The sequence below is a fragment of the Trematomus bernacchii genome, unplaced genomic scaffold (assembly GCF_902827165.1).
Source record: "Trematomus bernacchii unplaced genomic scaffold, fTreBer1.1, whole genome shotgun sequence".
Classification (NCBI taxonomy): domain Eukaryota; kingdom Metazoa; phylum Chordata; class Actinopteri; order Perciformes; family Nototheniidae; genus Trematomus; species Trematomus bernacchii.
Genome location: NW_022987611.1, coordinates 2,613,670 through 2,757,848, shown reverse-complemented (window position 1 = coordinate 2,757,848; position 144,179 = coordinate 2,613,670). Strand labels below are relative to the sequence as shown.

Genomic DNA, 144,179 nt, shown 5'->3' with positions numbered 1-144,179 from the left:
GACCGTGACCAACATGGAGGGAGACAGGAGAGACAATGAACCGACAAGGCACACAGGGGAAGACAAGACTAAATACAGAGAGGGGTAATCACAAGACAAGACACAGCTGGGGTAAGGGAGGCAGAAACACAAGGGCAACAGGTGAACACAATCAGACAGACACACCAGGGAAACTAACGACAGGAAGGCAAACACAGGAAGAAGGATCAGACAAGACACAAGGAGGAAAACATTTCAAAATAAAAAGGTGGAAAATGAAAACAACCCAAAACCGTAACAAAGTGTTACTGGATTAGAGGTTGTTCAAGTGAACAAAGGAAAGAACAGGTAAGAGGATAATTAAAGTGCATAGAGAATTAACTTGAGGTCGGACTTCAACCACAAATGCGGCTCTCTCTTTAACCTGTTTCACGCCTTCCCCCCGGTACCGGGCGGATAAACGCGTCATTTGCAGGAAACAACGTCTAAGGAATCTTAATATTGAATAAAACTATGAATGTGTTATATCCATGTAACGGGAAGAAACTCAGCTAACTGATCTTTTTAATTTTTCTTTTCAAAAAAAACCCACAATGCTAGCACTCAGCCTCTGAATTAGCCTCGATCGAAAAAACGGGACCGACAAAGCCACATAAACTCACTCAGAACTCCCTTATTACTTATCCTAGATGCACAACCAAACACTATTTTTTGGTGTCCTGGAGACACTGAATCTAACGGTGCCCACCTCAACACTCAGTGATAAACATTCGCGACGCTATCAACGAAAGCGTACATCATCACATGTGGAGCCAAGAAGCTAAACATGTAAATATGGCTCACCTTGGTCAAAAGTGGTCTTCAATGGCATTAAAACGATAAAAAAACGATGCTGCAGTTAATCCATAGGTTCATCCTATGTGTCTGTGCCTTCTTTGAAATTATTTCTGATAATCCATAAGCAATACAACTGCGTTTTAGTTTCCAAACTCCAGAAGGAGACATTCCTCCAGTTTAGTTTCGCTTTCCACACGCGAAGCGGCAACATTTTTTCTTTATAATGTATGTGTATGTGAGTCTCCTCCTTCGATTCTATTGGCTCTAACGGTCACAAGGGTATGTCAACCAACCAGATCGAGCAAGGGGGGCCAGAGATAGGTCAAATCCACCCAAATGACCCCAGATGGCCCAGTTTTTGGCTAAATCTCTCTAAAAAGGTCAAATTTCACTTGTTTTGCATCAATCTTGATACAGGGTACTTATTATATGTTGTACTTTGGATTCCTAAAGCTTTTAGTCTACTAACCCATCATCCAAGGGTAGTTTTCACTATCTGTAAAAAATAATTTTTGGACGGACACTATAATTTACAGTTTTTTACTATGTAAAATCTGAATTTTCTTTAAAATAAAAAACATTTATATTGATTCTGACACTTCTACATCCAACTCACAGGTTTATCATTACTTTGAGAAAAGATTATTAATTTAACCCTTTTAGAAGGGAAGATATGGTCATTTGTTCTGGGAATGTCATTTTCGAGCCTGAGACCTGAAAAACAGGCTCAGAGTGGAACAGGTTAAGGTCAATGACAGATTAACTGTGATACGGCGATATCACAGGTATTCAGATATAGTGTTTAAAGGGTCTCATGAGTCAGCTTTGTGTTGGGAAACGTGAGTATTTACTGTAGAAAGGGTATTACTGTGTGTTCACTGCACTTGTACTAAAACCAACTGATCTGTTACAATTGTGCGCGTGCAAGTGGTGAAATGTGTGTTCATGATCAGTTCAGATTCTAGTGCATATCACTTTCTTGTGTATTTTTCTTTTAGATGTTGAATCTATTTGTTACAAACCTTTCAGGGATACATTGGTTAGCGTTCAGAAGCCTGACAGCAACAGCATAATATCAATTATGTCAATGTTTTCTTCTGAACCCACCTGGGTACAGATGAAGCGTCTTATTTTGGACAGTTTAAAATACGAGGGTCGTGATCGGTTCGTGCACGTTCCGTGATGGCCGGCCGGCCCCCAGTCTGACTTGATACCGCCCCCATGATAAATAAATTTAATTATTGTGAAGCCAGCTGCAATGGATCATTGATCCACCAGGGGGTGCAGTGGGGTTCCACACTGGAGTCATGTGTGGAGTCTTGTACAGTATGTCTGGTACTAATGTATAGCGGATCTTTGTTAAGATCCATATGTCACGGATAGGATCATAGTCTGTGCTAAATAAGACATGTAATCATTTACAAAACATCACCATGTTGTTATTTAACAAAATAATGTTGTTTAGTCGAAAAAAACGAACAGCAGCCGGCTCTCGATTTTTAATCCTAATTTAATCGTTTATGTTCGCCGAATTGACATGAAATCACTGACAAATATGAATATACTGTATTCAACTTCATTAAAATGTTATTAACGTGCCTAAACTCAGTAATTCACTAAAAATTACTGATCCCTGGGTGTTATTTTTCCCCATAATGACCAAGTCGCTGCAAATTATCCCGCTTATTACATGGCCACATTCTCAACAAAGTAACGACATGACTCCCAATATTAATTAAAATGCTTTTATGGATTTAGAAAATATTTTTATTGATTTAAAAAATAGTTGTATGTATTGATTTAAATTTACATGCATCCGCTAAGAAAAATAGTCCGTTGTTACCGTTTTTTAAACAGTCAGAATGAAACGGCAGCTCTCAGCTGTGTGTGTACACTCCTAATGGCCCATCACAGCTCTCTCCCCCCCTGATCTTTCTTTTCCAACAGTTAAGTTAACTGTAGGTTACTCTGAGTGACAAGCTTACAGTTAGTGAAGTAACACTTTTTTTTTGTGAGTCACGACCTCGCTGTTTCATTCTAACATAACGCTCCAAATATGACTGTTTCCACTCGGACTTCAATACAGCAACACCATTGTTTGGTTTCCATGGTAGCGTGTCTCTTTAGTAGCGTGCACTCCTTTCCTGTAAATTACAGGTCCAGCCAGGCAAAACAGTAATATGAAATATGAACGTTAGTTTTTAACTGAAATGATCAAATAAAGTCAAAATGTCACAGTGTTTACAAACATTGACCATACCGTTCACCAGCCCCCACCCCACTATGTTGAGTATAGCCTACTCTTTGTTTAAAACGAATTGGCCATCGGAATGTGTGTGTCCCAACCCCCCCCCTGTGATATCTCTTCTCCAGCAGTCTGTAGTTTGTGTTCGCAGATCATCACCCTTAGCTATTTCAATTACCTCTCAAACAACCTAAACTAGTTATAAATGTTTATTTTAAATAAAGTATGTTTCTTCACATGTTAGGTCTATATTGAAGGTTCATTGAAAGTAAAGCTTACTTTGGTTCTTGTGCTCTAGTTCTTCAAGGAATCTTACTGAGAACGTTATGTTTCCTCTGACTGCTTATGCCAAAAGCAACGACAAATTATCTGTTTTAAATACCTTTTTAGACCGTAAACTTTAGAATGAAATGTAATACCGGTTAGTTTTTTGTGTTCATACTGACAGAAGAAGAAATAAATTAAGTATGAATGAGAATAAGACTTATGTAATGTATTGACATTTGATCAGTATAAATGTATTACTAACTTTATCCACTGTGGTACCGAAGCTTGGATCACCGCCAAAGACATGGCCGAGGGCAGCTGGCAGCTTTCAATATTTTTCATGTGCGATTCTAACGCTTTCAGAAAGTGAAACATACAGCATCATTTGAGAAAAATAAATCAAAATAAGCGTTATAAATGAACCCTGACTACTTGTGTTTAGGACTCACTGTATTTTGGTACTCTCTAGGTCTGTGGGCCAAATCCGTGTGTGTGTGTGTGTGTGTGTGTGTGTGTCTTTATGACTCAGAATATGAATAAATTGGGATTTGATATGGGGGGGGGGGGTTCTGTTAGAAGGTGCGACGGGGGAGGGGGGAGAGAGTTAGACGCTCGTGAATTGTCAACGGGGGGGGGCCTCTCTGCACGGAGGAGCCGCGGAGAAGTGAATCACAGTGATCTGCTATTTTAAAGTAAATTCAACACATATCGACCCTAAATATAGCATATATTAAGAACGAGAAAGTGTTAACATCGTTTTTTGTAAACATATGACCAATGTGCGAGGGTGATGACATCAGAGCATCGTCCTATGGGCTTAGCCCCGGACAGGTACAACAGGTATTCACTCAGAGGGGGGTAGTTAATCAATTACATGTCAAAAAGCAACATACAGTAGGCGGGTGGGGGATGGTGAACGTTTACATTTCTCTACAGAATTTAAGGGGAGCAGTTACTGAGAAGTATATAATGAGAACTGCTACCAATGGTGGCCTATTTAGTTTATTAAGAAATACATATTTGTAGCTTTTTTTTTTTATCTGCAGTAGGAAATGCAGAGAGTAGCGACAGGGCTGGTCCAACCTGATCTGTAAAGTGATCTAACTAAGTGCTATTCATTTTCTTGACGGGGAAGTGCAGTGTAAATGGGGGGCTTATATGCATTTGAAAAGCAATATAAATCACACAGTTCGTATACAATAGGCATTAAAAGCACCATCGATAACCATTGCCCTTCTCCTATTCAAACCAAAAGAGAAAATGCAGATATTACACTCTGAAAAGAAAGGGTAGACATATCTGTACTCTTAGTGTTTATTTGAAATCAGATGAAAACAAACTGTAACAGACCCATATTATTCATATTCCGAGTCATAAAGACTTTATTTAAAATAAACATTTATAACTAGTTTAGGTTGTTTGAGAGGTACAGCTACCATTCTTTAATTAGATGTTTGATAAGTGCAGATCACATAGTAAAACACGTATACAGATACATTATTTTGTATTTTTATTAAATTCGACAATTTCACTTTCCACTATGTCCACCGTTGTTTTTCACAACCAATGGCAGAACTTTATTGAGGCCTGTAATTAGTCAACTACAGGTCTCTTGGGTCAGTCTTTTTCTTCCAAAAAGCTTGTGACAAGATGTTATTGCTCTTGGGGCATTAAAAACAAGATTTTAACTTTAGTTTTTTATATAATATCTGCATTTTCTATTGTGAAAAACTAAGTCTTAGTTATTTAATATATAGCGCCATCTCCTGGTTAAACCCTGAAATTGGAGAATAGTGGGAGGGCCTAACATTCCTGGATACTGGTCTTTGGCAGGTCTTAGGCAGGTAACTGGCTGGCAGTAGGCAGGAAGCTGTATGCTGGCGTCCAAAATAAGAGGCTCCATCTGTAATTATTTTCTCTGTACTTTAAATGGTTATGGATGAACAATTGTTATGTCTTCAAAAATAAAATTATTCTATTGACCCCAAAACATTTGTGTTTGTAATATTTCCAACATAAGGCATGTAATGAGTTAAGATTAAGCAATAAGGTTGAGGGAATATGATACAACCTTGAGAACAAAATACTGTGGTCACTACCGAAACAGTGCAGTCACTACCGAAACAGTGCAGTCACTACCGAAACACTGGATGTTTTGTAAAAAATAAAGTATATTGAGTTATCAACTAAAATGATATGATACTGATTGGTTTAATGTATGTTCAATTTCAACAATCATCAACTCTGGAATCAATATGATCAGTATTATGCATTTTACAAAGAAAGATTGCATTAAGATTTTTATGAATTGTCTAAATTGAACTTTGAAATTTGATTAAAAAATTCACTTTTATTGATTTAATTGTGAAAACCTTCAAGAAATATTTGTTAAAATACTATTTAGAGAAGGGAAGGTAAAACAATCTTAACAGGTTAATATAATACCTTTTTACTACAGTGTATGTACTATGTTTCGGTAGTGACCATTTTTGGGAGAGGAAGAACATTCCAATACAGTCTGAAAATACAATATAAACATGTACGGTTCTTTTACTAGATATGTGTAATTTAGATATGGGACAAAATATATATGGACAAAGTTTTGGGAAAAAAACATACAAAATGTCAAAAATATTTCCAACCTTACTTTGGTTCAATTCGGTAGAATGGCCCATATATATGCTGAAAATATGAATGTCTCCCTATGTAAATATATATATATATATATATATATATATATATATATATATATATATATATATATATATATATATATATATATATATATATATATATATATATATATATATATATATATATATGTACCGCTGTTTTTGCGTTACAAACTCTATGTTACAAACTGTACACATTGCATTCTTGCTAATTAGCCAAAATATGAACGGAAACGGAATAATTAGCAAGCATCGTAACAAATAGGGACAACAGCTTGTCAACTAACCATTCAGAAACGTCCTGCTGCAACCGAGATGTTTGCACCTCCACCGAAACCTCCGCTTCTTCAGGGTCAGATTCTGGATCAAATTCGTAATATGCTTGAACACATGCATTGCTCTGAGATAACATGTTTATTCTCCACTCGTAATCACAGCAAGCATGGTAACATGACACTCGTGCCGGGGCCGGCATGGTAACATGACACTCGTGCCGGGGCCGTGTCACGCCCCCCTCTCCTGCAGGGGGGCGTGGTCAGCTGCAGCTCACAGAATCAGACCGTAGACAGCAAACAGCACATAGAGCGAAATGAGGCATGGCTAAAATGCATGATGTGTTTGGTATTTTGAAAACATAAACGTATAAATATACCTTATATAGGTATGGCCCTACTGACCACGCCCCCCTGCAGGAGAGGTGAGCCGTGCTCTGATCAGCTGCTGGGCTGTCAGAAGAGGGGGAGAAAAAGAGATCTGCGTCCTCCTGTTTAATTATATAGAGTCGTTATTCATTTGTTTTAAAGCTCAATAAATAACAAAGAAGACCTTTGACCGGCACTTTTCTAATTTTGTCCGGAAGATTTAAACTTTAACGGACATCTTGACCGGCGAAACAAACTGAAACTGAAACTCTGCCGCACGGTCCCCTCGTTCCTTGGAAGAGGCGGAGAGGTGGGTGTTTGTCATCTGCTGGTGGACTAACCGGAGAGAATTACAGTGCTTGCCTCGACGGGGAGGGATTGCATTGCAGCGGGAGCAAACGCTTGCCTCGGGGAGGGAGAAAGAAAGCCACAGCAGAGAATAAACAGAAGGGTAACCATGGTAACCAAGTCTTCTTCCCTGCTTTTGTGGCAGACTACAGCGCAATTTACAGGCCTGGCATATGTACTACAGCGTCTCCAGCGCTTTCGAACGGCAATGGCCGTGGCTGTCTCCCCCTGATTGGTGGAGTTGGCCCAATAGCCGTAGCGCCACCGTCCTGACGTCAGGACAGTGTTCAAATCTGGATCAGTTTTTATCAGATCCGTTGCAGCCCCTTTTTTAGAGATTTGGGTATGGAGGAAAATAGAGAGGGTTGTGTTTTCTGACACTTGGTGAGTTCCCTGGAACAGCGGGGACACATATTCATGTATAAAAGACGTACAAAAGTGCATTTTGCATGATAGGTCCCCTTTAACTAATATTTAACTCCCTCCACCCCGGATAAAAGCACGTTAAGAAGCCCCTTTTCTCTAATTCCACAACGTTGGATGAAATAACATTAGGAGAACGGATTAATAGACTGTTCGTGGTTAACGTGTGTTGCTAACTTTATCCGGTACCCTAGGCTAGCCTAATCTGTTATCTGTAAACGTGTTACGCTCTCACGAGCCTACAGGACTGAACTCACAATGCTGAACACCAGGAAGAGGAGACAGAGTTTATTAGGTAAAAAAGGTTTATTAACCAAAAACCCTTCAGGAGACAAACAGAGGGATTAGATGTCCACTTAATCCAGGGCCAGGGTTTATCACCAGCGGAGGTGCGGAGATGCACGGAGGAACACAGGCGAGGATAGCCGGGGATCCAGAGCTGGCGAGAGTTGACTGACTTGAGCTGATGTGCGTGGAAGCACGGAGGGAACACCGGCGAGGAGAGCCGGGGATCCAGAGCTGGCGAGAGTTGACAGGCTTGAGCTGGTGTGCGTGGAAGCACGGAGGGAACACCGGCGAGGTGAGCCGGGGATCCGGAGCTGGCGAGAGTTGACAGGCTTGAGCTGGTGTGCGTGGAAGCACGGAGGGAACACCGGCGAGGCGAGCCGGGGATCCGGAGCCGGCGAGAGTTGACAGGCTCGAGCTGGTGTGCGTGGAAGCACGGAGGAAACACAGACGAGGGGCCGGTGGCTGGACGTGGCAGGCAGAGGAGTAGGCAGACGGATACTGGACAAAGAGATCAAAAGGTAAGTAACAGGAACACAAAGAGTAGTTAAGCTTTAGAGAACATACCAAGTCGTATTACCAGCGTGGTGAAACGACGAACTGGTGAATACTGGATGGAGGAACCGGGTATATATGCAGGTGAAGGTGATTAGTGTAATCCGGATGATGAGCCACAGCTGAGGAGGTGAGTTGGCGGGAAACAGAAGTGGGTCAGCCACGCCCAGCCAGGAACTGAAGTTACCTACTGTACCAGCTTCTATGAGTATTGGCGTAGCCCTCTAAGGCTATCGCTATTGGGTAATCCCCCTGCGCACCCGCGCAGCACTGAAAACACTTGTAGTCCACGCCCGCCCGCAAGGTGGGCCCCACCCTCGGGCTCCCTTCCGGTATAAATAGGAAGGAGGCCCGACAATCTGCTCCCACACAAAAACCTTTTCTTCAGCTATTCGTGGAGCCAGTGGGGCCCAGAACTTAGAGGGCTACGCCAATACTCATAGAAGCTGGAGTTACAGTAGGTAACTTCAGTTCTATTTCGTATATGGCTTCGCCCTCTAAGGCTATCGCTATTGGGTTAAGGGCGAAGCAAGATGTAGTCTGCGCCCCACTGGGTCGCCCCGGTACAAGAAGCACAAACACACCTGCTCAGATAATAACCCATGCCTATTGCGCCATGCGAATGGCGCATCACAGTCCCTGGAATATATCATAACATGAATATTTACCATGAGAGGACGAAGGCTGGGAATAATACATACCCGTCCGCTGTGAGAAAGTAGAGACGAAAGTCACACTTTGCCCAGTGACAGAAAGGAGGGGAATAGCAGCTCTCTGCGTGCAGACAGGCAGAAGAGCGCACAGCTGGGTCCCCAACATCACTCACTCTGACAAGACATTCCGTACGAAATGTGTCAGGGGGAAAAGGGGGACGTCCCTCTCATAAGAGGGAAAACAGGCCATTCTCCGTGTGCCGAGGCAGGAGAGAGGCGCACAGCTGGATCCCTGACGTCACTCACTCTGACAGGACACTCAGCACAGGGTGTGTCAGAGAGGAATGGGAGACATCCCTCAAATAAAATTGAATAAATGAACAGGGAGACCAAGATGCAGCAGTGCAAATGTCTTCCACTGACATTCCTCCGTGCAAAGCCGTGGAGGAGGAAATTCCTTTGGGGGAGTGCGCATTAATGTTCTCCGGAGGATCCATCCCAGAGGAGACATGCCTGTGACACAGTCTCACACAGCCAGTGTGACAGCCGCTGTGCAGACAGAGGCTGCCCGATCGAGCGCTCTCTGTAGTGCACAAACAGGCGCTGAGAACGGCGCAAGGCAGCTGTGCGTGCTACATAGCAGGACAGCGCGCGGACAGGACAGAGGAGATGAGACGTGGCTTCTTCCTCCGACCTGTGAGGAGGGGGAAAGAAGCCATCCAGGGTGATCACCCTTGACCTAAAAGAGCTTGTGATGACCTTTGGCATAAAAGCTGGGTTAGGGCGTAAAACAGCTGAACTGCCATCTCCTTGGATCCGGAGGCATGACGGAGCCACAGAGAGAGCAGACAAATCACTCACCCTCTTTGCTGATGTTAGAGCCAAAAGTAGTACTACTTTGGCTGATAACATCTTAAGGGGAACCTGATCTAAAGGTTCAAATGGGGCTTTGCTTAGTGCGCGTAACACCAAAGCCAAATCCCACTGAGGCGCTAGTGCGCGTGACACAGGTCTGTGTCTCCGTACTCCTCGCAGAAAACGTTTCATCAGGGGGTGACTAAACACCGTCCCGACCCCGAAACCCACATGACAAGATGATATGGCAGCAGCATACACCTTGATTGTGTTGAAAGCCAAATTCCTGTCCAACAACAGCTGGAGGAATGACAGCACGTGAGGCAGGGGGCACGTAATGGGGTCCAGGCTTTTCTCTACACACCAACGCTGGAAAGCTGTCCACTTGGCTGTGTAGGACGCTCTGGTAGACGCGGCCCTGGCTCCCTGAATGGTCCGGACAACATCTTGAGAGAGGCCCAGCCCCTCTAAGTGTTCCCGTTCAGGGGCCATGCCCATAAGTGCTGGCCTATCACAGGGTGACTGTTGATCGCTCCCTCCACCTGCGAGAGAGCGTCCCCGCGCCACGGAATTTCCCACGGTCTGCCTGACAGCGTACGCTGTAGGCATGAAAACCAGGAAGCGCCCGTGCGCTCCGGGGCAATTAGGATCACTGACAGTCGCTCCTCCTGCACTCGGTCCAGGAACCGAGGGATCAGCGGGACTGGTGGGAAGTCCACCTCTGCTCTCCCGAACCGACTCCATACCTGGGAGACCAGCTCGGGATGGAGGCTCCAGTCCCCCTGGCGAGGACCTCCTCTGGACATGAGGTCTGCCCCTCTGTTCAGTTCGCCGAGAACATACATTGCTCTGATGGAGAGCAAGTGTGCGCGCGCCCAGATCAACAGCGGCCTGGCTGTGTTCAAAAGCTGCGCTGAGCGTACTCCGCCCTGGCGATTGATGTAGGCTGCCGCGGCTTTGTTGTCTGTGCGAATCAACACATGCTGATTCCGCAGCAACGGGGCAAAATACTGGATTACTCTCCGTACGGAGAGCAATTCCAGCACGTTTATGTGGAGGGACATGTGAGCCGGCCACTGTCCCCCCACTGCCTGTGACATACACGTTCCTCCCCACCCTGAGAGAGATGCGTCTGTGAACACCGAGATGTGTGACGTAACTCTGCCCAGGGGCACACCCGCTGACAGGACGTGGGGACTTTTCCAATAGGTTAAGTCTGAACCCACGGAAGGAGGGATGGCCACCATGCGCCTCTTCTGTCGCACGGGGTCGATGCGCAGGCGAATAAACCACCTCTGGAGTCTCCTCATGTGAAGGAGACCCAGGGGAATCACCACGTGACCAGCTGCCATCATGCCAAGCAGCTGCATCACGGAGAGGGCTGTCACCACGCTGCGAGGTGTGACGCGTCGGAGAAGAGCTGTCAGTGCCTCCACTCTCTGCTGTGAGAGTCGCGCTCTCATGCGGGCTGAGTTCAATTCCACACCCAGGTAAATAATACTCTGGGAGGGAAGAGGGCAGCTCTTCTTCCAGTTTATGATGAAACCCAGCTTTGACAGATGTGATACGAGCTGTACCGTCTGTAAAGCAACTTCCTCTCTGGATCGAGCTAGCAATAGCAAGTCGTCCAGGTAAAACAGCACTCTCATCCCTCCTCTGTGAAGCGGCTGCAGCGCCGTCTCCACACACTTCGAAAAAGTGCGAGGAGCCAGGGAATAACCGAACGGCAGACGGTTGTACTGGTACGGTATTCCCTGGAATGAGAAACGCAGGTATTTCCTGTGTTTTGGGATGATGGCTACGTGGAAGTAAGCATCCTTCAGGTCTATCGATGTGAACCAGTCCCCCTGGTGAACACACTCCAGCACCTGTCTGATCGTCAGCATGTGAAAAGGCCTTTTCATTATGACCTTGTTGAAAACTGACAGATCGAGGATGGGTCTCATCCCCCCTGTCTTTTTCGGGACAAGAAAATAACGGGAGTAATACCCCTGATTTTCCCTGTAAATAGCCTCTTTCAACAGGAGTTCCCGCAGCTCTGCCTGGAGCGCAAGACACTGTTCTTGGGATGACAGGAGTGTTTCCTGTATCCCATTGAACTGTGGGGGGGGGGGAGGCGAACTGCATGGTGTACCCTCTGCTGATCAGCCTGCTCATCCATCTGTCCATCAGACACACGCGCTGCCACTCTGAGAAATTCTCTGAGAGCGGGCGCACATGGTCGAGATGTGTTGTGGTCGTCATGGCGACGAGCCACGTCAGAGCCCTTGCCGCCGCTGCCTGTGAGGCAACCCAAGGTGGGCCTGAAGCGAAAGGGCTGTGAGGGAGCCTCCACACGTTGCGTTTCACTCTGACTCTCATCATGAGGCGTGTACACGCTCAGGGGATGAATGGAGATGTATGCAGTGTTGACCACATGAGGCGTTATAACGGCGCTCATGGGTTTATTATGACCGTGTGTAGGAGACGTATCTCGGACAGAGGAATGCCGCGAGCTCTGCGGTTTATTAACCGATAGGTTAAAACCAGCAGGCTTCTGCAGCGAGCCCTGCTGCCTACTAATCAACAGATTGGTGGCAGCTGGCTTAGTTAGCGAACTCTGCAGTTTATTAACCGATAGATTAGAAAGTGCAGGTTTTCGCAACGAACCCTGCTGGCTACTAACCGATAGGTTATAGACAGCTGGTTTACACAGAGTGGAGGATATGTGAGAAACACTTGATGATACTGATGACTCAGACAAAAAGTTGGAAAATGAACCCATTTTATTACTCTCACTATCCCCCCCAACACGTCAAAGGCGGCTCTGTTTTCTTGGAGGCTCACGTGGAGCGGATACAGAGCGGGAGTGCCTCCCTCCCCGTTGGCTCACCGCCGAGAGACCCCTCCGTCTCTGGGGGAGCGGAGACGCGGGGCGGAGCCCCTGCCGCCGCCGACGGGCGCTGACGCCGCGGCTGCGGTTGGGACCTCTCCGCCTGCCGCTGTGGCCGGGTTGGACGCTGCGGCTGCTGCGGGCGTTGGTGCCGCCCAGCAGGCTGGAGCCAGCTGACGTGCTGGCGGATGTCGTCCGCCTGTTCCGCAGCCGCCTTCATGGATTCCACCATGGCGTGGAACTGGGGTCCGAACAGCCCGTCCGGGCTGATTGGAGCATCCAGCAGCACTTTTCTGGCCGTTTCTGTAACGGACGCCTGCTGCAGCCAGAGGTGGCGCTGGATTTGCGTCACCCACGCGGCGATTCTAGCCTGAGAGACAGCAACAGACGCACACAGTGTGAGCGCCGTGCTGGCAGCCTTGGCGATCTCCTCCGCTTCGTCAGCGGCCAAGGTGGTGGACCGCTCCACCAGCGTCACCACCGAGTTGGACAGCAGCGCGATGTTGTTTGCCGCCGCCGACGCCTGAAAGGCACACTGGTGTACCCGGTCGGCCTGGCGGGCAACATACTGGTCCCTGGGGGAGGCCAACGTAGGGCGCCGTCCGGCGATCATGTTGGCCTGCCTCACCCCAAAAAACGCCGTCAGGCCCGGCTCCAGCGAAGGGGTGGCTGGGAATCCCACATCTGTAAAACCCTCCACCTTGGTGAGGGGAACAAATGTGGCCACCGGGGCCTTCAGAGTCCTCGGGTTCGCCGCCGCCCCCTCCTGGTACCTCCTGATGGCGGGGAAGCGTGGCCAGATCGGGTCACTCCTGACCGTCTGCACCCGCGAAAAAACTCCGGCCATGTCGTCCGGAGCACTCCTCTCCTGAGCTAGGGGAACGGGGAGACCTCTGCAGGCGGCCGCCTTGCAAATGATCCCCGGCAGTTCCAGCAGGATGCCACCTATCGCCGGCAGCGCCATGGTGACGGAGAAGGGGACCGCGTGCTCGGCCAAGTCGACACCCTGCTCCGACTCTGTCTCCCCCGTCCGGGGGAGAGGAGGGAGGGGAGAACCATACGGTGAACCGTGGAGGGAGATGGGGTAGGAGTCGTCCGACTCCTGCCCGGCACTCGGCTCCAGGGGCACGAGGCTGCCATCCACGAGCCCGCGGATGGGCCAATCGTCCTCCTCGGTCGCAGCAGCGAGAGCGTCCGCTCTACGCTTCCTGTCGGCCGAGGGGAGACGTGCACAGTGCTGGCATGCGACCTGCTGGCTGAGAGCCGCGTACGCGTGCTCTGACCCCAGGCAGGATTCGCATTCCGTGTGCTGATCATAGCTCATTATATAGCCGGATCCACATGAGGGACAATCTCTGACACAATTGTTGCTCATGTTTCTCGGATATATTACGTGTCTCAGTGCTTCAGTAACGGGGTGCTGAAGAAAAAGAGGGAGCAGATTGTCGGGCCTCCTTCCTATTTATACCGGAAGGGAGCCCGAGGGTGGGGCCCACCTTGCCGGGCGGGCGTGGACTACAAGTGTTTTCAGTGCTGCGCGGGTGCGCAGGGCGATTACCCAATAGCGATAGCCTTAGAGGGCGAAGCCATATACGAAATAGAAGACAGACACACAGACAGACAGACAATAACAAACACAAAACAAAAGGGGAGAAGAAGGGAGAACTGCAAATCCTCACAGTACCCCCCCCTCAACGGGAGCCTCCTGGCGACCACCAGGTTTGTCAGGGTGTGCCCTGTGGAACTCCCTCACCATCACAGGGTCCATAATTCGTGACTGAGGCACCCAGCAACGTTCCTCCAGGTTGTAACCCTCCCAATCAACCAGATATTGAAAGCCCCTGCCCCGGCGCCTGACATCCATGAGCCGACGCACGGTGTAGGCAGGATGATCATCGATGACTCGGGGGGGGGGGGGAGGAGGGGGAATGGTTGGAGGGCACAGGTCACTGGTGTGGACTGGCTTGATCTGGGACACATGAAACGTGGGATGAATTTTCATGGTCCTGGGGAGCTTCAGGCGGACAGCAGAGGGGTTGATGATGCGTTCAATGGGAAAGGGACCAATGAACCGAGGGGCAGGGTTCCTGCGGGGTCTTAAAAAGTCTTAAAAGGTCTTACATTTGATAATCTGAATTTAAGGCCTTATAAAGGTCTTAAAAATGATCGGATTTGAAAGGTACTTCTGGGTTGCGATCGCGTCTAAATGTGTTTTGGGGGAAATGTCCGGGCTGCAAAGTAACCAGTACAGTAAGAGCCTTTCAGTTCCCCCCAACAATTTGTATTGAAATAAAACAACATGGAACCAGTAATCACTAATGGCGCATTTCCACTACACGGCCTCGCTCGGCCTCGCTCGGTATGGCTAGGCCTCGTTAGGACTGGCTCACTTTATGGCGCATTTCCATTACAGTTTAGGAACTGGGGTAGTATCTATAGCAGGGGTCGGCAACCTTTTTGATATGAAGTGCCATTAAAAAAATTAATTGTTATCAGCGTGCCAACGATCGAGAATGATCAACGGGGGGGGTTGAGGAGCTTGACGCTGGTGAACTATCAACAGGAGGGCGGGGGGAGCAGTGTGTGGACCTGTCAGCACAACTTACATAATTCAGAATTTAACAAATACATTTAAATAATTGGTTTAAACGGCATAATAATAAGGACGATCGTCCGTTCTATGATTCTCCAGAACACACATGTTATGATATTAGGGTCATGCAGAGTGAGATGAGATCGCTGTCCCTTTAAGAGAGAGAGAGAGAGAGGGGGGTGTGGCGGGTGTGGCGTGTGTTTGTGTGTGGATGGTAGAGCGACAGTGAGGGAGCGTGTGTATGTTTCTGGAAGTGAAACGAGGCAGCAGAAAAACAGAGGTCTGTGATGTATTTTGTGAAACAGAAGAACAGCTAAATAAATGCAACGGCCTCCCAAGAAGAGCTCGCCTCTCTCCAGTCATTTAAGCTAAAGTGGGTTATTGAACCTGAAGCTTGTTGCTTCTGCCCTCCTCGACTACGGTCTGGGAGCCGACAGGAAAGTTCAACACACAGATGGCCAGTCCGCCCCTTTGTAGCATATTATTTCAATGAGAGATGAGCAGATCGCCACTGGGCTTTCAACTAAAGACACAGCCACGCAAAAACTGTGGTATTTGTACAGCTCCTTATGGGTACTGCAATTTGTGCTTTCCTCCGTGGTGAAACGATCAGCCCTGCACCACGGAGGAAAGCGGCAGAAAGTCACCTGGAGTTAAATAGAGCGGGGCTGCGTTGCGTGCATGGCTTCCTTCTGCAGGTAACGGGGAGACGCGCTCTGGCGGCGGTCTCGTTCAGGATCCGAAAATACAATTTAAATATTTTGCACACTTATTCCACTTATTCCTAGTGTGCCACTGGTTACGGTGCCGCATGCCAATGCTGGCACGCGTGCCAGGGGTTGCCGACCCCTGATCTATAGTAACGCAGTGTAGGCGGAGCCGTGACGTCATCTTCAATGAGAACCCCAGAAAAACAACACAGCCGTTAGCTGTTAGCACTCAGACCTCACAGCTCCTCATATATGTTCAGAAACTAGACAAAAGTTAAACAAGTACAAACCACAGACTGCCTGTGTCATGGCGAATACAGTCGCTGCTTTATTTATGTCTGTATAGGCCGTTGTTGTGAGTGTGGACGGTCGGAGCATATACTGCGTTAGCTTAGCCAATCTCCATTTGGAAAACACGCATTTTAAAAGGTCTGCAGACTTGTCAAAGCATTAATTCATGGTTTTTACTAACCGGTATCAGTATGTTGTTACTTCGGCATCATTTTGAAACGTGTATTACAATTAAATCACGGTCAAATATGTCCATCTTGTTGTAGTTGTAGCCCCCTTGCCAGTGATTCTCTCTCTAGTTTAGCATACTCAGCCCGACTCAGCCTCGTTGTCTCTGGCCCTAGACCCACGATTTTATGAGGCCAGAACAACTGTGAATTAGGACCCGCCGGCCGGTACTAGGCCAAGTGGAAACGCAACCGAAAACGGGCCGCTGACGTCACAGCCCTCTTAAACCGTGCTCCGCGCTGTAGTGGAAACGCGCCATAACTTTGTTTCCCCCGGCCCCTTATTGGAGAACACCCAGCTAGTAACCTAGCAACCAAGCTTCAGCTAGCGGCAGTCAGAAACTCATGTCTCTTCGAATCTACTTACAAATAAATATGGGGAAGTGTAAGTTCAACCGTATTTGGTTGGAAAACATCTAATTTAGTGCTTGGTTGAAACCAGTGGAGGGGAACGTGTTTGAAGCCCGCTGCACCTTTTGCAAAAGAAATTAGCGTTTGTTTTGCTAATGTAGCGTTAGCTAGTGCAGCGTTAGCTAGTGCAGCAGCTCCCGCAACAACACCGGGGGACCTCCGGGTGACGTTTGGGTCTACGTCAACCCTAAAAGCGGAGGTGCTGTAGACGCTAAATACCGTAGTTAAACACCAATCATACAACAGCAACGATGAAAGATTGTAGCCAAGGCAGCAGAGCTCTGAATATAGCTCTTGTTACACACACACACACACACACACACACACACACACACACACACACACACACACACACACACACACACACACACACACACACACACACACAGCTCGATTATGGCAACAATCATAATCACGATTATTTTGGTCAATAATTTATATCACGATTATTAAATACGATTATTCATTGACTTTGAAAACATCCATTTATTGAACTTTAAAACAAATAATAATTTTAACAGTATCTTGTTAACTGTTGATTACCCTGAACGTATAATTCAACTGAAAAACCAATACAAAAATAAATTAAATAAATGATATTTAAATAAATAATATCAAAATAATAAATACCAATAAACAAGGTCAACAAATATGTTGGAGCGCACTTCCACAAGCTACTAAACATATATAAATATGAAATACTAAAATGAATTAGATCAAATATGTTGTAGTGCACTGTCACAACCTAGCAAAGCTAAATAATAGTTTTTTTCGATTATGTTGTTTTTGTAATTGTGGCAGGCCAAAATCGTAATTGCGATTAAAATACGATTAATTGCACAGCCCTAACACACACACAGACACACACACATACACACTTTTTGGCTAACACAGTTCTGTACTGTTATGCTGTCATGTTCAGTCATTGTTCTTATGTTGAACATGAATACATTTGCTTTGTAAGTAATTATGGGACGTATTTCTTCTTTCATAGCATTTTCCTTCATACTTTCTTGCCGTGAAATAGATCTTAAATTCTTTTCAAAGTGGTCTTAAAAAGGTCTTAAAAAGTCTTACATTTGAGTTGGCGAAACCTGCAGGAACCCTGGAGGGGACAACTTCTTCGACTCTGTAAGGAGGGGAACATCCTTCGAAGACAACCAAACAGACTGTCCAGGGGCATAAGGGGGAGCGACATGTCTGTGGCGGCTAGCAGATCTCTGATTTCTGGAGGAAGTCCGAAGAAGGGCTGAGCGAGTGTCCCTCCAAACCTTACGGCAACGAAGAATGTGTTGTTGGACGGATGGAACAGTCAACTCATTCTCCTCTTCAGGAAACAGGGGTGGCTGTTACCCTAAGGAGGCTTCGAATGGAGAGACACCAGTAGCAGAAGAGGTGAGAGCATTGTGGGTATACTCAATCCAAGGTAGATGGGAACTCCAGGTTGACTGATTATGGTTGGCAACGCAACGGAGAGCAGATTCCAAATCCTGATTTGCCCTTTCAGTTTGGCCGTTTGACTGGGGATGATAACCTGAAGTCAGACTGACAGATGCACCGGGAGATTGACAAAAAGTCTTCCAGACCTGGGAGGTGAATTGAGGACCACGGTCGGAGACGATGTCTGCCGGGATTCCATGCAGGCGGAAAACATGCTGGGTGAGAAGTTGGGAGGTCTCCAGGGCTGAGGAGAGCTTGGGCAGAGCAACAAAATGGGCACATTTAGAAAAACGGTCAACAACTGTTAGAATAGTTGTGTTGCCCTGAGAGGGAGGTAGGCCAGTGAGAAAGTCCAGAGCTATGTGAGACCAAGGTCGACTAGGGATAGGAAGGGGCTGAAGCAATCCTGCAGGTCTCTGATGAGAGGCTTTGCTCCTAGCACATGTAGTACAGGCTGAAACGTACTCCTTAGTGTCCTTGTCCATAGTTGGCCACCAAAAATGTCTCCGGAGAAGGGAGAGTGTGCGGTTGGCACCTGGGTGATTGGCAAAACGGGAGCTGTGGACCCACTAAAGAACCTGAGAACGGACTGAGTTGGGGACAAACTGACGATTTGGTGGACCGCTACCAGGGTCAGGTTGATCCAACAGCGCCTCCCGGATCGAGTTACTAATCTCCCAGGTGAGGGCACCCACCACACAACTCCGGGGGAGAATAGAGTCCAAGGAGGTTACAGGACCCTCAGAAGGAAACGATCTGGACAGGGCATCAGGCTTGGCATTCTTCGAACCAGGGCGATATGTCAGGGAGAAATTGAAACGACCAAAAAAGAGGGCCCATCTGGCTTGTCGGGAGTTTAATCGTTTGACAGACTGGATGTATTCGAAGTTCTTGTGGTCAGTCCAAACAAGAAAAGGCTGTTCACTGCCCTCGAGCCAGTGTCGCCACTCCTCCAAGACCATCTTCACCGCCAGAAGCTCTCTGTCTCTCAGCAGGTGAAAGACGGCGAGAGAAAAAAGCACAAGGGTGAAGCTTATTGTCTGGCCCTGCAGTCTGGGACAGAACAGCGCCAACCCCGATGTCAGATGCATCTACCTCAACAACAAACTGCTTGCTTGAGTCAGACTGGATGAGTATGGGGGCAGAAGTGAACAGGGACTTGAGAAGAAGAAAGGCATTGTTTGCATCTGTTGTCCAGGAAAACTTGACTTTGACAGAAGTGAGACTGGAGAGTGGAGCTGCTACCTTGCTATAGTTCCTGATGAACCGGCGATATAAGTTAGCAAAACCCAGGAACCTCTGCAGCTCCTTCCGAGTTGTGGGGACTGGCCACTCAGAGACAGCTAGAATCTTTCCTGGATCAGCCTCCAACTTGCCTTGCCTAATGATGTAACTAAGAAAACTGACCCGTTCCTGATGAAACTCGCATTTCTCAGCCTTGACGAACAGCTTGTTCTCAAGCAGCCTTTGTAGAACCTGACTGACGTGGTCCTGATGTTCCGCCAGGCTCTTGGAAAAGATCAAGATGTCATCAATGTAGACAAAAACGAATCGGTTGAGGAAATCTCGTAGGACATCATTTACAAGGGCCTGGAAAACAGCTGGGGCATTAGAGAGTCCAAAGGGCATGACGAGATATTCAAAGTGACCAAGGAGGGTGTTGAAGGCTGTCTTCCACTCATCTCCTTGGCGAATTCGAACCAGGTCGTAGGCATTCCTGAGGTCGAGTTTGGAGAAGATGGTGGCACCTTGGAGAGGTTCAAAAGCTGAGTTTATCAGGGGAAGTGGGTACTTGTTTTTAACTGATGTTATTTAACCCACGAAAGTCAATACAGGGTCGGAGTGATTTATCCTTCTTGTCCACGAAGAAAAACCCAGCACCCAGAGGAGAGGAAGAAGGACGAATTATTCCTGAAGCAAGGGAGTCACCGATGTATTTCTCCATGGCCTCTCTCTCTGGCCGAGACAGATTATAAAGTCTGCTGGTAGGTAAAGGAGCTCCAGGTAGCAGATCGATGGGACAATCATAGGGACGATGAGGAGGGAGAGAGAGAGCTTTGTCCTTGTTGAAGGCCCCACTCAGGTTGTGGTAAACCTCAGGAACACCAGACAAGTCTACTTTAGCTGAGACACATGGAGCAGGCATAGGGTCTACAGGGACGGGAGGCACAGCAGACTGTAAACAGTTAAGGTGGCACGACTGATTCCATTCAATGATTCTCCCTACGGCCCAATCAACATGCGGATTGTGGGTGCGAAGCCATGGGTAACCAAGAACCAAAGGGGTTGCAGGGGCGGAAATAACCTTCAGTTGAATTTCTTCTCTGTGATTTCCATAAATTAACAGGGTTACAGGTTGTGTCTGCTGTGTAACCTTAGAAATGCTTTTACCATTTAAGGGAGATAACAGACGTCAGGGTTGGTCATAAAACGTCACAGGGCAAAAGGTGGATGTCTATGAGAATTATTCCCCAACACTTATTATATGTTATAGTTTGGATTCCTAAAGGTTTTTGTCTACTATCCCATCATTCAAGGGTGGTTTTCACTATAAGTAATGGGTTTCTTTAAGACGGAAACTATAATTTACCTTTCTTTATTATCTTCAATCTGAATTTTCTTTAAAATAAAAAACATCTATATTGATTCTGACACTTCTACAGCCAACTCACAGGTGTATCATTGCTTTGAGAAAAAAGATTATTAATTTACCCCTTTTAGAAGTGAATATATAGTCCTTTGTTCTGGGCATGTCATTTTCAAGCCTGAGGCCTGAAAAACAGGCTCAGGGCTTAACAGGTTAATGGGTAACTACTGTTTTTGATGCATTACTTTACTTTGGGGGAGATAAACTGCTTAAGTAACGGTAAGGTAATCATTAGGTAATGGGTAACTACTCTTTTTGATGCATGACTTTACTTGAGGGGACACAAACTGCTTAAGTAACGGTAAGGTAAGCATTAGGTAATGGGCAACTACTATTTCTTTATGCGTTACTTGAGTTTACGGTACCCAAACTGCCTAAGTAATGGTAAGGTAAGTAATGATGACTTAACCTGTTAAGCCCGAGAGACCCCGGTACCGGGGCACTCCCGCAACATCTTGCAGGAAACAGTGTCTGAGGGCATGTTCATTTAATAAACTATGAATGTTTTATATCCATGTAACGGGAAGAAACTCATCTAACTGATCATTTACATTTTTTTTTTTTTTAAAAACCACAATGCTAACGCTGAGCCTCTGAATTAGCAACGAGCGAAAAATGCTAACAGATTACTGCACCGAAATTCACTCACAAAACCTTATTATTGATCTTTTCTGCACATCCAACACATCGTTTCACATCGTGAGATGACACAGAATCGATGGGTACATACATTTTCACTCAATGATACGAACTCGCGACTTTATAAACAAAAACAGACATCAAAACATGTGGCGCTAGGTAGCTAAAAACGCTAACATGGCTTACCTGTGTCGTAGTCTGGTCAAAAGTGGTCTTCAATGGCATTAAAACGATAAAAACGCTGCTGAAGTTAATCCATAGGTTAATCCAATGTGTCTGTGTCCCTTTGAAATGATTTCTGATAATCCATAAGCAATAAACCTGCTTTTCCGTTTCCAGATGTCAAAGCTAGAGTATAGGTTCGCTCTGATGCAAAACTGCATGCGCGAAGCCCCCACCTTTTTTTTGTACCATGTGTGTGAGTGGGGAGATTCCCCTTCGATTCTATTGGCTCTAACGGTCAGAAAGAGATGTCAATCACCAAAATCGACCAATGGGTTCCAGAGAAACGGTAAAACCCCCATTTCCACCCAAATCACCTCAGAGGTGGAGTGTTTTTTGCGAAACCTCTCTAAAAGGTTCAAATGTCACTTGTTTTGCATCAATCTTGATACAGGGTACTTATTATATGTTGTACTTTGGATTCCTAAAGCTTTTAGTCTACTAACCCATCATTCAAGGGTGGTTTGCACTATAAGTAAAAAATTATATTTAGACGGACACTATAATTTACAGTTTTTTACTATGTTCAATCTGAATTTTCTTTAAAATAAAAAACATCTATATTGATTCTGACTTTTCTACATCCAACTCACAGGTTTATCATTACTTTGAGAAAAAATATTATTAATTTAACCCTTTTAGAAGGGAAGATATGGTCATTTGTTCTGGGAATGTCATTTTCGAGCCTGAGACCTGAAAAACAGGCTCAGGACTTAACAGGTTAAACCTGAGTTGTGTGGTACAGATGTAGCACTTCATTTCAGACGCCTACTCGTGCGGGTCCGTGATCTGCACGGGGTGGGCCCCTGCTGAAAAGGAAAACCCCCCGCAGGACTTGATACGCTCCCTTGATAAATACATTTAATTATAATGAAACCAGCTGCAATGGATCATGGATCCACCACGGGGTGCAGTGATTAAAAAGCTGCCACAGTGGAACTCATGTGAAATAAAAAATAAACAGCTGATAGATCTAGAGCAGGGGTCACCAACCTTTTTTAGGATGAGAGCTACTTTAAAAAAATAAAACAAGTCAGGGGCTACTTTTACTCCTCTTTTTTTTGTTTTTTGCAGTGTATATATTTAGCACATTTTAACATTATGATATGCTGACCTTTAACCTTTGTGTGCTGTTTGGGTCTGTGGGACCCGTTTTCAGTGTTTACTAAAAGAACATGTATTCAATCTAATTATTTTGACCTGCTTTATTTGGGGGTGGACGGGCCTCACCTCCTCTAGGGGGGTCCTCACCTCCTCTAGGGGGGTCCGGGGGCATGTTAAGTGAAATGCATCAATCTGGAGCACTTTGAGCACAACATGAATTGATGGATACAGCTCTCAACACTCAGATGAAAGGGAGCTGTATACTTTTCAATAATCCAAACATCTTTAGAATATGATCACAACCAATAACAAATCATTTAAACTGGTTTATTCTTATCTTATGTTACCTAGTTAGCATTCTTTCTCTTTATTTATGCATATTTGACTAATCACTCCCCTTTCAAACTGTTTCTTGTTTTTACTGTCCTATAGTACACATTGGAATGATTTCTTACTTTATCTATATTAAATAGATAAAGGTGTGCTCTCCCTAGCTCTCTCTCCCTCCGTCCCTAGCTCTCTCACTCGCTCTCTCTCTCTCTCTCTCTCCCTCCCTCCCTAGCTCTCTCGCTCGCTCTCTCTCTCTCTCTGTCTCTCTCGCTCACAGAGGCTGTGTGCTCCTCCGTGGCGATGACGGCTTGCGTTAACAAATAATAATAAACATATTTGTAAAGTGGGGGGACACAAACGGGATTTCGAAAAGAGCGGGGGACCTTTCCCCCCTGTCCCAGGTGGAAATTACGCCATGCTTGTGTGTGCGTCAAGTGCAATAAATATATATGCAAGTTGCAACCATAGACTGTATATATAAATGGACGTAGGGTCCGTGACGTCACCCATAGGATTCTGCAGAGTTGCCGAGAAGCCCTTAGTAGGCGGAGTCGGCCACTAACAACTCGACAGTGACGTCTGAGTCTAACTCCCGCCTGCTCCAAATAAGGGCAAAGAGGCGGAGCCGAGGCGGGACCTTCTGCCTCCAGCTGGGAAGTAACAGAGCTAGCTCAAGCTAAGAAGCTAAGCTAACATGCTTCCCCATCTGCACACTGCCGTCACATTTTACGTTTCTAAGGTAAGCGGACATGAAACTATTCAGCAAAACTATAAATAATAATCTAAGTTATTGAGTTTTTAGCATAATACTTCAGAATCTTAAAATCCCTTAACGTTTGTATGCAATGTGCTAAATGCAACGCTGGAATCAAGCAAATATTAATATGTTTGCATGACATTAGTTATTTATATTTTGCTATCACTTAATTATACGTTTAATACATTTAAGTCAAGCTAAGGTACAGTACATGTGATGGTAGCTAGTTAGTGCTCTTACCTGTGAGGCCTCCTCCAAACAGCATTATAACCAGACTGTATCATTAAAACTATAAGTACCAGTTCTAGATCCTTGACTTTAGACAAACAATTCAAAAGACAAAATGTATTTAAAGACCAATCTTTATTTGAAGGTGCCTCTTAACCTGAGATATTAGTTATACAGTAATAGTATTGACAATCTAAAAAAACTGAGCAACTTAACAGTCAACTTTATATTTCTTATTGTCTAAAGCATTTATTATTTTCATTTTCCCCTTCTCATATTCAGTGTGGACGGATTGAGACAGCGTGGTGTCCAGAGAGCTGCAGAGACTTCAGGGAGAAACCTCCGTGTGATGGACGTCCAGTCTGTTGGTTTGGAGAGGACTGAGGGAGGACCAGGCCTGATGGAGGAGCCCATGCTGGGCATAGCTGATACCAACTGCACAGGCCTTGTCTGTCACTTTATTTGACTAAATGTGTTTACACCTTCTGTCCATATGTGCTTTTTTATTTAAAACATGTTTGATTAACTTTTGGTTCAGATTTCAATAAATTGAATTTGTATTTGCACTCCTTTTGTCCATTATTCTTACTGAAAATGTTAGATTACACATTCACATCTGACTGAAGATTGGCCCCATTTATTTGTGACGTTGCAAACTCTGCGGTACAAGGTACATGTTGTGAAGCTCATAAAGTGAGGCAAATAGAATTAATCAGCTGATGGAGTGTAGATGTGGAAATAGGTGCATTCGATCAGCTGACTTCACAATAAAAGTAGTTTCTTAGTGAATGTCCTGTACTGGTCTTAAAATCTCATAACATCAGCTTTTAATTTTCCTCTTGGATGTTCTTCTTGACCCTCAGAGAAGGAGAAAATGTTGAGTCGTGTCTTTCAGGCATGTCCTTTCCTAACAAAAATTACAGGAAACATAAAACATATTATTGCAGAACAAGTGTGTTATTTATGAAAGAGGTGTGCTTGTGTTTAGGGGCTGTAGATATAATTATTTTGTAATTGTAATGTTTTATTTTATTTCAACAGTGAGCTACAAAGACAATCAGATTATGAATGAACAGTATGACATTCATCAACATTGAAATATATTTTATTATCAAAATAATATTTAACTGTTATCAAAACTTAGTGCAACTGTAGAAGCTTGCTCTGTTCTCTCACTGAAATCATAACTTTTACCACGTTTTTTACAGACAATATTGAGAGATAAATAGCAGTTGTCACTAATAGCTTTGCCTTCAATACCTTAAATTAGAAAGCTGACAAAGTAATATTGCTTGTTAACATCTAAATGTAACCCTTTGCATGGAAAAAACCCTCAACTTCACTGATGTGTAGGTGATCTAGTATTTAGTATTGTTTAATGGAATGTATATCAGTGTATTAAAGTCAATACTTCATTTATTTAAACCAATATCTTTCTTGATTCTTCGTACAGTATGAAAAAAGAGTATTTGTACTAGGGCTGTCAGTCGATTAAAATATTTAATCGCGATTAATCGCATGATTGTCCATAGTTAATCGCGATTAATCGCAAATTAATCGCACATTTTTTATCTGTTCTAAATGTACCTTAGAGGGATATTTTTCAAGTTTTTAATACTCTTATCAACATATGAGTGGACAACTATGCTTTATATGTTTGTTTATTATCATTTGAACAATGACAAATATTCTCATGAATATTAAACACAACAACCTCTGAACATTACAAATATTCGCCTCAATTCAACCTAGAACCTCTCTCATACAATAATACAATACTGTGTGTGTGTGTGTGTGTGTGTGTGTGTGTGTGTGTGTGTTTGTTGTGTGTGTGTGTGTGTGTGTGTGTGTGTGTGTGTGTGTGTGTGTGTGTGTGTGTGTGTGTGTGTGTGTGTGTGTGTGTGTGTGTGTGTGTGTGTGTGTGTGTGTGTGTGTGTGTGTGTGTGTGTGTTGGAGCTATGTGCAGCTCAAGGCATATATGCCTGTGTGTATGAGCTGTGTTGCGCGCACTATCCGTGCTGAGTGTGCTGTCTGGCTACCTGCATAAAGTCAAGTGCTCGGCGCAGTTGTCGGCGAAATGTCGCTCCTCTGTTTTCATTGAAACAGCTCCTTATATCCGTTAGCTCAGCTAGCTAGCACCAGATGCTAACAACAACACGTACACACACCTTCCCGGTCCTGCCGGTGAGCGTGGAAGTGTGGTCTGCCACAAGCGGGCAGCAGGAGCGGGGCTGTCAGCATCAGCTTGTAGATGGTATTTTAAACTCGATGTGCTCTGAAACTACGGCGGCCGAGGACAAAAAATACACATGCGTTAATCGCGTTAAAATAATTAGTGGCGTTAATTTTTTTTTTTGCGTTAACGCGTTATTAACGCGTTAACTTGACAGCCCTAATTTGTACCTGTGCTGAAGTTCACTGCTGTGAGGAGTCCAGTTCTGTCTCTCACTCTCTGGTCCATCCTGTCTGCATAACCTGGGCACTTTAAACAAACAGATATATATGTAAAGAACCATGTGTACAAACAATATAACTTATTATCTTCTGTTGAACATGTTGGATTGTGTATTGCCCGAGTCAGGGTCCTTTTTATTTTACTGTAACTTTGGAAGTTGTGTTACCAATGCTTACTGTTTATTTGATACCAATTTGGTAATGCAATTAATAAAAACAACAACGTTTGGGTTCGTTCTTCAGATGACTGTGACGTTAACGTGTAAGCTCAATAATGAACTCCAGCTCAACCAACCATATTGTAATATCTAAGTAATCATCTTGAAATATGACATTAATAATTGTAATATACACACATCTTATTGTGAGGTTGATTTCACATACACTACTTCGACGTTAGCTTGTCTACATACTTGAGCATAGCCAATTTAAATGAACCTTAGCGATGCATACAGTTCCTACCTGCATAATAAAATATCTCTCTAAGTTACAAGGATGACCTTATTTTATCAACCTCAAACAGAAGCCTTTTGTTCTACAGTACTATCCCACTTAACGCTTAACACTTGTCTATTTTATTTTAACCTTTATATATACAGTCTATGGTTTTAAGTTAACTTGGAGGATACGATTAGCATCGTTAGCACAGATGTAGCTACCACTCGCTTACTCACTAACCCAAGCCTTAACATTCATTACGTAGCTGATTTAAATCATAAACACATAAATAAAGTACTCGAATTTCACTTACCGCAAAACGGCATTCATGCACCGTCTGTTTTAACCGCAGAGCGAGTCACAATAGTCCGATATATAAGCATGAAGAACAAACAAACACGGCCGGGGTCAAGTTGTGTTACCTGGATGAACTGGGCAGGCAGAGTCCCTGTAGCTTCACGGACGGAGCAGCTAGCAGAGAGACAAGAAGCTAACAGCAGCAGTCACTTGACAGAGCTGTCACTCAATGTGACCACGCCCTAATTTATGCAAAAACTTTAAGACCTAATATAAATAAAAGGGTCGCGTTAGAAAACAATTCACTCACAGATCCATAATCATGAAGGTGGAATCTCTATATATCTATAATAATATTTATTGGATCCATGGGTAGAAACATGTTTTTTTAGGCTGTAAAATTGGGCATTTTAACATGGGGCTCTATGGAAATTGCTCCTTTCTGCAGTCAGCGCCTATCGGCCAATATATGAACTGCAGTTTGTGGCACTTCCGTATTGGCGTCCCGGCTCTTCCCCAGAGTTTGCCGCTTGGTTGCAACACACAGAGTAAAATTCTGCCCCTCATGTGTTGTATAGGCTGGCATGACAGGCTGTTCAATGGGGCTGATGTGTTGTGTAGATTCTGCCAGAAGGGAAATCAGCGGGGAGGTGCTTTTCTTCCAGACTGCAACGCTGGTCCCGCAAATCAAGCAAGAACGTGATTGGTCGATATTCATTGTGGGGTGGGGGGTGGAGGGGTGTTAGATAGATATAGAGTTGTAGTAAGTAGATAGAGTTCGCTATGATTTAGGTTTCGTTTATGCATAGGGTAGATCATTTTAATTACATTTCCTTTTTTGTTTTGTGTATTTTATACATTTTGGATTTGCTTGGCGAGCTATTTTTAGAACATGCCCCGCGGGCGACTCATGTTGCCCCTGCGGGCGACTAAGTGCCCGCAGGCACCGTGTTGGCTACCCCTGATCTAGAGGTATCTGATATAGCGGATCTTTGTTAAGATCCATATGTCACGGATATGATCATATTCTGTGCTAAATAAGAAACATGTAATCATTTACAAAACATCACCATGTTTTTATTTAATAAAATAATGTTGTTTAATCCACGTTGGTGTAAGTACAAAACCATCGCTATGTTTTTTTGTCAGGAAATGCAGACTAGAGATGGGCGAGTCCTGATTCATCCGGATCATTAACCCGGATCCTAGAAATGAGCTGGTCGTGACGAGTCTCCCCTCTCCATTAACCCGAGTCCTTTGAGTCCCACACTTGGTGTGACGTACAAATTAAAACTATAAATTGCGTCACTCGCTACTCTCTTTATAACATGTAAAATCACATTACAACGTACCCCAGTCCATCTGCCTACCCTTTAGCAAGTAGGATAGCTGCCAGAAGTGATCGTTTGGCTCAGGGGAGGGGACGCGGATCAGTGAAACTTCCTGCAGACTCGTGGGGACTCAGAGGAGCCGACGGCTCCTAACCGTAATAGCATAGCAGATCCAGAGATCCATACTCGTCATGTGCACGAGCATAGCCCCTCCTCCAGCACCCGGCTCCCGCGGCTATATTGTGCACGAGTCAACAGCAGACTCGCAGATTCGCAAATCCTGACTCACTGTGCAAAACATAGCAGACTCGTGCAGACTCAGAGCCGTAACCGTATAGCAGCAGATCCAGAGATCCAGCAGACTCGTCATCATGCACAATTCAACAGCAGACTCAGATTCGCTAAATCGCAAAATGACCTTTTTTTTGTGATCAATATGTTTTATTAAAGCAAAAGACACCACTTTACACACATTTAACACATACAAACACCAGTATTGCAATGATTACGCAGTCCATGAGAAAATATGGGGGGCATATGATTAGATATAATTATATGTTTAATAATAATAATTGTATAATTAAGACATTTTATATATTCTAACTGTTTTGCAATTTTCTATCATTTGTCATTGTTTGTTTCTTTTTGTGTGCTATGTTCAAAATAAACGTTTTGCCAAGTAAGATCCTTATTGGAAATGCAGCTATTACACGCAGGAGACTGTTGCACCACATGACAATTTTGTTAGAAGTCTACACTGAAACTTCATTTAGAGCCGGAAACATAATGGACTTAATCAAAATCGCGGGATCCGTGAATCCAGGTCAATGATCGAGAGAGACCAGTAGCCTACGAGTTAGTCAGCGGAACTTCACAGACTCAGATTCGCAAATCCTGACTCACTGTGCAAAACACAGCAGACTCGTGCGGACTCAGAGCCGTAACCATATAGCAGCAGATCCAGAGATCCAGCAGACTCGTCCTCATGCACGAGTCAACAGCAGACTCAGATTTGCCAAATCGCAAAATAACCCTTTTTTTTGTGATCAACATTTTTTATTAAAGCAAAAGACACTGTAGCGGAGGTTAATATAACGTCAGTTTAATATGCTCGTGAAATGCAACAACTTTTCGGTTTCACCGATAGGATTTCTACGGTCTTGGTGATGCTGACTCATATGACTCAAATGACTCGTATGATCCGGATCTCTTCAATGACTGACTCAGAAGACCCTGAGTCCGTAAAAGGATCCGGATTTGCCATCTCTAATGCAGACCGGCTCATACAAACGATTTGTAATCATCATCCTCACGATCATTTAATGTATCATATGTTCGCCGAATTGAAATGAATCAAAGTCAAAGTCAGCTTTATTGTCAAGAATTCTACATGTTGTACATCCAGAAATCTCGAAATATCGTTTCCCGCAGTCCTACAGTGTGACATATAGAGTCCAGGACCATTTGGGGCAGGGGAGAAAGGTCGGAGGCAGGGTGGAGAGTTCAGGGGAGAGATGTGAGGGAGGGAGGGGAGAGAGTTCAGCATCCTGACCGCCTGGTGGAGGAAGCTGTTGCCCAGCCTGGAGGTGCGCGAGCTGAGGCTGAGGAACCTTCTTCCTGAAGGCAGGAGGCTGAAGAGGCTGTTGGAGGGGTGGGTGGAGCACCCACAATGCTGAGTGCTTTGCAGGTGAGGCGGGTGTTGTATATGTCCTGTAGTGAGGGGAGTGAGGCACCGATGATCCTCTGGGCAGAGTTCACTATGCGCTGCAGGCTCTTGCGGTCGGCGGCGGTGCAGCTTCCGAACCACAGCGTGATGCAGCTGCTGAGGATGCTCTCGGTGGCGCCTCGGTAGAAGGACAGCATGATGGGGGGTGATGCTCCGGCTCGCTTGAGCTTCCGGATGAAGTACAGGCGCTGCTGGGCTTTCCTCGCTAGTGCGGTGGTGTTGTTTTTCCAGGTGAGGTCATCAGTGATGGTCACACCAAGGAATTTGGTGCTGGTCACCTGCGTCACAGCAGCGCCGTTGATGGTCAGGGGGAGAGGGGGTCGACGGTGGGTTCTCCTGAAGTCAACAACTATCTCCTTTGTTTTCTCCAGGTTGAGGAAGAGGTTGTTATTTTGGCACCACAGGGCCAGCTGGTTCACTTCCTTCCTGTAGTTAGTCTCATCGTTGTTGCTGATGAGACCCACCACAGTAGTGTCGTCTGCAAACTTCACGATGTGGTTGGTGCTGAAGATGGGTTTGCAGTCGTGGGTCAGCAGAGTTAAGAGAAGGGGGCTGAGCACACATCCTTGGGGGGCCCCCGTGCTCAGTATGAGGGTGTCTGAGGTGTTATTGTTGACCCGTACAGCTTGTGGTCTCTCTGTGAGGAAGTCCAGCAACCAGTTGCAGAGAGAGGGGCTGGGGCCCAGGTCTGTACGTTTTTGTACAAGCTGCTGGGGGATGATGGTGTTGAATGCTGAGCTGAGATGAATGCACTAAACATGTAGTTTAATCCACGTGAGTTTACAACTACAAAAATAATCGTTTTGTTTTTATATCACATCCTAACCGGCGCAGGTAGGTGGGAATATCCGACAGTAGAGGGGGGGGGATGATTTATGGTTGCCAGATGTAGGTTTGGGCAGCAATATCAACTCCAGTGAGGGTCTGAGGTGGAGGAGAGCTTGGCGACCGTAGACGAGCAGAGCAGAGACATTCTGACAAACATAAAACAAAAACAGGATAGCTAAAGGCAGAGAGCTGAGGGAGCGGAGAGCCGACACAGGCGCCATCTTCCCACACACTGGTCACAGCTGGCTCTCATACAATAATACAATACAAAGTGTGTGTGTGTGTGTGTGTGTGTGTGTGTGTGTGTGTGAATGTGTAGACAATGTGATGGATTGTTGGAGCTATGTGCAGCTCAAGGCATATATGCTCGAACGGGAGCTGCCTGGACGCTGCAATCATGTTGCGCGCACTATCCGTGCTGAGTGTGCTGACTTTTCGTACAATGTCCCACTGTCTTGGCTAAAGTCAAGTGCTCGGCGAAATGTCGCTCCTCTGTTTTCATTGAAACAGCTCCTTATATCCGTTAGCGCAGCTAGCTAGCACCAGATGCTAACAACAACAACAACACGTAAGGTGTGCCTCGCTCGCCCCACACATACACACTCCCTCCCGGTCCTCCCGATGGCCAGTCCGGGCCTGCCGGTGAGCGTGGAAGTGTGGTCTGCCACAAGCGGGCGGCAGGAGCGGGGCTGTCGGCATCAGCTTGTAGATGGTATTTTAAACTCGATGTGCTCTGAAACTACGGGGCGGCCGAGGACAAAAAATACACATGCGTTAATTGCGTTAAAAATAATTAGTGGCGTTCATTTTTGTTTGCGTTAACGCGTTAACTTGACAGCCCATGTTATTAGTATTAAATACATATAAGTATTTTTACAACTTATATTTAGAAATACTCCGTTGTAATTATTGATGCATAAATGTGTTCATCCATTCAATGTGGCATCTGCTATAATGGGGTTAATGTATGATATTACTTAATAATACAATACATTATATAATATATGATATGATAATTACATTTTAATTTGATTCATTTCTTATTTCATAGTTTCTCATTATTATTATTTTTATCGCTGATCTTATTTTTGATTTTATTAATCTGTGTGAATCTGTGCTGTCCTGTTTTTCACTCTCACCCTGTTGCTGTTTGAATAACTGAATTTCCCAACTGGGATTAATAAAGGTCCATCTTATCTTATCTTATCTTAATGTATGAGTTGATTTACTTCGATCTACTGTACTGTGTTTACCACAAAAATATACTGCATAAAGCAAACTATTGTAAAGGTAAAAGTATGAGCATAAAAAATGTAAGTGTAAACATTTACATTATTATGATTATTTAATATATAAAGACTATATATTATTGAATTACAATTAAGATAATAAGATTAGATATACTTTATTTGATCTAAAATATTGATGTTTTTTCGTTATAGCAGCCTGTGAAAACCATAACAAATAAGTGATTAAATGCTACAGTATTCAGCAACACAACTGCAGAGCTGCAACATTGCAAACAGACTAAGGTCTACAACACCCAGTTGTCTTTGTGTATTTCCGAATGAAGCGCCATCTCATAGTTAAATCATGAAATTGAACAAATGGGGAAATTTGGGAACGCCCTCTAGCAATTTGGCAACGCCCCCAGCCACTGGGATCCGCTGGGTTTTTGGTTGGGACACACCCATTGGAGTCCTATCTGGAGTGCTACATCTGTAGCACCTAATTTCGGACGCCCCTACCCAGTGGCGGCCGGCCCATAGGGGCGCCGCCCCCCCTCTTCCCACATGTTTGATTGTCATTAAAAATTAAAAATAAATATATTTAACACTAGAACCGCCAGAGGTTTTTGTATACCTAAAACCGCCACCTGGGTCAAATTGACCCGCTATTAGAATGCATTGATTTTCAAGGTAAAATGTTCTTTTATTGAACAGTGAGTTTTGATCGCACAGGGATGAAACGTATACCAATAGAATCTGTGGACTCTCAGCTTTTCATATGACAGGGCTCGACATTATAAATGGCCCGCTGGCCCGGAAGCATTATTTAGCATAACGTACTTTCAACTCGCCCCACAGCTGTTTGCTGCGGAGCACAGCGCGAGCAGTCTCCCGTGAGCGGGAGCGCACTCCTTCACTACAGACTGTCTCTATCTCTCTCTCTCTATCTATAACTATCAATCAATATATCTATCCATCTATCTCTCTCTCTCTCAATCTATCTCTCAATCTATAAGGAACCGCAGTAGACAAAAGGCATTGCTATAGCAACACGTCATGTTTATATGAAAAGGGGTGGGGTCAATATGACCCGCTGGGCGGAAATAGGTATAAATGGCAATTTTTTTGGCGATTTCTTCAATCTGACTTCATATTGACAATTTGTAACAACATAGGGTGCTATAGTACATAACACACTTTCAGGAAAAGTCACGGACTGGGAGACTTTAATATTTTATTGAAAAAAAGTTACATACAATAAAAAACAGCTCTGGGTCAAATTGACCCGATTGGCGGTTCTAGTGTTAAAAAAGATATATATTTTTATTTTTAATGAACAAGGTAAATATTATATAGTTGGTATCAGTAAAATGTATAATCTACAATAAAATCTCGTTTAAAATTGTTTTACAATGTCTAAAGTTACTGATAAGTCACATGTTTCCTGCCTGTCCGCAGCGTGTATCATTACCCTCTCTCGTCCGGGCGGTAAGAAAGGAGCCCTCAGCCAGAGCAGCAGCAGCCAACAAGCTGACTGTTGCTATCTGTAAACTATGCCGCCGAAACATAATTTCAGCCAATCAGCGTCGTCAGATCTGATGCTCAAAGGGCGCCCTGTCAGCGCCCTGGCCTGTGTGCCTGTGAGTTGTTTGGACTCGTATCCAAGGTGACGCTACAGTAGTTGTCGAGGATGGCTGCGTCTGCAGGTAGAGACTCCGGTGCTAGTGGATCGCCGGAGCTGTAGATTAACATTTACATGCTTATTGTAGCTGTAAGGGCAATGCCTGTAGCACCATGGAGCATATGTGTGGGCTGGACCTGTATTTTACAGGAAAGGAGTGAGCAGAGGGTCGAGTTGTCGATTCTTGTTCAGTTTTCATCTTCCTCACCCTCTCAGACTTTGAGTTGCGCGCGCTGCTAAAGAGACGTGCTACCATGGAAACCAAACAATGGTGTGGAAGATTCATAGCTAACCACACTGAAGATTATGGATTATCTCGTATTTTTAAGCCTCAATTTGTCCTCCCCCCCCTCTAACATCACCAGAAGTCATCATTTAAGGGGTCATTTCTCAAAAATGTCTTCCGGGGGAGGATCCCCCCGGACCGCCCTAGTATGCTTTGGTCACCACTTCCATAGCCCCACCAAAAGTATTTTCCACCAGCCGCCACTGCCCCTACCCATGTGGGCCCGTGATCGGCACAGGGTGGGCCCTCGCTGAAAGGAAAACCCCCCGCATGATTTGATACGCCCCCTTGATAAATAAATTAAAGGGGACCTATCATGCAAAATGCACTTTTGTACGTCTTTTATACATGAATATGTGTCCCCGGTGTTCCAGGGAACTCACCAAGTGTCAGAAAACACAACCCTCTCTATTTTCCTCCATACCCAAATCTCTAAAAAAGGGGCTGCAACGGATCTGATACAGACTGATCCAGATTTGAACACTTCTATGACGTCACAGAAGTGGCGCTACGGCTATTGGGCCAACTCTCCACCTATCAGGGGAATGTGGGGATGGGCCACGGCCGGCCATTGCCGCTCGAAAGCGCTGGAGACGCTGTAGTACATATGCCAGGCCTGTAAGTGGCGCTGTAGTCTGCCACAAAAGCAGCGAAGGAGACTTCCCGCCCATAGTTACCATGGTTACCCTTCTGTTTATTCTCCACTGTGGCTTTTTCTCTCCCTCCCCGAGGCAAGCGTTTGCTCCCGCTGCTTTAATTCAATGCAATCCCTCCCCGTCGAGGCAAGCACTGTAATTCTCTCCGGTTAGTCCACCAGCAGATGACAAACACCCACCTCTCCGCCTCTTCCAAGGAACGAGGGGACCGTTCCTTGGAAGAGGTGGAGAGTTTCAGTTTCAGTTTCTTTCGCCGGTCAAGATGTCCGTTAAAGTTTAAATCTTCCAGACAAAATTAGAAAAGTGCCGGTCAAAGGTCTTCTTTGTTATTTATTGAGCTTTAAAACAAATGAATAACGACTCTATATAATAAAACACGGAGGACGGAGATCTCTTTTTCTCCCCCTCTTCTGACAGCCCAGCAGCTGATCAGAGCACGGCTCACCTCTCCTGCAGGGGGGCGTGGTCAGCAGAATCAGACCCGTAGACAGCAAACAGCACATAGAGCGAAATGAGGCATGGCTAAAATGCATGATCTGTTTGGTATTTTGAAAACAGAAACGTATAAATATACCTTATATAGGTATGACCCTACAATATACCATTTAAATATAGCATGATAGGTCCACTTTAAATTATAATGAAACCAGCTGCAATGGATCATGGATCCACCAGGGGGAGCAGTGATCATTTAATGTATCGCCAAATGAACGCACTAACTGACATGAATGCCGAATTGACATGAACGCACTAACAATCATGAATTTCTTACCCCAGTTTCCCCTACCGGGCATCTGATGTGTGTAGAGTTCTGATGGTTATACTGCAGCAGCAGCTCTCTTATTTAGCAGATCAAATGAAGCTAACAGTGGCTAGCTGTGCCTAAATGGCCCTGGCGAAGCACCTCTCAGAAGCTGCAGGTTTATCATTCTTACTGCCTTCAGATGTTGCAGGGATCTTATACTATAAAGCAGCTGCAGGCAGTGTGCCGATTCTGACTAAAGAATTGTGTGTATCAGTGGTATCCTTACAAAAACTGGTCGGACCACTTTTGGCCATTTTTCATTCCGAGTCCGTCCTTGTATGCCGACGCTTTTTTGTAATTGCTTTCATTTTCCTGTTTTCGCTTTTCAATTACGTTATTAAACATTTTGTCTAAAGTTCCAGCCAAGATTTGTAAACTTTTGAAAGTACTTTAACAATTTTACACAAAATCAACAAACTTATGTGAACCTTTAAAGGGCCCATGTCATGGCCATTTCCACTGATCATAATTACATTGTTGAGGTATACTAAAATAGATTTATACTGTCCAATTTTCCAAACTCACATTGGTTTCGCATACAGCATCTCTGTAAAGTATGTGTATTCAGCAGTATTCACTCTCTCCAGTAAACGACTCGTTGGAGCTCTTGCCCCCCCCTCCCTGTGAGCCTAGTGTGCTCCGATTGGTCAGCTCGGCCACTCTGTTCTGATTAACCGAACTGTACCTACAACTGTTGTTAGAGAAGAGTAAGTTATTTTTACCTGTAATAAACTACTACTGTTTGATGATAAATCAAATCATGGTTTGCTATATATGAATGATATGTTATAGGAGCAAATAATTCAGGGAAGAAAGGATAGGCCTACTAAGTATTTCCATCAAACTTTATTTTTAGAAATGTACAAAATGAACATAAATATACATATATACACGGTATATCATCCATTCCTCCCCATTGTCGGCATCTTGCCTATCGCAGCCGGGGCTTTTTAGGACGAGGCCTCAGTGTGGTAGTCCCGTCCCCGTCATGTATTGTCCGGCAGGATCTGGCTGGACGAAATCAAATGCAAATCACAAAATATTAGAGAAACTTAGTTGTTTTAGATTCGTTAGTAGTAGTTGTGGTAGGAGTGTGGATCTATCTAGTCAACACAGTAAGCTTGCCAGCTAATATGCTAACCTAGCTTTCTTGTTTACCTTGTTAGCAAACACGATATGAACGTTAGCTCGGAGGAACGGCAACTATAATGGAGTGTAATAAAACTACTGTGAACAAAAGCTAGTGGTTCATATTAGGCTAGCAATAACGTGTTTAAAATTGCAATCTTATACGGGTAGTCTGCTACGTTCGGTCATTCATTGTAACTGGCATGAATACAATGTTTCCCGCTAGCATGTATAGCTAGCCTCGTTAGCTATACATGCTATCAGCGTCGGAGGAAAGCCAACTGTAATGTACCGTCCTTTGGGGGTCTGTGAGCGGGCAAAGAGAGGGGATTTCCCCGTTGTCTCTGCTGGAAGTGTGAAATAAACAGAGTCCCCATTTCAGGGACACCTCTTGGAGGTCTCTAGGCCGTCCTTTGGGGGTCTGAGCGGGCAAAGAGAGGGAATTTCCCCGTTGTCTCTGCTGGAAGTGTGAAATAAACGTAGTTGTTTGATGTTCGTCAGCTTGCCAGCTGGATTACAATGCTAATCTACGTTTGCTAGTTGTTCAGTTGTTCAATATGCTATACTATACTATGAACAACAGATAGTGGTTCATATTAGGCTATCAAGCACATGTTTACAATTGCAATCTTATATGGGTAGTCTGCTACATTCATTGTAGCTGGCATAAAAACAATGTTTTCCAGAGCAAACTCATGTCTAGCTCTTAGTAGCCTTGTTGTTTAGCTCGGTAGCATACACGCTCGGAACGCCAGCTATAATGTAATTACGTTTCGCGACTGACCGTACGGTAAATCACCCGGAGTATACTGTCTATGAGTATTTCGTGTGTGAATGCAGACATTCTCCTGCTATGAGATACATGTATGTAAGGCCATCTGCTGATATTAGAGTTGATATGGAAACGCTAGCAACTTAGTTAGCACAGTTAGCACTGGCTTAGCAGTCCGAAACATGTTTACACATTTAAACAGTCGTGGTAGATACCTTGTTTGATAAATACAGAAATAACAATGCAAATTTACAGGTTGTGTACCCGAATCTTCCCCTGCTCCAAACGGTCCAAACAAACTAGGAATAGCATCGTCCTTCAGTTTCAAATGCTGTGCATATCCGGCCTCAAACTGGGCAATGTTTTGGAAGCTTTCGTCTGTGAAATGCCGCGCACACAGTAACGTTCTTCGAACCTCTGAAGGAACAGTGTTAAAAAGAAATGTCAACCACTGACTTCGTCGTGGTTCTTCCGTCGGTAGGACAAACAGCTCAGATTTCTCCTCACATTTCAGGAAACAGGTCCTTGGCATTGGCATGACTGGATCGATTGTGAACTGAACCAGAGCTTCCAACAGTAAATGTTAGGCTGGCAGAGGGTGCGGCCAGCGCCGCTGGGTGTGGCCATAGCTCTTCGGGATTGGTCCATTTCGTTCCGGGTACCGCATGACATCATGCGGTACCCGGAACTAAATGGAAGACTCAAATGGGCAGTGACGTATCTCCAACGAGGCGTTTTGGGGAGGTATTTTCTGTGTTAGAGTTTTACTCGCGACAGGGTGTACTTTGAGGGTTTTGACTCTGCACACCGTTTACATGCATAAAAACCTTCATAACACACAAGGGGACGGGTAATAACCAGAAAAGCATGACATGGGCCCTTTAAGCTGACGGTTGAGGTGGATCAAGAGCATGCATGAATGGTGAAATACCGCCAATAAAAGGCTGCTACATTTGTTGAGAAAATGATTTCAATGATTAACTTCCATCAGAGGCAACAAATTGACAATCAATGGTAAATGGTTGTGCAGTTATGGCGCATTTCCACTGCAGCGCGTAGCACGGTTTAAGCGTGCCGTGCCAAACCCGGCCCGTTTTTTGTTGCGTTTCCACTCGGGGTAGTTCCGGCTAACAGGTACCTTTTCACAGTTTTTCTGGCCCTCCAAAATCGTGGTTCTTTCCGGGCCAACAACCTGGCTGAATATGCTAAACTAGTGACGTGAGTGTCTACAACTACAACACAATGAACATATTTGACCGTGATTTAATTGTAATACACGTTTCAAAATGATGCCGAAGTAACAACATACTGATACCGGTTAGTAAAAACCATGAATTAATGCTTTGACAAGTCTGCAGACAAGACGGCAGGCGAAAAACTGCGTGTTTTCTGAATGGAGATCGGCTAAGCTAATGTTGTATATGCTCCGACCGTCCACACACTCACAACAACGGCCTACAGACATAAATAAACCAGTAACTGACACAGACAGTCTGTGGTTTGTGCTTGTTTAACTTTTGTCTAGTTTCTGTGTGAGTGCTAACAGCCAACAGCTGATGTTTGGTTTTGTGGTTCGCATTGAAGATGACGTCACGGCTCCGCCTACACTGCGTTACTATAGTTACTGCCCCAGCTACTAAACTGTAATTGAAACGCAGCATAAAGTGAGCCTGGCCTACCAAGGCCTAACTATACCATACTAAGCCGTGCGAGGCCCTGCAGTGGAAATGTGCCATTAGATTATCCCCTTCACATTAAAATGAAGTTGAACCAATGATAGAAAGAACATAGTATATGCTTCGGGAGGAGGTTGTGATAGTAGAAGGAGCAGCAAAGGAAAACCAACCTGTCCACAACGCACACCTCAATAAAACAAATTGGACCTTCCCAGTCAGCCGTAGCACAGGAGCTGCTGAAGCATGAATAAAGCAGCTGGTTCCAATCAGGGGACGAAAGATTTCAGTGCTTAGCTTAAAGGTCCCATGTTGTTAGCGATGCCATGATCTTAGGGCAGGAATACCGTGAACATAGTTTAACGTGACAGAGGAATAAATACACACGTACACCATCAGCTGTGCTTCAAACGGAAGTGACACGTTTTATTGCGCATGTCCCTTTTATCACGGGAATACAGGAAGTGATTAGTATAAGAGTACTAAATAAACATTCATATATTACATTTCATAATTCAACACCCCCACTTACTCTTATACTGCACAATTTCTCAACATGAATTCAAATGTAAACACCTTATACACCTTCACAATAACACAGTGTTTGAAACTTCTGGGGTTATTTACATTCCAAACAAATACTTTACAAATTTCTCACTTTTAACCTTTGTTGCAGGCTTAGTGAAAATATCAGCAATCATATCCGCTGTAGGGCAATAGTCAATGGTTATCATGTTATCACTCAGTACAGTTCGAACAAAATGATACTTGACATCCACATGTTTACATCGTTGACGACATACTGGGTTCTTGGATAGAGCAATTGCACCCTGGTTATCTTCAAAGATTTTCACAGGAGTATATTGACCCTCACTATCCATGCTCTCTATTAGCTGCACAAGATACAAACTCTCTTGTGCTGTGGCAGCCAGTGCCATGTACTCTGCCTCACATGTCGACAAAGCTACGGTTTGCTGTTTCTTTGATCTCCAAGAAATAACAGGCCCATTGCTAGTTAGACTAAAACAGTACCCTGTTATACTCCGTCTGTCATTTTGGTCTGTTGCCCAATCCGCATCACAGTATGCAACAAGTTTCAGTTTTTCATCTTGTTGTTTAAAACATAGCTCCTGATTAATTGTGCCCTTTAAGTACCTCAATACATGTTTAGCAGTTAACCAGTGTTGTTCTTTTGGCTCTGAAAAATGCTGTGACAGTTTACTGACTATCCAACTTAGATCAGGCCGTGTAGATGTCATTAAATATATTAAGCTGCCTACCACTTCACGATATTGTGTTGCATCAACAGCTTCACCATCATCATCAAAGTTGTGTTTCTGTTCACATGGGGTGGACCTTGGCTTACAGTCATTCATACCAAACTTTTCCAGTATTTTTGTAATGAATTTCTTTTGACCCATCTTTATTTCTCCTTTTTCCTGAGTAAAGTCAATGCCTAGGAAATGTTTAAGTTTCCCAAGATCCTTCATTTTGAATTTTGTGCTCAACATTTCTTTCACAGTATTAATTGTGTGAATATCATTAGCTGCGATAACTAAGTCATCCACCCAAATAATCAGAATGATCCTCTCATTTTCTATTCCTTTACTGTAGACACAGTGATCAGCTGGGTTTTGTGCAAAACCGTTCTCACAGAGATGATCATGCAACATTTTATTCCAGTTTCTTCCAGATTGTTTTAACCCATACAGTGATTTATTCAGCTTGCAGACTAGCTTTTCATCTGTGTCTGACTTGACCTCAAAACCTTCAGGTTGCTGTACATAGAGCTCACAATCAATTGGAGCGTGTAAATATGCAGTTTTAACATCCATCTGATGTAGGTGTAAGTCATGTTGAGCTGCCAATTGCATCAAGCTTCGTACTGATGTCATGTTTGCAGTCGGGGAAAATGTCTCCTTATAGTCTATTCCTGCCACTTGACTATATCCCTTTGCAACATATCTGGCTTTATATATCTCAGTCTTTTCTGTGTTTTCTTTGATTGTATAGACCCATCTACCCCCCACTGCATTTTTGCCCTCTGGTAGTGTGGTCAATGTGAATGTGTCATTTTCCTTAAGAGAATTCATTTCCTCCTGCATAGCATCAGTCCAGAGTTTTGACTCTGCTGAATTCATGGCCTCTTTAAAGGTGTTTGGTACATTACACATTACTCTGTAGCAGTAGTCAATATTTACATACTTCTGGTCGTCACACTGTACTTTACATTCATAGTCCTCTAAATACTGAGGTCTCCTCCTTTCTCTTTGGGGATAGATTCTATTTTGACCTTCTGCTCCCTTTCCTGTCTGAGTGTTTGTGTCATCTGTCTCAGTTCGAGCCTCCTGTGTCTCTTTTGGACACGAGTCAGTCCCCTGGGTTTCTGGCTTGGTGGATACAAACCTTTTCTCATAAAAATCGTCATCACTTACCTCAAAATCAGTCTGTGTATGTCGCTCGACTATACTTTTTGTGACAAACTTCACTTGCCTGTGTTTTCGAACACTACCAGTGTCTGGGTTGTAGACTAGGTATGCTGGGCTGTTTTTATCATACCCTACAAAAATACCCTTCTCACACCTCGAGTCTAACTTTTTCTTTTCCTGCTTGTATGCATAGCATACAGATCCAAATATATGCATTTTCGAGAGGTTCGGCTTACGTCCTGTCAGCATATAATAAGGTGTCTGTCCTACACGTCTGTTGTAACATCTGTTACGTATTACAGCTGCAGTCATGACGGCATATGTCCATAGCTTCTTTGGTAAATTGCTCTCAAGAAGCATGCATCTTGCCATTTCAAAAAGTGTTCTCCAGTTTCTCTCAGCTGTCCCATTTTGATGGGGTGAGTAAGGTGCTGAAGTTTCATGTCGTATTGCATGTTGTCTAAGGAGCGATTGAAAGTTTGTCCCGGTGAATTCTGTACCGTTATCAGACCTTATACATTTGATTTTACCATAAGGTGCGACATCAGCAATGAATTTCTCTGTGGCTTTGAAAGTATCACTTTTAGCTTTTAGGAAATACACAAATACTGCCCCTGAAAAGTCATCTGTAAAAGCCAATGTGTATCTGAATCCCTCCTTAGCCTCTGGCTCAATGGGACCTGCTAAATCAGTGTGCACAAGATTGAGCGCTGCTTTAGCTCTTGCATCTGGTTGTCTGTTCCTACTCTGAGCAAATTTACCTCGAGTACACACTTCACAGTTAAGGTTAGATTTATCAATCCCACCCTTAATTTTCATCCCCTCAGTGACTTTTTCCAGTTGTGACACATCATCATAGTTACAGTGACCAAGTATTTCATGCCATGTTTGAATGTCATAACATCCATAACATGCATCGTCCTCAGCTTCACAGTCCACAGTGTTTAAAAAATAAAGTCTATCATATTCCTTGATGTCAAATATTTTACCTCTCTGGTGAATCAGCTGGTTACAACCCTGACGAAAGTTCACTGATGCTCCGTTGGCTGTCGCTGCTTTAACAGAGAAAATGTCTTGTGGATAGGACGGTATATAGAGCGCGTCCTTCAGCATCGCTGTCACTCGTCGTCCCTCCGTGTCTTGCAGGCAGACCTCCGCCTCTCCTTTCTTCAAAGCGACACCAGTTGTTCTTGTCCCGTCAGCCAATTCAACAAAGTGGTCTTTCGGTTGAAAAGTCTCATCAAACCTTTTAAACTTGTCGATGTTCGTTATTATGTGTGACGTTGCTCCGGTGTCGACCATCAGCCCTTTATGTGTAACTCTGGTTACTGGACTGTCACGTACTTTAAAAACAAATGAGTGGTCCTCAACGTCAGTTGCTTGTTTAGCATTGTCTCTCTCTTTGCGTCTGCAGTTTGCATCTATATGTGTGGAATTTTTGCAAAAACTGCACCACCGTCTCTGGTCTTTGCTGTTGCTGCTACTCGCACTTCGACACTCACGAGCCCGGTGTCCTTTCTGACCGCAGTTGTAGCAGGTGATATTGGGGCCATCTCTCCACTTCACCCAGCCACTCGCTTTCATAATATTATCAGATTCCTCACTCAAGTTGGCATTGTATTTTTCTGTGCTTTCATAGCTCCTCAACTTTGTTTTGAACTCACCAAAAGTTAGCTTCTCATCCCCTTGTGTAATGTGGATGGCAAACGGCCTAAAACAGATTGGCAGTCCCTTTAAAATCATGGCTATCAGCAGCCCGTCGCTAAGAGTCTCTTCAGCATTTCTCAGTGCTGTAATTGCCGTTTCGGCACGAATAATATAGTCAGTGACGCTCTCATTAGCGGCTTTCTGCAGCGACGTTAGTTCAGTGTAGAGGCTGATCACCCGTGGTTTCCCTTTCCCAGCGTAGTGGTCCCTCAGTATTTGTAACGCTTTTCTTCCGTTGTCCGCTGCTTCTCTCATGATCAGTGAAAGGCTTTTATCGTCCAGTACCTGGATCAATTCCGCATAGGCTTCTTCGTTTTTCTCATCATCAGCCTCATCCTCTACACCTGGCTCCTCTAGGATGGCAGCCTTCAATCCTAGCAGTCGCAGGTGACCCAAAAACTTTGTCTCCCATAACTCGTAGTTCTTCTCATCTCCGTCGAAACACAAACGGTTCCACCGGCTTCCATGGTCCCTCCTGGGCCCATAACCTGTTAGCGATGCCATGATCTTAGGGCAGGAATACCGTGAACATAGTTTAACGTGACAGAGGAATAAATACACACGTACACCATCAGCTGTGCTTCAAACGGAAGTGACACGTTTTATTGCGCATGTCCCTTTTATCACGGGAATACAGGAAGTGATTAGTATAAGAGTACTAAATAAACAGAATTCATATATTACATTTCATAATTCAACACATGTCATGCTTTTCCGGTTATTACCCGTCCCCTTGTGTGTTATGAAGGTTTTTATGCATGTAAACGGTCTGCAGAGTCAAAAACCCTCAAAATACACCCTGTAGGGAGTAAAACTCTAACACAGAAAATACCTCCCCAAAACGCCTCGTTGGAGATTTCATGTTTACTTCCTGGGTATCGCTACGTAGCCACGCCCAGAGCTATGGCCGCACCCTCTGCCAGCCTTTCACGTAACAAAGCTTCCCAAAACCTTTCAGCAATTCATGCCGGATATGTACAGCGTAGGGCACTGAAGAACGATGCTGTTCCTACTTTGTTTGGACCAGCGAGAGATTCGGGTACACAACCTGTAAGTATTCATTGTTGTTTGTGTATTTATGATGTTTAAAACGAACAAGGTATCTACCACGACTGTTTAAATGGGTAAACGTTTTTCGGACTTCTACGTTGAAATGCTCTCCGCAGACCCATGCTCACAGCGTTATAAACAGGGGTGCACATAACTGGTACGCATGCGCGGCAACAATCTGAAATGCGTACCGTCACTTGAGCTTTTCCAGAAGGCGGTTAGTTCACCGGACGAGAGTCGGTCTCCGTGTGCACAGACAGGGCTGCTGTTAACGTCGGTCTGTACAGCAGCCCTGCGCTAAAACAGCTGATCACAACGTTCACACGCTCCGCGGTCACGAAGCTCTGTACTCTACTACCACCCCCCGTTGACAATCGCGAAGCGCTGTACTCCACTGACGCCACCCCCCCCCCCATTGACAATCGTCAGAAGTTGGAGTACCAAACACTGACTCCAGGTACTCATCTGAGTAGCTCACTGAGAAAGTTGTGTGCACCCCTGGTTATAAACCTTTTTCTTACTCAATATCAAGCCACACTTATTGTTTTTACTTCGGCTGTGAGTGTTTGTGTGTGCTCAGGATGAGTTTCGCTTGTTCTAGCTGTATCGCCAAGCCTGTCTGCTCCTCCAGCAGTGTGTGTGCGAGCAGTGCTAACTGGGCTAACTAAGTTGCTAGCGTTTCCATATATCAACTCCAATGTTAGCAGATGGCCTTACATGTATCTCATAGCTGGAGAATGTCTGCAATCACACACGAAATACTCATAGACAGTATACAACTTTACTCTAAGGCCGTGTCTCAATTCAGGGGCTGCACCCTTCGGAGGCTGCATTTGTAGACCGCATACGTCACTTCCGCCGAAAGAAGGCTGTCCCAATTTAAAAAAAAGACGAGACTCCTCCGAATGCGGCCCACGAATGCAGCTATGGAGCCAGAATTGGGTCAATATTCTAGCGCGCAAAACAAGTTACTCACGAGCGAAAAATATGCTTTTACACGCGCATAAAATGACTCTGGCACGCAGATTAAACCCCCGCGAGCGAGACAGCCCTCCTGCTCGCTCGCGGGAGTTTCAGCCTCAATCGCTCGTGGAGTCTGTCTGCGCGCGCGTGAAAAGTTTCTGACACTTTGGGGCGGAGCCACTGGACTTTGATTGACAGCTGCCAGGAAGCCCGGAGTTGCCAGGTTTGATCATTGCCTGAACTACCAAGAGCCGAGGAGTGACAGCAGCAAGATTAGTTGGACGAGATTTATTGGTGAAGTTGTCCATAAAAAACTATTATATTCGTAAAGTGTACAGCTAATATCAATTAATTTGATATAAAATAATATATTTTTGAGTGGGCTGTATCTGTCGAAAACTGCGGCGTGTGAGGCTGAAACTCCCGCGAGCGAGCAGGAGGGCTGTCTCTCTCGCGAGCGAGCGCATAGTTTCGCGCCAGGGTCATTTTATGCACGTGTAAAAGCAAATGTTTTCCTCGTGAGTAGCTTGTTTTGCGCGCTAGAATATTGACCCAATTCTGGCTCCATAGCAGCCTTCTTTTCCCGGATTTGGAGGATACATCTGATGTATCCTCCGCGGTCTACCATATCCCAGGTTGCAATGCGCGCAGGGAAGAGTGAGTTTTTTTCAAATGAAATGGCTGTCCGGTCTCCCCAGCAGAGACCGGACAGCATTAAGCAGCATTAAGCGGAGGAATCACTAATAAATGTGAGTATTGGGTTTTAACTTACTTTAAATTAACTAACGTCACACACGTCAAACCCAAGGGGCATTGTACATTTTCGTTAAATAATACGGATAAATACGTGGCGCTAACTAGCTAGCTGGACGTACTGCACTGTTGTTTACACTTATTTTTAATTCAATTCAGAAGTTTACTAAAGTCATACAGAGATCTTGGCTCTGTTATAGATAAGTTATACTTTATATTACATGAATAGACCAAATTGAAAACATTTAGACCTGTATAGCCTACAGTACGGTGGGATTTATAAAATGCTACCCTGACGTGTAGCTGCTGTTTGCTTTATTTATTTCTCTGACATGTTGCCATGTTTTACTGTTTATTAAACTTTGGGACAACATTACAACCTTTGTGTTCAGCTCATGCTGCTTTGAGGTGGGGCTAAAAGAAAAGCCTATTTTAAATATTTCCACCAGATTTGATCTTTTATAAGGTTAAAGTTTATTTAATGTATCCTAATCCCATAATAATAAGACAATCAAAAATAGACAGCAGCCTTTAGCTTGTTGTTAGTTTGTGCCGTGCTGTCAAAGGGATGCACGTGTGACTGTCACTTCATCTCTTTAGTTTTTTAAAAACCAGAACAGTACATCATTTTGAATGATCCTTTAGGGATTGTTTGTCTGAAATGCTTAGAGTTACATTTTGCAATAATACTTCTGCAACCCTGTGTTTAATATGATTAATTCACCTTTTTCTTTTTCTCTTGTTTTTCTCTGTAATTAGGACAATTCTGGAGAAATGGATCTGCTGGAGAAGGACCCCTAATCTGAAGAGTGCACAGCGGATCATCAGGACAGAGCTGCCATCCACCTGGACCCCCCGTGGTGCTGGAGAAGGACCCCTAACCCCAGCGGATCATCAGGACAGAGCTGCCATCCACCTGGACCCCCCGTGGTGCTGGAGAAGGACCCCTAACCCCAGCGGATCATCAGGACAGAGCTGCCATCCACCTGGACACCCCGTGGTGCTGGAGAAAGCAAAACGGCGATCAGGAACATCCTCCACCCAGACCTCTGCTTACTGCCGTCCTACAGACTTGTGTCTTAGTTTCAGAATTAGATTTTGTATGTGTCCTTTCTTTTAATAGATATGTAACGATTATAGCTTGAGTCTGACTGATTCCCCAAACAACTGCTTCTATATACTCGCTGCACATACAACACAAATAAACAACTCCATAAACACACTTTTGCTGATATTTGTTTTACTGCTGATGATGTTAAATAACATGATTGATTTCCTCTGTCTCAATGATGAAAGTTATAATAATAGAAGACATGAAGCTGCAAAGAGAGGATGGATATATTCTTACCTCTACTTTGTGATAAGATGAAAATACAAAATTAAATTAAAATAGTAATTGTTAAATACATTGTTTATTTCATTTAATGAGGTTTTAACCATTATTTACAACATGTGTACATAAGCAGTGGAATAATAGGATATCTCTAGGTCATTAAACTGTCTTAGGTTCAGTTTAATTTTATTAATACAAAAAATAGGTATTTCAGCAGAGCGGGGGGTCACGGTGCTGCTGGACCTGGAGGTGATGACCTGGTGTTAGTAGGACATCATCTGGGCTGGTTTAGGGGACGAAGGAGAATATAAACTGTTATAATCACAGCTATTAAGATTAGAACACTAATATTGTTAAGAATCAATCTATACAACATGCTTTTGTTCATGTAAAAAACATATTGTTTTATTAGTACAGAAAAATTAAGACTTATTTTAAATATGAAATAATATGATTAAATTACATCAGCTATATATAATTTACTTGTTGACTTACTAATGTAACATTACTGGGGGCTAAAGGAACAGCTGGCCATGGTCCTCTTTATTTTATCGCTGTCGGTGATCTCCAAGAAATGGTTAAAGTAAAAAAGTAAAAGTAATGTTTCTGGATCCTTTTCAGCTGAGTTAGCTTGTAGGAGCAGCGCAACTGAACAGCGCGTATAACGTGACGTAAATACGAAGTGCTCCGTAGGCTAGACCGTCTCATTTCGTAGGCCGCTCGGTCCAGCCTACTCGGTCTACGTGGGCTGGGTCCACCGTGGACCGCGTAGGCTGCGTACTCCGAAGGGTGCAGCCCCTGAATTGACACACGGCCACAGACACACAGCTGCGACTGTATACGGAGACGATAGGTTGGGACGTGTCATGTGTGCCGGAGAATATAGGTTGGGACGTGTCACGTGTGCCGGAGACGATAGGTTGGGACGTGTCACGTCGGCCGGATGTCACCAATGACGTAATAGGAGCGAACATTCTGGATCTGCTTGTTAGCACCCCCCTTTTCTTTTCTTTTTTTAGAGATGTGGGTACGGAGGAAAAGAGAGAAGATTTTGTTTTCTGACACTTTGTGAGTTCCCTGACACACCGGGGACACATATTTATGTATAAAAGACATCAAAAAGTGCATTTTGCATAATAGGTCCCCTTTAAGTCATAGCCTGGGGCTGGATACAAATTTGCATGAATAGTGGCAAGTCGTGCTTGCAATTAATTCTTGTTATGTAAGAGTAAGCAGCAGCGGCGTGAACGGTGCCATCATCACATACCTTTAGGTTCTAAACGGTGGAAAAGCAAACAGTTTCTTAGGAGGTTAGGAAGTAAAACTAACTCCGACCTAACACTCGCTGCATCACAGAACTGAAAGAAAACTAATTTAAGTGGAACAGAGGTTGCATATACTAGGTGCTGCAGCACAAATGTAAAAAATAAAGCGCTTTATTGAATGTTGACACATGTAATGTGTGATAGTAGAAGCTCAAAATACAAATATGGGCCTGAAAATGTTTCCACTACCTGAACCCAGCAGGTTCTATTGGCTAAAGTTGCTAGCGTGGTCAGCTGGTTGCTCACATGACTGCAAACACACCATTAGGTTGTTTACTTCCGTCACTCCCTCCAGCAGTAATTCCGTTTAATTTAACTTTATCCAGGAACGCTTGTTCTAACCCATATGCTTATATCTAACACGTTTTTGGTTCCTACACCGCAAGCCTACAAACATTTTTAAAACTCACATTGATGTGGTGTGTCATGTTTTTTTATAAAGCAAACACAAGACACAGACATTTCTCAGGGAACAATGTTGAATGTTTAGAAAAATATGGATTGTTTATTTGACCCTTCTGTAATAATCCATTTCCATATTGTTTAACTCCTTTGATGTCAATGGAACACAGTCTATATCCACATGAGCAGTGGTATATCTGTTATTAACAACACATTCATTCACTTCTCATCTTAATAACGGTTTTGCAAAGACACACACAGTATAGTAGTCATTTATCCTTGGTTAAGTGGGTTTTCTATTCTGATCTCACGAAACAGTGATGATTTATAGTTGTTCTTTAAGAATCTATTGAAAACAGACAGTGTAATACAAAGTTTATCCAGTACAGACTTGTCCATAATACTGCTCATAGAATAGCTTATTTACAATTGTCTACTGGAAGCAAAAAAAACCTGCCATTGCTTTAAGAACAAAAAAAGCTAGCCATCACTATTTTAAATTTAAAAAACAAAATCTAAAACAGAAGATCATTTGTATTATTGATTGTGCTTTGTGGGTTACAAACCACTTCGTCTTTAGAACTGGAACTCTGAGAGGCACCAAATAGAAGTGCTTACAACATCCATTTTAATTTCTCTCATTGAGTTTCACTAGAGCTATGAGTAGGACTGGGTGTACAAATGTTTTTTTATGTTCATTTATATGTATATTTATAAAGTTATTACAGGCTCAATCTAGTTCATCGTCTGTGGTGGTGTTGTGTTGCACAGCAGAAGTCACGGAGAAGTCGGTCTATGTGTTTAACCATGCAAAGCCCTTTAACATTTTCCAGAAAAGGTCACAGAATAGATCTGTTGGGCGAAGGGGCAGGATAAAGGCTTGAACAGACCCGATGAGTGTGTTCTCGCTAAACCATACACAGAATGAGGCCATAGCCTGAAGATGAATAGGGTAACCAAGACAGTGGAAAAATGGGCAAGTTAGCTGGATAAATTCACCCTCCCCCAACTACCACCCTCTTTGACTTCAGATCTAACTGGGCCTGTGTATGCAGTGTACAGTGTCGCTAGTTTTTCCGGTCTCTTGCGTTAAGCTAGTGGATGTTCTAGAATCTTTGACATTGCAGAAACATAGTCAAAGAGCGTGAAATCACCACCATCCTACCCTGCATCCAACTCTGAAGGAAGGCCAATGTACCCATGTACCTCTGTCCCCCCCACAACCTGTCACTAAACAATGCTGCCTCCAGCAGTTCAGCTGGCTGGCTGTTGTCACACCGTCACCTCGGTCTTGCTGCCTGTACGGTAGTGGTGTGGCTGTGGTTGCTGCTGGTGGTGTGGTGGGATATAGTGGAGCTGCTCCATAGTGTGAGTCCGTCTGGAGGCAAACGCCTGTCTCTTGGTTGCTGTCTGGTTCATAGCTAAAGTGTTGGAATGCCCAGTGCCTCCGGCCCCGGCCCCGCCACCGCCACCGACCCCGCCGCCATTGTTTGAGGCACTGGAATGGGGGTGCATTTTGGTCATCTTGTAGTGATCCATAAGAGGTGTGGTTGGAACGAACACGTCTGTGTGTGAGATGGCGCGCGACATTGACTTGTCGCTTCCACGAAACCCACCAGAGACACTGCTTACCATGCCACGCTTCAAAGACCTCATCAGCCTGTCCGGTGAGAGCAGAGGATCCTGGGATAACAGGCGGTCTTGTGAGTACAGGCGATCTTGTGAATAGAGGCGTTCTTGAGAGTAGTGGCGGTCCTTGGAGTAGATGTGGTCCTGTGACAGGAGTCGGTCCTTGGTGTACATGCGATCATTAGAGTACAGACGGTCTTGGGAGGTGTGGCGGTCCTGGGGAAGGAGACGCTCCTCGGATCGAAGACGTTCCGCGGACAGGAGCTGTTCATCTGAGAGGATGCGGCCTCCGTATGGGGACATACCATTAGAAGATATGTTGTATTCCTGCTCTTGGGCTCTCTGAGGGGACAGCACGCGGTCCTGGGACATGGCCCTCTGGACACGACGGGGCCTCTGCCTTTGCTGAGATTGTGGCTGTGAAGACTGCGACTGGGGAGGGGCCTGGGAGGACTGCGGGGGCTGGCTCTGGAGCTGCTGGTCCCTGTGCTGTGAAACAAAGGATGAATGACGTTAGTTTATTCATAAGCTAAGGGGGAAAAGGCTCTGCCAGCTACCACTACAGGAAGAAGAGAGAGATCGGCTTCAGCTACAAACTATTTAAAAACCGGAGACTCATGGTAGCATAAAAAGTAAAGAACATGACCTTGTCTCAGAATCAGAAACAGGTTTATTACCAGGTAAGTTTACACTTACGAGGAATTTTACTAAGTGTCGTAAAATTCGACACTTTTACATAAAAGTAAAAAACAATTAAAACACAGATAGAGAACTAGAACAAATATTAAAAATAGTAAAAAATATAAATATAACCGTATTTACAATAGCCGCGTTCACACCGGAGTACTTTTCACCGTACTTTTCGCGTTTAGTTCCGTTAGTACCCCTTATGTCGCGTTCACACCAAAAAGAGCACTTCATCTCGGGAACTTTTACCCCCATTTTTAGTGCCTGCTGAGAGATGGTACTTTCCTGGGGGAAAAAGTGCCCCAGTTCTGATTGGCTGGGCGAATTGCAAACCACGCCTCGTACAACTCTGAAATGTTTTGTAGAGCCGCCATTTTATTATCCTGGCATTAGCATTATTAGCATTAGCATTCTCCCAGCGCACAAACGCAGAGAGACTAACTTATGGCAACACAAAATAAAACATGGGAGCGGTGGAGATGAGGAGGTGTCGGCGTTCTGGCGATTTACTCGGAAGGCTTCAGTAGAAGCTGCTGGGAGTCCCAGCTGCTTCTACTGAAGCCAGTCCCCAACTCCGGGGACTTCCGGCTGGGGACTCCGGGTGGCAGTATACGTCGTGAAGTTGTTTGTGGCCTGCCAGTAAACCCAAAGCAGAAGACGACGAAGTGACGTCAGCGGCTTCATTTGCATAATCTTCCCTCAGGGAAAAGTACTAAGACGCGATCTGTACTAAGTGCCCTGGGGTCATAAGTGCCGGGGCTCTGAGTGCCGGCACTAAATACGGCAAAGTACTTGGTGTGAACGCGGCTATTGCAATGGAAAGGAATAAAATATGGAATACAAATACAAATCTGCAGTAATAAGAAAAGAAAACAGATATTGTTGTACATTTTGTGCATTAATGTAATTGGATGTCTGCACACTTAAACCAAGCACTTGTACCCACCTGCTCATGGGTCAGTTTGAGAACATGCAAGGGTAGAGTGCCTCTTGCTGCCAGGTCAGGCAGGTGGCGCTTACGAGTGTAGTAGTCGTCGACTTCTTTATCTGCTGCTGGAGAGATGGAAAAAACACAAGCAAGAAGTGAAGAGGAGATTCAGGGAGTGAAAGCAAGAAAACACAAGGCGAGGTGTAGAATGCAAGGGGAGACATCGGATAAAGTGGGATTGGAGAACATTGCGAACAATTCAGAGAATAGTGTTGGCGGACCCATCTGTGTTCCACCTTTCTAAGCTTATGGAGGGGAATAGATAACAGAGAGGCACAGAGGAATCACTACATGCAAGGCACATGACATCACACATCCAGGATTCATCTGGGAATATACAGGCAGCCCTGTCTGTGGGGGCAAAATGTCAAAGGTCATGTAAAAGTCTATGAACAAACATTGTCATGTCATACAGATGTGGAGGGAAGCACGCAGGCACCTCATATACACATGCTTGGAAGGTTATTGTATTATTGAACAATATTGAGAATTGTGTCCCAGAGTGTGTCCTTATTCTGTGCAAACAACTGCAACATGCATTCAGTAGCAGATCACAAAGACAAGAATACATTTCCATAGATAGTAGAGTATCATCACATGCATGCCACACAACCAGAAACACATGCACGAAGACTTTGGTACAGATCAACTAACATAGTGATGCACACAAACTCTGTCAGACATCTTGTTAAAGTGACGAAATGCCGCATGAATTCAAAAATGGAACACAAATAAGTCCATTGTCATGAAGACACACATCCTTTATTCTTTCTGGTCATAGCCATGAATGTTTAACCACCATACTAACTCAGGGGTGTCATTTTTATAGCGGGCATGAATGATGGAGAGCAGACCTCTCCACCTTGCAGATGACCCTGTGTCTGTCTTTTATAATATTGGCTGCAGCAGTTTTCACATCAGCTGTCAAGATTACATTCAGCCAGACTCTCCTTCAGCATCCAGCCACGGGTGCTAGCTGCAAATGCATTTGTTACGAGAGATAATAAAAACAAGATGTTCCATTTTCAATCATAATAGTCTTCAGGATAAGGGCAGGAGGGCCTTGCAACTCATCAACCATATTACCAAGGAGTGAATGAATAACGTGTAATGTACTGTAGACTGTCCTGCACTGGAACGGGCTAAATGCTTCAGTTTGATACCAATTGCATGAATAAGAAGTGGCATTCTTCTCTTTTATGTCCCTACAATGAAACAGGGCTCTATCTTCCCTCTAGCACAATCCACCATGATCTATCAGAGCACAGACAGTAGTTGAGCACCAAAAAGAAACTGCAGAGCCTTTTGGCTATTTTCTGCAACAAATAATTTGCTTTGGAATCAGAAAGAAAGCTGGGAAGAATGAAGGAAAGATATGTTTTCATTTGAACACTGCTACTATCTTTAACATTAGAAATGATTTGCTTTTGTTTTACAGCTTTAATGATTACACTAGTTCTTCATGTAGAGGACAGTAATGGTTTTTTGGTTTTTCCTCCCAATACAACTGAATCCTGCCAACATGGTTTGCGTTTAGTCTGAAAAGGTGCCTGGCAGTTAAGAGTGGGAGCCAGTGTGGAGTGAGCCCTGATGGGATGAGTTGTAGATCGTCATCGTTCACTTTGACTGCATGCCAGCAGTAAAGTTGAGCAGTCAAGATAACATTAGATAAGGCTTAAGGAATGTTTGCGTTCCAGTCGAGGAATATCATGAGATGAGACCTCATTACGCAACAGAAATCCAGCATGGCACCACTAAATCAATACTGAGACGGGTGGGGCAAAAGAAGCAGTTTCATTTACTTACTCGTTTCAAAATAAATAGTGGCCTTTAAGTGGAAATAGGGAAAGCATGGAATATCAATGAGTCATAGTTTAATGAGATGACTACGCTGATTTAATGAAAGATCAGATCTGATTCTGAGTCAGCCTCTCCATCCACTGAAATGATCAGGGAGTAGCACAAATATATGGGCTCTTTCCCGACTGTAGGACATCCTTCTCAGAGTGAGCAAATCCTTTTCACAGCTGAAACAACTCCGAGCTACTCAGTAAGTCCCGGTCAGGAAACTAAATGCAGTGTTTGCGTCATGCAGGGCTTCAGGGCAGGGAATCTACTCTTGCATTAGTGCAGTGAACTTGGACCTACTGAGTTTCTTCAGGGATGAGAACCGGCTGAGGTCGGCTTTGACGCCCGCCTCATAGGAGGGCGGCAGGTGAGACAGGCTCTGGAAGGAGCGTGAGAAAGACAGGTCGTAGGGCTCCGTCTGCGAGGTCAGGATGCCACTTATCCGATTGTTTTCTGGAGACACATACATACATACATACATACATGTACAGAGACAGAAGAGGGAAGAGAAAGAGATGGAAGGCTGGCTCCTCCTGCCCTAGCTAGAAAATCTAGCTGGGAGGTGAGCAAGAGCCGGGCAGGCTGGAGCTTTAGAGTCACAAACACTTGAAGGCAGAGCTGAATTCAACACATTTCAAAGAAAAATCTCTCTAGTCTTTGTCCTCTTGAATTTTAGCACCACTTACTTAAGAAAAGAGTAGATCTGCCTGAGCTTTATTTCAGCACGGTATTGGAGAGTGCCAGCCTGTGAGAAATGTTTGCATATCTAAAACTCCAACTTGCTGGTGGCCGATTGGGGGGTATAGGCAGTCACATAAGGCACTCAGGGAGTGTTTGCTGTGGGACTGACTTGCATGGTGATGTAGTGGTCAGTGGTTTCGCAGGAGGAAAGAGTGGTCCAGAATAAAAAGAAAAGAACACATCAAATGACAGAAGTGTGCTGGAGAGGGCCCCTGCTCCTGACAGTGTTCGGATGTGATCCCGGGCAGGGAGTGTTGGTGGGCTTTAGTTGAGGTGAAGCGTTACGATGGCAGGAATATGCACAGAAAAGGGGGGCTGGGTTGGGGGGTAAGGGGTGGTGGTGTGGTGGTTACTCGACCAAAGCTCTCTGATACTTTCCCCTTCTCTTTACCACCCTCATACATGTACGCAAACATCTGAGTCAGTCCTATTCACCTCCGTCCTCCTTCAATCTCATCAGCCCCACCATGCTGCCACCCACTTCCCTTCACTCCTTAATTCTTCCACTCCTGCTTTATCTGCTTTCCCCAGCGTGCTGCGAGTCTGTCACACAGTGCAGAGCAGCGTGCATGGGTGCAGCCACAGCAGCCTCCAATGGACAGATAAAAATAAGGCCTTAGTAACTGCTGCAGAATGGAGTGAAGGAAATGAAAGAGGAGAAGAGATGGAGATAAAGAGAATCTTAAAGGGAAAGAAGGAAAAATGGTGTGGGATGAAGCAAGGAGGTAAGCCTGGGAGAGTGGGACAGCTGAAGATTGGAGGCGGTCTTGGGGGGGGGGCTGGGGGGAGGGTTGTGGGTATTACGACGGATGTGAAAAATGTGTTGCTGGACCGTCTGCCACCCTGCATCAATAAGGGAAAAATACCTCAGACTGTGGCATGCGGTTAGATATCTCCATACCAACACATTCACTACCTTATCACAATGGACAGTCCAAACACACAGACCTGACTCAAGTAATCTCTGCAAATCGTACAGGTGTTTTTAAAAGTTTTTAAAGATTTCTGATGATATTTTCTTTTTTGCCAACAAATACAATAAAAAGACCAAAATAAACAATTTATTAAGTATTGCCTCTATAGCCAAAGTCTAGTACTGGGCAACGGGTGGCATTATTATACATTCAGACCAACACAGGCACATACTATTGATGTATAAAGAGAAGAGGATACAGCGTTCAAAGTGGCTCGACCTTCGCTCATCTTCCACATAGAGCATAGGCAATCCTAATCCTACCCTAAAACCCTACCTCCCTACCTCCCAGCCGGTTCTGGGCTCAGACACATAAGCGGAGGGAAAGTAACCCTGCAACCAACTTTTAGCGCATTTCACAACTTTATAGAGTTAAGGATTTGAAAAAGGGCTGTTAAAGCGTTCATACTCAGAAGTAGATTTATCTTGAAAGAAAACCCTCTGATTTACAGATGTCTTCTACCCAATGTCAATGGGGATCTTTTTTTTTTTGTTGAGCGCATAGCATACCTGACTGAAAGGAAGTTGTACGGTAATTCCACCGTTTTGCCACTACAAGACTGCTTCAAAGCTTGGTGCTCTTCCTGTAGGCTTGGCAGATAGACATATCATGATAATCAGATTCAATTTCCATGCTAAACTTCACTTATTCTGCGTGACACTTGTTGCATGGGGGTTTATTTTCTTCTGTTTTGTACTAACCTGTCAGCAAGAAAGATTGAAGGTGCACTATCATTTTCTAGGAGCTCTTACAGAAATATATCCACCTGAGGGTTTTTCATTTTTTATAGTATAGCTGTGTAGATTTCCTCTATTCTTGTTGCACAAGGATGTTGCTTTATATTTAGCCAGGTAGCTAGCTAGCGATGTAAAAAATCAAACGTTCCCATTTTAGTCCTTGCTAAAAAGCTCCGATTGGTCGACTGCTACTTCATCCAGCGCACACACTGTCAGTATCACATTAACAGAGCGTATGTCTCTGGACAAACTAAAAGTGTGAGCGGAACACGACCTATACATTCCACAAGATTTGTATTCACCCACAGCTTAAAATAATGCACTTTAAAGTTAAGTAGGCCAAATAAAACAGCAGTTGTTTAAGGGAATTGTTGAGCATCTTTTGTTAAATTATCCTTAAAATGTGTACCCCTTTAGAAAGATTTATGTCTTCAGAAGTACAATGAGCTTGTGGCTGAGAAACACAAACGGGGAGAGAGAAAATAAAGAGAGACGAGCACATAATCTTTGGTCTTTTTGTGGGATTTGTTGACAAAAAGAAAAATAGAGTTAAACAAAGAAATGTTCACATCAAATTACATAATTTTGCATTCATGGATTGAAAATGATTCAAAGAGCAAGACTGAATAACAAATGCTACTTAAATCTGGTCTGAAAACACAAATCAGGTGAAAGACAGAAAGGTACAAACATAGTGGTTTGTTTGTGATCAATATGTAAATAGATGTGTGCAAGAATGTAATGAATGAGTTTTTTCACTAAATGTATCGACAACTTACCATGTCTCAAAGATCGGTGAGCTACCAAACCCAAGTGAAAAACAAATATTTCAGAGACAGGTTGATGGTGCGAAAAACACAGCCTTCAAAGACCTACTCCATATTCAGCATGACTAGTACAACACACACCAACGCACACACACACAGGTTTTATCTCGAGAATACACTGCATGCTGAAATTGGGAGTGATCAAAGTCCCTGCGTTGTTAACATTTATTTTTCATGCTTATTTCTCTGTGTGTGTTTGTGTGAAATGCACTACATGATCAATTATAAAGAGGAGGCCATGGTGGCTGCAGAATTGAAGCAAAGAAAGCAAGCTTCTAATTTTTTCACATATATGGATGAAACAAACAGAATATAAATCGAATGGCAAGTTCAGAGTGTTTTATAAATACAGAAGGCCGTGAATATCCAGCTTATGGGCTCCTTTCTTTCCTTGATCCCTGCTGTCTTTCCTCTCTCCAGTAACCATCTTACTGTACATCCTAATGAAACTGCTACTCTCCACATCTGCCAGCACGAGCTGAAGTTGATCAGCATTACGAGTGATTCACGGTGATGCTGCATATGGGGAGCCGGAGGTAGTGCTGATAACTTTCACACACTCAGGAAACTAGAGGACAGGATGACCTCAAGAGACTGTTAACTTGGCACGCAGTCAATTGTTTTAGCTTTAAAAAACAGATGTAAAATCACTGTAGCCCACCCAAAGAAAAAGGTGCATGATCATGGGATGTGACACTTATTTGATTCAACTTAAAGGGGACCTATTATGCAAAATGCACTTTTTGATGTCTTTTATACATAAATATGTGTCCCCGGTGTGTCAGGGAACTCACAAAGTGTCAGAAAACAAAACCCTCTCTCTTTTCCTCAGTACCCACATCTCTAAAAAAAAAAGAAAAGAGGGTGCTAACAAGAAGATCCAGAATTGTCGCTCCTATAACGTCATTGGCGACATCCGGCCGACGTGACACGTCCCAACCTATCATCTCCGTATACAGTCGCAGCTGTGTGTCGGTGTATTCAGCAGGATGTCTGCAGGAGGCACTTAGAGTAAAGTTGTTATATATATATATATATAATACATATAATGGCACTGTTCTAGCGGTAAACACTTAAGAAAGAACATGTCAAGCTATGTGCTGTATCAGAAACAATGCGCGGCGTGTTTTGGGAGTAATATGCTGTGTGTTTACATTAGCAAGCATGCTAACACTCAGAGCTAACCATGGAGCTAACGCTGTAGGCTACTGTAGAAAATATGTGTAACGTAATGTCCTTGTGGTAAACCCTGCGAGAAAGGTTTGAGCTCCATACTGTTTCAGAAATAAAGCTTGAAGTGGTTAGGAGCATAAGATGGCATTTAATCACCGCAGCGTTTAGCTGAGCTTCTCCCGGTATAAATCTCTCTAGCAGGGGAAAGCTGCGTGACGCTACAAAGGGGCGTGGCTAGCAGCAGCCGTTCCATTTAAAGCAGAATCAGCCTGTTTGGAACAGGGCTGCAAAAGAGGGGTATGAGCAGTATGAGGCATGGCTACAATGGGTGATCTGTTTGGTATTTTAAGCAAAAACTTCACAGACATGTTTTGTATAGGTATGGCCCTACAATATATTTTTCAAATATAGCACAATAGGTCCACTTTAAATGAGATATTAACAGAATGGATTTGTGGTCTAGCAAATTGATAGTTATTGAGTTAATGCCCTGGCCCAGTCTTCATCTCAAACACTGAACTGAGCTGTTTTTACTTGAATATCTCCATCTTTGTCTTACCATTCTTAGGTGTGCGTGTAGGGCTACCTAGAGCCACATGGTTATAGTTGTGCTGATGGGTACCTGCAATGACAAAAACAATTAAAGATCAGTGTCAAAGAGGAATGTGCTGTATCAGCTATTCAGACTGTGTTAGGCTGACAGAGAGATTATTTCATTTTTGTATTATAAAACTTTAACAGTGGAATCAGTCCTAAAACCCAGAAATGAATCAGCATTTGAACACTTCCATTTCCCTTGTCTCAAAGTCAATGTATTTTTTTGATGGGTTTTTGTTTAAAAGCGTGAAATGCTGTGGTCTGCGGTTAACACAAGCCGAAGATATTTGATTGTTCTAGAAACATATAATACGCCAGTAAATACCCCCCTGGTGAATGTCAAGGCTTCTATGTGTCTTAAAAAGACGGTTGCAAAATGTCTTAATAAGACTACTAAACATCATCACGCACAACATTAGCCGCCTTTAGCTTATCGGTGGTAATGCTCAACATAGGAACCGCAATGTAGTTTGTTTATAGCCATACGTTAGCTTTTTCCTTACGATTGCATGTTTGTGTTGTTAATATGTGGATATTATACTACTGGACAAAACATGCAAGTATCATAAATGTTTGTTTGCCACAGATCTTATTTTTCTGCAATATTCCAAAATCATGAAGAAATGTTTTGTCTGGGGAGCCCTTCTGATGCTAACCTCCTGGTCGGCCACAGAGTTTGCCTGTGTCTTGCCTGCGTTGCTATTATTGTGCTTTAAATTAACCTACTATCATAACTAGGGGTGTAACGGTATCCGTATTCATCCCGAACCACCACGGTTCGGACGTCACGGTTCGGCACATGCAGTCACACGACGAATACGCCTTTGTTTACGAGTGGGAAAAAAGTCTGTCACTCAGATTATACTATATATAATCCAGGGGGCGGTATTGCGCCTAAAAGCTGTTTGCCAGCCGCCCTTAACCTGTTAAACCCTGAGCCTGTTTTTCAGGTCTCAGGCTCGAAAATGACATTCCCAGAACAAATGACCATATCTTCCCTTCTAAAAGGGTTAAATTAATAATCTTTATTCTCAAAGTAATGATAAACCTGTGAGTTGGATGTAGAAAAGTCAGAACAATATAGATGTTTTTTATTTTAAAGAAAATTCAGATTGAACATAGTAAAAAACTGTAAATTATAGTGTCCGTCCAAAAATTCTTTTTTACTTATAGTGAAAACTACCCTTGGATGATGGGTTAGTAGACTAAAAGCTTTAGGAATCCAAAGTACAACATATAAGTACCCTGTATCAAGATTGATGCAAAACAAGTGAAATTTGACCTTTTTAGAGAGATTTTGCCAAAACCCCCCACTTCTGGGGTCATTTGGGTGGATTTGACCTATCTCTGGCCCCCCTTGGTCGATTTTCATGAATGAAATCTCTTTATAACCGCTAGAGCCAATGGAATCGAGGGAAAGTTATATACACTGTTATACAGTTATATATGTCTGTGTTTGCTTCCCCTGTCGCAAGTTCGGATCGCTCAGTGATGATACTATACCTAAATAATCTGTGGAGTCTCAGCTTTAATCGGCTATATTGTATGTGCAGCTACGATAAGTAATAAGGGTATCTTTATCTTGAATTGTGTGCCAAAGTCAGTTTGCATTTTTTCGCTCAGGGGTCATTTAGACGCTTCTTATGAGACTTGTGTTTTGTTTTGGTAAAAATGGTTCATATCTTCAGTTAGCTGAGATTCTTCCCGTTAATCTGGTGCTACACATTAATAGTTTCATAAATGTTAAGAAGCCCTGAGACATTGTCTCGAAAAAAAAACGGTGGGAGGGGTCCAATGGGGGGACCGTCGTCCTAACAAATGAAGAACAAGAAGAAAACACAACAAAACGAACAAAATACAAGAAGAAGAAAAGTTAGTATGGCGATTTCAGATAACACACAGGAGCTAGAACCCACCTGCTTCTTTTAAATCAGCTGTGTGGGAACATTTCGGGTTCCCTGTGGACTACAATAACGATGGAGTGTGCGAGTGGTGGATCGGGAGGACGGTGTGTCGGCGTTGTTCGACAGCGGTGCGGTATGCTAATGGTAACACAAGCCAAACATGCTAAATCATATCAGAAGGCATCACCCAGATTTGCCAATCACCGGAGCCCGGCAAAAGACAACAACTGAGTGTGTGTGGTACTGTTTGTGGTTTGTTTTTAACTGTGTAATACAGTTAATTATTCAAAATGTGTGAAGTGTGAGTTCCTTATTTTTGAACTGAAACGTGCACTACTGTTCAAAAATAAATAACAACAAACCTGGAATTATACATTTGCAACTTTTTTTTGCTTTTTCTTGTTGTACCGAACCCGTACCGAACCGTGACCCCCAAACCGAGGTACGTACCGAACCGTGAATTCTGTGAACCATTACACCCCTAATCATAACTAAGATCCTATCAAATAAACTAGGGAATCATTAAGAGAATCTTGTGCCGGCCTGCTGGGCCCTGTTAACCATTTTCAATTCTTCATTACAAGCCAGTGCATTCATCTCTTTTCCATCTCTGTTCTTCTGATGCTCACTAAAACTATGCTGTGCGCTCTGTGAGAGAAGGTTAGGTTTAGGGATATGATTAGTGATATTAAGGATAAGATAAGTGTCGAACAGAATGATGCCATGATATAGCCATTTAAAAGGAATGGTTTGAATAGAGGCGACTGTAAAATTGTCTTAAACATTCTGTCTATGTTTAAATATTTGAACTAATATTATATAATTGTATTAATGTTTATTGATGAAGCATTCACTGTATTTCATGCATAAAGCTTTGATAATTCAAAAGCTCTGTCAGAGGCCGAGACAAGCTCATGATGATAATTCAAAATCTTTAACAACAATCTTTAAAATGTTAAACAAAGAATCACTTTTATAAAAATATACTACTACTACTACTACTACTATTATTATTATTATTATTATTAATAAGTCCATTAGATTATTTCAAGTAGACATGTGTTATATACAAGTTTTTCACAGTTGTGCATGCTGGCATTTCACTGGGGTGCTGTGACCTAACCCCCCCCGCCCCGCCATTCGCGTCCACACCCTGGAGATCTTCAGTAACCACAACTGGAAGTTATTAAACACCGTTTCCCAAGTGACAGAGCCACATCACCACTCTATTCCTCACATCACGTGGAATGCTGGTGTTTTACTTATATGCAGCATTTTTGAAGATGTTTTTAATGAGTCTTAATTTATTTGCAGTCCTTTGAGCAGTCCTTGTAGACACGGTCACGGTGAGCAACACACTCATCCTCCGTCTTTGTTATTGCCCTTTTCTCTCAGGTTGTCATTGTCAAGTTTGGTGGAATCATCAGTAACAGTATTTTGTGGTGCCATCTGGGAAAGCAGAACCATTTAATGTCCAACTCACAGTTTTAGCCAATCATCTCTCCCTCTACTGTACTGTGGGCTGGCGGGCTGACAGAGTGTGACGGTTCAGAGCTCAGCTGGGCACCGCACTGTGAAGGTGCTTCAGCTGAGAGATGGGACCTTACTGAGCCCATTGTACTGAGAGAGCTGATGAATGACAGCTATTCTCAGCAGTGTGTGTGTGTGTGTGTGTGTGTGTGTGTGTGTGTGTGTGTGTGTGTGTGTGTGTGTGTGTGTGTGTGTGTGTGTGTGTGTGTGTGTGTGTGTGTGTGTGTGTGTGTGTGTGTGTGTGTGTGTGTGCACGTGCATGTAAGTAGGATTGTATATTTTGTTGTGTGTGAGTAGGAGGAAGCAATAGATGGAGACCCTGTTGTAGAGTCTGGCTGTTGGACACGTTAATTTGCTATGCCTGTTTAAAAATGCATTAGAGCCAACTGCTGAAACAACCATTTACATCTGTCACAGAAGAGAGGGAGGGGAGGGAGGCGCTCTCACATCATGGGTTTCAATATTTGCTTCAGCTATGGAGATAGTTGGTATGTGTTCCTTCTAGTTTTGTCTTTTTCCACAGAAGAGAACACAGAAAGTCTGGCATATTATGATTCCAACAGAAATAAACTATTGCTAAAAGTGCTGAACATGTCGTGACATCAGTGTGGGAACTTGTATTTTAATTCATTGTGAAGGTATTTTTTTGAATAACAACTTGTCTCTAATTTATACATTTGAAACAGCAAATAGGATAGATTACAATCAAACATTAAATGTAAAAAAAAAGAAAAAGTTTTTCCTCTGTGTCTCAACCTACAGGTATAATTCCCAATGAACAACTCAGTGAGCTTAGTTCATAATGTTGGAGTGCATGAGAAAGCTGAGTAAGTATTAATAGCATTAGTTGTATTGTTAAGTACGACAAAGATCCATTCATTTTAGCTCATTTTTAGCTGACTATTTTAACTGATTATCTATTACATTTTTGGATTCTTGTACCACATTCCTGCATCGTTTCTGAACATCTTTAGATTACGACTGGATTTAGTTAACGACCGACAGGTGTGTTCAAAGATCAAAGCGTTTTTTTCCCAGCTCCTCTCCCCTCTAGCCGTGATGTCACCCACTCTTTACGAGCTCTCCCATTCATTCCTATGGGGCAAATAATCACAGTTTTCTGCGATTTGCATGAAAACGGCTAGGCAAATCTCTTATAAAATACATAGCAACCCGATCCCGGTCATTCCGCACGTTTTGATGTGTTTTTTGTGTGTTTCGTGTCAACGCTGCCGGACGAGTAGCATGACAACATTTGTGGCGGAAGAAGGAGAATAAGATGAGATAAGTATGTTGAATACTATACTGTGTGTGGCTTCGCCAGTAACACAGAATAAGGTTAGCCAAATGTAAGCTAAATACAATAGCTAATTGTTGTTAAAATATATATAACGATGGCACATCGTCCCACAATATTTCCTTTACCAAAACAAAGTCCTTTGATTTGCCTAAAAAAATCTAAATCTGTAAATCATGCATGTAGGAATACTGATGATAAGTCAACCTGAAAGGTCTCATATGTAAATATATTGTTATGCTGTGCTAAAAACATATTTGCTAATGGAGCAATCTGATGGAGAACCCTGACATGGCCTGATGCTAATTTTTTTGATCTCAAAGAAGTTAAGTCTGGTGATTTCCTTTTAAGCCCCATCCCTGTTTTTCAGGCCTCAGGCTTGAAAATGACATTTCCAGAACAAATGACCATATCTTCCCTTCTAAAAGGGAAAATTAATAATCTTTTTTCTCAAAGTAATGATAAACCTGTGAGTTGGATGTAGAAAAGTCAGAATCAATATAGATGTTTTTTATTTTAAAGAAAATTCAGATTGAACATAGTAAAAAACTGTAAATTATAGTGTCCGTCCAAAAATTATTTTTTACTTATAGTGAAAACTACCCTTGGATGATGGGATGGTAGACTAAAAGCTTTAGGAATCCAAAGTACAACATATAATAAGTACCCTGTATCAAGATTGATGCAAAACAAGTGACATTTGACCTTTTTAGAGATTTAGCAAAAAGAAACCACTTCTGCGGTCATTTGGGTGGATTTTCCATATCTCTGGCCCCCCTTGGTCGATTTTGCTGATTGACATCTCTTTTTAACCGCTAGAGCCAATGGAATCGAGGGAAAGTTCCACATACACACACACACGTTACCAAATAAGGAGTGAGAGTGATGCGTAGAAAAACCGGAAGCTGCGCTAACCTCTGGTGGCTACCATTAGCAGCTAATTTTTCTTCTCCGATTTTTGAATAAAAATGGAATTATGGATTATCAATAATTCAGACGCTGTTTCCTGCAGATGACGCGTTTTTCCCCCTGGTGGCGGGGGGATGGTGCTTAACCTGTTGAACCCCATCGACCCGCCCCCGGGCGGAAAAACGCGTCATCTGCAGGAAACAGCGTCTAAGGGCTTCTTAATATTTAAGAAACTATGAATGTTTTATATCCATGTAACGGGAAGAAACTCAGCTAACTGATCATTTTTATTATTTTTTTGCAAAAAAAAACACAAAGCTAACGCCGAGCCTCTGAATTAGCTACGAGCGAAAACATCTTAAGGCCGTTAGCACAGAACTCACGAGTAGCTTTAGGTAGCAAAACATGGAGATATGCTCACCTTAGCTGTTATTCTGATCAAAAGTCGTGTTCAATGGCATCAAAACGAGAAAAAACGCGGCTGAAGGTTAATCCATAGGTTATAGCAATGTGTCTGTCACTTTGAAAAAATGATTGATAATCCATAATTCTATTTCTATGCAAAAATCGGAGAAGAAAAATGTGCTGCTAATGGTAGCCACCAGAGGTTAGCGCAGCTTCCGGTTTTTCTACGCGTCTCTCTCACTCCTTATTTGGTAAGCTGTGTGTGTATGTGGAACTTTCCCTCGATTCCATTGGCTCTAACGGTTAAAAAGAGATGTCAATCAGCAAAATCGACCAAGGGGGGCCAGATATATGGAAAATCCACCCAAATGACCCCAGAAGTGTTTTATTTTTGCTAAACCTCTCTAAAAAGGTCAAATGTCACTTGTTTTGCATCAATCTTGATACAGGGTACTTATTATATGTTGTACTTTGGATTCCTAAAGCTTTTAGTCTTCTAACCCATCATCCAAGGGTAGTTTTCACTATAAGTAAAAAATAATTTTTGGACGGACACAATCATTTACAGTTTTTTACTATGTTCAATCTGAATTTTCTTTAAAATAAAAAACATCTATATTGATTCTGACTTTTCTACATCCAACTCACAGGTTTATCATTACTTTGAGAAAAAAGATTATTAATTTTCCCCTTTTAGAAGTGTAGTTATGGTCATTTGTTCTGGAAATGTCATTTTCGAGCCTGAGACCTGAAAAACAGGCTTGGGGTCTAACAGGTTAACAGGTTAAAGCCGGTGTGAGGGCGCTGAACGCCCACTGAGGAGAAACAGAGGCCTGTAACTCATTAAGAACCTGAACAGCCATGTTCAAGGACCTAGGGAACAATTAACCACATTCTAGAAAGAGTCCCAGTGCAACCACAACCCCAACCTCTCAGAGTCAAGAGAATTATGCTAACATTGCAAAATAACCTCTGCAGACCAAGGTACCATGATGCAGCTCCAGAAAGTGTGTGTGTGTAGGGAGGATACAATGAGCCCCCTGCACACACTGCTGTCAGCTACCTAATGCCTTCATTTCCTTTAATTGCCGTGTGGAAATAAGCCAGCACTGTTGTGTAATCATACAGTGGGTTGATGGTTTATGATTGACATCCTCTCCAGATTGTTGGGTTAAACAGGGTTCCTATCTAAATTGCTAAATGGATATTTTTCTGTCAGTATGTTGATGACACAGCTGTCTAAGCTTTTTCCGATTTGGTGTCTGAATTAAGGTTGGGCTCACCTTTGCATCAAGATACTCACATTACATTTTTCTTTGCTTTCAACCAAACTCCAGAGAATAGCTCATTAGCATAGCATCCAGATGGCCCACAAGTGACTCAGTAATCTGACATTTGACGTGGCATTTTGTTTCACATCACCCTTCCAAACATCACATCCACATTCACACTTCACATGCTGAGCTCTCCACAGAACACCTGGAACCCGGTGCTAAGGTTAAAAGACATTTGCAGAACCAATGAGAGAATTCATTTCTAAGAACTCATTCCGTCAAACAGCTGAGCAGCCAGCTCATAAAATAGCCAGTACTGTGGGTGGTTTGTCTGTGTAAGTGGGTGTGTCCACAAACTGCTGTTTCTATGTCTGGGGAAGTTATGAACAGAGTAGAGATGAGGCAGTTCTCTCTAACTTAAAGGGGACCTATCATGCAAAATGCACTTTTGTACGTCTTTTATACATGAATATGTGTCCCCGGTGTTCCAGGGAACTCACCAAGTGTCAGAAAACACAACCCTCTCTATTTTCCTCCATACCCAAATCTCTAAAAAAGGGGCTGCAACGGATCTGATAAAAACTGATCCAGATTTGAACACTGTCCTGACTTCAGGACGGTGGCGCTACGGCTATTGGGCCAACTCCACCAATCAGGAGGAGACAGCCACGGCCATTGCCGTTCGAAAGCGCTGGAGACACTGTAGTACATATGCCAGGCCTGTAAGTGGCGCTGTAGCCTGCCACAAAAGCAGCGAAGAAGACTTGGTTACCATGGTTACCCTTCTGTTTATTCTCCGCTGTGGCTTTCTTTCTCCCTCCCCGAGGCAAGCGTTTGCTCCCGCTGCTTTAATTCAATGCAATCCCTCCCCGTCGAGGCAAGCACTGTAATTCTCTCCGGTTAGTCCACCAGCAGATGACAAACACCCACCTCTCCGCCTCTTCCAAGGAACGAGGGGACCGTGCGGCAGAGTTTCAGTTTCAGTTACTTTCGCCGGTCAAGATGTCCGTTAAAGTTTAAATCTTCCGGACAAAATTAGAAAAGTGCCGGTCAAAGGTCTTCTTTGTTATTTATTGAACTTTAAAACAAATGAATAACGACTCTATATAATAAAACACGGAGGACGGAGATCTCTTTTTCTCCCCCTCTTCTGACAGCCCAGCAGCTGATCAGAGCACGTCTCACCTCTCCTGCAGGGGGGCGTGGTCAGCAGAATCAGACCCGTAGACAGCAAACAGCACATAGAGCGAAATGAGGCATGGCTAAAATGCATGATCTGTTTGGTATTTTGAAAACAGAAACGTATAAATATACCTTATATAGGTATGGCCCTACAATATATCATTTAAATATAGCATGATAGGTTTCCTTTAAGAGTAAGATCATAAGATAAAGATGAAAAAACCTGGGGAAAGATAGGAGAAAGAAAAGTATGTGAGGGGCCAGTGGTCTGAAAAGAAGAGAGACAGCATCATGGTCCAGTGATCAGCAGCCCTCCACCCCCAGACTCAACCCCCCATATCTATTAGAGAGCCATCCTCAGCCCTCTGCTCCACTCTCCTCTCCACATCCCTCTCTAAAACCAACAGCCCTGCCATCCCATTAGCCCTGCCAAGTGCAGCTACTGGAGCTATGAAAGGCCCGTAGGAGGTTGGAGGTTGGTTGGGGGGGGGGCGAAGACAGAGTGCACTGTCCATGTGTGCAAAAAGGCTGTGGATGTTCCTGTCCTCGTGGCTCCATCACGTCCCTCTGACATTTATCTACTGACCAACAGTGCTCACATTTAATCCCTAAATGTTAACTGCCAATGTGGATATGCTTCAGATGATATTGTTTTGTAATGCTGCTATTTTTGTTTGTATAGGTAAAGTATGTAATTACAGTATTACTACATCTCATGTCTGCTAATCAGTGAAAACACATTTTCTATTGGTTGGACTGAAAAGCTGTGCCTGAATATGCAGATATCATTATACATTAATAGAAAGCTTTATTAATGAGCCACAAGAGCCGCAGATTGCAACGTTTCTGTGTGCAAAAATAAAACACCAACAGACTATATTGCCAGTAAGTATCGCTCTTTATCTCATAACGCACAATCACCGACAGGACACCAGAGGTCAAGCAGTCACTTGACATGTGGCTGCCTGTGCAGCTTGACAATAGTCCACAGTCTCAGCAGGGATGGAGGGCAGGAGGTTGAGATGGACTTCATATCCAGTTCATTTTGAAATGTGATAGACAGTGAACCCACCTAGGGATACTGTGACCCTGTGTGTTAAAAGGCAATAACAGATCCATTTTGTTGAAGTAGTGCTTCATGATGTTCCCTCACTATAGAGTGGCTTTAAAGGTAATAATCTTTCCTGAAAATCAAACAGTGTAACAGTCTGGCATTTTCATGTGACGTTATATCTAGGAATGAAAAGCCATTTATTTCAACAGTTGATTGACATACCAACCCACTCCATTTGCGAGCTGTTGAAAAGCTGACTTCCTTTGAGAGGAGGCAGAGGGCGAGGAAGAGGTAGAGGAGGAAGAGGAGGGTCCGTATATCTTAAGCAAAGATAAGCACAGATTTATCTGATGTCTTCTTAAAAATAAAAGAAGTAACATCATCAAAACTGCCTTTATCCATGCCTTTATAGACCAGCCCTCCTCTCCACTGAGATGTGAAGACCACACACACCATACAGGTTAGCACATTCATTTAGTAAAGTGGGTAACACAGAAAAAGCTACAGTGAAACAGTTCAATACATACTTTCAAAGGGAAGGAATTAGAACAGAGGAGTGAAATGAGACCAGTTTGGCTTTAAGGCACAACACAATGAAAAAACAACAATGTGGGCCATCTGCAACAAGCATCAAGAGGGACACAATATTCTGCTTTCATTCAGTATGTTCTAGTTTGGTAAGCTTTTTCATGAATTAGACCCATACTCAATGTTTTTTTTTGTTCAAATCAAAAACTGAAGACAGCGGACATCTTCTCTTCACAATGTTTTCCTTGAAGGTGTAACGGTACTTGTCTTTGCCAATAGCAGTGCTTGTTTATTACCAAATGAGTTTAAATTGTCTCATTTGGATTAATACATTGGGACTTTACATTTCAAAGAGCGAGCCCCCCCCCCCCCCCCCCCCCCCCCCCCAGGGAGTTTTGCAGTGAGACAGCTGTTATGTCTGTCAGCTAGAATATTCTAGTTGGGTCAGCCCCTGAATGTAAGCTCATAACACAAAGGAGTGCTGTAGTTTCTCAGTGAGCTGGAAAACAAGGCAGATTGTGTGAGTTACAGTGCTACGGGCTTGCTATAATGTGCATAACCTGCATGGGAGAAGATTATTCATGACATTTAACAATATAACCGTCAAAATGAAAGCAACAAACTGTATGCCTATCCCTAATGTGATTCTCATTTCACAGTGTGACCCTTAGAGAAATTAGGTTGGACAGAAGTTGTTCTTTCCAAAACAAATCGTGGTGGTATGGTATTTCACATTTCGATGAGTACATGAGTTAAACAAATAAGGTATTATATGTTAAGTAGTGATCTTCAGAGGTGTTGGTAGGCATCTCTTTTTTACTTTGAACAGAAACAAGTGAATGTTGCCTCCTGGTTGCAGCTCTTATTGACCTGACATTGACCTGTGTACCGTTACACCCCAGAAACCATAGGACACACACCGGATTGCACACATGTAGTCATCACACACAAAGCAGGGCTAAATGTCCAGGGGAAAGTACACAGGTTAGGTATAGAGAGGTAGAGGTCAATGGGAAGGCACTGCACTACAATTAACACTGCAGGTGTCAGCTGCCTCCAAACCATCATCAGAGGTTAGTCCTGACTAACAGGTTCATAAGAAAAATACAGAAATCAAGGAGAAGTGGTTGGAGGCAACTTTGACCCTTGAACAAAGAACAGCCATCCCTACCATGGTGACTGTGGGAGCGGACCGGCCAATGATTTTCTCCTAGAAAACAAAACCCAGTGGTTAGATTAGCTGCTTGTACTGTATGCAACAGAGCAATACAGTGATAATGAGCAACTGTCCGTTATTGTATTCACACTGAAATGTTTGGAGAGGGTTAAAATCATAACCACAGTCTTGGTCATAAGTAAAAAGGTTCATTGTGAAAATTGGCATTTGTGACACTCAAACATCTGACAATAAATATAGCTTGGTTATAGGAAAACCATCCTTTTCAAACAGAGCCCTATCACAGCAAGAGATATGTGGACACAGGGCTGCTGGAAAGGTCAACAGTTTTAGTGTTAGGATATTGATTCAGATTTGTGGTTCATGCCACCTGACACCATGGTACAAAGCATTACAATATATTCCTCTCTTTAACACACAGAAAATGTCATCAAGTGACATATTGGAATTTCAAGATAAAATTAGAGGATTGGAGTAGGAGGAGAGAACAATTAGAAGAAGTAAGGAGGGGTGAAAAGTCACTGTTGTTCCACACACCTTGACACCGCAGGACTCCAGCCCTGCGGCACTCTGATCCATCACTATGGATTAACCATCAGCTCTTCATTTCGCTGCCTCCCACACAGCTGTAGGGATGCCTTCCCCAGCTCTGCCTATGAATGATTTTCACACCAGTTTTGACCTTAAACCCACTGACCAAATAAAGCTTTGTATTTCAGAGAACATTCATGATACAGTCCTGCCGATGAGCATGAATTGCAGATTTCTCTACATTGGCGTACTGAAAGCAGCCGAATGTTGACATGAAATCCCTGGAGAGAGAAATATGCAAACAGCACATGGCAGTACTAAAATGCTAAAGTACATTACACTGCACTGCTACATTGTATATAGTGTGGTTCACAATGTTCCCTTATCTCATGAGCTCTTCTCATTGTAACAAAAGCCGACCGGCCATGGAGGCAAAGAGGAGAGCACGATACCGAATGCCGTTTCAAGATGAAATTGTTTTATTTTCTGCTCACAACATGGCTGCCCTCCACCACACACAACACCCACAAACACAGAATGGCTGCCTTTTATAGGAGCCTCCAACCTTAATTGGCTGGCACGTACCATTCACTGGTTAAATATGCACGTCATTAAATGTCTACATTAAACCGTTAACCACCAATAAATACCTATAGACCCAGAATATATACATAAATATAAATAATAAATAAAAGAAGTGCAAAGTACTGCTAAACTTCCCCTCTGCCCGATTCCCACTTGGTGACTCCCTCCCATAACTATGTATAGGGTGTGGAACCCGGGGAACTCTTTTGCCCAAACACCCTGGGAGAGAGAGACATATTGATTTACACATCAACAAGTCAATCATTTCATTGTATTTACTTTGAAGAGTGTCACAAATATTTACATTACCACCAATAATACTATCAAATAATTTCTGAATGAATTTGCATTTGAATGCGTATTCATCTCTCACTCAGGCGAACGACGAGAGGGAACGGCCCAGCGAGAGAAACATCTGCAACAAAACAATCTCCAACAATCACATCTACAAAGATCTGACGTGTTTTTTCAACCCGTGAATATCACTGCGTGCCACTGTTCCACCCCCCTGATGTGAGCTCATTTTGGCAAACTTACAATTGATATTGTTTTTTAACTGATATATTAGTCCATAGGGCTGCTTTAGGGCAAAATCTACAAGAGCACAGTTCAAAGTAATACATCAACTCGTTCACATTTAGAAGATAATCAATCCATGAATTCTTATGCTTGTATGTGTGCCCATATTATAGTCATTTATGTTAGATTACATTACATTACATGACATGTTACTTGTTAGACGCTTTTATCCAAAGCGACTTACATACTCAGTACTGTGGGCAATCCCCACAGGAGCAATTTGAGGTGAAGTGTCTCAGGGACACAACGACATGCTGACTGCAGTGGGACTTGAACCTGTGACCCCCCTGATCCGAACACCTACGGACAACCCACTACGCCACACGCCTCCTCCACCTCCCAGATTACTTTATTGTCATTACATAATGCAAGCAGAGTGTAACGAAATTAGGAGGGTCTAAAGGCCCGGACACACCAGCCCGATTTTGGGAGTCAGAGGCCGTCAGAGGCAGTCGGGCATTTGCGGCGCCCTACTCAGGTTTGTGTGTCCCGCACCGTCGTCTCTTTACGGCACCTTTTCACACCTCCGGATGCCTCCTGGAGGTCAGAGAAAGTCGGCCCAAGCAATCACTCTGATTGGCTGTTCACACTACCGCTGCCTGCTGGTAAGGACAGTTATTGCCACTCGTCGACTGAAGTATTTGCGGTGTGTTCGTAGGCGGGCGGCGTAGCCGACGCAGGCGACGAAGCTGACGTAAAAGTCGGGACGCCTTCGGTACGCGAACTTTGGTCTCAGGTGGGTGTGTAGCGGCCTTAACCAGAGTGCAAACAGTCAGTTATATACACATCTATCAGCAGTCTGTACAGGTATGTGTTACCTTTATTGTCATAATACAAATGTTGTGTTCATTTCTCAATGTGTCTATACCTGTTTGTTTATCTCTAATATACACTGGGAAGATTTTTTTAAATTGCAATGGTTTATTCATTTAGTTTTAAAAATTGTAATAATTTGACACTTACATTTTGACCAACTCATTTTTTAAATATTTGCAGCCCTGAGCCTCCTTTGCATTGGTATCGATTAGTAGTTCTTGAAAACCCCCTTAGATTGACTTGGTTCAACACATACTTTTGGATTTGAATTGAATTGAATGAATTGGTCTGAAAACACTGGCATTAACCTGACTACAGGGCTGCTGCAGATTCCTACAAGATGACCTTGAGCGTTATTCCAGTCAATAAGGAATCCATGCTTTGACGAATATATAATGCAGGCTGACATATTGATGGCTGTGGAGTGTGGAGACTCAGTCACCCCTGCATGCTTTGTTTGGACCGTCTGTCCGGCCACGCGGGGACGTGAGGATGATGAAGAAGTGTTCCTGGAACCAGTTTACTCTCTCTCAGCTCAACGTTTGGCAAAATCTGAAGCTAGTTCCAACAGCTTTAGGGAGGTTTATTTGATTTGCTTTGTTTGAGGTATGACCCTATATGAGCTGCAAAAGACCAAACTCATCCATTTGTGTTTTCAGTTTAGAGTGGTTATTCAGAACCAAAAAGTAACCTTAATGGAGGATTTTCAGTTTATTATGGAGACGTATTGAGTGTATGTCTGAGAGGTATGAAATTGACAAAAAGACGGCGGTGCCAGTTTGATGTTGAAGGCGTGAGAGAGTTTGAGAAGGGGGAAACTGGTGAGGAAGCCGGAGTATGCAGCAGGGCAGGGAGGTTCAAGTCCAGAGAGATAGCCAGAGGGTCAGATAGTCCGGTTAGTACTGGTCAGGTTACTGATGTGGTCCCAGGTCCAGATCCAGTGTGTGTCTTTTTTTGGTGAGTTTGAAAATTAATGTTGTCGATTGATGTTGAAGAAGTGTAGTATGTCCAGGAGGTTTGTTATAGTTTTGCCTTCTGGGGTTGATATTGATGTCGAGGTTATCAGAAGAACAGATGGTGATATGGCACAGAGTCACTTCAAAATGTCATATCATTCAGAAGGGTTCGGGGGTTTGGCTTTGTGGAGTGTTAAATAACATTAATGACCAGGGTTTTGGAAAGCTAAGTCTCCTCTTTCCAACAGTGTATACAACTCAAAATGTGTTTCATGGTCGATGTGACTGATTTTGATAGAGCAGGTTTCATATACATCACGAACATGTACATGCACATGTAAGCACATAAGTATATTACTGAAAAAAAGTTAGCAAAAGTAACTGAAAAGCCAAAGCTAATGTCAGCTTCAGGAATCTTAGTCAAATCAACGGTCATGTGTTACGTTAAGTCTACTGCCAGTTGGTTTTTATCCCAGGAAGTATACATACACTGATCCTTATTAAAAACTGTCTGTGATACACAAAGGCAAAATAAAAAAAGGACATAAAAACAAACTCTTTGGCTGAATAAGGCCGATGTTGCTATAGAGAACAGTTGCTTCATGGCCAATATGAAGATGAATATTTGAATTTAGATATGATTTGAGGGTGTTGTATTAACATGGACTTATGAACCTATACCTTAAGAATCTATTTTGGCCTGTTACTGCTGTGTCTTTCTTTGTCGTCTCCTTCGCCGGTTAATGATGTCTTTCAATCAGCACCTGACTGAGCCAAGACACACTTAGTTTCCAGCTCCACTAATCACGGTACATTACCATTTAACAAATCAATTTCCAAAATGCAGTGCCTCTCTCTGTACCCATGGCAAAACACTGGGTGCAATATTATGTAGCTCACTGAATGTGTGATTATTTCACACCCCCCGCCCCACACACTAATGTACACACCACTGCCCTCCTGCTGGGTGTGTTGGATTGCTATCAGTCCCTGAGAAAGCTGCTTACATAACCACGCTGCCAGCATCAGCCCACATCATCCTCCATATTAGATGATAGCATACTAAATGGCTCTTTGACAATGTTGCATCTCACTTTCAGTTTACGAAGACAAGGCCACTTATGAGTGTGAGTGTGAGTAAGAGCCAGAGGCCGGGCGACTGCTGCTTTGCCTGCTAGTAATGTGAAAGAGATGGTGTGTACTGAAAAGGAATAAAGAGGGGAAATGTTTTTAGGAATTGTTTCACAGAAAAAATCAGAAGCTGTTCAACCAACTTCTTCTGAAATAGTTTGTATTTATTTATGATGCAGCTGATGCTCAGAGGCTTAACAGAATATTGATGTTAAATATTTATGCTAAACCGGTTCAGGGGTTGGGATTGGAGAGCAGGAAAGCAGATCGTGACGCAATTAACAAAACATGGCACAAAGTTGCCAGAATGTACTAGCCTTCTTCCAGGGGAGGAGAAAAGGCTTTCTTCATTAACTCTCCATCTCATACAGCAATCCCCTGAGCTCCGGCAGAGCAGGGCGAGCGAACAGCAGAAAGATTAAGAGAGGGAGATAGAGAGCGAAGATTCGATAAAGAAGAGGAAAGTCTTATTTCAGTGCTTCACATACTGCGGCGTGATCAAAGAAGAAAATGCTGTTTTAATTCCAAGAATCACATCTCATCTCCTGTCCACAAGCTCATTAAAGTTATTATGCTGCAGGGACAGAGGGGGGGGGGGGTAGAGAAGAGCACAGTGAAACCCCCAAAATCCAGTGCTGGATAGTAGCAGAGTACATTTACTGAAGTACTGTACTTAAGTACAATTTTGAGGTACTTGTACTTTACCTAAGTATTCTCAGTTTATGCTACCTTTTACGTCTACTGCATTACATTTTAGAAACCAATATTGCACATTTTATTCCACTACATTTATTTTACAGCTTTTTTTTTACTTTTGAAGTTTAGATTATTTACTAACACAAAATCTAAATACTTTATTTAGTACACTTTGACATATATTTATAAGTTAAGATATCCAGCAGCAGTATATACAGTTATTTAAATGAACTCTACATACCCCAGTTGTGATAAAAACACACAGTAATAATAATAACCGAATAACTCAATGGGTGTTTCTCAATCGCGAGTACGCTTGCTTGGTAGCACATGTCTGCCGAGCATCTTGCTTCAGAAGCGAGGCAAGAATACTTCCTGGCATTCGGAAAACAAAGAGTGGAACAGGCTAGCAAGTGTGCAGGTGTGCGTCATATGAGAGGCCCCGCCTCTTACATCTTCCGCCATCGATTTGGGGAAATTGGTCCGTGCACAAAGCATTGTGGGGATTTTAAGACCGCAGAGTCTACTCATGTGCAGCCTCGATATTTCTCCAAACGGAGTACGCCGGGCTCGGTAGATTTCCAAGTATGCTGGAGATTGGAACAGTACTTCGGCGGCACTCGATGACGTAGTATGCTTGAAATAGTGGCTCTGCAGCAGCTTTACTCGCGATTGAGAAACACCCAATGTATATACGATTCTGAAAGGGGCCATTACGCATACATTTACTTTTGTTACTTTAAGTATATAGTGATGCCGGTACTTTTGTAATTTTTTTTTCTTTTTTGTATTAAGTTGGATTTTCAATGCAGGACATTTACTCGTAACAAATTACTGCGATCTGGTATTGCTACGTTTACTTAACCTGTTAACACCCGAGCCTGTTTTCCAGGTCTCAGGCTCGAAAATGACATTTCCAGAACAAATGACTACACATAACTACACTTCTAAAAGGGGAACATTAATAATCTTTTTTCTCAAAGTAATGATAAACCTGTGAGTTGGATGTAGAAAAGTCAGAATCAATATAGATGTTTTTTATTTTAAAGAAAATTCAGATTGAACATAGTAAAAAAGTGTAAATTATAGTGTCCGTCCAAAAATTATTTTTTACTTATAGTGAAAACTACCCTTGGATGATGGTATGGTAGACTAAAAGCTTTAGGAATCCAAAGTACAACATATAATAAGTACCCTGTATCAAGATTGATGCAAAACAAGTGACATTTGACCTTTTTAGAGAGGTTTAGCAAAAAGAAACACTTCTGGGGTCATTTGGGTGGATTTTCCATATCTCTGGCTTCCCTTGGTTGATTTTGATGATTGACATCTCTTTTTAACCGTTAGAGCCAATGGAATCGAGGGAAAGTTCCACATACAGACACAGGTTACCAAATAAGGAGTGAGAGTGACGCGTAGAAAAACCGGAAGCTGCGCTAACCTCTGGTGGCTACCATTAGCAGCTAATTATTTTTCTCCGATTTTTGCATAAAAATGGAATTATGGATTATCAATAATTTTTTCAAAGAGACAGACACATTGGATTAACCTATGGATTAACCTTCAACCGCGTTTTTTCTCGTTTTAATGCCATTGAACACGACTTTTGATCAGAATAACAGCTAAGGTGAGCATATCTCCGTGTTTTGCTACCTAAAGCTACTCGTGTGTTGTCTGTATTTGCTTCCCCTGTCACGAGTTCTGATCGCTCAGTGATGATCCTTATATTTCTATAATCTGTGGACTCTCAGAATGTTAGCTAAGCTTGTTTGTGCAGATCCAATAAGTATATCGATCGGTATAGCTAGAGTTCTATAATAACGGCATTATGATTTTTTCGCTCAGGGCAGATTCAGAGGCTCAGCGTCTTGTGTTTTTTTTTGCTAAAAATGGTTCATATCATCAGTTAGCTGAGTTTCTTCCCGTTACATGGATATAAAACATTCATAGTTTATTAAATATTAAGAAGCCCTCAGACGCTGTTTCCTGCAGATGATGCGTTTTTCCGCCCGGGGGCGGGTCGATGGGGTTCAACCGGTTAAGTATCAAATCTGAGTACTTCTTCCAACACTGCCAAAATCCAGCTAGTCTATTGCAGTTTAATGAAACCTTCTTGACCTATTTAAGAAGTTGCAAAAAAGTGACCTTCATCATAACCCTGAGGCATTTCCTAGTGGTTCAGTGTAGCATGGGCCAACCTTAACACATGGTTCATATGGACACCCTTATGGTAAATATGTTGAAGATATAAGCTCCATAAATCCTCATCAGCCCAACTCTAAAGGCTCTGACAGCATAGGTCTGACTGCTGAGGCTCCTAATGTCGCCTTCATCCTGGACAAAAAGTGTGTGCCTTCTTGACTTTAGTCATTTGTTTGTTTTTTGACGTCCATTTCTCTTCTAGTGCACTGTTTGTTTAAGCTGACCAGTACAGACGGTGCTGATTTGTACTACTGACTGACTAACTATAATTAGCAAATTGATTCATGATTACACTTTACACTACCATATATGTTAGTGCCCTTCCACCAGTTTGGCTTTCTGGTAGTTAGGATAACATTTTTGTGGTCATCTCTCCACCGGGTCCGTCTGCGCCGCGTTACGGCTGCGCCGCGGCATTCACAGCGATCGCGGCCACTCTAGTCAATGGGTGCTATTCCACCAGACGCGCCGCGTTACGGCTAGAAGCGTCCCAGAAGCGTCTCGGCGGTGGGCTCCGCTAAAAATAGGCGGCTGGTATATTTTCGACGCGACGCGAGGCAGGAAGTGGACCGGTCAGAGCATCCAGTCAATTCCCAAAATAAACTAATTTTGCAGACCCTATCCCTCCATAGTCTTTCAAGTAGGAGGAGAAATGCCAGCGTTCTCCTCCGGTTAAAGGCACTGTGTAAATTATATATAGAGAATAATTATGATGATGAATGCATTTTATACCATTAAAATACAGCAAGACATCTTTGATTCATGTCGTTTATAACTGGAATATTACAATTATTATTAGCCTGTCCAGGAAATATGCCCAAAATCAACAAAAACTGCGAACGCGGCGCAGACGGACCCGGTGGAATCCCGGGGTTATATGGAAGTGGAACATACCTTACATGCTAAAGTCTGTCACAGAGAAGATAAAAGTATCCAAATCGGCATACTTTAAAGGTCCCCTATTATGCAAAATGCACTTTTTGATGTATTTTATACATAAATATGTGTCCCCGGTGTGTAAGGAGACTCACAAAGTGTCAGAAAACACAACCCTCTCTCTTTTCCTCCGTACCTACATCTCTAAAAATGGGGGTACAACGGAGCTGATCCAGATTTGCTGCCGATATGACGTAATATCGGAAATGTGGGCTGGCTTTACACCCAGGGCCCTATCAGAAACGTTGCTATCAGAAACAATGCACGACGTGTTTTGGAAGTAATATGGCCTGTGTTTACATTAGCAAGCATCGCTAACACTCAGAGCTAACCTGTACTGGAGAGAGTATGTGTAAAGAAGCAGGAAATAAAAGGTACTGTCCTTGTGGTAAACCCGCGAGAGAGAAAGCGTTTGAGCTCCATACTGAAATAATGCTTGATGTGGTTTGGAACATAATATGGCGTTTCATCACGGCAGCTTTTAGCTGAGTATCTGCTGGTAGAATTCTCCTGCATGAGTTGGTATTTTTCCCTGCCAGCAAGTACATTCCTTCTTCCGCTCCCATTCAGCAGCGTGATCAGGATCATCCATTGACAATGAAGCCATAACAATAGTGCACAGAGAAAAAGACTGAGTGCACTGCCTTCACGCAGACGGAAAAAAAGGAATGATGGGCTTTCCATAATCAACTGCCAGTCATGAGCAGATAAAGCCTTCTTTAAGTCTATAGGGGCCTGACGCACACAGTAATTACCATGTTGCTGGAGTTTTACAATATAAACATAAGTATGCAGTGTCATGACTGCAGAGGATTGGCTTCATGAATAGAGATGAAATAAAAACCTGACATATTCAATGAAAGTGAAATTCTCCCATCTCCTCTGGCCTTCCTGAATAAGGAATCCAAATAATGGATGAATATTAACCAGTATTGTCTGTATGGGGAGGACATCTTGGTGACCTTTCAGGCCCACTAGGATTTGTATCCTCAATTTCGGCTTGAATTAGCTTTAGGTATTATTTCAAATACCAAATAAAATAACATGTTCAGTCCAGTCATACCACTGGACTGGATGTGGCAGGATATCCTGCGTCAACAGCCGAAGCACAAAAGCTGATAGCACTTGACAAGGTGTGCACAATTTTCTACGGTCGTAAGTGAGACAAATCTGAATATTGATTGGGTCCATTTAATCCACCTCCGCGTTTATTGATATGTCAATCATTCTGCTAAATCTAGTAAAGCGTATCAGCCATGTGAGCAGAACAGTGGCCCAAGGGCACAGCTCTTTTCTGTCACGTTTTAAATGCTGCAGGCTTTGCACACTGTGACTCGTGGTAATGAGTTAATAAAGTAATTGAGATTTAGTGAGCAGCCACAGGCTACGGACTTCCTGCCGAGAATACTGCTCCATTCAATGTGGTTTATTTAACATTTCAGAAAAAGTCCACGAATCACCGGCTGCACTGATCAGAGCCACTGGAAAATAATTGTGTGGCCTGCAGGATGGGACTGTTGGAAGATATGATGGGCAGAATATATGAATTTGGGTTTGAATATGGATTCTAGCATCAATAGGATCGATACAAAAAAGGGATCAGTTTCTCTCCTCCGTCCAATTATATTAATATTTTTGTTATTTGCAACAAGCTGTTTAAATCAGTTATGTTCTCAACAAAAAAATATTTGAAACCTTAACCCAATGTTTCCCTAAATGTATCTGAGGGGTATATGTGCCTAAACCAGCTAGAAGAAGCTTCCATGGTTTGATGAGGTCAAAACTCTTCCACAGGACTGACTCCTTACTGTTGGCACTGTTTACTGTTGTTAATTGCAATTGAATCTGAATCAGGCAATTCAATTAAAGCGCTTTGGAGAATAATAGTACATTTTCCTGTAACAGTTCTGAAAGATCATGAAAACCTCATACATCCTGTGGGGATCCTCTGTATAATATATGTTGTGTCTCGTCAAATGTGTTAGTTATGTTTATGTGTTTTGTCTGTCATTTCCTGTTTTATTTAGGACTTACCTCTTGTCTTTCATTTCAGGCCCTGTGTCTTCCTCCCCCTGTGTGTTTTTCCCGCCATCATCAGTGTCTGCCTCTGATTGTTTCCACCTGTTCCCACTCACCTCATGTTTCAATAGTCCTGTCTCTCCCCTGTCCTGTGTCAGTTCCTCTTGTTTGTTTGTCGTGCCAAGCCTCAGCTCAGAAAGGATCGCTTTCTCTCATGTCAAGTTTTGTTCTTTTGTTTATTTTGTTAGGCTTAAGTTTTTATTAAGTCCTCTTTTTGTTACGCTAGTTTTTTCCTCCTTGTTATTTCCACCACCTACTCTGTTCAGAGGGATTACCTGAACTGTATAAATAAATATACATGTTTTTACATTCAAGACTTTGTCTCTGGGTCGTGCATTTGGGTTCATCAGTTTGTGTCGAGGTCCTGACAATATATTTGTTATGGTTAACATATTTAAATAGATTTCAAGCTTGCTGTAAAAAGAGCAGTACAAAATTCAGTTTAATTCCAATTATTCTTTAACAGTGCCTGCTACGAGGTACGGTGCAGGTAATTATCATATGCCGAGCCATCAGTATTCTCTGTGAGCGGCTGAGGTTAGCGGAGTATCAGTGGGAGGCAGGGGAGATATCTGACAGGGCCTTCCTCCGATCTAATTAAGTAATAACCTCGCTGAGAGAAAAGCAGAATGGGCATAGAAAAAAATCTATAGAATTCATTTCCAGAGTCGCAGTGGCAAATTGTTTCAAAGTGACAAATATTGTATTTATTAGATCTTCAGAAAATAAATCATCATCTGAATTTGTTATGGGGTAAAGGACTTCATTTGACATCGTTGGTTATTTTACTTGGTCAATTTGCCAATTAGAGCTTGAAAGAAAGCCTGTCTGTGTCCTCTGCTGTTTCCACCTCAACTCAAGCTTTAGTTTACTCCTGAACGTCCAGGGCTCCTTCTGTAAATATTTTTGGGCATATTGGAGAGCCGCTTTGGAAAAGAGGGCAGGAGGTCAGGCTGCAGATTGCAAGGTGATGGGACTGAGGACTCCTGTGGTTGGGAAGGGAACATTCCCTCCTGTGTGAAATTACATTTGCACAGCCAAACTGGCAACACAATCAACCTGAAATATCCCAGATGATAAGCAAAACCAGGGAATCTCTCCGGCTCCCCTTCATAATGGAAACTGTCAAAAGGATGCTCGAGGCTTTTGTCTGCAATTGGGGCATTTATTTCGTCTCCCACCATTACTCTGCTGATATCATCTAGGGAAATAAATTGAAAGCTGAAAGGAGTGGAGAATGATTGTTGGTTTATTGTAACTCTGTATTAACTCGTGAAGCATTGCAATTATGCATTAGATCCAAGCATGAAATGTTTACCCAGGGAAACGGCTTCACAAATGTGCAACACGTACGACTCAGTGGATGAAATACAATGGCTCTTTATGGATGTGTTTAATTATTACATCCACAGCTCTGGATCCAACGTGCTTCCTCTGCCTTTCACAAAGCGTCATATTTCACATTGACATGCGTTTCAGTCAAATGAGAGTGAGTCAGGTTGATAGATAGAGGGTCTGTAGAGATGATGCATTTCCCCTGTGATTGCTTCCATAGCTATTACTCACAGCACAGGGTGATTAGTAGGCCGGCGGCTGACACCTCTGCTTGCGTCTGTGCGATGAAGCCGTCTCATAGGAGGGCCCAGCTACCTCTGCCACAACACTGCTCTTTGATTTCTGAGCTCAGCCATTGGGACAAAATAATGGATTATGTGCTTCCCTATCAATCAGCCTGCCAGAGGCAAGAAGTCATGAAGGACGGACAGCAGTTGTGCTGTTTTAAGAGGCTGGAGGACCTTTTAGAAACATCACTCACATTCTGTCCTTGTCACTGGGTGACATGTCAAAGGTATTTTGGGAGGAATATGTCTGTGCTGAACGGGACATACAGAATCATTTGTTATTTGCCTCTAAAATAGTCCTATGTCTTACAATGCCTGTGAGTAAGTCATTGGAAAGCAACATAATCAACACAAAATATAGCAGTCAGATGCATTTGACCAGATCATGAACTGTGTTTTCAGTTCATTCCTCTTCTCATTCCTCATTGTGGGACAAGTTCTTGGTAAAGGTATTAGTAAAGCAGTTATATTAAGTTAACAAACAGTCTTACTTTTTGTAGCTTCCAAAAGCTTCCACACTTTTTGATTCATGATTTCCTTTTTTGTCGGTATTACATTTCCACTGGTTTGAAGTGGTTGGGGCTCAGTTGAAAAGAGGTGATGTAGCATAGGCCTTCTTCCATGCACCAATCAGGATTCATCATTTGAATCAGACAACAGTTGAAGGGTTGTAAGGTCAATTCCACTGCTTTGCTGACGACATCCAGCTTCTCATCTCCACCAAGTCCATCTCCACTGCTACCCACTCCATCCTGACAAACTGCATCACTGAAATAAAATCCTGGCTCCAACTCAACTTCCTCAAACTCAACTGCGATAAATCTGAGATAATAATCATTGGACCAAAAAAGCTCACCACATCTATCCATAACTTCACCCTCAACATAGACGGCTCCCCTCACATCAGGAACCTAGGCATCATATTTGACCAAACCCTCTCCATCAACAAATACATCAAACAGATCACCAAGACAGCCTTCTTCCACCTCAAAAACAACGCCCGTCCTTCCCTCTCCCCACTGCCACAGAAACCCTCATCCACGCCTTCATCACCTCCCGTCTGGACTACTGCAACAGCCTCCTCTATGGTTCACCTGCAAAAATCCTCAACAAACTTCAATACATCCAGAACTCCGCCGCCCGTCTACTCACCCACACCCGAATCCGTGAACACATCACCCCCGTCCTCATCAAGCTCCACTGGCTCCCCATCCCCCAGAGAATCCAGTTCAAAACCCTCCTAATGACATACAAAGCCCCCCATAACCTGGCCCCATCCTACCTGACTGACCTCCTCCAGAGACACACTCCCACTCGCTCCCTCCGCTCTGCTGCTGCCAACCTCCTGTCCCCCCCCACCCGGACCAACCTCAAGTCCTGGGGCGACAGAGCCTTTTCCGTTGCTGCTCAGAGGGTCCCTCTGCTGGGGGCTCAACCAAAACAATGAATAGCTGTGGGGTGACCCTCATTTTCCACTACTCTCTATCAAAATCCATTCTGTGAACAACCCTAACAACAACACTCATACTGTTGGTTCTAGAGAATCTTTTCAGACCATCCATTAAAAGCAAGAATGTTAAAAGAGGAACCACAACAGAGTTTGCCGGCACGTACATATGGTCCAGTGTGCAAACACTTTACATGGCTTTACTCTTATCCTATAGAGTGGCTTCTGCTTTGCTGATTGTTCTTGGTTTAAGTTAAACTGTGTTGCTTCCTTAGGATGTTGTGTCTGCAAATAAACCAGCATGATCAAGAGGGGGGGCAAAGAAAAGTGAGGTGGACTTCAGGCAAAAACTGGTCCAACTGTGTTCCTGACGTCAGAGATAGACGGCATCATTTCCCTCTGCTGCTCAGGTGGGTTTGAGCACTCAGAAGTCATTCTTGATATAAATCAAATGTACTTCCAGCGAGCAAATATTGACTCTCTCTCTTCTGAACATTACATTTTCTCCAAACAGCTGATTCCAGGTGATGAAAGGACCAAACACAAATTACCACAAATTCCTAATTAATGTTTGGAGCAATAATTAATCAAAAAGTCACTTCTTGCACAACCCTAAAGTATCATTTCCTGACTGCACCTCTTGGCCCTCCCAGTAGATCTTCTGGCTCCTCTGATGAACAGAGAGCTTCAGGGGAGCTCAGCTGCACGTGACTCCGCTCGCAGAGGGAATGAAGACAGGCATATGTTGTATTACCTCTGCCTGGCTGGACTGCAAAAGAGTTCTGAGCCGCTGTTTGGACTGAACTGATGCAATATTGATGGCGCTGGTCAGTCTGGCACAGACTATACTGCGAGTAGACGGACCAATGCCACATCAAGGGAATAGAGCACGTTCAGTGAAGGTAGTATTATCAGGAGGACTAAAACAGCCATGTTACCAGGCAGACATGATTCTCTTACAATGGAACAGTTGTTTCTGTCTGCAGCATCACAACCTTTTGCATCAGTGTCATGTTGCTGCTGTCTCAATGCATGGTGTACCCACAATCCGCTGACTATTATGATTAAAAGACTGCGCAAGCAAACATGTGCTTTGGTATCAGAGAGTTGCAGCTGGCCTCCTCTGGGCTATTTTGCACTGCCCGCGCCTGCCGGACTCCCTTCTCTCTGCTCAGTACTAACAGGAATTTTAGCACTGTTTAGAAAGTATCTCCTCAATTACTTAAAGGCTTGAAAACCCAAATCAAATGACAAATGAAACACACAGTGTGGACAGAAGGCAGATTGTCTACCCAGAGGTTGTTTTTTAGCTACAATAAATACAACAGAGTTATTGTACTTCATAAAGAGATGTCTGGTTTTATACTGAAGGTCTGCCTCCATTCTTTCAATACATTCACACACGCACCATACTCACTCATAGCGAACACTGGAAGGAAATCGCTCCAAGAAAAATGTGTACAATATTCTTTCATTAAAATATTCTACCTAAATATAGTTATTCAATTGAATGGATGACTTAAATGGCCTTAAGTGACAGTGTGTTGTGCTGCAACACCAGCTGACAGAATGTTATAAAATATAAAACAAGATGGTTCTAAAGTTATTGCTGCACACTGCTTACAGCTATATCATCTTTTAGACTCTGAAGAAGGTAAAACCATTTTTTTGAATGTATGTGGAAACATGTGTGGTCATTTCCATGACACCAATTTATTAAGGACTTCAAGCTGGTGTTGAAAACGTATTTGGTATGCTACAGACTAGAAAAACCCACACAATGATAGTGTGACAGGAGGTCTTCTCCCTCCGTACCGAGTGCCATGCGTCTCGGGGCACTTGTCACTGCTGGGCGGCGGGAGTATAAAAAACGGAAGAGCCGCAGCTCGTGTCTCCTCGTCAACTCCTCGGTGATGGCTGGGGCACGGCGTGGCCAAAACGAATAGTTTGGCGTGGCAGCCGTTGCACACACACTCGCATCCGGAATGGAGACTCCCCTGGGCGCAGTGTCATTGCCGTTTGGTGAGTTGCCGTTGTCTGCCACCCTTAAACACCTGCCACTTGGCTCCTGGCTTATTTTAATTAAATTACTGCTGATTTCCTGACGTCTCGGGGGCTGCGCCGGGGCGGCATAGTATGTATGGGAATCCTGTAAATTCATTGATCTACATCCCCATATTTATTTGGCCTATATATTGTATACCTACATTTATCTGTGCCCTTTCCAGGGGTGCTATCGGTTGTTAGGCCCACCTTTGGACACCGGTCCTGCTGTGTTGGCTCTTTGAGCGGTAGCTCACTGCTGGAGGACACCTGCCCTGGCTCTGGGAGCTCCCGGGCTGCTGAGGTGTCCCCCTGCCCTGGCTCTGGGAGCTCCGGGGCTGCTGAGGTGTCCCCCTGCCCTGGCTCTGAGAGCTCCGGGGCTGCTGAGGTGTCCCCCTGCCCTGGCTCTGAGAGCTCCGGGGCTGCTGAGGTGTCCCCCTGCCCTGGCTCTGGGAGCTCCGGGGCTGCTGAGGTGTCCCCCTGCCCTGGCTCTGAGAGCTCCGGGGCTGCTGAGGTGTCCCCCTGCCCTGGCTCTGGGAGCTCCGGGGCTGCTGAGGTGTCCCCCTGCCCTGGCTCTGAGAGCTCTGGGGCTGCTGAGGTGTCCCCCTGCCCTGGCTCTGGGAGCTCCGGGGCTGCTGAGGTGTCCCCCTGCCCTGGCTCTGGGAGCTCCGGGGCTGCTGAGGTGTCCCCCTGCCCTGGCTCTGAGAGCTCTGGGGCTGCTGAAGTGTCCCTCTGGCTGGGCTGGGGAGGTGTCCCCCTGGCTGGGATCAGGAGCGGCTCGGGCTCCCAGGGAACTCGCCGTCCAATTTTAAAGAAACATTTACTGTTTAATTTGTGAATCTGTTGTTTTGTATTTTTGTTCATTTTCTGTCAACTGAAGACTTAATTTGGATAAGTTCATTCATTTGGTTGTATTTGTTTTGTTATTTATTTAGTTATTTACATTTATACACTGGTATTTTTCTTGTGTTATTTGCAATATTTGTTAGCTCGACCAAATGTTTAATACTGTGTGGTGTGTTTTTAACTGTCTTCCTTTTGTCAGAGATGCTGTGGGACCCCAATCCCTGGTGGTTGTGTTCCTCACGAGTCCTTTTGTTTGGTGTGCGGCGTCACGGGTGGTTTTGTTTTGGAACTTTCCCCCTTTTCGATGAATTGCCGCCGTGGTAAGCCCCAGCCCTGTCCTATACCTCCTATGCCCCAGTACTCATTTGTATCTGGGTATATTATGTGTTTTGATGCTTTTAGTTTAGCTAATTGGGGATTCAACCTTACATTTTGTGTTAGTTCCTGGGGTTGCGATTCCCCTAGGTGGTGTTGTTGGTAGGCCTGTCGCGATAATCGATAAATTGACTTATCGTACGATAAATAAAAAGGGACTCGATAACTTTTCTGAGCTCGATAAATTGCCGTTTACATAAGGATGTGACCAGAATTTTCGCCAGGCGCGCGTGCTCGCGTTGTGTCTGCCGGCCTGGCGGGCTGTGAGGGGCGGGGCTCACACACAGAGCCAGGTCAGGAGTCAGACACTCCGCGTGCACGTGCAGCAGTGTAGCAGCATGATCTAGCATCCAAATTAATAATATAGCGAGTAGCGACAAGCATGAGACAACGTGTGACTTACTCGAGGGGAATTTAAATAGAAATGGAATTGGTTACAAAACCTAATTCCACATCTCCGGTGTGGGAGTATTTCGGATTCAAGCCAAATGAACGAGGCCAACCTACGGATATTAATGAGCCGGTATGTCGCATTTGTTTTAAAAAGGTAGCGACAAAAGCAGGCAATACCACAAATCTCAAACTGCACCTGAAACACAATCACCCCATTCCGTTTTCCCAGCTGGGAGCAAACACAGTAGCTGGAGATGGAGAGCCCCCACCTTCCCGACAGTTTGCAATAACCGATGCATTTGCCCGTCAATGCAAATACAAACGCGATAGCACAAAATGGCGCACGCTCACAGACAGCGTAAGCCACTTCATAGCCAAAGAGATGCAGCCATTTAACGTAGTTGAAAAACCAGCATTTCAAGAAAGCAGTACGAACTGCCGAAAAAAACCTTCATCTCCCAAACTGCCATTCCAAGTCTATACAACCAGGTGAAAGGCAAAGTTCTGAAAGAGTTCAAAGACATCTCTTTTTATTCTGCAACTACCGATATGTGGTCAAGCTCTAATATGACACCATACATGAGCTTGACCGTGCATTACATTACAGATGACTGCACTCTGCAGTCGAAGTGTTTAGAGACCAGGTACATACCGGACAACCACACTGCTAACATACTTGCAGAAAACCTGCAGTCTGCTTTAGCAGACTGGGCACTGGAGGAGAGCAAACGTGCCTGTATAACCACAGACAATGGTGCTAACATTGTGGCTGCAATACGCCAACTCGGCTGGCCATGGCTCAACTGCTTTGGCCACAACCTCCATTTGGCTGTGTCTCATGGTTTGGACAGTGACAAGGAACGCACAGCGCGTGCCATGGGAGTGTGTAGGAATCTTGTCAACACCTTCAACCTCAGCTGGCTAAAGAAGAGAGACCTGAGAAAGGCAGACTGAAGCCAATCTCCCCCAACACAGTCTAATACTGGTGAGTGATGGATAAATCATTGATAGTTGTGTTAATATTCAACAAAAAATATGTTAAAGGTTCATTTAAGATTAAATAAAGAGTTCTTATTTTTAATTTGCGACTTACATATGGACCTGTAATGTTCTTTCATTAGCATGTATTAGATCATTGCTTACACTATAATAACATGTACAATTATTTGTGATAAATAATGGAAATGGAAAAAGTAATATTTGTTTAATTATGTTGATTTAGAGCAGGGGTACTCAAATACAAATCTTAAAGGTCCAAACTAATTTTTTCAATAAGACAAAGGTCCGTTTATTACGGTCATTCAAACTTATAAACAATTGCAACAAGATTCTTAACACGAGGTTGCAAAAACAAAAAGTCTCTGTATGCAGCAGTTTTCATTGTTATTGTGTCTGTGCTTGATCCCTCAGAGTCTCAGTGTAAGAGCTGCACAGTTATGAATAAAGGCAGCTGCACCCTCTTTCATTCAGCATTCCCATTATTGCTTTATAAATGTCTTGCCCCCTTGTGTGTCCACTGAGGTTCGTCAGGCCCAACACATCTTCAACAAACTCCCCCTTTGCCTCATCATAAAAACTCACAAACACCAGCAACTGAGCATTCTCAGTGGTGTCAGTGGACTCATCCACAGCTAAGGAAATGCACTGTGCATTTTTTATTCCATCACAAAGCTGATTAATCAAATCACCAGCCAGTATTTATGTTCTTCTGGTTGCTGTGGAATCTGAGAGGGGGATTTGCTTGATTTGACCTGTTATTTCCTCTTTTTGTTTGCCTTCAAACATGGTCTCCATCACTTCAGTCATGCATTCTTTTATACTTCAGTTATTATCCAGTGGAATGTCCTTACCTACTGGCCTAGTTAAATCAAAGTGGTTACTTTTTTTTGGCTGGGCAGTGTAGTTTTACACACCGTCTTATTTGACTTTCTCAGGACTTAAAACTGTTTTTTGGGGGCAGACCCCCACAAAGAAAAATATATATTTACACACGTAAGGTCATCATCTTAACAGTTTTGTATGCTCATCCGTGAGCAGAGCATCAAGTTGACATGCCTATTACAGCTGAATGCGGCGATTACCATGTTGTTCAGCAAAACGCCTCACAAACTTATTAAGATCAACAGCTTTAGTGCGTTTTGATTCAATGCTGAGTACAGCCAAACTGACAGTGTCTTCTCTGTCATTGTAGACCGCACCTCATTCCTTCAGTACTTGGGTCAATCATATTTCCACGCTCGCGCCAGGGCCGGGGGAGGGGTTACAAGACGTGCATCTTGTGCTGCATTCACTTGCACTCGGACATTAGAGACTTTCTCTCATAAATGTCAGATGAGCCACAACTTTTATTTCAAAACAAAGCTGCCAACTGGGGTGGCAACTGGGGTGGCAGCTGGGGTGGCAACTGGGTGGCAACTGGGGTGGCAGCTGGGGTGGCAACTGGGGTGGCAACTGGGGTGGCAGCTGGGGTGGCAAGGCCTCTTTTTAGGGTGGCAGTTGCCACCCCATGCCACCCCGGTAGGTGAAACTAGGCTACTAGCTAGTAGCTACAGTACAGATGCAACTAGATGAGCTGTTAACTCTCGCTCTGACTGTTTTTTTCAGACAGGTTGAAAGAGACGACACACGCATTTTTCCCACCCGCATTCCGCGAAGACCCGCCCTACTGTGCCTCTGATTCGCAGACTGTTGGTGGGGGGGGAACGCTGACGGGATGCTGAATGTGATTGGACCAAAGCGTTGACAGACACACACAGACAGTGGAACAGTCTGACATGCAGAGCGCTGTATGCAGCGGACATAGCAGAGAATTTTGACTCGTTGGGTTGTGGCGATGTCTCGCAGATAACACAGATAATACAGATAACACAGATAATACAGATAACACAGATAATACAGATAATACAGATAATACAGATGAAAAGTATAATTTGCTCAGAGTCCAGAGACAGTTGTGGTTCGATCCGGACCGGAGTCCGGACTTTGAGGATGCCTGATTTAGACTAATGAAAAAGAACATGTTATTTTTCCCACAGGATGTCGCCACACGATGGGGAACAAAGCAAAAGATGATAGAGAGCAACTCCCAGCCAGAAGACGTGTCCTCGTTGAGGATGGAAAACATGGCCACCTCAACCCAACCTGGCAGGATGTTTCTGTGTTAGAATCCATAAATGCAGCAATGAAGCCAGTGGCTGATTTCACAGATGTGCTATCAGCGGAAACACATGTCACAGTGTCCTCAGTTAAGCCTGTGTTGGAACTACTAAAAGGTGAACTTTTATCACCAGGCCCCGATGACACTGAACTCACAGAAAACATAAAGAGCAACATGTGCAGGGTATTGGCACAGAAATACAGCCCACCTTGGTCCACCGTCTTGGATCCGAGGTATCGTGGTAGCATGGAGGATGCAGAAGTGTTGGATGATGTCAGGCAACAGCTTGTGCAAGAGCTACTGGACATGAAAGAGCAACAAGGAAGCAGAGAAGGTGCCAGCAGCGAAGAGAGCGAAATGATGAACCTCCACCAGCACCTGCCAGGAAGAAGAGGCTGAGTGACCTTCTACAGAACACAAAAGCCCAACTAACCACAAGTCAGCCCCAGGCTGCGCTCCCAAAAAGAGTACTTGTTGATTTAGAGCTGACAAAGTTCCTCCAGGAAGAAGCAGTTGATGCATCATCCCATCCCTTGATGTGGTGGCGTGATAATCAGAGGAGATTTCCTTTAATGGCCAAGTTAGCATGTGCATTTGTGCAACAAGCACTAGCTCAGAGACAATGTTCAGCACAGCTGGCAACATTGCTACCCCAGAGAGATCCTGCCTTAAGCCCCACAAGGTACACATGTTGGTGTTCCTTGCTCGGAATCTTTGATTTATAGACTTGGATATGGCCTATTGAGGCATCTGGGTCTTTGTATGGACAGTGGCCTGTACACTTGAGTTTTGTTTTAAGGAGGTTTTTTTGCTTGTGTGCTCATATTTATTTATTTATATATATATAATATATATATATATACTGTTACTTTATTTATTTTACTTTTTTTTACTACTGCATTTTCAAATGCAATTGCGTGTTTTGGCCACAAGAGCTCTGTTTTCAAGCCTGAGTCTATTTAATGTATTGTTTTGATTGTGTGATTTATTTAATTAATTTTTTATAATTTAATTTATTTGTTTTTATTATATATCATTTATATATTTCAATATTATTTCACATTTAATTTGCAATGTTCAATAAAAGGTTCTCTTTGAAAGGTTGTACTTGAATTATTATTATATATTATCATTATGTCAGTGGTCTAAAATGTTCTTACAACGGTCGACAATATTATCGTTTATCGCAATCATTTCCAGGAAAATGTATCGTCCAACAAAATTAATTATCGTGACAGGCCTAGTTGTTGGCAACTCAAACCCTTACCTATACCACCCCGTCATAACAACAATTTAACATTAGCAGTTTAACCATAAAACTCTTAACAACATTTGCCATCATTGTGATGTTTAGTTTGGAATGTAGTAGCTAGATAGCCTATTGTACGCTATTTTAAAACCAAATGAGGAACTATGGAGTATTTAAGTTGCAACTGGGGATATATATTATATAGTGTGTACAAACACACTTTATAACTTGTTGGTTGTAGCCCATATGTACACACACACACACACACACACACACACACACACACACACACACACACACACACACACACACACACACACACACACACACACACACACACACACACACACACACACACACACACACACACACACACACACACACACACACATCATGACATTGCAGTCCAAGTCCAGAGCTTCTGAAACATCCCTGTGTTGCCTCTCCTGCTGTCAGACCCCTGGGGGGTTGGATTGGTGTGCAGCCTCAACAGACCCGTCAGTACACTATATCTCAAAAGGAAAAGGGAGCGGGAGACTGCGAGCATCGACACACTGAATATCTTCTGTTATCCCGGCATATGTTTCAATCCTGTCATATGTGCCTGAGGGGAATTCTCCCTGGAGCTAGCTCTTCTCTATCTTCTGCTTCTCCTCGGGGATCTCTAGCCCCCTCCCTCCACCACCGCTTCAGTCATCCAAGGCATGCTAGCTGGGAGCCTTTTCTTCACTGCTTCCTCCCCTGGCTTTTGTCACCAAGCGCTGTCTGAGTGTCTCAGCTGAATCCCAAACTCCCTGCAGCTCCCGCTAGTTCTGCAGCACTCTGTGCCAAATGTGAGGTAATTAAGACACAGAAAACTCCTCCACTCTGTCGGGAAGACGATTGAAAAGCCCATATCTGTCAGAAGCGGCAGCATGCTGTTCATTTTGCTTGATTTGAAAGCGCTTCATGGGTGTGCCAATTACTATGCACACACTAGATGGGCAGCAGTATGTGGCTTGCAGGGCAGAACTGTTCAATATTGTGGAGAAAAGGAAAGTTGGTTTGCATTTTGATCATGTTCCTCCTTTGCAACGATAGATAGATAGAGTCGGAGGATGAACCCCTCTGTAATGGTCACATGTTCATGCACACAGCACACACAGTGAAAGTTGACCTCTGCTTTTAACCCATCCTAGTACTAGGAGCAGTGGGCAGCTATTGTACAGCGCCCGGGGAGCAATGGGGTGGGGGGGGTCCGGTGCCTTGCTCACGCAGGGCAGGAGGGGAACTGGGACCTCTCCAAGTAGCAGTCCACACTCCATATTTAGGTCTGTTCGGGGACTTGAACCGGCGACCCTACGGCTCCCAGTCCAAGCCCCTACTGACTGAGTCACTGCCGGACGAACACAACGAAGCACTAAACCACTACATACAGGTTACAGTAAGATATTTATGATATTTATATTGTATAATATCTAAGATATCTGCAGTCATGCTGCCACATCTGATAAGGTAAAGGATTCTTCCTGACAAAAGCTACATAAGAAGGTGTCTATCACCTGCAATGAAAGATACATATACAGTGTATATATATATATATATATATACATAAAATAGATATTATAAACATATATAAAAGCGCTGGCATGCTCTCATAGTGTCTACTCGTAACTGAAAATATAGTGTCAGCGAAAAACACCTTAGCTAACAGTATTACAGTTAAGCCATGCATAGATGTGTTCCGGTTGATTCATTATGAAGCAGTGTGAGTGACCCCCCCTCCTGTGTTTTCACACCTGTATCTTCTTACCTCCATGCCTAACTCAGCATGGGGTTAACAGGCTGGCTCAATACCTGAGAACACCTCCCTTCCTCAACGTTCTCCCTTCCCCATCCCCTATTGGCCCAAGGGAGGTTTCATTATTTACCACTATTGAAGTCTTTCAATTATAATACAGAGCACCCTGTCTATAATTGTTGTTTACTAAAGCATCTATAGGAATTATTAAAGAAGAGCATTTTGCAAAATATGCTCTGGCCAATATGGAGGAAAGTTGGCACTGCGGTTGGAGAGGGCTGGGTATGCTGAGGCGTGATGTGTGTGGGGGGGGGCATTGAGTCAGTGACAGCTGATAGAGATGTACAGATGTGGAATGGCTCTGACTTCTTTATTTAGCCATCAGCCCGGGAGCTCCCCTCAGCATGGCGAGTCTCTCACCTCTCGTGTGATTTTTCACATTTGAGCCTGATACCCAGCTTGACAAGGTGTTGATTCCTTGTCCCTTCGGCTTGCCATGTTGCGTGGACAACAGTGTGAAATGAATGCCCAGGAAACACCACCTGCTTTATGAAGAGGCAGAGAGACTCAGTTTGTTTTTAAATGTATAGCAGAGATAATAATACAAAGCTACGTTTAAATGTTTTGTCGTTCCAGTTCAGGGAACCAGATGATCGCGGTTCTAATTTAGTGAGAGCAACAAGCAGGGGCGCCGTTTGCCGGTAGACAAGGCAGGCAACAGCTTGGGGCCCCGGACCAGAAGGGGGCCCCCAAAGAAGGTCGATTCAATTGGTCCACAGCAATGACAACATGAAACCCCCTTTAATTTAATGCAATGACATGTCGGGAAACCCCCTTAACCTGTTAAGCCCAATTGCCCCTGCCGGCGGGGGCAAACACAACATTTTGCAAGAAACAGCGTCTCAGGCAGTGGTGGCCGGCCCATAGGGGCGCTAGGGGCGCCGCCCCACCTCTTCCCACATTCTAGATCAGGGGGGTCAAACTCAAATACACAGTGGGCCAAAACTAAAAAAATGGGTACTAGTCGAGGGCCGGACTGGTTCAATGTTTATAGCAGAACTTATTGAAATGAACTCATTGCACATATTAAACCTGGAACTAACAAAGCTTAAATGATTGCCTATAAAAACAACATTAAACATGAAATAATCAGTTGCATTCATTTCTTATGGCTCTATCTGCAGCTTTCCCAGAGTCATTTCTTATGATTACATTTTTCCACAGCTTCAAAAAAACTATTTCCCTCAAAGAACAAACCAAACATGCCCTGTTGTCGTGAGAGAAAAAGTGCAGAAGGAAACATCCATGTAAACTCAGTGTGCTGCTCTGTGATGCTAGTTCAGATACTTGGCATCTCATCTTGGGTGCAAGTTCATCAATGTTTGGGCTCAGGCTCTGAGCTGAGGAGACCCTCAGGATTGAGTGAAGGTGTGCGTGCAATATACCGGCGGGCCAGATCTAATAGTAATTAGAAATTATCCTGCGGGCCGAAATTAAATCCACCAAGGGCCTGATTTGGCCCCCGGGCCTTGAGTTTGACACATGTGTTCTAGATTGTCATTAAAAAATATTTTAATTGTATAAATGTATTACATAGGTACATATTATATAGTTGGTGTCAGTTGAATGTATAATCTACGATAAAATATCGATACAAATTGTTTTACGATGTCTAAAGTTACTGATAAGTCACGTGTTTCCTGCTTAGGGCGCAAAAATCTTTGCCCATTGACTCTCGTTATAAGTGGTGCATGCACAGTCCGTACCTCTTCAATGCAACAGATAGGAGCTGCTCGGGGCGCACCAAACTGCGCCCAAAGCAGCTGTTGACACCACCAACAGCTAGGGGGCAGCAGGAGCGCCAGAGTGAGAGATTGATGTTTGAATGAGAGAGAGTTAGACGGAGACGGAGTGTAAACAAAACTAGATAGCGAATATGGAGAAGGAACATGATGTTTAATCACTTAAAGAAACAGCCTTTGAGAGGAGGAGACTGGAGGGAGAGCTGAGAGTAACAGAGCTCGGACCTGATCAGCCTGACATAGGCAGGAGTTAAGGACAGAGGAAGGCAGTATACATGCTCTTTTTCAAGGAGCTGGTTTAGCAAGAAGGCTTGGCTAACTACCTGTAGCAACACCAGTGCTATATTTAGCTTCCCCTGCCTCCCTTTTCAAACGTCAGGATCAGACCAGTCTATGAACCAGACCCAGCATGGATCCAGACAGATGTGAGTGACTTAAAGCACAAATCAGAAAAAACTAAAAAGCATGAACAAACTAGAGTCCACATGGATGATGCTATGGGACTAGTCATGTTAAGGAAAGTAAACACAGCTGTCCAATGAGGGCTACAGGATAGGGATCAGTAAGCATAATAAGGAGGTTGACAAAAACACTAAAAGAATAGACTGTATCAAGTGCTGTGTGCCTTTGAGCTAGCCCTGCTTTGTAATATGACATATGTTTTGAGTTTGTGTATAAGTTTGCTTACATTTTGGTAGAGCCCCCCCTGGAGAAAAATGCACTAGCCGCCACTGTGTCTCAGGCATGGGCGTCGCAACCATTATATGAGGGTGGGACAAGTCCCCCCCACTTTTTCAAATGATTAGTTTGGACCCCCCCACTTTTACTATGCGGAAAGTCCGTGAATCGGTCTATCCACTCGCCGCTCTTTGCAGAGCGCTGTGTCAGTGCTTCACTATCAAATCCATTCCACTTGCTTATTGAGAGAATGCCCAAATCAATGAAACTCCGTACCATGTTTTCACTGCTACTTTGTACCAAGGCAGATTCTCACATAGCGCGCGCATGTTCAAGGACTGTTGTCATAGTTGGACAGCTCAGATTCTGTTGTATGAAGGATGCCGGTAGCGGAGGTAAGGCACACACACCAAATGTTCAGGAAATGGTTAATACAGCGAAAATCAAAGCTGACTATCTCTTGGTTTGATATGTTTTCTCCCCCAGACAACATGGACATAAGAACATTTTTTGCAAAGAAGAGGAAAGTAAGTCATCAGCTGGTAGCAGTTAATCAGTTAACACTGTTAACTTAACAGTGATGGCGGTGGTGGCGGCAAATGCGTCTCACTTCTGGAGAGGAGTTTCGTCTTTATGTCATGATAGAGAAATACAAATACTGAATAGTTTAGATGAGAAAAGGCATCGAAATGCCAGGTTACTAGTATTTATCATGTAAACAGGGAACATGAATAACCCGATCTCTCTGCTCATGTAAACACATCATAACCGGGATAATACTCTTAAACGGCTTACTGATGTCCATGTAGAGACGCAGTCAGTGTGTTTTACTGGAGCCTCAGTTCGATACGAGATTATTTTCTGAGTTCTTTAACTTAGGTACTCTCTCTCAAAATGGTAATGTGCATTATGTTTTAATTATACTTCTTATCATTCAGAAGCTTTTTGTGTGTGTTTATGTTTTACTGAGTGCTTATAGGCAATTTCCATCCCAGTATTCAGTTAACTATTTATTTTCTGTGCACATTACATAGCTAATATTCTACCTACTGCTTGGGACTTTGAGTCTTCAAAATGTCCAATGTCACAGACTGGGACTTACTTTAGAGTCAGTTGTATTTACATTCAGTATGACTTGTTATGATTCAATGTGAAAGAGTATACTGCTCAATAAATAATGATCACTTCACCACCTCTCTTGACATCTAGGCACTTGAGAGTGAGGCAGAGGCAGAATACAGGGACAGAGAGAGAGGTCCATTGCTGAGGTGAGTGATGAAAGGGAAATGACAGTTGAGAGTAAATTGTGATGTGGACTCTCATCCCAGGATTTTAAGGAAATCAGTGGGGATATTGAACAGGAAACATTTCAGTCAAGGGGCATCATATGACCAATATAGACAGAAGAGCAACATTTATTTGAACATTTAAGTCAATGATACCATTCCTAGGTGAACTTAACATCCGTATGGAGTCAGATCAGTCTCAATATTAATAAATGCTCACAGAAGGATTCACAAATGTATTTTGCGATTTATATATAAATGACTCTCCACAACAATATCTCTCAATGCACTCACAAATATTTATTGTTGTATATAAATGTACAAAAAATGGGCATTTAAACTGCTTTTTATTAATTCAAAGACAGCTCTGAATTAATAATCAAATATGTTTCCTTTCTTTACTACTGGATGAAATTACAAAATGTACCCATCATTTTCCTCATGCTAGTATAGCCACATAAAAGTATCAAACCACCTGTTAAAATGCACCAGAATACAGGAAATCTATTAATTTTTTTCGCCCCCACACCCCCCGTTAAAAATGTCCCCCCCACATTCAGGATGCTTCCTATGCCCATGGTCTCAGGGCTTCTTAACATTTAACAACCTATTAATGTGTCATACCCACTTAACGGGAAGAAACTCAGCTAACAGATGATATTAACCATTTTCACCTAAACGTAACACAAGTCTAACACCAAGCGTCTAAATCAGCACTTAGCGAAAACGGGCTAACGCTACTTTAGCACATAACTGGCAAAAGCGATATTTTATACTTCATGCTATCTGCACAAACGACATATCATATGAAAGCTGAGACTCCACAGATGCCATATGTATAAGTGTCATCACTGTACGACTCACTGAACTATCAGCCAGGAAAGAGCAAGAAAACAACTTTCCCAGTCTTCGTGTTTGCCTCATCGTTATGAATAATGGATTACTGATGAGAGCAGGAGTTTGCCTCGCAGCGAGGTGGGTGTAAAGCCGCTTGAGGTCAGAGATGAAACCATCACCAAGAAAGCTCGACAGCGGCTCTTCTTCCTCCGCAGGTTGAGGAGGTTCAAAATGGATTCCAGGATACTCTGCAACTTCTACAGGTGCACGATAGAGAGTATCCTCACTGGCAGCATGACGGCCTGGTACGGCAGCTGCACCGACCTCGATCGTAAGGCTTTACAGAGGGTGGTGAAAACTGCACAGCACATCACCAGGACGGAGCTGCCATCCATGGAGGACCTTTACTCCCAGCGGCTCAGGAAGAAATCACTACGGATTATCAAAGACCCCCATCACCCCAGCCACAAACTGTTCTTTCTGTTGCCGTCTGGCAGACGTTACCGCAGCATCCGGGCAAGGACAAGAAGATTCGGAGACAGTTTCTTCCCGCGGGCAGTGAGACTGTTAAAAATTGAACTGTTGAAACAACTTCAAACATTCAACTGCTACTCAGTAGTATGTATCTAATACCTAATATATATATATCATTCCAATAACTTGTATATAGACTCATACTGCACTATTCCACATCATAACTTTATTTCATTTTTATAACTATTATTATTTTTGTATTGCTCTTGCTCTTATTGTTATTATGTTATGTTATTATGTTGCATTGTTGGAGAAGCCTGTGACATAAGATTTTCAACTGCATAATTACTCTGTAGCTATGTCAGATTGACAATAAAGAACCTTGAACCTTGAACCTTGAACCTTGAGATGAGAAGCCAAGATCAGTCTTTACCAGCATTTTCTAAAACTGGAGAAGAGTCCTCAAAACATCCTTAGCATTACTATTCATGATAGTTGTTTTATTACACAAAGCAACTATGTGAAGGACATGGCTGTTGCACATACATTTCCATGTGTTTTTATATGAAAAACAGCTATTGATGGTGCTTGTCTTGGTGAAGATTTAATCCCCCAGATTGTGGAGTGCTGTTGAGCTCTCAACACGCCGTTATGGGTTCTCTGCTGGTGGGGAGCAACAATGGAGGATTGCAGGTGTAAAGGTCCTCTGAGAAAACTCAAATCTGAATATCCTACATTGTGTAAATTATCAAATGAAGTCATCTAACCCGGGAACGTTTGAAAGAAAAAGGCTGTTTGATTGGAAGGCTCAACACATTCCTATAAACAATGCATTAACAGCTCTAAGATCTGTGTCAAGTCTCAAATTAAAGAGGATGTTCACTGCTAACTTTAAGTCATAAAAATCAACTACAACTAAACACTGGAATGAAATTCCCACTGCATTTAGTCATAGGGGGAGAAAAGAAGAAGTGTGGAGAAGCTTGAATGGGACCTGAACATAATTGGACAGCTCCGGCCAACCTCCTTTCATCTGCTAACGTGTTCGTAAGGGAAGGCAAAAATGTTCCACAGGATGGATCTTTGGGGCAAAGTTCACAGGTTTTATTTCAGAGCAGGGATGGTATTTTAAGTCATCTTAAGGGGGGGGGGGGGGGGGGAAGCAGGGGAAAAGGAAGTATTTATGGAAGTTCTAAAGTAAGGGGAAAGAGATGGAGGAAAGCAACTTTCTGCTGGCTGGCGGTTCTCCGGAGTCAATGTTACACTTCTTTAAATCGACTATTATAAAACTAATGGAAGAAGGCTTAATATATTATACAGTTTCATTTAACATATATAAAGCTCCTGAGCTGGCGTAATAAACTTCAGCAGCAGCAGTCCACAGATGTGATGTTTCAGCACAGACTCCAGATTCATCAGACTCCACTCCACTTTATTTGTGTATAGGACCCCGCTGATCAAAGATGATGAATAACAAATCTAAAGGAGGGAAATTAGCATAAAAAGTCCTTGTATTCTAACTGATGCATAAAATATCTGCACTTACTTTAATGAGTGGTGATAAAAGTTGCCGTGCTGTGCGATGGCCAGCACCTTGATTGATGCTGCCCATTAAGAGTACAAGCAGCGTGCTAACAGACGTCCCAGCATCGTCCCCGACGACTGCAAGGACTCTCCATCTCCTCTCCTGACATTATACCTGCCAAGTTCCTGCTATCAAAATCACCTTTCATGTTTGGCTTGCTCACTTTGTACGAAATGTAAAGCATTCTTCCTCTTCCCTTCGGCATCCCAGCTGCCAGACAAATAGCTCCACTTGTTTCAAAGTGGCCACAGACGAAGGACAATGATAAGAGAGCTGTCTCCCAACTGTCATTTCCTCTGTCCGCCCCCACACCTCACATCACTGTAATTGACTGCAGTGGATCTGGGGGTGCTGTTGTTCCTCAGGATAGACCAGAGTGTTGTGAGGAAGGGGAGTGTGGCCTGTCATTCACTGACCTCAACCTTTTTGCTTTCAGGTGGTATTTTGGAAAAATGCTAAAAGGTGTTTATTTCTCTTAACCCACAGAGAGTAGTTCAATCAGTCATCTGCCAGAGGACACCAAGAATGGCTACTAGTTTGTGTAAAGACAAGTGAAGAAAACTGTATCCAAGAGTCTGCAAGTCACTCATTACCACCCCTTCATTTGCTGCTGCAGTTAAAGTGAACCGTCTGTTAACCCTCTGTTAACCCCTTAGTGAGCACAGTGTGTTCACCAGTAAAAAGAATCCTGCTCCTCTCAGTTTTTACACTGGAAGGCACACTCTGTCACCTCTGTCCTCTCCTGGTATCACTTGCACTTTGAGGCAGCTCCAGAGACAGGGCAAGGGACGGATGTTTCTGTCTCTCCTGTGGTGTAAGATGAATCTGCTAATGAGCTCTGCAGGACGCTGTCAGCTCTCTCTCATTGGTTACTCTGCAGCACGTCAGCCGTGCCACCTCTGAACCTCACCATTATTTGATCCACTTGTGTCCTATAGAAGTGCGCTGTCAATCAAAAATAGCCAAAATGCAAACGAATGATCTGCCTGGTGGTTTGTTGTTCAGTTTGTGTTCTATCTGATTTGTAGGTTTTACAAACAAAGCAATGCTCCTTTTTCTGATTTCAATCCTCAGTATTCATTCTCAAACATGCCTTATCATCAGGAGACATCATTTAAATGTGCACTTTTTATGGATAGCCATGTTGACATAACCTTTTGTTAAATTTGATGAGATTTTGAAAGCCAAAAGAAATGTCATTTCTAAAGTACATGATATGTACTACTATTGGTAAAAAGCAGTCTTCACTGTGGGGTATTACTTTAGAAACAGGTTTCTTTGCTTCCTGTTGAACCGGTTACACGTTTAAAGTATAAATGAACATATCACTGAAATGCAATTCAATAAATGTTTTCATCTGAAAAAACGTGTCAACTACTTAACCTCTATAAGAGATTGCTCACAACCCTGATCTCCCTGAGACATTCAAAGTGAGGTTGACGAGAGCAGTGAGACTGAATTCAAACAGTGAGCTGTGGAATCTGCAGGGTTCCTCTCTACATGCAAAACACTTTCACATTTCACTTCACACGATTATAATGTTTTCCATTGTTACTATAACAATATTGATTATTTAAAGCCGCTTCTGAGCACTATCTAGATCGGCATCATCCATCTGTTTGACCCTCGTAGCTGTCCTTTGACACTAAAACTGTGTGAGGGTTCAAGTGAACAACTGTGAACAACTGTTACACTACCTGCTGCATGATGTGATGGAGAAACTGCTTTCCATGGTCACCATATGAATCAGCTCCTCTCTTGGCTTGCTTCTCCTTGTCTGGCTCAAACATCACAAAGGTTTTCACAGGCGGATGTCTTCATCTTCTGCCTCATCAGCCCTGAGTGTTGATTATACGGGCTGGAAATGATGATCCTACCTGTGGGCTTGTTGTTCCACAGCTTCTGATTCATTGGGAGCAACAGGAGATAACTGTTTCCCAATCAGAGCAAAGCACTAAGACTTGGACAGGAGCTTTTTGTACCCTCTCATCAAAATCCTCACAAAAGGTCAACAAAAGGGACAAATTAGAGGCAAACAGATCTGCAACTGCTCAACAAAACTATTGTGGTTTGCTTTGTTAGATCCTTTTTTCTACAAGTCCTTTCCCCTGATGTACAGTACAGCTTGCTAGAAAAGGAACACAATTAGTGGCTTTTCCACTCGTAAATATGCTAAAATTGCATGGTAAATAAAAGTTCTGAGATAACATCCCCTGCTTATGCTGCAGCTACACCACTATATCCACCATCCCAGACACACCACATTCATACAAAATAATAATTGCCTGCCATGAAAACCAATTTCACTTCCTCCACAGGGCAGAATGGAAAGTTGGGCTTAGCAAGGTAATGAAGTATGGCACACGCTAAGTCAAGGATGGAGGCTTTGTCTGAATTAATCACTTCTCTGGATGCTGTGGCTTGGCTAACTTTCATATCAACAAGACTGACATATGGAAAAATAATTAGAATGGATGCAATCAACCATTAACAGCGGGCAAGCTGCATTTTTAATACACTTTTCAATGTGTATGCTGCCTGTCACTCCACTCTCTGGTCGGGGTAAAACAAACCAATCTATGGAGGTGTTAGAGTTGTAATCCAGACACATCAATGGCTGAGCTTTTCAGTATGTGCGACAATGTGACAAGGATTTACAGTGCACAGTTTTGTTCGTTGACAATGAGTGAATAGAAAAAAGTACACAGCAATTTTTTGTGACAAGAACGATTAATATAAGCCTGCGATTGCCTTCAGTCTGCGTAGGCTAGCAGCGAGGATGTGCTGCAGCGCTGCACCCCCACTGTCAGCATATCCATCTTCTGAGATTCCAGAGAACCTTTAAACAATCACTGGCCACTTTTAAGCTTTCACAGGTTTCTGCTGTTTTTACACCCAAGTTGGTGTAACAGTGCAGTCCCAACAGATCAGTACTTCTTCTTTAGTTAGGCTCAGTTTAACAGAAAGCTCAGCCTTGAGTCATTTCAGACAAGAGGACAACAGAATACACAAGTCAAGTATTGTGAGGCTGTGCATCCATCTGGACCGATGCTGAGGGCACAGGAGCAAGGTAAGCAGCTGTGCATGACATTTGAAGTTAAGCATGACTAGAAGATTCACTGTGGAAACACTAGGCTGGACAGAATGTTGAGGCATTTTGAAAAACAAAAGTTAGTGTAAATGTAAATGTGTTCACAAAAAGAAAACATATACTTCAAGATCCTAAATCAAAAGCAGCCAGTGTTTCTGGATGTTCATCTCTGCTAGGACAAGCATGCCCCAACAGATGGGGAAGGTTAGTACTAAAAACAGATACAACCACACACACTGTGGGAGTGCTCATGGCAGAACTCACTGAGAGTTCAGCACAGAGTTGTTTTGAACAACCCCCCCTACACACACACACACACACACACACAGACACACAGATGTGAAGCATCCAGATGCTCTGACGCTTAGCAACACTCCCTGACCTCACCTGTCCTCCCCAAGGGCTACACACACACACACACACACACACACACACACACACACACACACACACACACACACACACACACACACACACACACACACACACACACACACACACACACACACACACACACACACACACACACACACACACACACACACACACCTTGCCATATAATTAACAACCAAACACACTGTCTGTATAATGAATCACCGCAAGACATAGCGTGCTTACCCAGGCCAGCAAACAAGACAACATCTGTTTCCATATCCACACAGAGACTCTTCTACCACTGACTGGCCCTGAATATTTATTTGCACTTTTTTGTGTGTTGTAACTCACCAAGCTGTACAAACCTTTTCAAAAGTAATGAAGCTCCTTATGAGATGAATTGAACCAGACTGTTTTCTTGCTGTTAGCATGACTCCATGTCATCAGATACACATCAGCCCCCAGCTTCCCATGCAGGACTTTCAAATCCTTCCACGTATTTTGGACAAATTCAATGCAAGGATCCAATAAATCATTTTCTTACTATTTGTTCATCATTAAATTGGTTACATAAATAACTTGGGTGTGTCATGAAGACTAAATATTCTGATGTTTGGAGCATTCAGTCTCTCAAAGAGAGCAGTGCTGTCTTTCTGCTTTGTGGATAGGGAGAGACTCTGAGAGAGCTGCTCATTTCCCTCCACCACCCTAAAGCTATTTTACACTTGTAAAATTGCTTAAGATATTAGCAAGCAGATACAATACCCAACCAAACTTCAGACCAGTGTTTCATTGATTTAAGGATTGACTCTACAGTAATGCCTGCCTCTGGGCAATTGCAGTCAGAGAGAAGGAATTCTAACATTCAGTGGCGTAACAAGGTTGTGATTGGCCCAGGTGCAAATATTGTTTTGGCGTCTGAGGTCTCATTAGCGCCATAGAGTCCCCTATCGGTTGGGGCCCTTGGGGGAACTGTTGGACCACCGCCGAGCACAGCCAAATCCAGCCTCTCCTCCTGGCTGGCTGGAGAAGAAGGTCGCACAGCCACGGCCACGGATACAGCTTCACTTGTGGAGCTAGATGGCAATGATGGTGGTGAGCTATCGTTAGCCTCCGGCTCCGGCTGCACGGCAACATTGCTAACGTTAGCTCTTATGCTTTGGTTTGCTGTACATTATAAATGCAAGCTATTACATTTGTTATAATGCTACCGAACTTGCTGCTGCTAGCTACAGTACAGTACAGGTTGATTAAACGGTTCGCTCGTCACGCAAGGTATCACATGACATGAAAGGGAGCAAGGTCATTGGACAGAGAAATTACAAATGAATTTAGGTTGCTTGGTTACTTTGAAGACTTTTTTTTTTTTTAAATATATAAAAAAATATATATATATATATATTTTTTTTGCATGGGTCCCTAGCCGGCTCTGGGCCCCGGTGCGTTGCACCGGCTGCACCGTCAATAGTTACGCCACTGCTAACATTGGAAAGAGAGGCTCGGCACATGCTTCACACCCTTTTTTTTGGAAGAAATCTTAGCATCAGCAGACCTATCCAAGATCTCAATCTGTCAAGTTTATTTAGTTTTTGCAGCAGAAGGATCAGAGGCAACCCGCTGCAAGAAGACAGACTTCAGTGCACAGATGCTGAACACTTAGGCATGCCCCATGCTGTCTGTATGAAGTATAGAGCCACAGATACCAGAGGGAGGCTCGTCTGCTCTTATGCAGTCTATTAGGAAGAATTAGGATTCATACAAACCTAATCATATTTCTCATGCATATCAGCAGAGGTTTATTTCTGGCTGCATATGGACCCCCTCTGGGGATGAAAACAAACGAAGGCTAGCAAAAAAACAACTAATTTAATGTTAACGTAAATATGATGGTGGCCATTAAAATAGCGAGAGCATCTTCTGGGCCCCGCAGCTCTTCGTGCACTTGAAAACAAAGCCATGACACTCTGTAAAAGATCTCATTGTAGACCACTCCTCAATGTGAGTTGGTATTCCTTAAAGTTAGTCGGCTGCTGTAGTTAGTATGATGAAAGGGAAATCAGCCAAGAGCAAGTGAAGAAATACATTCGCAGCAGTGGAACCAAATGTAGGAGTTTTAGAGTCAGCCTGGCTGTTGATTACTGATACCGCAAGTGGAACAATATGCAGGTAACTTTAGCATTAAGCATGCACACAGTGTGTTAGACAGAAGAGTTAACTCCAGCCCCCCCGACAGAAAGAGAGAAACACTACTCTACCTTTCTGATGGCCGCGACCCAGCGTCACAAAACCAGAGGAGATGAAGTTGTGAAGGTCAGCGCCTCCACTGCTCAAAGAGCTCTCCTTTCCATAGTGGAGACCTGTGTGCACACACACACACACACACACACACACACACACACACACACACACACACACACACACACACACACACACACACACACACACACACACACACACACACACACACACACACACACACACACACACAGTATTTTTAAACTAGAAACATTAGTAGTAGTGTGTTCCTACCTACACAAAGCAACTCCACTACAATGGACAGAACATGAGTACCTTGGAGAGATACATGGATACCTTCCAGTTCTGCAGGGTTAATACCTGTTCTATATCTGCATTTAACCAAGTTAGGACTCCATATTATGACAATTGATACATAGATTGTTATAGAGTGCTATTAAATTGCATTAGAATAGGGAGGGATGAAACCCTCTTTAATGGTCACACATGCAGAGCACACAGCACACACAGTGAAATTTGGCCTCTGCTTTTAACCCATCCTAGTACAAGGAGTCTAGTACTAGGAGCATTAGCAGACACGTCGGATCATTTGATTTGATCTAACCTTTGTTTGACCAAGGCAACAAGGACAGTGGGAAACAGACAAATGGAAAAGCCAAATATAAATCTAAATGAAATACTTTAGTCTTAAAATGTCAGGAAATAGTGAACAATGCCTAATGCAATCTTATTTTTTCCACAAGAGAAAATGAATGATTGAAATCAATATGTTTATTATATCTTCTTTTTATTTAATGTATTGGTTTTACTTAGTTTTGTATCAAAGTGTGGCTATCCTGTGATGATGTGCATCAAACACCTCTGTAAGCTCACTAACTCCATCTCCTCATTAAAACTCATAGTTTGAAACGTGTAGTCTTCAGAGCCAGCTGACGCTGACTGAAGTTGAATCCATTGAGGACATTTATCGATCTTCACTCAGCTCTATTTGGACACTCCAGCCCCAGATCATTTAGCTCAAATAAAGATCACATGGGGCTGTGAAGGTAAAGAACACTGTGTTTGGTTTTCCATCATGTCAAATGGAGAACTTTTGCACGGTCTCTTATCCTATAGCACAGATGAGAGGGTTGGTGGGGACCATGCGAGGGACCATAGTGCGACGATCCTCAGAAAACAAAGAGAGAAAAACAATATAGTTTCCACCAGCAGCATACCAATGGTCTTTGGACTCAATCCTCTCTGTCCTGCTGTCAGCACTACAGAGAGACAATCTGCTGGGCTTATTTTCCCTTCAATCACACCAGCAATTTTGTGTGTGACATGCACTCACACTTTTGTTGTCTCACTTTGTCACCTTTGCCATTAGTAGGCCTCTTCTCCACTCACTGTGTCAACCCTTACATGAAAGAGGCCCTTCAAAAGCAATCCTCTTCTTTCCTCCTGCTCCCGTTCGCAGCTCATTAAGGTGAGGTAGCATGAAGCCTGCAGGGGAAGGCTATAAGGTGAGGTAGCATGAAGCCTGCAGGGGAAGGCTATAAGGTGAGGTAGCATGAAGCCTGCAGGGGAAGGCTATAAGGTGAGGTAGCATGAAGCCTGCAGGGGAAGGCTATAAGGTGAGGTAGCATGAAGCCTGCAGGGGAAGGCTATAAGGTGAGGTAGCATGAAGCCTGCAGGGGAAGGCATTAAGGTGAGGTAGCATGAAGCCTGCAGGGGAAGGCATTAAGGTGAGGTAGCATGAAGCCTGCAGGGGAAGGCTATAAGGTGAGGTAGCATGAAGCCTGCAGGGGAAGGCATTAAGGTGAGGTAGCATGAAGCCTGCAGGGAAAGGCTATACGGTGAGGTAGCATGAAGCCTGCAGGGGAAGGCATTAAGGTGAGGTAGCATGAAGCCTGCAGGGGAAGGCATTAAGGTGAGGTAGCATGAAGCCTGCAGGGGAAGGCATTAAGGTGAGGTAGCATGAAGCCTGCAGGGGAAGGCTATAAGGTGAGGTAGCATGAAGCCTGCAGGGGAAGGCTATAAGGTGAGGTAGCATGAAACCTGCAGGGGAAGGCTATAAGGTGAGGTAGCATGAAGCCTGCAGGGGAAGGCTATAAGGTGAGGTAGCATGAAACCTGCAGGGGAAGGCTATAAGGTGAGGTAGCATGAAGCCTGCAGGGGAAGGCTACGCATTATGAATTTATCCTCCTTGATACAAAGAAAAGCGTGACTTTCACCTCAACTACGCGCCATGCTGCTGCAGCTGAGGATTCATATGGTAATACTTTTCAATCACATTACTTCTTCACTGAACCTACATCTCTGAACTACCTCTGAGTGGGAGAATGTGAATAATAAGGTCATTATTTTATGAACGGAGTTGAGGGTGGTACTGTGTGCCTGGCATTGTGGAGGTTATCCGAATCAAAAGTTGATTAAGCTCTAACACAGACCCGGAGATGTCATTTACATGGTTTACTGATTTTACAGCATTATCAGATGCCGATGTGCTGGAGTGGAAATGGAGCTGCGCACATCATCTCCATGAAGCCGTTCAGCTGGAGCCCTGCATCGCATGTCTCCATGTCTTTATTCTTCTCTTGTTTTAAATACCATCTTTGCAAAAAGATAGCCTTTACCTGCCCTCGTGAAAATATTATACACACACACACACACACACACACACACACACACACCACACACACACACACCACACACACACCACACACACACACACCACACACACACACACACCACACACCACACACCCACACCACACAACACACACACCACACACACACCACACACACACACACACACACACACACACACACACACACACATACACACAACCACACACCCACACACCAACACACACCAGGCCAAAGGTCCAGTGTATAATAAGGGCCAGTAATGAGATGTAGGGCAGGAGGCCATTAGGTGGGGTCTCTCACATGCTGAGGTGCACTCTGGAGGAAGCTTCTATTTGACATGTTGATGTTAAAATGTGAGTGATGATCTGACCAATTCGCTAGTTGCACGGGATGACCTATTTCTATTTCCGCTTCATTGAGTGTGCGGTTGTAAACTTCGGTTCTAGGTAGAGCGAGTGAGACGGAAGGCTGACGTTAACGTTACCTCGAAAGCAAGGCAAAGAAGATGGCACAATTTTACACACGATGTCTTCAAGACCTGTTGAAGGTTACCATCAGAGATGTACATCGGCTGGTATCCCTAACCCTAAGCCTCAGCCCCGAGGAGCAAAAAGAGAAAAGGGGTTCAAGATGTACATATCCAGTTACATCGACAATTATGAAGGTACGTGTCAAACAAAGCTGTAGTTACTGGCTAACTTTGACAACTTCACAGTCTTGATACAGTGTACAGTGTTTTAATGATGTACTATTACGTGTTTTGGATAACATGAATGATGTCCAATTCCCCACAGTTTCAAACAAAGATCTACCTTCAGGGAGAGTGAGCGTCAGGGCTAGCTGTTACAGATCCATGAGGAAGCATGAAAAGCCTCACCATCTCAGAGTAGGGAGGAAAATAAAAAGTGTTCATCGGTTCAAAGCCTCAATCAGGTTCATGTTCTGGGGTTTTGATGTGGCTAGAGTAGGTAACCTGTGATTTAGGATTAAAAAAAGCCCAGCTAGCTGACGTGTTGCAACAGATTGCATAGTGACAATACATTAGCTCACATCAACTGGTAGCTAGCTATGTGTGTGTAGCATGAAGGGGCTACAGATTTATTTTCGTTTTGTAACCCTCTCGTGTAAAATGATAAATACATTAGCTAAACCCAAACTTAGCTTTCATCAAAGATTATTAATGAGAGGTTGAAAACCGTCTCTGCTTTCATGGAAACCCCAGAAACTGGTTGTGACGGCTGCTGTTCTTTACTGTATGGTTAGTATAATCCATGTAGGGTCCAGTTATTTGTATGGGCCAGTGTTAGGTAAGTGCTGGTTTTGTACCCTACATCTATGTTAAGCTGTTCAACGTTCTACTAACACTATTTTATGTAGTTATAATATAATAATAAGATAATAAATTGAGACAGCTGAGAGAGTTTATCTGTTTGAATGTCCTTAAATTACAGTATTCCAAACAGCAGAACTTCTGTGTATGTGATGTGACTGATAACCTGACATGGTTTAGCCTTTTCCCACACCTACTACTTGCCTGATCAGCCTGCTCTCAGCTTTCTCATTTGTCTGTGTTGTATTGAAGCAGTGTCCTAAATGTAAAATGACTGACATTCAAAGCGGAAGTACTCGCCCTCACCCCCACCCGCCGGAGGTTGATAGACGCCATCTTGTGCACAGAGCGAGTTGGGAGCCAGCGAGGTCACAGTGGAGATGTAATACCTCTCCATAGGTTGAGGTGAGGACGTGTGTGTGTGTGTGTGTGTGTGTGTGTGTGTGTGTGTGTGTGCGCGGGGGGGGAGCATGGCAGGGTGAAGGCTCACTTAATGTGATTATAAAAGTGCCTTTTGATGAATATTAAAAGTCATTAAATCACTATTTGGAAATGTAGACTACACTTCCTGTTGGGTCAGGTGGAGGCTGCTATATAGCTGGAAATGTTTTCTATCATCAGACCTGTAATGGTCCGCAGCAGCTGACCTTTACTGCTGCTCAGACATAGACACTGGCTCGACATTTGAACATCGTCATGCTTCCTTCTTGCTCATTCTGGTTCTTCTGGTGCAGTAAACACAGACCTAGAACTCATACAGTGTGTGCTATATGGAGAATCGTTTCTGTTGAGCAAACTGTGACAGAAGAAGCAGCTACTCTCTGCACTACCTGCAAACTACATTTCATCATCCTGCACATTAAGAAAGTGTGTATGAGGAATGAGCAATACTTTTAAAAAACCCAACAGAGGAAACTCTTTGCCTGTGGTGTCTGCTAAATAAATCAACTTCATCTGAAGCGAGCTGTGGGCCAAAGTGCATTACTCACAAACAGTTCATGTTGACTTTAACCCGAGGCGACCTCAGTGAAGGTATCTCCTCCTTCCTTCCACAGTGTTTACACCCTGACCTAGAAGAGGAAGTGAGCACGCAGCAATGCAGAGTGGATGCCAACACAAATAGCAGCACTTGGGCTGGTATCAGATTATGCTGTCTCTACTCTTTTGCTTTAGGGTCTGTTCTTTTAAAACTATTTATCGTTCTAAAAATGCAGGAACGTTTTGCAGTGCACCAAGGAATTCATGTCCTTGGTGACACTACACGAATAGGAAGAAAATAAATGAGTATGTATTTTTGGAATTGAGCCCAAACAAAGCTGAGGATGAAAGACAAGACTTTGGTGTGGACGTGATTTCTGCTGAGAGCCTCTGCGTGGTGAGAGCCTCTACGTGGTGAGAGCCTCTACGTGGTGAGAGCCTCTACGTGGTGAGAGCCTCTACGTGGTGAGAGCCTCTACGTGGTGAGAGCCTCTACGTGGTGAGAGCCTCTACGTGGTGAGAGCCTCTACGTGGTGAGAGCCTCTACGTGGTGAGAGCCTCTACGTGGTGAGAGCCTCTACGTGGTGAGAGCCTCTGCGTGGTGAGAGCCTCTGCGTGGTGAGAGCCTCTACGTGGTGAGAGCCTCTACGTGGTGAGAGCCTCTGCGTGGTGAGAGCCTCTGCGTGGTGAGAGCCTCTGCGTGGTGAGAGCCTCTGCGTGGTGAGAGCCTCTGCGTGGTGAGAGCCTCTGCGTGGTGAGAGCCTCTGCGTGGTGAGAGCCTCTACGTGGTGAGAGCCTCTACGTGGTGAGAGCCTCTGCGTGGTGAGAGCCTCTACGTGGTGAGAGCCTCTGCGTGGTGAGAGCCTCTGCGTGGTGAGAGCCTCTACGTGGTGAGAGCCTCTACGTGGTGAGAGCCTCTACGTGGTGAGAGCCTCTACGTGGTGAGAGCCTCTGCGTGGTGAGAGCCTCTACGTGGTGAGAGCCTCTACGTGGTGAGAGCCTCTACGTGGTGAGAGCCTCTACGTGGTGAGAGCCTCTACGTGGTGAGAGCCTCTACGTGGTGAGAGGCCTCTGCGTGGTGAGAGCCTCTGCGTGGTGAGAGCCTCTACATGGTGAGAGCCTCTACATGGTGAGAGCCTCTACGTGGTGAGAACCTCTACGTGGTGAGAGCCTCTACGTGGTGAGAGCCTCTGCGTGGTGAGAGCCTCTACGTGGTGAGAGCCTCTACATGGTGAGAGCCTCTGAGAGCCTCTACATGGTGAGAGCCTCTGCGTGGTGAGAGCCTCTACATGGTGAGAGCCTCTGCATGGTGAGAGCCTCTGCGTGGTGAGAGCCTCTACATGGTGAGAGCCTCTGAGAGCCTCTGCATGGTGAGAGCCTCTGCATGGTGAGAGCCTCTACATGGTGAGGAGCCTCAGCATGGTGAGAGCCTCTACATGGTGAGAGCCTCTGCATGGTGAGAGCCTCTACATGGTGAGAGCCTCTGCATGGTGAGAGCCTCTGCATGGTGAGAGCCTCTGCATGGTGAGAGCCTCTGCATGGTGAGAGCCTCTGAGAGCCTCTGCATGGTGAGAGCCTCTGCATGGTGAGAGCCTCTACATGGTGAGAGCCTCTACATGGTGAGAGCCTCTGCGTGGTGAGAGCCTCTACATGGTGAGAGCCTCTACATGGTGAGAGCCTCTACATGGTGAGAGCCTCTACATGGTGAGAGCCTCTGCATGGTGAGAGCCTCTACATGGTGAGAGCCTCTACATGGTGAGAGCCTCTGCGTGGTGAGAGCCTCTACGTGGTGAGAGCCTCTACGTGGTGAGAGCCTCTGCGTGGTGAGAGCCTCTGCGTGGTGAGAGCCTCTACGTGGTGAGAGCCTCTACGTGGTGAGAGCCTCTACGTGGTGAGAGCCTCTACGTGGTGAGAGCCTCTACGTGGTGAGAGCCTCTGCGTGGTGAGAGCCTCTACATGGTGAGAGCCTCTACGTGGTGAGAACCTCTACGTGGTGAGAGCCTCTACGTGGTGAGAGCCTCTGCGTGGTGAGAGCCTCTACGTGGTGAGAGCCTCTACATGGTGAGAGCCTCTGAGAGCCTCTACATGGTGAGAGCCTCTGCGTGGTGAGAGCCTCTACATGGTGAGAGCCTCTGCATGGTGAGAGCCTCTGCGTGGTGAGAGCCTCTACATGGTGAGAGCCTCTGAGAGCCTCTGCATGGTGAGAGCCTCTGCATGGTGAGAGCCTCTACATGGTGAGAGCCTCAGCATGGTGAGAGCCTCTACATGGTGAGAGCCTCTGCATGGTGAGAGCCTCTACATGGTGAGAGCCTCTGCATGGTGAGAGCCTCTGCATGGTGAGAGCCTCTGCATGGTGAGAGCCTCTGCATGGTGAGAGCCTCTGAGAGCCTCTGCATGGTGAGAGCCTCTGCATGGTGAGAGCCTCTACATGGTGAGAGCCTCTACATGGTGAGAGCCTCTGCGTGGTGAGAGCCTCTACATGGTGAGAGCCTCTACATGGTGAGAGCCTCTACATGGTGAGAGCCTCTACATGGTGAGAGCCTCTGCATGGTGAGAGCCTCTACATGGTGAGAGCCTCTGCATGGTGAGAGCCTCTACATGGTGAGAGCCTCTACATGGTGAGAGCCTCTACATGGTGAGAGCCTCTGAGAGCCTCTGCATGGTGAGAGCCTCTGCATGGTGAGAGCCTCTACATGGTGAGAGCCTCTACATGGTGAGAGCCTCTGCATGGTGAGAGCCTCTACATGGTGAGAGCCTCTACATGGTGAGAGCCTCTACATGGTGAGAGCCTCTACATGGTGAGAGCCTCTACATGGTGAGAGCCTCTGCATGGTGAGAGCCTCTACATGGTGAGAGCCTCTGAGAGCCTCTGCATGGTGAGAGCCTCAGCATGGTGAGAGCCTCTGCATGGTGAGAGCCTCTACATGGTGAGAGCCTCTACATGGTGAGAGCCTCTGAGAGCCTCTACATGGTGAGAGCCTCTACATGGTGAGAGCCTCTACATGGTGAGAGCCTCTGAGAGCCTCTGCATGGTGAGAGCCTCTACATGGTGAGAGCCTCTACATGGTGAGAGCCTCTACATGGTGAGAGCCTCTACATGGTGAGAGCCTCTGCATGGTGAGAGCCTCTACATGGTGAGAGCCTCTGAGAGCCTCTGCATGGTGAGAGCCTCTGCATGGTGAGAGCCTCTGAGAGCCTCTACATGGTGAGAGCCTCTGCATGGTGAGAGCCTCTGCATGGTGAGAGCCTCTACATGGTGAGAGCCTCTGCATGGTGAGAGCCTCTGCGTGGTGAGAGCCTCTACATGGTGAGAGCCTCTGAGAGCCTCTGCATGGTGAGAGCCTCAGCATGGTGAGAGCCTCTGCATGGTGAGAGCCTCTGCATGGTGAGAGCCTCTACATGGTGAGAGCCTCTGAGAGCCTCTACATGGTGAGAGCCTCTGCATGGTGAGAGCCTCTGCATGGTGAGAGCCTCTACATGGTGAGAGCCTCTGAGAGCCTCTGCATGGTGAGAGCCTCTACGTGGTGAGAGCCTCTACATGGTGAGAGCCTCTGAGAGCCTCTGCATGGTGAGAGCCTCTGCATGGTGAGAGCCTCTACATGGTGAGAGCCTCTACATGGTGAGAGCCTCTACATGGTGAGAGCCTCTTCATGGTGAGAGCCTCTGAGAGCCTCTGCATGGTGAGAGCCTCTACATGGTGAGGATCAGGGGAAGGCTGGACCTGATTCCCACTTTGGACCTAAGTTGATAAGATCCTCTTGGGCTAGTTGATTAACGAGCTCTCTCCACTTGATCTAAAGTGTCTGAAAAGGCCTCTGGATGTGAAGTGCCATTCATGACTCCAGCCGAGGACCGCCTCACCTAAGAGGCCTACCTCCCCGCTCTGTGCATAATGCCAATTTAGGTGCACATGAATATGCATTTTTCTCTGAAAGCGAGTAGGCTTCATTTCCACAGCACCTTAGAGCCATTGGAGGCATGGAGCGGAGCTCACCATTTATCTGCGCACATTAACCACGCTTTGCTAAGACTGTCACTGCCTTTCATGTCCGGAGAAAAGGGGGGCTTGGCTTTGTTGTGTTCTCTTTGCAGTTATTGTGTGCAAACAGGCTGAAAGGTCTAAGCCTACTACCGGATAGAATGATAAATGGATGGCAACCTTTACTGAGTATAAATGCATGCAAGGTCGTAGTGAAGGCAGCCCGCCACGTGCAGCTGCGTATCAGCACGTCCTCTGCAGGGCAGGAAACCCACCGAAGGATAGAGTGGTGCTGCATATGAGTGATACGCAGTAACTGTTACAAGCATTCATGTGTTTTCATGGACAGCAATGCAGCAGAAATAGGCCAACTTTACATGACAAGAGTCTGTATGCACAATATATTATTTAAAGAACAAGACACACACATATTTAGATGTCCTGTAGCTCCAATCCACGGTAATACTACATGCACGGTTTGAGCCGCTGTGTACTGCAGTACACTCAGAAGCAAACATCCTTACTTACATCTTTTAATGCCCTGGTAACTTTAATCAACTTACATTTTCTTTGATCAATATGTAAATACTTACATGTCTGAATAATCAGTAAGTCACAATCTGTGGTGGGAAAATACTTCCAGATCCACTTGTCACATTGCCAGAAAAGCAGTAGCATGATTTAACATCTTTATATCAAGACAACATATTTCAAAATACAAGCACGTGCATGAATCTCTTAGAAGCATTATCATTGGTTACAAGACGTGTTATTTGATATAAAACCCTTAACTGTGACTTTCCATTTGGCATTGGCGTTCAGTAGCAGCAGGCTGCTGAGGCCATCTTCTTGATCCCAAACAGATACATGTGATGTTCCAAAGGGCCCAAAGGAACTGACCCTTTCTGGGTAATAGTGAGGACAAGACAGTGCACTGGAAATACTATCTCTTGGTGGAGAATAGATGTTTTTCTTAAACCCATTTTTGAACAACACTATTTTGTTGTTTTGATCTGTAGGATGGAAGTAAGACATAGGGAGAATGGTGATTATTACGCAAAGGCAGAGTGCCTCTAATATCTCTGTTTCACTAACACAAACTAAAGTTATTTAATATGATCTTGAATGAGATTAAATCCTGTTGTGAATTATTTGGAAAATCCTAGGGAGTGACATTTCTCAACCCATGAAGGAAAATAATTATAATTGTTGTTCTAATTCAAATTAGACAGATTTCTGGAGGCATATGTTCTTCACTGGACCGGAGGATTCACACAGTGATAGTTGATCCTCTCCTTGAGTGTCCTTGCGTCTTTGGATCTCTTTCTTTCTTGGACTCTTGTGTTCCTGCACAGTTTTCACCTATAATGTATGCTCCATACCTGTTCTCTGAATGTCGGGTTAAATCATGCCCTGTGCCTTGTATCTAATTCACCCTGAGTGATGCAGAGGACGTCCCTCAGCCTGTCAGACGGCAGGGCTGCACCACGCTGCCAGCCTGTAATTATCTCCACTAGCAGACCCCTTTTTTCCTCTCACTCTCTCCCTTCCCCTCAAATGGGATGATTACTGGATGTTATCATTGGAGAAACACTGCTGAAAGGGCTGAGCACAGTGGGTGCTTTTTGGAGGAGTGCCAAATTCTGCATGGAAAACATCAATGTACCCCAAATGCTTTACATAGACACACTGAGGTTGATGTGGGCTAAAGGTTGAGCACTGAATCAGCCACAGAGACTGGAGGGTGAGAGAGGACTTACCATGGTTGGACTTGGAGCTGTGGACAGGTGTGTAGTGGCTCTTGGATGAGGTTCTGACTGGCGTGTTGTCTTTGGGTGAGCCGTTCATTGCTGCAAAGTTCTCACAGTCATACTGCGATATGGGGATGGGCCCCTGCTGCCGCAGGATGTCTGCAAGGGCCCTGGAAAACGAATAGACAAGAATGACTGTTACCACTGCACCATGTTTGTCTGTCAGTGCAGCTGAACTTGTTAAAGATGAAGTGATAGCGTGTCTGTTCTTTCATGCAGAAGGCTGCTAATTGTTCACACAGTTTTGTGCTATCACGGTTCAGCAGGGCTGCTGTGTTTCGTTCATTTTTTATTCTGGGAATATAACAAATGTTCATTTGCAAGAGAGACAACATTTGGTGCATGAGTATCTTGTCTAATTGGGTTGAATTTGAATGTTTTTCAGACCGCACACCAGGTGCATATGGAAGGAAGGAGCCCTCGAGGGAGGAGAGTGGAAGAGAGAGAGAAGTAATCATGATGAAAGAAAGTTCACAAAGTGTTTGTTTGCCATTGCTTTGGGGAATTATATCAAATGAGTGTTTCAGTGCTGAAGCAATTCAAAGCTTTTTGTATGACAAATGTGTCACCTAACATAACCTTTGCTTTTACATTCATATTTGAATGTTACTGCGACCCCCCCCCCCCCATCATTCCTGTTTCTTCTTGAGTGTGCAGTGATGCGTGCATGATGTCGCACGAACTTGATACAGCCCATACAGTTAACACTATCCATTATTCACAGTCTTTAGATTGCTCATGTGTTGAATTATACATCCAATAAAAAAAGCTATTCAATCTTGAGGAAATAATGTGTGTCAGCATTGTTCCCTGATGGAGCTGCAGTACAACATGTGCTCCAGCGCCATGCTGAAGCCCCCGGAGGAGAGACAGCTTTGGAAACAATATCCCATCTCTGCTCACCATTCTGCAGATCCCCACTTGAACACAGCAGACTGTGACTGGGGGGGGGGGTGTTGACAGCTGGCTGCTTTGGCTTGGTTATATGGACCAAGTATATGGGCTAATGTGATTCAAGTATGCGAGATGTTATTATTTTGTCCTAGTGTCAGTCTGAATAATATTGAATGAAATAGGGAACAAACACATTGACTTACACTTTAACTACAACTAGGTTGTATTATGGTACATTGGAAACTACTGCACTCAAAATGACTCCATGCTTGTTTTCGTACACGAGACCTTTGTCTGCAAGGAGCTCTAGATGTCTGTCTCTATTTGTTTGTGAACCTTACTAAGGAGAGAACATTTCTGAGAACAGATGGAGTAGATTGTGTGTGCTTCAAACACATTGCACGCATTGCACAAGTCATTCTCACGTAATATGTCATTTTAAACTGTGCATCCGACTCACCTGTGAATATTCATCTCCTGAGGGGGCTCTGTGGCTTTGTCGTACGCCACTTTGACTGACAACCCCAGCACTATGATGAAGGCTATGACCCCACAGGTGATGTACACCGCCGTGTTGGTCTGATCCATGCTCGGATCGTACGTTTCTCCGGTCGGTATGGGGGACGGGACCACCGTCTGCACCCACCTCGGTTTTTGGTAGTTCTTGCAGGCTTTCTGGTCCAGCCGGTCCTTCATGTACTCGCAGCAGAAGCGCAGGTAGCACGTCCCGCAGCAGTACCGGTGGTTCGTGTTGTTGCACTCGAACATTTTGTCATACTGCCCGCTCACGTCGTAGTAGCCCAGGCATGTGTCGTGGTTGCTGGCGGGCGCCGGCGGCAGGGTGTTCAGCGGGACAGCCGAGGGCACCACGGTGGCTTTGGGAGGCTTTCGGGGGGGCGCCTGCTTGGTTTTCTTCCCGCCTGTAGCTGCGCCCAGCGCGCACAGAGGGTCCAGGTATATGAGCAGCAACAAAATATGCCTTATCCCCATGGTAGTATGAAGAACTCAAGTATTAGGTTGTGTTTTAGCAAAGAGTCTTCAACTCTGGTTAAACATGCACAGGGTTAGTCTTGTTTCGCCACCGAGTCTGCGGCTGATGGCTCAGTGTCCGGTGCCGCCGTCATGCTGAAAACAACTCTGCGTAGACAGCTGTCAAGGGCATTCCTCCACTGTTAGTGTGCCACGGACAAGCTAAAGCTCGCTGCAACCTAGCGGGGGGCCGTGCCAGGGTAGCCCCATGTCCTGTGCTCCTAACCCGCTCTGAGCTCTGCTCGGCAGCGTGTGAGAGCCGCGGTGTGTCGCTGTCCGAGGTGCTGATATTTGAAGACAGTCACTTCTGCTCGAGTCAAAGTAAGGCTGGAGAAACAAATAAGGCAAACGGGCTCATTAGATATATTCTCACGTCAGATGCACGTCATTATTAACAAGTAGGCTTTACACGTCTACATAACTTGACAGATTGGAGTCCTGAAAATGATCCTGTTTGAAGTCGTTCGTGCAGTTTGCATGACGCACTCCACTTGATAACACCCACACACACAACAGATTCTTAATGAATGTTCTCTCTGTGCTCAGCATCACACCACCGTCTCTGCATTCAAATCAACGTGGATACGGGACAATTACTCTGCATGATTCTATTCATACAATTCTAAAATACTGTCATCAATTGTGACATTTTCTGTAATTTTTGAAAGAGAGGGAGTGAGAAAAGCCAGCCTACCTCAGTTCGGAGACCCGCTAGGGAGGAGCTCCGTCTGTGTCTCCGACAGTGAGGAGAATATCGGAGCAGTGAACCTCTCTCACTCCCCCCCTCTCTCACTCCCCCCCTCTCTCTCCCTCTCTCTCCTTTGCTCCGTGCGTCTCGTCTTTCTCCCTCCCTCCGCTTCTTACATCATTCTAGTCAAGTATTGGCAGCCCCCCACCCCCACCCCCACAGTTGCCTAACCTTTGAACAGCTGACTGTTACTGAGGCAGCTCTATGCCTATGTACAACATCACTTTCAGGATGACATACTTTCTCTGCTCTCTCAGCTCACACTTCATGTTCAGTTGAAGTTCAGATCATATCTGTCACCAAGTCATGGGGGTGGGTGGGGGGGGTTCCGGAGAACGGATAGTGCTAAACTACCAGTTCCACTGCACTGACGTGAAGCGCAGCTGTTTAGCATACTCCTACATACCACTTAGTCCTGGTTACAAATGCCTGCTGTTATTCTTCTCCTGTTATATCTATGGTCACCATGTAAACATGTTTATGTGCAGGGCTCATTCATCCAAATGATTATAAATGCATCTTTAGGGAGCAGGGAGGAGCAAGCAGCAGGTTTAGGAACTATTGGAATGACACACCGCTCTCTGTGGAACTCTGTTGCAGAAAACTGAGCCACAGAGCGGTGCACCATATTTGCACTCAAGCTTTTCTCATCCCAAGCTTTCGGGGTTGCCTTGGTTGCTACAGAGAGGTGTGCAACATGGGCACACATTGATTCTGGCAGACAGCAGGCGGTATTGATGTGTGTCAAAGGGAAACTCAAGAAAAAAGAGAGTTTCATGAGACCCCGGAGAGATAGTCTGGAGAAAGGAAAACGTTTTTCTCTTGACCATGTGCTAGCGGACTTACGATGGGCAATGCTAACACAAACCTAACACAGGTGTTGAAGGAGTTTAGAGAGGATTTCAGACAGGTTGCAATACTGCAAGAGAGTGTGTCGCTGCACATGTTGGAGAATTGGGGGGGACAATGAAACCTCTCTGATGGCCGTGGAAGTTCGATTCACAAATGGATTCAAATGATGGAGCCTGAACACTCTCCTCTTTTCTGGGGAAATAATAACCATACCCAAATAATACTTGACCAATGCATCTTCAGAAGTATCCCATAACACCACATGTGAGGCTTTAAAAGCCTACTTGTGTGGACAAATTATTGCTATGTTTTGAATACTAAAAAGGTAAAAAAAAAGACATTCAATACAGTTTGACTTCCCTAGAATGATTCTAGTGCAGTGCTGACGGACAGCACCAGAACGCCGCTCCGGCACTTCACAAATGTCAGTACCCATAAGGAGCCGTACACATGCCGCAGTTTTTGCGTGGCTGTGTCTTTAGTTGAAAGCCCAGTGGCGATCTGTTCATCTGTCATACTGATCATACAGTCAATAACTTTGTTGTTATTAGCATCTGGTTAGCTAGCTATGCTAACGAATATAAGAAGCTTTTTCTACAAACAGTGAGGTAAAGGCACATCTTTATATGATCATTATAGTTATAAAAAAAACAAGAGAATAAAGTAAACAGGTATAAATACTATATGACAGTAACAAAAAGTTGTTATTAATAAATAAGAATACAGTTTGAAAGGGGAGTGACTTGTAAAATATCCATAAAGAAAAGTAAATCTACTTACAGTTCTGTTTCATATGGATGTTGAGAGATGTATCCATAGATCTCTTCATGTTGCTCTCAAAGTGCACCAGATTGATGCTTTTAACTTCAACAGCAGCGGTGAATAATCGATTAATATTCGCCAGGGCTGTCCGATTTTCGAATTTGATCATGGTCAGTTTCTGGCATCCCTAGTTCTATTGGCCTGAAATCCCAAAATGTGCATGTTTTAATTATTTATTCAAGTTTGGTTTTAATCAACATATATCTAAGGTGTGATTTTATAAGGATCATTGCATGGTTTTTACTTGTGCTGTGTGGTTTTTAATGGATTGATTATTGCATGATTTTACCTGTGAATCTTGTTTGTTTATTTCTTGGGATTGACATTTATTGGCATTATTGAAACCGGCTGCGTCTGACTGGACAAACCCCCCATGGCGCATGATTGGCCGATAGTGAACGGTATTTTGCTTTTAAGCAATCAGACACAGCTGAGCAGGAGGAGAAAAAGAAAGGAAGAGGTTCAAGGGAGGTGACGAACGAGTAAACGGAAAGAACGGAGAAACGAAGGAAGAGAAAGGAAAGCAGGAAACCAGGAAGCAGAGCAAGCGGACCGGGGGAGAATACGGAACTCGATACAACGCTCGAAGACAGCTAAGTAAAGGGAAGTCACCCGGCAAACCCAGCTGTTTGCGTGTGCGGAGTTATTGTTGTTGGGTGTCTGTGTCCGCGCCACTGAGGTGTTGCAGAGTGGAGGAGTGACGAGAGGCGGAAGCCTAGGAGACACGCCGAGGAGAACGAGGCAGCGAGCCCTGACGGATTGGCTCGGTGACAAGCTCCTCCCCCCCGTATGGAATATTACTGGACTCTGCCATTGACAGTTCTCTACAGACAATAATTCTGCTTGCTCTTGATTCCAACCAGTTTTACCTGGGAGTGTTATTTTAGCTATTTTAAATAGTACCGTATTACCTTTTATTATTACCTTGTTGTTTTTAACCATTTTTATAGATAGATCTATCTTAATACTTAAACTGTAATTTATTGATTATAATTATCTAAAATCTGTCCCGTGGTCCTCTATTCTTTGACGGTGATGGAAATTAGTTGCTGGTATATAAAAAGGAACCTCACACTATCGTGTGACATTCAGTTCACCAAATCACTTCTAACTTGGCGTCCCTGTGGAACCCTAAATAGACCTTGATTTTCTCCCTGCATACAAAAGGCATGGAGCCCCTGCTGTGTGAATCTTACATAAAGTCCTTTCTAATGCCCTTTAAAGGCAGCTCCCATCATGCAGCATTCACTGTTTGGAATGCAAGCAGGACACACACCATGATGTTCACCTCTAACATCAACTAACATGGCTGCTCTTCATAGGGTTTCTTTAGATGAAGTATTTCATTTTTTGTCCCAAAATGCATTTGTTATCATTAAACCAAATCCTTAAAACACCTCTACATTGGAAAGCTAGACCCCATTGTAATAATTTCTGCCGAAAAAGTGATGGTGGTATGTTGAATTATACTCCTCTCCATGAGCTATCCACTATCTGTTACAATCCAGATCCACCATCTCATAAAAGATGGCTAAAAGATATAATGACTTGAAGCTTGAAAACACGTCTGCTCTCCTCAAAGAGTGACTCTCACTCTCTGCAGTAGGCTGGTTCGCAGCATCTGAAGTGGAAGGCAGCACTCAGAGGTCAGGAGGGGAGATCTCTGACTCATTAAAGCTGCTCCGTCCAACGGGCCATGATCACATGTTCTGTTCATTGTAATATGTGCAGGCTCTGAACAATCTTGCTTCACTAAAGCTTCAGATCAGGGCCCCTCATCTGGGATTAGTGACCATTTTCACTAAACACAAGCTTAGTTGCCGTGCTAATTTAAAGAGAAAGGATGGCTATATTCTTGTTTGACCTTATTGTCAATGAGAAGAATAATACAATTAGGAATGTATCTTTAATTGTTTGTGTATGCCTCTTTTTCTCCTGTCCTCATCATTCATTATTTTGACTCAATTCCACATGCTCACTAGATCACCATATTTCAATTATTCAAGTTCAAGTTGTTTTTGGGAAATGACAGTATTTTAAAACCAAACCAAATATGTTAGCCCTCTTTTAATAGAATGCAATACATTTCCATCATCTCTAAATATTTGAGCTAAAATACATTTATTTTCAAAATATTCAAAGACAACTGTTCATTCTGAGCTGGTGTTCATCAAAAAGAAAAAGTGTTTACTACAGGATGTAGAAAGGTTGCTGCAGATGGAGGTCACACAGCTGTCACATGACATTGTTTATTAAACAGACAAATCTGAAACCCAAGTAGGACTTCTCCTGACTGTGGCACTTTTACTGCCGTCATCCTCCCTGCTGCCCCTCCGGAGGAAATACTGAAGGAAGGTGGAATGCCAGCTTTCATTAGAGAAAGGATTTCTGCCTGACGGGAACAGGAGGGGCAAAAATGCTTAGCATAAGCATCTTTTTTTTTTGTATATCACCAGTAGTGTGACTGGCAGCAGGTTAGGGTACTAAAGATCCTAATTTAAAGACTAAGCCTTATCTATTAAACGTACAGTAAATCCTGAACGGCTTTACACCCCTTCAGTACATCAGGCTGAAGGTGATCGGCTGACATTTCTCCTTCAGGAGAATACATCGAAAGACATTTTGATCAAAAGTGCTGTTTATGAAATGACTATATATCAAATAAATCCATTCAATAAAGGTTGTGTAGACTGAGTTACATGAACAGTAGGAAAGGAGAGTGTGGCCATATTTGTGTCTGAATCTCAAACCATCAACGTCTGATTGGCAGGCTGAGGAGCAGTTGCTTGGTAACCACGCTTACTATGCCATCCATACTTGTTGTGATGAAAAATGTAAACTCCTCACTACTGCACTATTCTCTAGGACTTCATGAGATATAGATGTGCTCTGAGACAGACGGATCAGGGCTGGTAGCCCAGCCTCACATAAAGGCACACGTGGGCAAAATGTAGAAACTAAAGTAAGAATACGGACCTCTCTGTCCATGCTTAGTGTTACTGTGCCTCATGCCCTAATGGCCTTCAGCTGCTCTATGAGCGGCTAAAATACATGTTTTAGCCGGAGTGTTCTACATCTGTGAGCTGCAGTTTGTGACCGACTGGTATGATGTTCCATTAATGTTTCAGATCCATTTCTGTTCCTGCAATAAACATGACAGAGCTCCTCCTGCATGAGGCTCCGTGTGCTGCGTTTACTACTCCCTGTTTTTTTCTCGCGGGTGTAACATCACTGCTGGTATAATTGTATGGGTTAATACATATTTACGCTTTTGTAGTCAACCCTTTTATGTAGTTGTTAGCAAATAAAAGGACAATTACTAAATCTGGTATGAGTGAATGGAGGGTCTGGACTTGATTTAAATCATATTTAATTGATTTGAAATTATTTTGTGTTACCCCCATCCTGTATTGTTCCCTTCTGTCCTTCAGGCACTACTAAGGTTTGTTTTCCATTCATTAAAGAGTAAGCGACTCAAGGCGTTGCAGAAATCTGTTAAAAAGCTTCTGCATTTCTGTTTGTGTAGTCATAACTGAGAGTAAAGAACTTCACAGTCACCAGCTGAGCAGAAAAAACGCTTTTTAACCGATTTTTTGAGTGCCTTGGCTCTTTTTTTTCCTTCTATAATTTTAAGCCTGCAATTATGACTAGCCATGCAGAATAAAGGCTTCAGACACATTTTCTAAGTGCCTTGGATTTTTCTTTTTCACATGACCACTAAAAGACCCCTTTTCATCCAAAAAGGCTTTGAATGTCACAATCATTGGGCGAGGAAACCCTGACAGCTTCTTATTTGTTTCTGAAACGACCCAGGATCAGTGCACACTGGCTGTCCTGAGACGATACACAGAGTCTAAATGTGGTGGAGACACAAAAGCAAGCTGAGGAAATACCGTTTATTCAGCGGACGAGACCTTGCTGTTACGCCACTGACAAAGCACTGAAGCGCGGCCACGTCTGAGCCACCATTGTTCTTCACTCCTCTTTCTCTCTCCAGGGGCCAATCCTTTATACATGCCATGTTCTTCTGCCATTATCATGACCCATTTTCTTTTGAAAACTGTTTTCTAAATTGCAAAAAGAGGCTGGTACAAGAGCTTTTAAAAGAACCTGTCCCCTTGAGTTTAACTATGCGTGCTGTTGAGTCCTTACTGCTGAAAGTGCTTTGTCAAGTATTTCTGATAATGCTCTGTTCTCTGCCCACAGTGCTTTGAGCTTTAGGCTTCTGGCTGGTGAAGTGTCCAGCTGGGCAGGAATTACAGCAAAGCAAATAATAACTGCGTATCCCAATGTAAGTCATTTATCCCTGCTTTAGTCTTGTATGCTGTCCATAAAAGTGAATGATACACAATGATCCTCTCTGTATGGTATGCTAATGTCAAATGAAACCAATTGTGTGAATTGTCACTCATTTGGAAATACCAAAACATTTAAGCCCTGTCGATATTTCTCTCAGCCGTTTGCCAGCTGCCTGCTCCGAATGAGCAGCATGGAAGGTCTGGAGTAATGACACTTGCCAGCTTGCTGTCATCACTTCCCATAACTGTCTTGTTAGGCTACAATTCTGTCCCTGGCACCAGCACTGGCACACTCTAATGTCTCTCTAATTCACAGCCAGACTTACAACTGAATGAGCCTGTTTGATGTTCAGTTTTGGCTTTTGATCAGGGCCATATATTCACAGAGCTCAGTGGTCAGGGTTATAAATGATTATTACTCTAAAGCCGCTTTGTAAAATATAATGAATGGGAGTTGGGTAGTGTGTGTGCCTAGGGATGGTGTCCTCTTAATGAAAGCTCTCTGAAAGCTTTCCTTAAAGCTCGATCACTTACATATTGAGCCAGAATTGGGTCAATATTCGAGTGCGCAAAACAAGCTACTCACGAGCAAAAAATGTGCTTTTTCACGCGCATAAAATGACTCTGGCGGGTAGATTAAACCCCCGCGAGCGGACAGCCCTCTTGCTCGCTCGCGGGAGTGCCTCACTCGCTCGCGGAGTACTGTCTGCGCGCGCATGAAAAGTTTCGGACACTTTGGGGCGGAGCCAATGGACTTTGATTGACAGCTGCCAGGAAGCTCGGAGTTGCCAGGTTGGATCATTGCCATTGTCTCAACTACCAAGAGGAGCGACAGCAGCAAGATTAGTTGGACGGGATTTAAAGGTCCCATGTCATGCTTTTCCGGTTATTACCCGTCTCCTTGTGTGTTATGTAGCTTTTTTATGCATGTGAACGGTCTGCAAAAGTCACAAAACCCTCAAAGTACACCCTGTAGCGAGTAAAACTCTAACACAGAAAAGACCTGTCTATGCTGCCCCAGAACGCCTCGTTGGAGATTTCTCTTTTTCCATTGTTTACTTCTTTGGTCGAGTGACGTATTTGGGTATAGTGACGTTACGTTACGTCCGCGGAGCCGTTACGTTAAGTCTGTGGATTGGTCCAAATGGACCAATCTGCGGACTTCCTCACACACACACACTCGGAGGGACGCGGCGAGGCTCGGAGGGATGCAGCGAGGCTGTGAGTCTGTGTGTGAGCACACACACAAACTCCCAGCCAGGCTGCGGGTGTGTGTGTGTGCTCGGGCTGGTTTCGGGCTGGGTTTCGTTGTGTCTCGCAGACGGCCACTGGGCTCACAGGGAGGGGGGGGGGCAGGAGCTCCCACAAGGCGTGTAGGACAGAGAGTGAATACACATACTATACAGAGATGCTGTATGAGAAACCAATGTGAGTTTGGAAAATTGCACAATATAAATCTATTTTAGTATACCTCAACAATGGAAATATGATCAGTAGAAATGGCCATGACATGGGACCTTTAATGGTAAAGTTGTCCATAAAAAAATATTATATTCGTAAAGTGTACAGCTAATATATATCAATTAATTTCATATAAAACAATATATTGCCTACAGCACTTGGATCGTAAGGTCACAGTGTGGAGAAGACGCAGAGAACGCTGATTGCTGCACCGATAGAGTAGGAGTGGAGAGGATGGCCTGCCTGCAGTCCTGACCTCAACCTCATTGAACCCCATTTTGGGATCAACTTGGCCCTGCTGTCCGTGCCAGAGTGACCAACACAACCACGCTGGCTGACTTGGGACAAATGCTGGTTGAAGAATGGGATGCCATCCCACAGCAGAGTGTGAGCAGGCTGGTGACCAGCATGAGGAGGAGAGGCTGTTGGGGCTGTGTTTGGTTCTTCCACACGCTACTGAGGCTGCTTATTAAATTAATCAATTGTTAATAAATCAATTGTTGCCAATATGTCTTTAGTTATCAGACTTCAATCATCCAATCCACCAAACAGAGTCAACAGCAAAAAAAGCTGTTTAGCATTGGCAGAGGAGATTTGTCACATTTTTCATGGGCACACCCCACATACTCAGCTCTGCTGCTCATCCCACAAATGCTTGTTCCTTTCAAACTTGGCACCACTTGAAAGGTAAGAAAACAGCCTTTCCAACGGTATAAGATTTATTGCCAAAAAGCATTGTTACAACATAGAAATCATCTACCAAACACAAATTGCCTTACTTTTTGTGTTAAGTTTATATAAAAAATATATGGTTTAAATACAATTAATTGATATATATTAGCTGTACACTTATACACGAATATAATAGTTTTTTATGGACAACTTTACCATTAAATCCCGTCCAACTAATCTTGCTGCTGTCGCTCCTCTTGGTAGTTACTAGCTCATTGCTAGTTGAGACGATGACAATGATCCAACCTGGCAACTCCGGGCTTCCTGGCAGCTGTCAATCAAAGTCCAATGGCTCCGCCCCAAAGTGTCAGAAACTTTTCACACTTCCGCGAGCGAGTGAGGCTGACCCCCGTATTCCACCGGGTCCGTCTGCGCCGCGGCCGCGTTACGGCTGTGCCGTGTACAGCGATCGCGGCCACTCTAGTCAATGCGTGTGTTTCCACCAGACGCGCCGCGGGTCAGAAGTGTCCCAGAAGCGTCCCAGAAGCGTCTCGGCGCTGGGCTCCACTAAAAATACGCGGCTGATCTATTTTTGACGGAGACGTGAGGCGTTGCATAGTCACAGTCAATCCCCAAAATAAACAAATTTTGCAGACCATGGGTGTTTCTCAATGTCGAGGACGCTTCCTTGGAAGGACATGTCCCTCCGAGTCAGGTCCTTCAGAAGCGAGGCAAGAATCCTTCCTAGCCTCGGAAAACGAAGAATGGTGGAACAGGCTAACAGGTGTGCGTCATATGCGAGGCCCCGCCTTAAATGGAGCGCAATTTCCGCCAAAGATTTGGAAATTGGTCCGTGCGCAAAGCATTGTGGGGATTTTAAGACCGCGGAGTCTACACATGTGCAGCCTCGAAATTTCCGCAACGAAGTACGCCGGCCTCGGTAGAATTCCAAGAATCCTGGACATTGGAACAGTCCTTCGGCGGGACTCGATGACGTAATATCCTTGAAATAGTGGCTCCTGGAGCAGCTTTTCCTCGACATTGAGAAAACACCCTGTTACTCTGTTTTTACTGACATGTAACATTTTATTTCACCTTGCTCTATGTTTTTAACGTACATTCAAAAACGGAAACATTTTCGGGAGTTTCAACCAGGTACCGGCCACCGAAAACGGGGACTTTTCCCAGAAAACGGGGACGTTTTGGTCACCCATCCGACTGTGTTTACAGCTAAGAACACACGCTAACATTAATTAAGACTACAAGCTCACTTGGGGTTGAGGCTTTTTTACACATTGCTTGACTGCCTGCCCACATATCTGATCTAAACATAGTAACGTGTATTGGGGGAAATAATTATTTAAAGTTATTTAATAATTGTGACATTTATTGTACTTTTTGATGGATGAATGATGCTCAAACAGGGTGTCCGCGGGGTCTTAAAAAGTATTAAAAGTTGATAAATCAATTTAGCAAAAATTAAGGCTATTAAAAAGTATTAAACGGCATTTTCCAAGGTATTACATTTATTACATACAGCTTGCAAGTTTGCGTCCAAATGGTTGGAAGATAAGGAGGAAGGACAATCAATACTGTATATCAGGGGTCGGCAACCCCTGGCACGCGTGCCACCAATGGCACGCGGCACCGTAACCAGTGGCACACTAGGAATAAGTGGAATAAGTGTACAAAATATTTATTTTATTTTCGGATCCTGAACGAGACCGCCGCCAGAGCGCGTCTCCCCGTTACCTGCAGAAGGAAGCCATGCGCGCAACGCAGCCCCACTCAAAAAGGCCGATCGCGAGACGTAACATACATGACACTTTTCTCTGTGTGCGGCAAAACAAGCTCGCCAAAATCGCTTCACCAGTCTGGCAGTATTTTAAGGTGTCCGAAAAAGACAATAAAATAGCGGTATGCAACGTGTGTGAAGCATAAATCCTGCAGCTCCACCCGCTGTGACGGACCGGTGAGCGGAGCAGAACACACAAGAGTTAGACCTAACACACTTAGCTATTTGATCTACCTTTGGAACTAGTTATAAATATATTTATTCTTCACTGTCACTCATTACTGGATCAGTGAGCTGCATGAGATACTGACAGGCTGTCAGAGAGAGAGAGGGGGAGAGAGGAAAAGAGAGCGCTTCCGCTCATTTCCCCCGTGTTATTATCCAAAGTTAATGTAAACTTGAATAATATAGGCTACTTCATTTTAATGTAACAATTATGTTGGTTGTTGTTTGTGGAAGCGCCAGTGAATGAGCCCCATTAACTGAGTTTTAAACATCACTTTTCACGAGTGTTTTCGTCGAGCTCCTCAACACCCTCTCCCCCCCCCCCCCCTTGATAATTCACGATCGTCGGCACGCTGATACATTTTTTTTTTTTAGAATGGCACTTCATATCAAAAAGGTTGCCGACCCCTGCTGTATATAGTAAATGTGAGGTGAAGTGTGTCGCCACAACACAGTCTCACGGCATTTCGTGTTATAGTCACGAAATTAATCTATTGATTCGTGTTCACCAACACGATTTCGCCATTTTTTTCGTGTCACACAGAACGATTTTAAAAGCAATGTAAATAATAACAAATTAGAAGGAAAAAGACATTTAAAAAAAAATACAGATTTAAGTATTCTGACACAGAACGATTTTAGAAGCAATGTATTTATATTGGTAGTATGTTTCGTGCCTGCACCAAATAATAACAAATTAGAAGGAAAAAAAGATTACATAAAATACAGATTTCAGTATTCTGAGGCTCTGAGCCCCATTTCTTTTCCTCACTGACGGCAAAAAAACTCAGACATTATACAATTTAAATTAAAAGGGATAGAGTTAGGCTTAGGGTAAGATATTGAGTAAGAACATGTTTTTATGAACCACACAGCTTCTGGTCTTCCAAGACCCGACCGGACAAAAAGACGTGTTGCAGGCACGAAACATACTACCAATAGAAATACATTGCATTTCAAATCGTTCTGTGTGACACGAAAAAAATGTGAAAATCGTGTTGGTGAACACGAATCAATAGATTAAATTAATTTCGTGACTAATAACACGAAATGCCGTGAGACTGGGTTGGTCGCCAATGTAATCGGTTAAAACTCGAAGTGGTGATGAGGTCTTAAAATGTATGGAAAGGGTCTTAAAAAGGTCTTAAAAGGTATTACATTTGACTTCAGGATTCCTGCATATACCCTGTCAAAGTGAGGGGGCAAAGAATACAACTGAGGGGGCAATGCCCCCTTTTGCCCCCTCGTGGCACCGGGCCCGAATGGGACGCTACTCTAGATGGCGCAGAAAGATCAACTTCCGGTGATACCGAGGAGCGAGGAAATGAAAAATAAGAGAAGTGAGATGCAGCCTATGTCTTCTGCGTTTTAAAATGACAAAACGGAGACGGCCAATCATAGCAGAGCATCAGCCAGCTCCAGCCAGGGTCCATCAACGACACGGCTCTGCTCCATCAACTCATGCTATTGCATTTAAACATATTTTCCTTCACTAATATGCGTTGAAATGTGTTTTCCTTCTTTCAGAGCTCTTCGCGTAATAATAACCTGAGCTTGCAGTTATAGAGAATAAAAAAAAAAAAGTAAAACCACAAACAAGTTCATCACATCAAAGACGTGTGGCCAGCGGACATTTGTCGATTCAGCTCCAGCTGAGCCTCAGGGAACTTAAATGCTCCCCCTCACTCCTGAGGAGACACTTAAACTAGAGTTAAACATTAATGTGCGATTATTTATACATTGTGTGGTCTCACATGCCTCCTTACTGTATGGTACAGTATATTCCTCAGTTGCCTACGCAGGTCTACCTATGTGTTTCACCAATTAGTTCTGCATCCATCAATGCTCTGGAAAGGCACCTAGCAGAGTGCTCTACTACCAAAGTTCTGGGGAAAGCAGTGAGCCCCCGCAAATGATGTCAATGCCTCCCAAAGGACGACTTTTCCAGATGCCTCTGTTTTCCTCTTCACTGATGCGTTACAGCTTGTGTAGGCGTATGTATGTGTGTTCAGCTCAAGTATAAATGTGTAAAAGTGGGTCACAGCTGCCAATATAAGACAATTTTTTCAAAGCGGGTTTTCCTTGTGCAAAGAGGAGAATGAAATGAGTGCATTAACCTCGTCCTTCCCTCATCCTCACAGCCCCGTTTCTAACCACATGTTCTTCCACATAAAAGTGAGAGGAACAAGCAGAACCATACGGGCCGTCTGAATGCTGTGTCCTTCCCTTTATCTTTCATAGGCCTTTCAACTATCCCTCCATCTCTCTTTGATATGCGCCCTGTCTCCCACCCTAAGCACAGCTGGGTCTCACTGCCTAATATTTCACTTCCTGCATACTGAACATTGCTGGGCTGAAAGATTTTCTGAATATTCCACGTTGTGTGTTTTTCTACAAACAACCAAACGTTTTAATAGGGGAGCAGACATGTTGTGTCTACATTTTAAAATGAAACATTATCAGCAAAAAACAAGTACCTACTTGTAATGGCCGAAATCCAACAGTTTGTCTTATAACTCCATATTTCAAAGGTTCTTTTTCTTGGCCACATGTAGAGCTTGGGGCTGGGAAGCAGTGTCAGACTCGCAGTAAAAAATCCACTGGACGTTTTGGTTGCTCTTGAACGTTTTATTTCCAGAAAAAACAAAACAAAACACAAAAACAATATCCCCTTGCAACGTAAACTTAAAATGCAGATCCTAATAATCAGTTTTTATTAAAAATAAGGCTGCGTGTCAATGACGGTATTGCTGCTACGCCCCCCCCCCCCGTCACACACCGCACCTCCAATTTAAGGTTTTAGCCCCGCCCTCACCTGAGCAAAGCGCACCTCTCACTGAAACAGAAAAATGTATTAATAAAGGTTCCAAATAAATCAAAACAAAATAAACCTAAATGCGGCTCCTATACTACTTCTTTAGCTTGTTTTGTTTCAAGGTCTCCTATTATACTATTTTTAGGCTTATATTATAGGTCTCAGATATATAAAAAACATGTCTATGAAGTGTTTTGCTCCAAATACCAAACAGATCACCCATTCTAGCCATGCCTCATATCCCTCTATTTCACTTCCTGTTTCAAAAGTGCTGATTTGGGTATAAAGCTTTAAAAAAAAAAATGTGATAAAAAAAAAAGGAGGGGGCTGAGCTCATGCGGGAGATTCTACCAGTAGATACTGCGGTGGTGAAACGCCATATCATGGATTATCAAGGATTATTTCTGAAACAGTATGGAGCTCAAAGGCTTTCTCTCTTGCCGGTTATACCACAAGGTGAGTTCCTTTTTATTTCCTGCTTCTTCACACACATGCTCTCCAGTACAGGTTAGCTCTGAGTGTTAGCGATGCTAATGTAAACACCGACCATATTACGTCCAAAACAGTCGGGCATTGTTTCTGATAGCAACATTTCCGATATTACGTCATATCGGACGCAAATCTGGATCAGCTCTGTTGTACCCCCATTTTTAGAGATTTGGGTACGGAGGAAAAGAGAAAGGGTTTTATTTTCTGACGCTGCGTGAGTTCCCCGACACACCGGGGACACATATTTATGTATAAAAGACATAAAAAAGTGCATCTTGCATGATAGGTCCCCGTTAAACCCTGAGCTTGTTTTTCAGGTCTCAGGCTCGAAAATGACATTCCCAGAACAAATGACTATGGCGCCGTTTACACGAGGAGAAAACTGCTTGTAGATTGTAGAAGCTTACTTCTGGAAGTCACGCTATCTGTTGAAATAAACATCGCACAATAATAATTTGCCTGACTGTGATATGATAAGGTATGAGAAGCTCTGTGTGATTTTTTTTTTTAAGTCAAATCTGTGTAATACTTGAGAGACAGAGAGCAACAAGAAGGTGGTATAATGTCTGAGACCCTACCTCCACCCTATGGAGATAATGGCTCACGAATGCCACTTATGAGTATCCCATCTAATACTCCTAAAGGAAAACGCATTGTTAGACCTGATATTCAGGGATAAGGAATGTTGGAAATAGTAATGGAAGATATTGAAAATCTTAAACTGGATCAACCAACCATGTTAGTGAACCCTGCTAATATGGAGCTAATACATGTAGAAAGAATAGCAGCAGCTCTGGCAAAGACAATAGGTCCTAGCATGCAAGCACAGAGCGATAATATGATAAGGGCTATTAAACTGACCCTTTTTGGAAATGGGATTTTCCGTTACACAACAGAAGACTCAATTCAGGCCTTAAAGAACGCTTTACAAACAAGTCAGGGAGTGTTAAATGTGGAGCTATGTTGCTCAAAAGGGAGCTTACACTTTTGGGAAGAGATCTATCACTTTCTCTGTCTTGAGGTGCTGCAGACTCAAAGCAGCATACAGGGTCAGAGACAGGCATGACCTCTGGAGAGGAAGAAAATCTAAATCTGAACAGACCACAGAGCCCATTAAAAGGTTTTATGGCCTCTACACTGAGAGGAAGATCTGGAGATTGTAAGGAACTCTCCCTAAATATCCACCCCCACCCAATCACGAGGGCAAGAGTGGGCCTCTCACCAATAAACGAATCATCTCTTAACCAAGTCAGATTTCAAAATAGCCATACCTCAAGTGGTTAAGAAAAGAGGGAGATTCAAAAAGTTATCAATAATTGCCCAGTATATTAAATAAATACAAACAGACACGTATCAATATAAGTCAGATAATGTAGACGAGGTCAATCGTGGAAGAAGGCTGACATTTAATGCCTGATATATAAGTAATAGTAATAATAAATATATAGCTGATATTAAATAACTGATGTATAAGCCTCGATATTTCTGAAAATAGGAACACCGTTAACGGCGTTCTATTTCAGTAAAAGGGGGAAAAGGATGGGATATACATCAGACAATATGTATGTGAGATTATTACGTTTTTAGGAGAAATTTATCAATTTAAAATACTAGTTATGGTATTTTTTGTTTTGTTTTATTTGTTGCTTTTAAGAGAAATTGATACATTTAAAATAATCTAGCTTTGGTTATTTTTTGTTTTGTTAGTTTGTTCCTTTTTTTGTTTTATTTTTATTTTTGTTCTATTTTTGATTTTGATTTTTATTTTTGATTTTGATTTTGATTTTTTGAGATGATTTCAAAACCATATTTCCAGCAACTTAAGGGCTTGGTATGAGACTTCTCCACACAGGCTGCTGACGTCAAAACGGGGACCCGAGAAACACAAGGCCAACACAGCAGATTACGTCTGGTTGGAGGGGACCTCCCATGCCGTTCGCCTAGATGGAAAGGGAGACAACTGGTACCACTGGAGCCAGTGTGCGGTCGGGAAAAACACCTGCGAGGACCCTGGACGACATCAGGACAGAGTTGGCCCTCGTCGCGAGGACCCTGGACGACATCAGAACAGATCTGGCTCTCGTCAAGGCAGTCGACCCAGGAGGCGCCATCAGCAGACCGGAGGAGGAGGATCAGGACATCTCTCCAACAGTCGACCCAGGAGGCGCCATCAGCGGGCCGGAGGAGGAGGATCAGGACATCTCTCCAGCATCGACCCGGAAGCCGCCATCAGCGGGCCGGGGGAGGACAATCAGGCCACATCTCTCTAGCAGGCACCCCAGAAGCCGCCGTCAGCGGGCTGGGGGGACGAAGATATGGCAAACCAAGACGGCACAGGGAACTCCATTTCCCGCTGAAACAGGTTGATATAGCCGGTGTGGAACTTTGTCTGAACAATCCATTTTTTTTTGAGGAACTTTCAACTTTATTTTATATCCCATAATGTAAGGGATTTGTATTTTTTATTCTACAGAACTATGTGTTACCAAAAGAGGGAAAAGTATGATAATGTCTTTTCTGATTTCTGTGGCTACTTTTATTGCCATTTTGGTGACATGTGGTTGTTGTTGTGTGCCTTGTATCTGCTCACTGTGTGTTAGACTCATCAGTTCCACCATTGAGGGAAGAGTAAAGATGACTCAGCTGACAAGGACTTTGCTTTTTAGACATATTTTATTCTCCCTCCACTGTCATAATAAGTTGTTGTTGTGGACTGTTCCTAAAGGTTTAAAGTGCTCTATATCCCAACTTCTGATGGGTTTATATAAATGTTGGAACAGACACAGTAAGAAGAAAATTGACAGTGGTAATGTTTCAAATGCTATATGTTGATCTCGTGAGGTGAGATCAAAAGAGGGATTGAAGTAAGAAGATATGATTCTACACTGTATTGAAGTAAACATGTATTGTTTGAACTGTTGTATGTATAATCACTTAGAAAAAGAATGTTATTCTCACTTTTAAATTCACTGGCCCAGAGATTCTGTGTTTCATACACCAACATTGATCCTTATCACCACTAAGAGCCAGATGCTGTTTCTAAGTCGTTAAAGACATCGTAAAATAGGAAAAGATCCCCTGGGAAGGAATGTAGCAGTAAGATAAGGTAAAGATAAACATTGACTTTTGACCTAGTGTGGTTTGGGGTCTCACTCTGTTCGAAACTCTGATTGACCTCGGCCAGAAGCGAATCCAGCCAATCAGGACACTTGGGGGAGGTTAGCAGTCTAAACAGCTCCTCCCCAGGCGTTCTCTGGTTCGCTTGGGAGAAAAGTGGGAAGGAAGAATCGACAAATCTCCGCCCCAAAAGTAGATAGAAATACTGTTGTTTGTGTGTGTAAAAATGCTTTTTGGGTTTGGTGAGTTGGTTGACTCCGTTAATCTGTATCCGCATCGCACCATTGACAGAAGGCACTCTCTTCTCGTTCGATGGGTGGTTTGATCCCGATACATTTTGGCCGCATCGCATCACGAATCTAAAAAGTCCGGGGTACTCGAGTACTCTGTATAACTTGTATATGTGTTTGGTTTCCTACTAGAAGTAAACTCAGATAATTTGTTATAACTTTGATTCCGGTGTTTTCAATTCCTTTCTTAATTTAATAGAGATCCAGCCTCATCCAACGAACGGTGCGTAGCAGAGGTATTCTACTCCAACAGTGTGTATATATATATATATATATATATATATATATATGCTCTGAACGTTCCACTTCCTGCCTGCCCGACCTTACGTTACGGCTGCGCCGCGCCAAAAATAGGATTCATCCTAATTTTAGAGGAGCCCTGCGCCGAGCCGCTTCTGGGACGCTTCTGGGACGCTTCTGAGCCGTAACGCGCCGCGTGTGGTGGAATAGCACCCATTGACTAGAGTGGCCGCGATCGCCGTGAGCGCCGCGGCGCAGCCGTAATGCGCCGTAACGCGCCGCAGACGGACCCGGTGGAATCTAGGGGTTAGTCTGTTTGCCATGTTTGCAGCTCTACAGTTGTGTTGCTGAATACTGTAGCATTTAATCACTTATTTGTTATGGTTTTCACAGGCTACTATAACGAAAAAACATCAATATTTTAGATCAAATAAAGTATATCTAATCATATTATCTTAATTGTAATTCAATAATATATAGTCTTTATATATTAAATAATCATAATAATAATGTAAATGTTTACACTTCTTTATTTTTTATGCTCATACTTTTACCTTTACAATAGTTTGCTTTATGCAGTATATTTATTGTAATATTGTTGTGGTAAACACAGTACAGTAGATCGAAGTAAATCAACTCATACATTAAGATAAGATAAGATAAGATGGACCTTTATTAATCCCTGTGGGGAAATTCAGTTATTCAAACAGCAACAGGGTGAGAGTGAAAAACAGGACAGCACAGATTCACACAGATTAATAAAATCAAAAATAAGATCAGCGATACAAATAATAATAATGAGAAACTATGAAATAAGAAATGAATAAAATTCAAATGTAATTATCATATCATATATTATATAATGTATTGTATTATTATTATATATAATATCACCGGGCCGGCTAAAATGATTGGTCGTGCTTTTTACAGTATTACAGCTTCCACAGATGACATTTTTTTATGGATTCTTTGTCAAAGCACTTAAGATATTCATTGCTATCGGGATGTACTTACCTACCCCACCTTTAAGTCTTCATTGTTTTTCACTTTTATTAAATGTTTGATATTTCCGGCACAGACCCTTTCATACCGGCAATGCGCGATAGAAACAACGGGAACTGCGACAGCATAAATATGTGAACACAAACCCACAGTTAAACGTTACTGCTGGAGAAGAGAGATCACAGGGGGGTTGGGAGATCACAGGAGGGGGGGGGGAGAGCTCTGGCTGAGTGGCCATTAGGTGTGTAAACAAAGAGAGTCACACACAGCCCCCGCTGATCAGCTGATCACCTGAGAGCTGCAGAGTTTCATTCAGACTATTTTAAAAAACAACGGTCTAATTTTATCATTGCACAACAATGAACTCAATGTGTGATTGTTATAGCAGTAATAACACAGTAAACTATTAACAATAGTATAATATTATAGTAAATATTCTTGTCAATGCAGAATATGATTATATCCGTGACAGTGGGAATAAAAAACGATATGCTACAGTATAGTAATAAAAGATAAATCCCACTTGTTGTAGCCTACCTGGCAGAGCAAGAAACACTCCAGCCTTTTATTTAAACTTGTTTAAAACATATCTAAATAAATATGTGTGTCCGGGGCTCCTGCTGTGTTTTTAAAGCCTTTGGAAATTATCCATGCTATTTTCTATTTAGAACGAAGACTTCAGAATCTTAAAATCCCTTGACGTTTGTATGCAATTGTGCTAAATTTAACACTGGAATCAAGCAAATATGAATATGTTTGCATGACATTAGTTATTTATATTTTGCCATCACTTAATTATACGTTTAATACATTTAAGTCAAGCTAAGGTACATGTGATGGTAGCTAGTTAGTGCTCTTACCTGTGAGGCCTCCTCCAAACAGCGTAATAACCAGACTGTACCATTAAAACTACAAGTACCAGTTCTAGATTCTTAACTTTAGACAAACAATTCAAAAGACAACATTTATTTAAAGACCAATCTTTATTTGAAGGTGCCTCTTAACCTGGGATATTAGTTATACAGTAATAGTATTGACAATCTAAAAAAACTGAGCAACTCAACGGTTCACTTTTATATTTCTTATTGTCTAAAGCATTTATTATTTTCATTTTTCCCCTCTCATATTCAGTGTGGACGGATTGAGACAGTGTGGTGTCCAGAGAGCTGCAGAGATTTCAGCTGGTCAGATGCACTGTCCTCACTCAGAGAGGAAATGGAGGCCCTGCTAGCCAGCTAGCCTTTCTATCCTGCTGTTTGATGACAATATCAGGTTGATCTGGGCCCAGCTCTTTCACCTGAAGTTTGTCCGCCAAACTTCTTCTCTCAAACGGCTCTTGGAGGAGAGATTTCACCGAGTTAGGATTGAGTCTTGGGGTAGTGCTCACGCTCGCCATTGTCTTTGTTGTTAAAATGGCGCCCGCAGAGACTGGTCCTGGTTATATCAGTTGCTTACTTGGGACGATACAAGAATCGCCCCTCCAGAGGAAGTTTGGAGGACGCTGATTGGCTACATTTTATGACACTCGTTCATATCTTGAATCAACAATTGGCTAACATGCTACAGAGACCCACCTCCGTGGGGTGATTTCTCCATCGCCCAAGCAAAGTACTTCAGTCATACTCATACTCATATAGGAAAAGCAATTTGAATATAAAAAATAGAAAAGCATTTCCTTGTGTGTGTGGTTTAGGGAGGGCAACGCCCTATCGCCCCCTATGGGCCAGCCGCCGTACCTTGTTCATTAAAAAAAAAATGTAATAAAGAAATTAAAATATTTTTTAATCACAATCTAGAATGTGGGAAGAGGTGGGGCGGCGCCCTAGCGCCCCTATGGGCCGGCCGCCACTGGTCCAGAGTGTCGAAGGCAGCTGTCAGGTCTAACATAGAGATGGGCGAGTCCTGATTCATCCGGATCATTAACCCGGATCCTAGAAATGAGCTGGTCGTGACGAGTCTCCCCTCTCCATTAACCCGAGTCCTTTGAGTCCCACATTTGGTGTGACGTACAAATTAAAACTATAAATTGCGTCACTCGCTACTCTCTTTATAACATGTAAAATCACATTACAACGTACCCCAGTCCATCTGCCTACCCTTTAGCAAGTAGGATAGCTGCCTTCCAGAAGTGATCGTTTGGCTCAGGGGAGGGGACACGGATCAGTGAAACTTCCTGCAGACTTGTGGGGACTCAGAGGAGCCGACGGCTCCTAACCGTAATAGCATAGCAGATCCAGAGATCCATACTCGTCATGTGCACGAGCATAGCCCCTCCTCCAGCACCCGGCTCCCGCGGCTATATTGTGCACGAGTCAACAGCAGACTCGCAGATTCGCAAATCCTGACTCACTGTGCAAAACATAGCAGACTCGTGCAGACTCAGAGCCGTAACCGTATAGCAGCAGATCCAGAGATCCAGCAGACTCGTCATCATGCACGATTCAACAGCAGACTCAGATTCGCTAAATCGCAAAATGACCTTTTTTTTGTGATCAATATGTTTTATTAAAGCAAAAGACACCACTTTACACACATTTAACACATACAAACACCAGTATTGCAATGATTACGCAGTCCATGAGAAAATATGGGGGGCATATGATTAGATATAATTATATGTTTAATAATAATAATTGTATAATTAAGACATTTTATATATTCTAACTGTTTTGCAATTTTCTATCATTTGTCATTGTTTGTTTCTTTTTGTGTGCTATGTTCAAAATAAACGTTTTGCCAAGTAAGATCCTTATTGGAAATGCAGCTATTACACGCAGGAGACTGTTGCACAACATGACAATTTTGTTAGAAGTCTACACTGAAACTTCATTTAGAGCCGGAAACATAATGGACTTAATCAAAATCGCGGGATCCGTGAATCCAGGTCAATGATCGAGAGAGACCAGTAGTCTACGAGTTAGTCAGCGGAACTTCACAGACTCAGATTCGCAAATCCTTACTCACTGTGCAAAACACAGCAGACTCGTGCGGACTCTGAGCCGTATATAGCAGCAGATCCAGAGATCCAGCAGACTCGTCCTCATGCACGAGTCAACAGCAGACTCAGATTTGCCAAATCGCAAAATAACCCTTTTTTTTGTGATCAACATTTTTTATTAAAGCAAAATACACTGTGTAGCGGAGGTTAATATAACGTCAGTTTAATATGCTCGTGAAATGCAACAACTTTTCGGTTTCACCGATAGGATTTCTACGCTCTTGGTGATGCTGACTCATGAAGTAAAAAGATATGATTCTACACTGTATTTTAGTGAACATGTATTGTTTGAACTGTTTTAGGTAATCACAAACGGGTTTTGATAAGTCACTTAGAATAGGAATGTTATTCTTACTTTCAAACTCACTGATCCAGAGATTCTGTGTTCCAACACACCAACATCGCTTCTTATCATCCATAAAAGCCAGATGCTGTTGTTAAGTCATTAAAGACATCGTTAAATAGGTGGAGAAGAGTTTAAATGTCTGAAGGAGGATAGTTTAGGTGAAAAGATCCCCTGGGAAAGGAATGTAGAGTAAGATAAGGTAAAGATAAACATTGACTTTTGACCTGGTGTGGCTTGGGATCTCACTCTCTGTTCGGAACTCTGATTGACCTCGGCCAGAAGCGAATCCAGCCAATCAGGACACTTGGGGGAGGTGAGCAGTTTAAACAGCTCCTCCCCAGGGGCTCTCTAATTCGCTTGGGAGAAAAGTGGGAAGGAAGAATCGACAAATCTCCGCCCCAAAGATACATATGAATACTGATGTTTTTGAGTGTAAAAATGCTTTTGGGTTTGGTGAGTTGGTTTGATCCCGATATCTGTGTCCGAATCGCATCACAAACCTGAAGTCCAATTTCTTTTTGGTTTGATGAGTTGGTTTGATCCCGACGCATTTATCCGAATCGCATCACAAATCTGAAACCCGGAGTACCCGGAGTACTCTGTATAACTTGTATACTTGTTCTATTTCCTACCAGTAAACTCAGAAAATTGTTATAACTTTTGATTCCGGTGTTTTCAATTCCTTTCTGATTTAATAGAGGCCAGCCTCATTCAACGAACGGCGCGGAGAGGGGGGGCTATTCAGCCACCAGAAAAGTGTTCTACTCCAACACTCATATGACTCAAATGACTCAATTGACTCGTATGATCCGGATCTCTTCAATGACGGACTCAGAAGACCCTGAGTCCGTAAAAGGATCCGGATTTGCCATCTCTAGTCTAACAGCACCAGGACAAATGACCATAATCTCATTATTTTTACCAGGAAACTCACAAAAAAAAGGTTCATGGCCACACCTTGGGTTCTCGCTTCATCCCCAAAAATCTGCAACAACGTTTTATGGATGCAGTGAAAATGATTGATTGGGGGGACACTCTGTCCTCTGAAGATATTGGTGAAAACAGTGATCTGTTTATATCTAACGTGTATATATATATATATATATGTATTAATGATACAATGTCTTCCTTCTCAAGGAGAGGGTGCCTTAGGGATAGGAAGGAACATCATCTTTATATCATCTTTATGTAGCTGGGCTACCTGAGTCGGCGGCTTGGAGCAGATCATTAAAAACTCTTAAAAGGGCTGTTTCAGTATTATGCATAGGTTTGAAGCCAGACTGAAACTTTTCGTGAATGCCATGCGTGATTAAGAACGACTGCAGCTGGACATAGACTACTCCAGGACTTGAGATAAAAAAGGTAGCTGGGAGATGGTCGAGAATGGAGGGGTCGAGATTTTTCTTTTTAAGTAAGGGCTGCGCCGTGGTTCATTGTTTATTAATGTGTTTCAGCGGCATTTAGCGACCGCTGCAGTGCTGGCTGCTCTTCCACGGGAGTTTATTCTCCCGTTAGCTCCGGGTTAGTTCACACGGCTCTAAAGTATTCACTGTCTGACTGTCACACAAGCAGCTGATACATATCCCCAGTTCCCCTTAAGTGAATGTGTGTCAGTCTGAATTGACGCTGTTTGGCATCACAACGCTGTTATGAAAGTTTCTCTGGTATAACATGGGTGATGTTAGCATAGCAACCGAAGCTAAACTGACTACTTGCTATCTCTGGTATAAAATGGGTGATGTTAGCATAGCAACCGAAGCTAAACTGACTATCTTGACTGCTATTCTATTGTGGCATAAGCCGTTTTCTACAGGCACATTTTACCGGCGTATTTTTCATTATGATTCTACTTGTGATAGTCGGACATGACAACCTGTGTAGCCCATGTATTGATTTCATCTGATAGCTGCTATAATACAAAACAAAACGTCTGCCTGCTCTCCACAATGATCAATAACAGCGAACGGATGGTCAAAGTAAGGTACAAATAAACAGAATCACACAAAGCCTGGTTAGTGTTGCCTGACTTTATAAAGTGTGTTTTTTTTTTATAAGTGTATGGTTGCCTTCTAGTCACTTTGCTCAGCGCTACTGCTTGGAGGCAGGCATGACGAGACTCTTCAGTCGACCCATGTTCAGGGGAGGTGGGTTTAGTTTCCTGCACGCCTCGACGTAAGAGACGTAAGCGACGCCGCCTCTTAGCTCCGAAGCTCTTGCTTCTAGACCGACATTTTTTTGGAGCTGGAAACGAACCGGATTCCGGAGCTAAGAGGCGGCGCCGCTGCGGTGTGAACAGGAAAAAACGGTACTTTTCAGCCGGCCCTGAAAACGCGTTGGTGTGAAAGGGGCATTAGATAGCGGGAGGCGTGTGGCACAGTGGATAGAGCCTTGGTGTTCGGATCAGGGGGTCACAGGTTCAAACCCCACTGCAGTCAGCATGTCGTTGTGTCCCTGAGACACTTCACCCCAAATTGCTCCTGTGGGGATTGCCCACAGTATTGGATACAGTTTCGATACATTGGTTTAAGTCTTACTTATCGAACAGAAAACAGTGTGTTTCGGTCAACGGTGCCAAATCCTGCTACCTTGT

At 43.7% G+C, this 144,179-nt stretch overlaps 1 protein-coding gene across 4 annotated transcripts; it reads right to left on the bottom strand.

Annotated features, from left to right (window-relative positions):
- Positions 1-49,565: 49,565 nt before the first annotated feature.
- Positions 49,566-119,380, bottom strand: LOC117483616 (protein shisa-6). Of its 4 annotated transcripts, XM_034131990.1 has the most exons (9): positions 118,851-119,380; positions 117,446-117,606; positions 106,765-106,866; positions 70,953-70,991; positions 59,661-59,723; positions 57,881-57,901; positions 54,950-55,102; positions 52,760-52,866; positions 49,566-51,615 (listed from the first exon to the last, which is right to left on the bottom strand). In XM_034131990.1, exons 1-9 carry the CDS (start codon positions 119,378-119,380, stop codon positions 50,770-50,772), a joined length of 2,022 nt encoding a protein of 673 aa, XP_033987881.1. In that variant the 3' UTR covers positions 49,566-50,769. The 4 variants fall into 4 exon arrangements, with proteins under 4 accessions (XP_033987881.1, XP_033987882.1, XP_033987884.1 ...); XM_034131991.1 differs by lacking the exons at positions 54,950-55,102; positions 70,953-70,991; XM_034131993.1 differs by lacking the exons at positions 54,950-55,102; positions 70,953-70,991; positions 106,765-106,866.
- Between the last annotated feature and the right edge of the window lie 24,799 nt (positions 119,381-144,179).

Bases quoted from the DNA above. Each gene is read 5' to 3' on its own strand.
- LOC117483616 (XM_034131990.1), bottom strand. From the start codon at position 119,380: ATGGGGATAAGGCATATTTTGTTGCTGCTCATATACCTGGACCCTCTG. The intron at 59,724-70,952 runs GTAGGGATGGCT...TTGTCATTGCAG, and splicing joins CCGCTCCCACAGTCACCATG to GTACCCATCAGCACAACTAT. The intron at 55,103-57,880 runs GTAAGTTGTCGA...ATGTGTCTCCAG, and splicing joins TCACCGATCTTTGAGACATG to AAAACAATCGGATAAGTGGC.